General features: G+C 34.7%; 3 protein-coding genes across 7 annotated transcripts; 1 reads left to right on the top strand and 2 right to left on the bottom strand.

The window, feature by feature from the left end:
• Positions 1-6759: 6759 nt before the first annotated feature.
• Positions 6760-26485, bottom strand: LOC149949469 (uncharacterized). Its single transcript, XM_090167808.1, has 6 exons — positions 25083-26485; positions 23605-23682; positions 22617-22723; positions 8397-8585; positions 7330-7408; positions 6760-7141 (listed from the first exon to the last, which is right to left on the bottom strand). Exons 1-6 carry the CDS (start codon positions 26072-26074, stop codon positions 6823-6825), a joined length of 1764 nt encoding a protein of 587 aa, XP_090023934.1. The 5' UTR covers positions 26075-26485; the 3' UTR covers positions 6760-6822.
• Positions 26486-28792: 2307 nt separating this feature from the next.
• Positions 28793-45241, top strand: LOC149949468 (hepatic sodium/bile acid cotransporter-like). 2 transcript variants are annotated; one of them, XM_090169232.1, is made up of 7 exons: positions 28793-28933; positions 29903-30141; positions 34885-35090; positions 38015-38219; positions 38728-38988; positions 39050-39209; positions 44585-45241. In XM_090169232.1, exons 2-7 carry the CDS (start codon positions 29950-29952, stop codon positions 44626-44628), a joined length of 1068 nt encoding a protein of 355 aa, XP_090025358.1. In that variant the 5' UTR covers positions 28793-28933; positions 29903-29949; the 3' UTR covers positions 44629-45241. The 2 variants fall into 2 exon arrangements, with proteins under 2 accessions (XP_090025358.1, XP_090025359.1); XM_090169233.1 differs by lacking the exon at positions 28793-28933 and adding an exon at positions 29055-29102.
• Positions 45242-50029: 4788 nt separating this feature from the next.
• On the bottom strand, positions 50030-87136 carry LOC149949467 (ecto-NOX disulfide-thiol exchanger 2-like). 4 transcript variants are annotated; one of them, XM_090167805.1, is made up of 14 exons: positions 87073-87136; positions 86107-86175; positions 82530-82699; positions 82000-82176; positions 71695-71987; positions 71500-71632; positions 59814-60020; positions 59485-59718; positions 59214-59426; positions 59045-59151; positions 58795-58966; positions 57276-57526; positions 56570-56747; positions 50030-50847 (listed from the first exon to the last, which is right to left on the bottom strand). In XM_090167805.1, the coding sequence occupies exons 3-14, from the start codon at positions 82666-82668 to the stop codon at positions 50645-50647; spliced, it is 2307 nt and encodes a 768-aa protein (XP_090023931.1). In that variant the 5' UTR covers positions 82669-82699; positions 86107-86175; positions 87073-87136; the 3' UTR covers positions 50030-50644. The 4 variants fall into 4 exon arrangements, with proteins under 4 accessions (XP_090023931.1, XP_090023933.1, XP_090023932.1 ...); XM_090167807.1 differs by having other exon boundaries at positions 59214-59420; XM_090167806.1 differs by lacking the exons at positions 86107-86175; positions 87073-87136 and adding an exon at positions 85821-85893.
• Positions 87137-102996: the final 15860 nt, after the last annotated feature.

Genomic DNA, 102996 nt, shown 5'->3' with positions numbered 1-102996 from the left:
GAGCTCTCTGAATTCCAATCTAGTCATTAATTCAGGTGGTTGGGTTATACTGTGTAGGAGGGCCAGCCCTTCATGCCACGCGAGCCAATTACTTTTTCTTAAGTTTGTAATTAGTTGGTTTTTAGTAATCTAGTTGGTGTAAAGTTTTTTTTGAAATACAGTCTTAGTTTATATTTAGTTTGTATTTGTCTCAAATACAAACTTAAAACCAAGTTCCTAGACAAACTTATTTTTTTTGGTAAGGGCAATATCACAAGTTTAAAAATGTATAATATTATAATGTAAAAGAATTTACACAAATTGGAAGCATTTAATGATATAAAATAGCACATACAAAATAAAACTTAAGTTTATGATTTAACGAGAAATAGCTAGCAAGAAAGATAAATTTAGGGATGGCCAATATGGCAATTTTAACCGATTCAGATTTTTAACGAAATTTACTGTGTTTACCCAATTTTTGTTCAAATTTATAAGGTTTACCCAATTTCATCGAAATTTAATAACATTTATCTAATTTTTAACAAACTTTATTAGGTTAACCCAATTTTAGTCTATTTCTAACAATTTCATTTGACATAACCCAATTTAACTTAAAATTATCTCAATATTACTTTATTCGTGTTATTTATTGAAATTTTATCAAAATTTACCCAAATTTGGTAAAACTTTACCAAAAATTGATAAAATTTCCCCCAAAATAGGTCAAATTTATCATATTGGGTAAGTTTTGAAAATTATAATTTTTTTAAATTTTTGAAGAATTTTCACGGTTACTTGTAGGTAGGTAACTTGAGTGTTAAACCTAGAAAATCGCATACTTTTTTAAATGGAGATTTTTTGGTTTTGAGTGGTCAAAAACATTTTCGGTTGCCATGGGAAAACTAAAGCCCATTGCAATTTTTAACTTAGGGCATTTTCATACTACCACAGAGGTTCAACAAAATCGGTGATAACCACCACGGGTAGTCTCCTTGTCAGTGCCACCTAGGAGCAACAAACACAGCACCCCACACATGGAGAATGTAACCTGTCAAAAGTAGTTATTTTCTTGTGTATGATTTTAATTGGCTAGACGCTTTCCATAAAACGTGCAGCGTAAAGGCTTCTCCAATGAAATTTGTACACAAAACTGTGTAAGCTTGTTTAAGGCTAGCTGCGTTCTTCTTGTGTTTGTTGCTCGTGGGTGCCACAGGCTGGAATCAAAGCCAGATCCTATTGCTGGGATTTTAATATCTTTGGTAATTATAATAAAATCTAATTTGATTTAAAAGAATCAGCCTAGTAACTTATTATTATTATTATTAATGAAGGGGTGCACGTCGACCAGAGGTCCATTGTGCAAACCCGAACCTTAAGACCTAAAAAGTCCAATATCCGACACAAAACGGAGAATCCTCTTGGCCGGCATATAATAGAAATCAGAAGTTTCCAGTTGATGCATACCAAGATGCTCGAATCTTTGGGCCGCGTAGTAATCGCACCTACAAAGCACATAAGAGGCGGTTTCCTCCTCAGCCTGACATGCCCTACAGATTGGATCATCACTGATTCCAATCAGGTAAAGATGTCTGTTAAGGAGACAATGACCTGTAAGTAGGCCAACGACCAACCTGATATTAGATTTGGAAAGCGAGAGCAACTCCTTAGCTCTCTGCCTAGAGGGGCCCGAGATAACTTCTTTAGCCTGCCTTTGGCCATCCATCTCAAGCCAAAGCTTGAGTTGACGGTCAGTCATGGAGTTAGAGCTAAGGCCGCAAACTATGCTAGAGGGGATTGGAACGGCAGGTTCAGGACCAAAGAACCTCAGCCCCCTTCTTGGCTAAGACATCGGCCCTCTCATTACCATAGTACCCCCGATGGCCAGGAACCCAATAGAACTGAACTTAACCCTTACCAAAAAATAAGTGGTCTATTTAAGTTGGTTTTAAGTTTGTATTTGAGACAAATACCAACTAAATACCAACTAAAAACCTACTTAAAAACAACTTAACACCAACTTAAAACCAACTAAAAACTTACTTAAAATGTTACTTAATAAAGACCACTTAAAGCCAACTTAAAACTTACTGAAAATGTTACTTAATAAAGACCACTTATCAGAATTGAAGAACCAACTTATAACCAACTTAAAAAATAATATGTAATTTTCTGACCACTAAAAGCCAACTAAATACCAACTTAAAGAAAAAGGCATTTTCCCACCAACTTAAAACCCACTTATTACCAACCTAACTAGTTTACTGAAATATGCTGACCACTTAAAACCAACTTAATATCAACTTAAATGTGAATACCAACTAAAAACAAACTTATTTTTTGGTAAGGGAATTGTTGGTGCCTAGCTCCGAGAGGAGGTTCAAACAGCTATAAACCAGTTTTGAAGAGACGTGAAACTGGTTAAGAGCCTTGACGGCTGCTTGACTATCCGAATAAATTTGGATAACCTTGCCATGAAGCTTCTTTTTAAGACAAAAGTCAACACAGAAGCAGATATAGCGGCAATTTCCGCCTGAAAAACACTAGCACCCTTACCAAAAAATAATTTGGTTTTTAGTTGGTATTTAGTTGGTATTCATGTTTAAGTTGATATTTAGTTGGTTTTAAGTGGTCAGCATATTTCAGTAAACTAGTTAAGTTGGTAATAATTTGGTTTTAAGTTGGTGGGAAAATGCCTTTTTCTTTAAGTTGGTATTTAGTTGGTTTTAAGTTGGTGGGAAAATGCCTTTTTCTTTAAGTTGGTATTTAGTTGGTTTTTAGTGGTCAGAAAATTACATATTCTTTTTCAAGTAAGTTTTAAGTTGGCTTTAAGTGGTCTTTATTAAGTAACATTTTAAGTAAGTTTTTAGTTGGTTTTAAGTTGGTGTTAAGTTGTTTTTAAGTAGGTTTTTAGTTGGTATTTGTCTCAAATACCAACTTAAAATCAACTTAAATAGTTTTTAGACCACTTATTTTTTGGTAAGGGCATAGACAACAAGGCTTTCAAAGAAGCCGAGATTGCTAGTAAGACAAAAAAAACCCCTAACCAGAGCCAGAGCGGGTCTTAGACCCATCGGTAAACCAGACGATTTCTCCTCTGGCCCCGAGGGTACTATGATTGGCCCACTCTGTACGGCTCGGAAAATAAGTATTGAAAGACTAAAATGTAGCTTCGTAGTCATCAAATAAGAACCCATTAGATAGACAGGTAACTGACGTGTAATTTCCCAAAAGATCTTGGTGTGGCTGTTATGCCAAGTATTCGCCTTCCATCAACCATTCTGGTTGAGCCTATAGGCTCCCATAGCAGCAGCTTCCTCTATGAAAAGATGAAGAGAAAGAATGTTCAGGAGAATTTCTAGAGAAGCACTTGGGGCTGTTCTCATAACTCCTGTGATGCTGACACAAGCCAGCCTTTGAAGGGTGCGCAGATCGCTCTGCATAGGCTTAATACAGACTCTTGGCCACCAGACCACCGCAGCATAAGAGAGCAATGGCCTGATGATCATGTTGTACAGCCAGAAGACCACTTTAGGGCTAAGCCCCCCTGACCTGCTAACTGCACTTCTGGTCCTCCAAAGTTACATCTTAGCCGTCTTAACTATAGAGTCAAGGTGAGGCTTCCACATTAGTTTGTTGTCGAGAATAACACCAAGGTACTTCATCTCCGTGCTTTCGCTCAAAATAGTCCCAAATAAGGAGATATCATTAAAAGAGTTTTGCAACCTTTTACGAGTAAAGGAACAAATACCGTTTTATTAGGATTGACCGTAAGACCAAGTTCCCTGCACCAGTTTTCCACTGATGCAAGAGCCCTTCTTACTAAATCGCTAGTGTTGGGGAACTTTCCCGTAAAGATGATGGCGATATCGTCGGCATACCTAAGCAGCGGCACCCATCCCTGTCTAGCCTCACCAAAAGTTCATCCACAACCAGGCACCACAGCAGAGGTGATAGAACCCCACCTTGCAGGCAACCACGGCTGGTGGTGACCATAAGGGATTCACCGAGCAGGGAGGATACCACCACACGATTCGTCAGCATAGCTTTGATCCAGAGACAAAAAGTGTCATTGATGCCAAAGCGTTTTGCAGCCTTCATGATGACTGCGCTGGACACCTTATCAAAAGCGCCCTCAATATCAAGGAACACTGCTAAAGCTATTTCCTTAAAGTTAATAGCCCTTTCAATGCAATTAGTTATGCCATGAAGGGCAGTCTCAGTAGATTTGCCTTTTTGGTAGGCATACTGAGCCGTCGAGAGAGGTATATGAGAAATAACCTCTCCCCTAATATAGTTGTCTACCAATTTCTCCAAAATCTTTAGAAAAAATGAAGTCAAACTGATTGGCCTAAAGGCCTTAGCCTTGAGATAGTTAGATTTCCCTGGCTTCGGAATAAAAATAACCCTAGAGAGTTTCCAGGTGCTAGGAATATATCCAAGGGCAATACAGGTCCTATAGATTGTACTCAACATTGGGCAGATAATATCAATGCCCTCCTGCAACAGAATGGGAATTATCCCATCCGGTCCCGGAGACTTATAGGGCTCAAAAGACTTTATTGCCCAAATAAGTCTCGAGTGCGTGACAATTTTATTCGCCACCACCCAGGAAGAGGGTCAGAATCAGTACTGTTCGTAATTCTGGAATCAGGGAAGTGTACATCTAACATATGAGTTAGTCTCCTTACCCGACAAAGAATGACTGCCATCTTTCAACTTAATAGCATCAAGATGTTTAGTCTTGTCGTTGGCCATAATTTTCATTAACTTTGCCGTACTGGGAATATCAGAGATATTCTCACAGAAATTCCTCCACGAGTCCCTCTTGGCATTGCGGATGGCCTTATGGTACGCAGTGAGGGTTTGCTTGTAGGCAACCCAGTCACCCGACCTCTTAGCTTTGTTGAAAAGCCTCCTGGACTCTTTGTAAAGCCTGCCAATCTCATGGCTCCACCAAGGAACTAGCCTTGGCTGGTTGGCAGACTTCACCGGACAGTTACGGTGGTAGGAGTCGATAATGGCATGTTGCATGCGATCAACAGCCAAATCAAAATCCAGCACCGATGACAGCCTAGGCTTATCATCCTTCAGATGAAAATTTAAATCATCCCTAAAACCAGGCCAATTGGTTCGCCTGGGATTGCGAAGTTCAGTATAAACCTGAACCACTTTCATCCTGACGTTATAGCAAATGTGTCTGTGATCCGACAGTGATGGTTCACTGGACACAGGCCAGTCATTAATTAGAGCTGTGACATTTTCGGTGCGCAGCGTGAGATCAATGACATCACTTCTGTTACGAGTAACAAGTTGGTTCATTGTTTTTATTGAGAATATGAAGTTTCGTACTGACCACGTATTCCATTAGCTTATCACCACGATCGTTGCAGTTGCTGCTGCCCCAGATAACATGTTGAGCGTTCGCATCACAACCTATGATAAGTTTCTTTAGCGACCCCTCTCAGTGGTTGACCAGATTGGCCACCTGTGATGGTGGGGGCAGAGCATCATCGTAAGGAAAGTAAGCAGATGCCAGCGTGAGTTCATCGTTCCCATAAGCGGAAGGGGAAATGATTTTAACCACGGCAGTGCCCCTAGAGTGATAGATTGAGAGCGGAAGGGCATGAATGTCCTTGCGTACCAATATACAAGCTCTAGGTGAAACGGAATTAAGGTCATAATAGACATTACCTCGGCTGCCCCATGGCAAAACCTTATAACCAACAAATTTTTGAAAAATTAGATTTTTACGCATCCTTCGTCCAGACGTTCCTTGTACTGAGAGCGACCTTAAAAGGTTTCGGCAGGTCACTGGCTTTTATTACCAAAAGCTTTGTTCCCTGGAGAACCTGTTCGTTGGGGTCGAACTCCTGGCTTAACCATTTACCTGTGAAGGTAAACCAGGGCACCTGCTTTCAGCTGGAATTGCAGAAATTGAGGAAGAGGGTTACCCGAAGCTATCCCGTCTATCCTCTACAGAACTCCACGCTGGATGGTGCCCATTTCTGCCTCGGTTAAGCCGTTCGAGGGAAAGCCTTCTTTAATGATGGCCATCCACATCGAACCCACAGCTTCACTGAAGGTCAGTGGTTTGGACTTCTTGGCAGCCTGTTGTTGAGAGCTTGGAGAGTCTTGATCTGACTCCCTTGTTCTCTTGTTAGAAGAGGAGTTACCCTTTGGAGAGTCGTCTGCCACCTTGTTTGTATTACGACGCTTGTTCCTCTTGCGAGTAAGAGCATTTGAAGCACTTACCTTGCTTCCCTCCGTTGGGGTACTGTCTTTGGTAGACTCCGGCTTCTCATGCTGACCCTAGCACCATGGGCTCGGTATCTTCCAAGACAGACCCACGACCTGAACTTGTGGAAGGGAGGGTAGTATCCTGAGATACACCCTTGCCCGATGGTTTTTTGTTTTTGGAATTCATAAAGATCCCACGAGAAAAGAGGAAAGTAGAAGGTCACCACCCTTAATCCTCTGTCCGGGCGGAAGGCTAAAATACAACGGGGTGTCGCCTGGTTCCCCGAGGGGATCGTTCACGATACCGTATTTTCGCTTCCCCGGTACCACTCAGCCCTCAGCACGATACCTCACACCTTAACTTAAGGAAGAAGCAGAGCCTTAGTTGGCCAGCATGAAGGGTTGCCCCTCCTTCTGTTACTCCCTTCCACCACGAAGAGGTACAAGGTTGCAGTTTATGAAAGGGAGCCTAGTAACTTACCGGAAGGAAAGCTCAGCGCAACGTTGAGATTTAGACAGCAATGACCAAGATTGTACATAAATTTTTTTTTATTTTAGAAGCGAGTCAAAAGTACTACAGTAAGTAAAAGTATTGGTTTAACATTATTTTCCATCCTGCAATTTAACCTTAATCATTTCCCTAAATTGCGTCAGGATTTTGTTTTCTCTCTTTTGCCTCTCCTCTCTATTAAACATAGCCAACGCTCTCTTTTCATCAGCGCTATAAATTTGGTTTTCTTTCCTCAATCGCACAGCTTCCATTCTGCGATGTCTGCTCCCACTCATAACGTAACCAACACATTCGTAAGATTCTATCTGCTCACTTGTTAGACCAATTTCACCTCTTCTAGGGATACGTTTACCTTCTGCAACGTAGGCTGCCATAGCCGCACCTTCTCCTGGCAAGAGGGCTTTGCCGTAACTGTAAAATTGGAAAGAAATTATATTATAAATAATAATTAATGAAATTTAACCAACGAGCTATGATGAAATGTCCATAAATTTAAACATTTTCTGCTATTTGACTGAACAAAATAATTCCCAAAACAATTCTATTGTGATCCTAATACAGGGAGTGTACCATACAATTTGTTTGTGAAATAAACTTACTCTTTGGCAGTAAGTTGAACATGGCTTTTTGGCATTGGACCAATATATTCCGTATCACTGTCATCATCTTTTTCTTGTTCTGGAAAAACCAATTAAATAGGTAATAAAATATTAGGCATCACAAGTTAATACTGTTTTATTTTTACAGACAGAATCCCCCCCAATTTAAATTTCGCGGACATAATCCCCCCATTCCAATAGATTGTTCTGACAAAATCCCCCATTTAATTTCACTTTTCATACAAATTTTATGTTTCTATCGCAACATACTAACAGGATCAAAGGTAAAAATCGGGGATTTGGGTGGGCAGTAAATTTATTAAAATTTAGATACATTATTTACTAGAGAAAGTTAGGTTTCTATCGGTTGGGTTGGGTTCAAAAGCGATCTACTGTTTACCTACCCTGGTTGGGAAGAAAGCTAAGACCTTTTTATTTACTCTATTTTACTTATATTTAATATATGCATTGTTTTGAATGTTATGTCTGGCTGCTCCAATTCAACCTACCCTGGTTTTATCACTAAAAACCAAATTTTCTTAGGTTTATTATTTTTTTTTGTTTATATTGGTAGCACGTGTCGTTGAAAATATTGTAAATGGTCTTGGTTGTGGTGGAAATAAAATTAATGCATTGAAGTATTAGTCTAATTTAAATTTAAAAATTAGGCCAAAACTTTAAAATCAATTTAGACTTACTTGGGGGTATTTTGTCTTTTACCTGGGGGGGATTTTGTCATAAAAAAGCACATCAGGGGATTTTGTCCGGGGGGGGGGGTATGTCCCAGGGGGATTTTGTCCTAGATCTCTTTAGCTATAGCTATTGAATATTGAAGAGCATGCTCTCTTAACTAAAAAAAGAACAAATGAAACTCCAACTTGTAAAAAGCCTATGTAGTAAGTTATCACACTTATATCAAGTACAACATCATTCCAAAAGAATCTACCATTACAAATAGTAGGTAACTTGCTGGTGCTCCAACTTATAGCATTCTAATATTATTTTCCCTATTATATGTACCAGGAGCTGTATGACATTATGCCCCAGAGGAAAAAAAATAAACTAACTTCGTGCTTCAACCCATTTCTCAAATTCTTTAACCTCACGGTCACTGCCAGTTCTTTCGCTTTCTGAGTGATGATCTCCATCCTCATCTTTTTCTTTTTTTGCCTTCTTCTTCTTCTTCAACTTTTTTTCTCTCTTTGCAGCTTTTTTCTCTTTCTTCTTCTCTTTCTTTGCTTTTCGTTTCTTCGAACCTTTAAATTCATAGTAATTTCATTAATACTAATTTTCAGGCTGAAAACACTTTCTGCCATTTAAAAAGACCTCGTAAAATAAATACTAAATGCAATTGGAATTGTATTCCTATTAATAACTGTTAATGAGTAACAATTATTTATTTTCTATAAGCCTGCAAATGTAAAGTTGGTGGCTGAGCCTTGACGTGATTTAAAGTGCTCGACGGTCAAGCCACACACTTAGAAAATAAATGATTATTACATTTTGCAGTTATAGATAAAAAACAAATACAACTTAGGGTCTGGTGCAGAGACGTTTTGCGATTCCTGCTAATTTTAACAGGATCGCAATTTAGCAAGCTGTTTATTTTGCGATCCTTGCAAATGAAATCGCGGTGCAGAGACGTTTTAGCGATTCCTGTTAGTCGTCGACGCTGTTATTTTTCCGAATTTTCATACCAAAGTCACGGACCAATAGGAGAGCTCGATTTTTGACGCAAAAAGATATCACGGTGAAAGCCTGGCTCTTCAAATTAATAATTTTCTTACTCTAATTTTTTTTATTAGGTTTTATAATTCTTATAGTTAAATCCGTTATTTTATTAAAAAAATATTTATATAATATAGCCACAAAACGCAGTAAATCAGTTTCTGGAGAATGAGAGGTCATCCAAAATCTTTTTTAATGCAATAAAATAGTGCATGAAAATTAGTTTCTTCTGATTATATAATTTTCTTACTCTTATTATTGCATTTATTACACAGTTTAATGGTTTTGTTATTTTAAAAATTTATTTTTATAATATGGTTTGAGCACCAATAAAATAACGAATGAAAATAAGAATTATTACTATTATAAGTCAACATTTTCCGAAAATAATTCTCTGTTAGAAAATGAGCCAAATCATATGGTTTTTGGGAAAATATTTATTTCAAAACTTATCTGATAGCAATTAAAATAAATCTAGTTATAAAATAGATAAATAAAAAAACCAATTTAACGAGTGTACAAAAATTGGTAATTGTCTAAAACAATTTATAGCTAAATATCCTATATTGATCACACGTAAAAAAATGGTCCTGCTTTTTGATATAAGTTGTTGTTCTATCTAATTATCTGGCATTTACATAGCCTAGACAAGGTATAAATTGTAACAAATGATATAAGCGGCAGTGGCGGCTTAAGAAGGCTGGGTCCCCGGGGCGGTGGCAGTGTTTTGTGACACCCCCCAGGACCGTGCAGAATTTTTCACAGGTCCGTCTTCTTCAAGTTTAATCATTCTTGTAGAATATCTTGGATCAAAATACAAGGACTTAATGTTCAAAACGATTTATATTCATTAAAAGATTCATTTACAGACTTATGTAAAATGCTTTAGTAATAACACATGAACCGAAATTATCAGCGAACAAATTTTTCTCGGGCGGCAATTTCCCCGTGTGACAGGGGAGGGTTAAATAGGTAGGCCTAGTTAATTTTCCGCCTCCCGCGACTACAGAGAAAATTTCGAATGCACCACGGGTAACTAGACCGCCATCTAGTGAGGCTAAGATAAATTATTTCATCGAAGAAAATCGTGAGCAACGTGGTCTGCAAACCTAGGCTTAGCCGTGTTTTGTTTTTGATAGAGGTCAGTGGAACTGTGGAACGCGGTAGCTGCTGCTAAAAGTAAATAAATTTAAACCTTTTTAACTATTCTTACCAGACCATTTATGTATGAAAGAACAGAGAAATACTTAAGTTTTATTAGAATTAGAAAATATACAAATTACTTAATGGGGCTACATAAGATATATGAAACCCAGATAAAAATATTTAGGCCTGCAGTAGTAAAGAATATGGGAAGACCAAAGAAACAGAAGGCTACAGAAGAAGAAGAAACTGAAATAAACCACGAGAAACGAGCTAGTAGAAATAAGAAATAAAAATGATGATTTCATTTACGAGTAAGGCTACATTTACGTTGCTATTCAGTTTTATATTTCAAATAAAACAAGTACAATTATTTTAACAAAATAATACAAATATTTATTGTTTATAATTCTTAACATAGTCAAGTTAGTCTAGTTTTTATTAGTCGTTAACTGGGCTTCATTAATTAATAACAACTGATGACGATGATATTTGTTTGAGCTATTCTTTCCTTGGACAGACACATGATGCACTTGTCATTTTTCCCCAGCAGCATATTTTATTTATTTATTTGTTTTTCGAGAAAGTTTCGCTCGGCCGTCGCCAGGTAGCGTATTCAAACCTTTGCCGCTGAGGTGGGGAGGTTCTCTTTTCGAGGAGGGGAAGGTGGGGGAAAACGGGGAACTTGCCTCCCGTGCTAGAGGAATAGGACGCTGATAATTTCAGTTCATGTATTTCTGGTAATAAAGTACACTATTTAATAAGGAAAAGTGGGATTATAAAAACTACATGACTAGCAGGTCCAGAACCAAAAACGTAACCAAAACTAAAAGTTCTGAAACAATAGATCTGTAGCAGACGACGAGATAAATGATGAGCACAGTACATAAGCAATAAAATTATTTGAGATTATATTTCTAACAAACACCCCTTACTGGGTTTATCACTTTATGCGTCGAACTTACATATCAATATTTACATTTAACTTTATACAAAACTCTTTAAACTTGTTCTTAGGCAATAGTTTGGTAAAGATATCTGCTAAGTTATCATTAGTGTTCACAAAGACTATTCTAAATAATTCTTTTTCAATACAGTCCCTCACAAAATGATATCTCAGATCAATATGTTTTGATCGCTTGTTCTCAATACTATTTTCAGAGAAAGTGATTGCGGATTGATTGTCGCAGTTGATTATTGGCATAGAAATCTCCAACTTCATTAGCGGTGTAATTTATTTCAAAATTCGGTGGATGTATTAAGTCTCTTTCGCAGCTTCCGAGAGAGCTATATATTCAGATTCCATAGACGATAATGCGACTATGCTCTGTTTTACACTTCTCCATATCATTGGATTTCCTCCAATGGTTAACACAAATCCAGTAACTGATTTTCTGTCGTCTAAATCAGAAGCCCACGTTGCATCCGAATAAATTTCCAATCCGATGTCATTTGTACGCTTGTAATGCAGTCCATAGCTTTCAGTATCACACACATATTTTCCCTTACCAAAAAATAAGTTGGATTTCAGTTTGTATTTAGTTTGTATACACATTATTCGTTGATATTAACTTGGTATTAAGTAAGCTCAAGTTGTAAGCATATTTCAAGTTACTAGTTGAAGGGGTAATAAGTTGTTATTCAGTTGGTAGGAAAATACTTCTTTTGCTAAGTTTGTAATTAGTTGGTTTTTAGTAGTCAGGAAGTTACATATTATTTTTAAGTTGGTTTTAAGTAGCTAAATGTAAAAGTTGATTCTGGTTTAGTTGGAAATAAGTTGATTAATAAAGACGATTTAAGTTATTTTTTAGTAGGCATTTATCCCAAATACAAACTGAAAACCAAGTTGAAATACAAGTTGTCGTAAGTGGTTTTTAGCCAACTTATTTTTTGGTAAGGGTTAGTACATTTTCAACATAGCCATAGTGCTTTATACTTGGATTGTTCGCAAATCGAGCTAATGTGGACACAACATAAGCTATGTCTGGTCGAGTGCGATGTGCAATGTATTGTAAACTACCAATCATCTTTCTATAAAGTGATGGTTCAGTATTATCTTCTACAATGCAGGGATTTTTATTCTTTGATAACATAGTTCCTTTAGTTAATGGTACATCTTGCTTCTTTGATTCTTCTGGAACTATTAATTGTTGTTTCAACATGCTTATGTATTTTCGTTGGTGTATTTTTAAACCATGGTTATTAAAATCGAATTCTACTCCTAAAAAATACTTGACACCTGCCTGTGATCTACATTTTGTTCCATTAGGTCCATAAAAGTAAATATCTTTTCGTCTCTTGGATTCACCTTTCTGTCTCACTTTTATTTCCTTTCTCCAACCGTCAGGTAGATCATTGTTTACTGCGGGTGGTTGAACTATATCAGGTTCTCTATGTACGGGTACAGGAACTTTATTTATAATTATCTTATTTTTGTCTTGTTGAATTTCTTCTCCACTGTAGAAATCTGATTCATCTTCTTCTTGGTCGGTTTCGTTTTCTTGATCTGTTTCATCTTCATTGTTCTCTTCTTGTTCGCCTTCATTTTTATTCTCAGTCCAATTTTCGCTATAGACAAATACAGTATCCTCACTTGAATAACCATTGATGGATGTTATCCCTTTGTTACTTTCATCAAAACGAACATGTTTGGTTTCAATGACTTTGTCATTCTCCTAAGGAAACCAAATTCTATAACCAATTGTTTTCCCAGCATAACCAACAAGAATTCCTGGTTTTGCTCTTCTAGTTAATTTTGATTCTCTAGGGCCAGCTATGTGTACGAATGCCAAATATCCATATTGTTTTAGATGTCCCACTGAAGGTTTTCTGTTTCTCCATAGTTCTTCGGGTACTTTTTCTCCAGTTTTGGAATGTGGAATACGATTTGCTAAATAAGTACAGGTATACACAGTATCTGCCCACATCTTTTGAAGCAATGAAGATTCCTCTAATAATGTTCGCGTTCCATCAATCAGGGTTCTATTGAAGCGTTCTGCAACTTCATTCATTTGGGAAGTATAAGTGTTGGTACGTTCAATTTTAATGCCATCATGTTTCAAAGCTGTTTCAAAATAATTTGCAGTATATTCTAGACCGTTATCAGTTCGCAATCTTTTGATTTTTCTTTCCAGTTGTCTTTCTGTCCAGGCTTGATAAAGTTTAAATTTCTGGAATGCTTCATTTTTCGAAACCATTGTATAGACCACTGCCTTTCTACTAAAATCGTCAATAAATGAGATATAGTACCTCGCCCCTCCCAAAGAAGTTACAGGGCAAGGACCCCATACATTAGAATGTACGAGTTCCAAAGGGTACTTGGTTGTAATTGAGCTTATTTGTTGACATGGTTGTCTAGTAGACTTTGATAACCAGCATGGTGAACAAATTTCTAAAGTTCCTTTCAAATTTGGAATTCCCTTGACCATATCCAATCTTGAGAGGTCAGTCATTCTTTTATTATTCGGGTGACCCAATCTATTATGCCATAAAGTCTTCTCAGACAATGTACTTGTAAATGTTTTAGATTAATCACTGGGTATTTCTGATGAAACTTCATTTACATATCCATCAACAATGTAAAGATTGTTATCTTGTAAAATCGCTACCATAACTAAACCTTGGTCTTTGGAATAAATATGCGCCTTTCCATTGTTAAATACTATCTTGTCACCGGCCTGATCAATCTTCCTTACTGATAAAAGGTTTGTTATAATTTGGTACATAAATTACATCCCGAAGAAAAAGTTCATCTACTTCTTCTCCTTTTCTTACAGTTAGAAGTACATCACCTTTTCCAATAGCTTTTGCTTGGCCCAAAGCTATGTCTATAGGGGTTTCCATTTCACGATAGTTAAGCAACCATTCTTTTCTATTTGTAAAGTGATGCGTAGCTGCGCTATCTAATGTCCAAGTTTCTTTATCAACAGCTGCAATCATTGATTTTACAGAGGCAAAGTATGATTTATTGGTATTTGGTTTTCCCCTCTGGTTAGTCTGATTACTTTTCCATCCCCTTTGAACGTTAGTATTTCCCGGCTGGACAGTAGTAGTATTTTTTCCATAATTGATGTTAGCCTTACAATCCTTAATGATATGTCCTGGTTTTCCACATTTAAAACAATTTCTACTTGAACTATTTGCTTTGAAATACCCTCTATTTCTTCTATCATGATGAACTGATGAACTGAAACCAGTAGTGTTTCCAGACATATTTATTTCTTCTGCATCAATTCTCTTTCGCCTTTCGTATTCAGCAACTAGCATCGACTTCACTTTTGACGGGGTAAAGTTGGTATCGTCTAACATATAAGCAGTACTAACAACATTTTCGTACTCTTTTGGTAAATGACTAATCATCTTATATGCCAACTCATCATCGGGCACTACTTTTCCAGCTAGTTTGAGTTGTTCATAAATATGCTTTAGACGTGCTAAATATACAGACATGGATTCTGGTGGAGTAAACCTTATCGCTTGAAATGCTTCTCGTAATTCTCAAATCCGTACTCTTGATTTTGGTTCATATACATCTTGAAGTGCTTTCCATGCTTCGGGCGCATTATCATGACCATCTAGAATTTTCTGGTGGTGAGTGTCTACTCCCATAGCTATCTTGCTTATCGCTCTCTGCTTTCTAGTATTATATCTTTCTATTTGTGTAGTTGTCACTGCTGCTCCTGTGGGTAAGGCATCTGTACCATCTATAATTCCCCACAAACCATCATAGAGTAAAGCATTCTTAATATAAAACTTCCAGTCCATATAATTATCTTCATTTAGTTTCTCAAATGTAAAAGAGCCAACAGAGTTAATATCTCCTGAGTTACTTGCCATTTTTCTTTATAGTTTGGTCTGTATATGTCTATCTAGTTTATCTTCTAGAACATTCTTTACAGTCACTAAGCCTTGTAAACCACGCTCTGCTACCATTTGTAGAATATCTTGGATCAAAATACAAGGACTTAATGTTCAAAATGATTTATATTCATTAAAAGATTCATTTACAGACTTATGTAAAATGCTTTAGTAATAAAGTACACTATTTAATAAGAAAAAGTGGGATTATAAAACTACATGACTAGCAGGTCCAGAACCAAAAACGTAACCAAAACTAAAAGTTCTGAAACAATAGATCTGTAGCAGACGACGAGATAAATGATGAGCACAGTACATAAGCAATAAAATTATTTGAGATTATATTTCTAACAATTCTGTTTTGCACCCCCTGGACCGCCCCCGTCGCACCCCTTACGCCGCCACTTATAAGCGTGTAGAATTAACTGACAAACACTTTTCAGGTAATACATCAAATTGGCTCGGTTAACTCTTGATGAATGCCAAATAAACTTGAATATTCCAATACATCTTTCATCGCAACTCCTAGTCTACCTGAGGAAATGTTTCTTCTCAGTAGATAAATTGGTATAAACGCTGGTTGATAGCTAAAGATCTTTGATACACTGAACCAATTCACCACGTCCTTACTGACTCATTAGTTAAAACCCACTGCATACACTACCAGCAAATAAGGATCTACAAATAAACCAAGGCTTAGAATACACCCAAAGTCGTAATGTATAAGATTCCCTATTATAATTTATTCTTACCTTGCGATCGAGATGTCTCTGCACACCAATTTGGCGGGACGCTCGCGGTTTATTGAAGCCAAGCCCCATTTCTGTTAATTTAGCGAGGAATCACTATTTTGCCATACTTAAAAACGTCTCTGCACCGGGCCCTTAAATTTTGTTTCTAAGATCTTTCTAATGGCAAAAGATTTCCGTCATTTGATACATTCAACACACTGAGAACATAGCTATACTACATCATACAATTTTTAAAAAGAGTATATAAGCTTATATGCTGAGCGTTTTATGTATAGGGGGAAGACAATTTCCTAATTTTACCCTTCCAACGGCAGCAGGTGCTAAAGCGTCTGACAAATGAAAACTGTACACAAGAAAATTGTAAGGCTTTTGCTGTACTTTGCATAGGATATTGTAAATGTCGTCTGCAAAGTCAATGCAGACACTTTAGCAGACTAATGTTGTCTGCTAAACATAACAGACAATATAGCAGACGAATTTCGTCTGCAAACCAAAACTAAAACTTTACTTGTTGTGTCATGTTCTTTTGAGAGAGATATGTATATTTTGACATTCTAACTTTTGGTCTTCATTAAACTTAATTATATTTCATTTAAAGATGTCTAGATTATTTACTAATTGCCATTAATCCCGCACAATTGGTAGCAGAGCGTGGTTAGATCATTTAGAGAAAGTAATTAGAATGTTTAGTTTGAATTGGCAATTAGTGTAGGGACCTAGGCTTAGCTGAGTGTATAATAGAACCAGACAATAGAACTAGATTGAAGAAAGAATTATTTACAATATTTACAAAAGATGGATAAACAGAATATAACTATAGGAACATCTTTTTCATTTAATAAGTTAAATGATGAAAATTATGTGAACTGGAAGTTCAACATGAAAATGGCCTTGTTAGATTTTGGCCTTTGGGGGATTATTGATGAAACAGATGAAGACCCTGGCGAAGAGGCTGATGCTAAAGTTAAAGAAAGATACGAAACTAGAAAACAAAGAGCATTGTCAAAATTGTCATTGGGTGTTGATGACCAACACAAGAACTTAGTGTCACAGTATGATACGGCTGTGGAGGTTTGGACTGCACTTCAAGAGTTATATGAGCCAAAGTCAAGGGCTCGGATAGCATCCTTACGTAATGCATTTCTAAGTTTGAAATATAATCCACCTGAGAGTATGTCTGGATTTTTAGGGAGAGTTAGTGCTGCGGCTGAACAATTAGAATTAGCTGGTCGAAATTTAGCCCCAGATGAGATAGCATACCAGATGATTTGTAGACTACCAGAACAGTATGAGAACACCATTCAAAGAACATATCAACTAAATGATGCAGAATTTACTCCAGACAAAGTCAAAGCTCTACTTGTAGCTGAATACTAGTACAAAAGGATGAAGAGAAGACCGATAAACAGGGCGGATTTTCATCTTTACAATACAGACAGACTGATCAACAGAGAAATAGATTTACACAGCAAAGACGTGGGATTTAACGTGGTTGGGGAGGTAGTCAAAATGCAAGTACACATCAAAGTTTTGTATGTTATAAATGTGGAAAAACTGGACATATAGCGAAAAATTGTCAAGGAAATATTCAAATAGACGCCAGACAAAGAGATCAAAGAGGAAATAGACAGGATCGCAACCAGAACAAACCAGCGGGAAAAGGTTACTCTAGTGGTTGGGACAATAACAGTTCATATGGGAATGCATATTTGGCTTCAGCGATGATATCAACATCAGATAGAGATTCCTGGATTTTTGATTGTGGTGCTACTCACCATTTCTGTCATACAAGATAATGGTTCGTTGAATATCGAGAAATAGACGTACCGATTGATATTGCTCAAGGAGAAGCAAAGGCTCTTGGAACCGGAGTTGTTAATATGATAGTCAAGACACCATATGGAGAAGAATTAATACATTTGACAAATGTATTCTACGTTCCAAATTACAACAGGAATTTATTATCAGCGAGAAGATTCGATAATAATGGGTGTAAGATCATAATAGTTAATGGATCTATTAAAGTGTATGGAGTTGATCAGAAATTAGTTTTATCATCAACATTGGCTGGAAATAATTTATATGTTGTTGATGCATATATTCCAAGTACAGATGGACACACAGAGAACCAATCATTAAAGCCTAGATGTAACGCAAGTTTAACTATTGATACTGCTAGATGGCATCAAAGATTGGGGCACCCTTCAGTGAAACGAATGAAAGAATTACAGAATAAAGAGATGGTTCATGGCTTACCAGAATTTAAAGGCGACATTGATCATTGTATACCCTGTAAAGTGGCAAAATCAACTAAAACCGCTTCAAAGGCTATACCAGATATATCCACGTCAAAACAACCTTTAGAGCTTGTTCACAGTGACATTTGGGGTCCCGCACCCGTTACATCTTTAGGAGGTTCAAAGTATTTTATCAGTTTCATAGATGACTACACTAGAAAAACTACAGTTTACGTCATGAAGAATAAAAGTGAAGCTTATGAAAGGTATATAAAGATTATAAAGTCATGGCTGAAAGGCAAACTGGATTGAAACTGAAGAAACTTCGCACCGACAATGGTTTGGAATATTGTGCCAAATATTTTGAGGAAGGTTGTAGAAAGGATGGAGTGACTTTGCAAAGAACTAACACATACAGCCCACAGATGAATGGAATTGCTGAGAGATTCAACCGGACAGCATTAGAAGGAATTAGAGCGTTACTGGAAGATGCCAGATTACCACATTACATGTGGGGAGAAGTATTGCACACAGTGGTATATCTATCAAATAGATTACCTCATTCAAAATTACCAGATGTGACACCAGAGGGACGATGGAGAAAAACTACGCCATCATTACGCCATCTTAAGCGTTATGGATGTGTGGCTTTTGCTTTTGTACCACAACCACACCGTAACAAATTTGAAAGAAGAGCGAAGATGAGCATCATGGTGGGCTATGCTGTAGCAACGAAAGGATATCGCATATGGTTTCCCGAGGAAAGAAAAGTTGTGGAAACTAAACATGTTTCTTTCAATGAGAGTAAATTAGGTATCAGGTTATTAAGAGAAACAAGAGAAGAGATTTATGAACCAGTAAAAGAAATATGGTCAGAAGAAATTGAAGATGATTTGTTGTCGCAAGAAAGTAATTCAGGAGAATCAGAAACCTCATCACAAGAAGAGAGTAGTAGCGATGATGATGTTAGAGAAGAATTACCACCACCACCAACACCGCCTCAACCTGTAGTTCCACGTTGGAGACGGGAAGAAAAAGCTAGAAAGACAGGCGACAGAATTGATGTTTATCATTATGACAACATTACGAATCAGAAAATAAGATCTGAACCTGAAATGAAGCGCTATTTAACCTATCGAGGTGAACAGTATAACCCAAGTGATTTCAATTTCAAAGCTACTAGCCAACTAGCTACTAAACAACAACTTAAAGGACAGCAAAAGAATGGAACAGGGAATATTGAAGCCAGATGTGTAGAAATACCATCAACATATGAAGAAGCTATTGAAAGTCTAGATACTGAGAAATGGCAAGATGCTATGAAAACTGAGATGAAAACCATTCAAGATAGAGAAGTTTACGAGGTTGTTACAAAACCAACTAACAAGAAACTTATTGGAACTAAATGGGTTTACGATGTGAAAAAGAATGCTAATGGAGAAATCAGTAGATTTAAAGCAAGATTAGTTGCACAAGGATTTTCTCAAATTCCTGGAAGAGACTTTAACCAGACCTATGCACCTGTAGTTAATTTTACACTGATTCGAGTTTGCATATTGCTATTAGTGGCTTGTTCAAGATGGCATAATTGTCACATGGATGTAAAAGGAGCATACCTGTATGGCTCATTAGATGAAGAAATTTATGTAAAACAACCCAAAGGTTTTGTCCAAGTAGGGGACCAAGAAGGAGAATATGTTTGGAAATTAAAGAAAGCTCTTTACGGACTGAAACAGAGCGGAAAACAGTGGTTTTCTGAACTAGATGGTCAATTACTAACACTTGGATATAAAAGAATTATAGGATGCAATTGTATCTATAGATATGGAATAACAGGATTGTTGATTGTATACGTTGACGATATTATTATCTTTGCGTTAACCAAAAAGGTTTTAGAAGAACTGAAAAACCAATTACAAAAGAAATTTGAGATGACAGATTTAGGAAGGTTGAGCTATTTCTTGGGAATTGAATTTGAATTTCCTGAAAAAGGAAAGGTATATATTCATCAGAAAAGCTACGTAAAGAAACTTCAAGAGCAATACAAAATTACAAATGAGAAGAAGAAAGATACCCCATTACCTGTTGGTATAGCGTTATCAAATAGAGATTGCACACCAGAGCAGAATAACGATTATCCATATAGACAACTAATAGGAAGTTTATTGTACCTGTCACTGCGTACAAGACCAGACATTGCGTTTGTTGTAACAAGTTTAGCTAGTTATTCTTCGAATCCTGGGCAGAAACATTGGAATTATTTACTGCAAGTCCTACAATACGTGTGCCAAATTTGTGATTATGGTCTACATTATAATGGACTGAATGGGATAAATCTAAATGTGTTTTCTGATGCCTCTTGGGGATCAGATTTGGATGATCACAAATCAACAACTGGATTTGTGATTAATTTAGGTGACAATCCTGCAGGGTTGGCAAGTTTTAAACAAAATGTTTAAAACAAGTGTTTAAAACACGTTTAAAACAAATATTTTAAACAAACACCAATTTGTTTTAAACGTTTTAAACTATCTATTTTAAACATGTTTTTTGTAAGGTAAATTTTCATGGTTTTTTTTTGTAAGATTTTGGTTATTCAATAGAAAAAACCATTCCAAGGCTCTAAGAAAGGTAAATTGTATTGATAACGGGTAGTTTGATTTTAAGATTCTCTGAAAAGAGCGACTGAAAGGGCTCGATATGATTTCATAAATTTCCTACCAGTGCAAAAATCCTACGAACACATGGAATTTTGTCTTTTTGTTTCAATAGAATGTATATAGCTGCCAATATACATTTATTTGGGACCCTTCCTAAAAGTAGGGTTGCTGTTTAGTCGGGCTGTTCCGGTACAAGAAACACGGCCGGTCTGGACAGATCGGGTTAAAACCGACTAGGCGGCACTCCTAGATAATAATTAAGGGATTTCGGTCGATTTTTTTGAAATTTTATTATGTGATGGAAGTTTTAAGATTATAGAGGTATCTAAGTTCTTATTTTTTATAACATTGTTTATTTGTGATGATTTATGACTGCAGACGTGCACATTTCAATAAACCAAAACTAAAAACAAAGTGTGGATAACTAGCTATTTTCCCTTTTCTTAGTACTATGCGACCGAAAATTCCAGGATGATAGCTATTAAAAACCCTACTACAGGTTAGGTAGTAGTCTTTGGTTCTTCTCCCTGTGAGTTTATTAATAATACCATAAGTGGCATAATTACCCTAAGTGTGCCAATATGCGCCTTTCCCACAGAAAATCTTCAATTACAGCTTGTTCTAAACAGACGAAAGAAACGTAGGACTCGCGAATTCCGTTCAATACCCTATATGGTATTTTTAATGCTTGCGCCAGACATCGCTTCGCAAACACATTACGTAAATTTCGTCACTGGAAAAAATGACGTCATTTACGTCACTTTCGTTAAACAAGGTATCATTGAAAAATTCATCTTATTGACACACTTAGGTTAATTATGCCACTTATGATAATACGTTTAATGATACGTAATATTTCTTTAAATGAGTTTACTCGTGAGTCTGATTCATAAGTATAATGAATAGTTTAAAACGTGTTTTAAACATAGTTTTTTATTGTTCATTATTGTATTTTTTATTGTTTGATTTAAAAACAGTTAAAAACAATGAATCTTGTTTAAAACAATAAAAAACATTGTTTTTGTTCTTTTTGAAAAAAACAAGGATTTTGCCAACCCTGCAATCCTGTATGCTGGAGATCAGTGAAACAGAAGAATATTGCACTATCATCAATGGAATCCGAATACATTGCATTAGCTGAAACATCGAAGGAAGTTGTATGGCTGACCAACATTGTTGAAGAACTATTTGAATTTGTGAAATTAGATAAGAAATGTAAATTACCGATTATTTACTGTGATAACCAGGCGGCAATACAATTTTCTTTGAATAACATAGAAAATAATAGATCAAAGCATGTTCAGATTAAATATCATTTTGTTAGAGAGTGTATCGACAACCATATTTTTGAAATTAGACATGTGAATACGAATAACAATATTGCTGACATTTTTACTAAGATTCTGCCTAAAAGAAAATTTCAAGAATTTTGTGCTATGTTAAAATTGACATATTAACTAGAGTAAATTAGGGATCGGGAATTTACATAAATAATTTTTGTATATTGGCTTTACCTATGTCAAAGTAAGGGGGAGTTTGTAAGGCTTTTGCTGTACTTTGCATAGGATATTGTAAATGTCGTCTGCAAAGTCAATGCAAACACTTTAGCAGACTAATGTTGTCTGCTAAACATAACAGACAATATAGCAGACGAATTTCGTCTGCAAACCAAAACTAAAACTTTACTTGTTGTGTCATGTTCTTTTGAGAGAGATATGTATATTTTGACATTCTAACTTTTGGTCTTCATTAAACTTAATTATATTTCATTTAAAGATGTCTAGATTATTTACTAATTGCCATTAATCCCCCACAAAAATGCAAGACTTTTGATGGGTTGCAATCTCCTTGTGTGGGGTGCTGTGTTTTTTACACTTAGCTGAGATGGTCATATGCAATAAAAGTGATACCTTTTTCACTGCTATCACAAATGGATCTCTGCTCTTTCGTCCTCTCTTGAAGTGATGAAGAGTTTTGATGCTTTCCTTCTCTACGATCAAATGATTCTTCATCTGAGCTGTAATTAACAGTTATTGATTGAATTAAAACCTATTTATTAATGAATCGTTAAAAAAAAGATATTTTATATTGAGAAAACTATCCCAAATTAGGTACATTTTAACCCACCACCCAATCTTGTTTATTATTAGTAGTTCCTTGTATAGAGCAGTTGCTATTCATTAACATCCAGCACTGTCAAATCAAAAAGCAATCAGTGTAATTTTAATCTATAATTTTCACCCTGCGATTAACTTAAATATAAGTATTTGTAGCTTTATTTTCTTAACACCAGAAATGGATAGCCAGCGGATGACGTAGAATTACCATATACACCAAAAATGTAGGGATGCACCAATATATCGACCTATTTTTCACGTAAAATGAAAATGAACATTTGCCTAACCATATGAGTTATCGACCTAATACACTAGTAACTCATTGACTCAATTCCTATAAGGACCAAGAATAAACTCATTGGTTTGCCTCTAACCATCCATCTCAAGCCAAAGCTTGGAGTTGTTGGCCAGCCATAGTATTTGTAAGAAAGTTCCATACCATGCTCAAGGAGTGGACTCTGGTCCATATAACCCAGCATAACCCAAATGGCATCGAGGGAAACTGTTGGAGGATCAAGTTTAAATGGTGTCTACCCGTAACTCTTTTATGCAACATTTTCTTTCAACGAGTCTTAGTTTTCCCCCTTGTCCTTCATTCTACATTTATTAATAATGTTGTGAATGAGAGCATATAGCTTCATCAACACGTCACAGATTCTGCCACATATTTTTTCCGTTTCCAAACGCCACTTTTGGTGCCTTTAAATATTAGTGGGTAACTGATTCCCGAGGAAAAAATTCCTATTTAATTTATTTAAATTGATTGTGAAAAAATTCTTACTCAGATTGCCGTTCTGGTGTTCTGTTCCAAACTTCTGGCAGACCACAAGTCCCAATTTTCTCTCTTTCATGTCTCCTCCTAGAAAAATGAGAAGTAAAGGTTCAAATAGGAATTTTTCCTTTATACACCTAAAAATCAAGAGTTTAATGAGAATTTCTGGATAACCCACATACGTAAAAATATCTAAATCATAAAAATAATTTTTCACAATAAAAATAGGGTAAAACAAGAACCAAATTTTTTAATGTAAGGAAGCAAATAGGGATCAATGTAAATATTTTTTTTTACTTTAACTATAAGTATAAACATAAGTATGGCACAGAACAAATTTGTCTGATGATAGTCTGTCGTGGAGTGATTGCGAAATGGAAAGATTACGAACATGAAACTCTTCCCTTCCTACTCTTTCAGCATACACACATTTAGGTTTGAAATTCGAAAAAAAACTAACTTCTGAAATTTTTATAATAGATATTTTTATCTTCCGATTCAATAATTAATCATTATTTTCCAAAAGTAAGTGTTATTTACACTTTTGACAGCATTTAAATTTTCAATAGGCCTTGGCTGGTCAGTCAAAAAAACTGCTGGCGGACCGTCGGCAATTTTCCGAGTATCCTCCATATAATAGGAGCAGTTTGTGGGAAGTTATCAGTCCGTTGGTACATAATGGTTTACGATGTCATTGGCGAAACAGACTATCATTAAAAAAATCTCATTGGGTGAAAGGGAAGTTCTAAAGTTCTAAAGTTTATTGAGCTGGCAAAAGGCGAAGCCCATCACGCCAGAAGTAGAGTATTTACAGAAAGAAAATACAGGATAATAGTAACAGCAATAGGTTTAGTAATCTAAGCCTAAATACAGTTTTAGTTCTTTGGAGAATTTTGGCCGAAGCGGGATACACTAAGTGATCTGGTAGCGAGTTCCAGTCCTTTACTGAAGATGGCACAAATGAGTTTCTCCGGACTGACGTCCTCATGAAAGGGAGGACATAAGAGCCACCAGAACGAGATCCTCGCGGGGGACGCTTCCAAGGCGAGACCGAAGCGCTGAGCTCGGAGTACGCCCCACCCGACTTATGGATCACCAAGTTTATAGCCGTGAGACGTTTGACCATCCGACGCGACGTTAGAGTTGGCCAGCAGACATTCTGGAGAACCCGGGTTATACTATGTTACTTATGGTATAAAGCATCCCAAAATTAAGCTTTTAAATTGGCGAGTCCCTAAAATTTAATTTTTAACCATCACTAACAATTTGTATCAATATTTTTAAAACCATTTTTGCTTTTCCCCAAATTTAAAAAATATATATATGGTACTTTGGCAACTATGTAGCCATGTTGAACAAAAATAGAGATTTTTCAATAATAGGTCCCACTAGCCAATTTGTACTTAGAGATAAAGTATAGACTTGTTTGGGGGCAATGTTATAAGGCAAAAACTGTCCCACTCTAAACAATAACATTTGCTTCTTACCATGTCATGAACTCTTCAGGTGGCTCATTATTTTGCTTCCAGCTAGGTCGGTTACTTGAAAACTCCGAGGAGTCAATACCAAAACCACCTTCATTTCTTATGGACTTATCAGTCCTTTTAGTACGTGACAAAGGCCTTTTATCACTCGGTGATTTACTTCTGGACTTCCTTTTTAAAGAGCTATTTTGCAGCTGATTTGATGATGACCGACAATCATAAGGGCTCTGACTGTTAGAGGTGTGAAAAGGTGATCTGCTTCTGGAACTTCTTTTTTTATTTCTTGGTGATAATGATCTAAGTTTTACATTACGCTGCAAGGGTATAGATGGTGATCGGTTACTCTTTGAATTAGAAGATTTGAATTTTGAACTTTTCATCCTTGCCAAAATTACATTTGGAGATAAACTTTTTGAATGGCTTTTAGAGGCGCTGCGAGACCTTATTGAATGCCTATTTTTCTTAACAGGGGAACGGTTTCTTGCATGACTAAATCTACTTGAAGGCGATGTACTTCTTGAACGGCTTCTGGAGCGTCTTTTTCTCCTCATAGGTGACCTACTTCTTGAAGTCTTACAGTGGGAATATACATTTTTTAATTTCCTATCGTTCAGTGATCCACTGGAAGACCGACCTCTCTGTGAACGTTCCCTTGAATTTGATCTGCTTCCAGCAACTCTAGTTCTCATTTTGTTTGTGGAATGTTTATTTCTATTCACAGGTGAATTACTCTCAGAATGCCTATATAATTGTCTTCTAGTAGGGGAAGATCTACTTCTTGAATTAATTCTTCCGTAAGATGGTGATCGTCTCTTTCTATTTGTTGGAGACCTACTAGTGGATTGACTCATTCTGCTTGATGTGGATTTGTTTTTATACTCTCTCCAATTTGCAGATGATGGGTTCCTACTATGTCTTGTAACAGCAGTTTCTTTTCTCGACTGTGGGGATTTGCTTCTTGCATTTTTTGAGCAAGATTCAATTGCAGTTTTCATATCTTCCAAAGAATATGCAAAATTACTAAGTCTTTCTTAACTTCGGACCTTAACACTAATGCCAAATTTTTACACACTAATTACGAACGCTAATCCTATAGACTCGATTTATTAATTATTTTATAAGGCAATGGTATTTAACAGATTCACCCTACGGATCTAACACTTTGGCCATGGGCCAACTCTTTGACCACCCCGAACCTAGGCTTTTTTTTTTTATTGTGCCGGGTGGGACAATACAGTCAGCTCGTCCATTTGATTAATCAGGTGCGAGATATGTGTTACGGCCACGCCAACGGGGGGATACTTGGGGATAGGGTTGGGACACCCGTGGCGGAAGTATGACAACCACCCGTTGGGGGATTAGTTATTGTCCTCACACGGCCTTCCACAAACTCTGCCTCCCGGACGCCTGGGATTACAGGCATAGAAATCTCATAGGTAACTAGAATGCTGGCGTGTAACTGGCAAATGGGCCAAACGCCGTGGCAGACGATAGCCAGATCTCAGCCAATCAGAGCTCAAAGAGTGGTTCTGCCAAGAATTTAATGTCACCAGAGAGAATGAAGTCACCTATCTCCCGCTATAGTAGCAGATCCAAGGAGGATTATTATCCTCCTTGGTGGAACCACTCTACGGCCTCTCATTGGCTGAAGGTTCAAGGCGAACTGGCGTCAAGCTCGGCCGTAGGTGGCAGCATTCTAGTTACTTATGAGATTTCTATGATTATAGGAGTGAGCCACTACTCCCGGCGAACCTAGGCTTTTCCTTAATTAATTCATTTCCCTTTTTGCAATACTACCAGATACCAGAAAATAAATCAGTTTTAGGAGTGAAAATAAGACCTTAATTGCGTTTTGTATGAGCGCTAAGTAAGTTCTTTCTAAGAAGCATTTATAGTCGCTGACCATGCTCTTACCTTGGAGGATATCTCTCCGGTGCCTGAGGTACATTTCCCGTTTCTTCACGGCCTGGTTGCTCGCACTGCCTGGTATTTCAACTTCGGAGTGAAACACATCACCGGCGACGCTTCGACAGTTATCCATTTTGAAAGTCCTGGTGGGGTGGCGACCGTGGCGGATTGGCTAGCACTTTCGCAGCAAGAGGTCTGGAGCAGGGTTCGATCCCAGTTTGTGGCACGGGGCTGAGTTTGCAAGTCATTGTTGCATTTTAAATTCTGTTAATATTCTGAGAGCTTTCTGATTGACGGTTTTGTAACGGTTCTGGCCTTTGACCTCCGAAAAATCTGACTCCATCGGTCCCGGCCACCTTTGATGGCGGGCTCTTCGCACAACAGCCTGTCATCGATGTTGGACGTGTTCTTATCTATAGTTGATTACCATGGTAACTATAGAGCTAATATTTTCGGAGCTCCGTTAGAAAGTGAGTAAACGCTATTGACTACGCACGAGGCAGTTATTTCGAATATAGGGTACGAGGTTGATATTATCTTTGGTTTTAGTACTTTTTAAGTAGTATTTCCGAGATCCAGGACCTGCAAGTTATGGTTTATATAGTGCTTGTTGAAATAATGGAAACTTTTCACTTGCGTCGTGTTTTTTGCTAATCCTAATTATGTCAAAAAGCTACCTGGTTAAAAGGGATCACTTGTGGCGGATACAGAAATAATTCAAGGTGGACGGCGCTAAAAGACATCTTGGGCTATGGGTCAAAGTCACATGCAAAGCTTAAGTGTCAAGGGGGGCGCACACCCTCATATATATCCGCCACTGGGTTATATACTGTATGGGTGAAAAGTTTCCATTATTTTAACAAGCACTATATAAACAGTCTCTTCCAAGTCCTGGCTATTGGAAATATTACTTCTTAACACTTTCCTTGAATTGGTTTTATTGAAGCGTCTATTGGAGGTCCTTCCAAAACCGAAAAATGATTATGAAATCGACTTATATGAAGCTCCTGACTAGATTAGATTTCCAATAATTAATAAAATTGGGTTTTTGAGACTTACATTCTCAAAGTTACCAAAAATATGGTTGTACTCCATTTCAATTTAAAATTGAAACATATCTGCGAAAAAAAATTTAAAGCCATCTATTGAAAATTGTTGGTATTATAAATATACAGAAATAGATGGCGCTATGTTTTTTATACCAATCCATGATTTCCTTATTATATAAAGGTCAGCGTTGCCAGACGTACGATAATTATCGCACAGTGCGATAATTTAATCAAAATTTTTAGAGCGTACTATAATTTTCATGGCGTACGATATCGTACCATTATTTCGATAATTCTGCCTCAACGTATCTATAATGTACGATAATCTTTAGATTTTTTTAAAAACCTTAATATTTTATTATTAATTTATATGACTTTTCTACTTAAAATGAATGATATACATTTTCTGTACGCGTAGTCCAGAGTGTGAGTTTATTACTCCTAGCTATTACCGCATTTTTTAAAACATTTTTAAACATATTAAGTTCAGTTAATAATGATAATAGACATTTTGTTTATTTCCCTGAAATAAAACTCCCGTAGTGTTTTAAAAAATCATCTAAATTCAACGCATTTATGTATGAATTAAAATTTATCGCCAAAAAGAAATGTACGATAATTTTCCAGGAAAATCGATAATTTTTTGGCTTAGATACGATAATTTAAGATTTACGATCTGGCAACGCTGATAAAGGTTCATTAACTTCATTCGGTAAAATGGTAAATATCCAGCGGCAACATTGGAAGTTTCATTTCCACCGTAGGCGGAAGCTGTCGAATGTTGATTTCAGTTTGTTTTTCCACGCGGGTTTTTTGGATTTCTTTTCCTCGTATCAATTTCTTAGAATAATTTTTTTAGTTAGGCTGTTCTATGTTGGAGAGTGTTACATTTTGAAAGTAAAGTTTTGTTTGTTTTTTACTTTTATTTATTGTAATTTTTGATTTATACAAGAATTTCCACTTGCTTGAAAGGGAAATGTAACCTGCAGGTACAGGTGGTGTGTGATTGGGATCATAGGGGGATGTCAGTATGCCACGCCGTTTAATTTAGATAATGGGAAGAGTTGTTTGTATTTCCGTAATAACCTATTTTTTCTACACACTGTTTCCTGTTTCTTTCACATTTCAAGCCTACGTAAATTTTTTTTGAAGAGTATACAGAGACTAATTATTAACTATAGTGGTTTATTCAAATGAGGATGTATTTTTGTTACAATCCAAACAAAAACTTTCTAAGAAATGGGGAAATTCGAGGTATCAAATGCCATTATGGAGGTTTCAATTTGTATAAGTAATTCAACGTTAAAAAGATTATTTAGAATTATGTTTTAAACCCCCATTCAATATTCTTTGCAGTAGTAATAGTAATCCTTGAAGATGAATTGCAGACGTCTTTTTTGTTTACATGGGTTCAGGGCTATTCCAAATGAAAGCGGTGACACCTAAAAAAAGCTCAGTTTTACAAAATCAAACAAATAGACTGTAATCTCTCAGTATGGTAAAAGCGAATGAAGGGTAGGTTATCTCCACCCTTTCTAAATTGAAACTCGATGCTGTTTAGTAATAGTTGGCCATTTTTGAAAATGATGACGAAATCATAATAAGAGAATGGAGAAGATAATTTAAAAATTGTAAAAGAGCTCACAAACATTTTTACGATTCCCAAGAGAAAAATTATTCTTCTAAAATTGCTGTACGCAAAAATGTTCAGTACTTTTGCATTAATTTTTATAAACTTGCAGAGGTCCGCTAGTTAAAAATGTTTCATTTTATTAGAATGACTTACCTTATAGCTGCATAATTTGCTGCTAGTGGTTACTTTTCAATCAAAATATTTCCTAATTGCTTTAATACTACATTCTTTAGGTATAAGTGTATGAATAATTCGTCAACCTTCAGTGCCAAACAGCTTCATGAACATATTTCATAATGATTCAGAAACTGACATTCATTCTATTACGGCTGAAGAACTTCCTAAATCCCAAAATTTTACTGATGATGCTGATATGACAAAACCTCAGCTGAGACTTGCATTCGATGTTATTGTTATATTTTGTATGCTTTCTATCATGTTCGCCATGGGCTGTGAAGTAACAATTAAAGAGGTAAGGGTTTTTTTGGTTTTAATGGTCTATGTTACCCCAATTCAAAACCCAAAAATTAGTACTGTTTTAATAGTTACTTTGAAATACCCTGGATCATTGTTTTTGAGGTACGAATCTTCACTTTGACCCTGTCTTGTCTCTACATAAATTTCTTCAATTTACACTGCTGCGCTTTAATTTGAGTTTGCATAATTGATAGAACCAAAGTGGTCCATCAATAAGAGAAGAAAAAGGCCATTCATTTAATTAAAATTTATTTAAAATTGTTTTTTAATAAAAAAATGCCAAAAAATTGTTCTTATTGTGTCATTGCCATTCTACAATATAAGATTTCCTTGAATCCTTAATAATAATTACATTGATAATTGATAACAGAAGTCTCTTTCAAGTAAAATCTTTGCCATAAAAATGAAGTATAAATCTTCGCAGGCTTGATGTACTTTTCAATGGATGTGAAAGCGGGCAAGGCAGCATGGTTGAAAATTTGCTGCATTTACTAGTCTAGAGGCTACAGGAAATAATCGTGCACCTAAGGATTAAAGCATGCAAATTTGTGGAAAAATACTTTGAAGTATGTAAAATCAAAAAAAGATTAGAGGCATTCTCTACCTCTGCTGTGACAGGTGTGACAAGCTGTCAAAGTTGATGAAAAAGTGTAAACTTACCTTTTTGAACAACCCTTTCAAAAGGCAGCTGGGTGCGCGCGCCGCACGCCGCTCTGCGCTATAGAGAAGAAACGGGGGTTGGTCTATAAAGGTAAACACCAGCCGAATACGCGTAGATTCGCAGTGTGTTGATACAATATTTATATGTAATATTTTTAAATTCAACTGCCTTAATGCGTTAGATGATAAAACGTTTTTTAACATAATCTATAATATTAATTAGGTGTTTATTTTCCATTAATCTTACATTTTTCAAACTTTTTCAATTATCAATTTCAAATTTTTTTTGATAAACTATTAAAAATCGTTTTCGCATCCTCCACATTTACAAAGTTCATTACATTTACAATTACAACCACATTTTACCATCTCTCTACAGACATCACCTGCTTGTGGCAGAGTCATCCAAATAGGTTGCCATTTATGACCAGTTTCACTTTTTAAATTTGTCCACCCAAAACTCGACGGTTCTGGTAAAATGGGTTCTCTTATTAGAGCTTGACCCCACACGTGACTGGCCTGGAAAACTACACTTAATAAGTGTTGCAATAATGCGTCTTGTGTTGGTGTAATTAGTTCAATTTCGCGGTTTTTCTGGTTGAAAAGACTTTGTCTCGCTTTATTAACTTCTTCATCAGTACTGCAACAATCGTACATTAAAACTAAGAACCTCTCAATCAACGGCAAAACCTCTTTAAAGTCCGATTTAGTAGGACACAACACCTCCATGTTGACCACACGGTTTTTTTACCTTTTCCATTAAAACAGGAAGTTGTGTTGCATCCTGTTAACGCGCGAAAAACCGGCAAGGCTTCGGATTTGTCTCTACCCAATTGTCTTGTGGCATTTATATAACGGAAATCTTTACCAGATCCAAAGGCTATAAGCAAACGTTCGCAAGGAATCTTGTTCACGAGGCTGATACCTAGAGTCAAGACATCAGTGTCCACAGTTCTAAGCAGGATGGACTTCATTCCCTGCTTCGCTTAGTCTAGAGCGAGTAGGAACATCCTGGTATCAGCTTCTTCGTGGGAGCATGGAGAAAGGTTTTAAAGATTACCTGGGATGGAACTAAGAACATTTTCTCTGTTCGTAATATATAGAGCTCCAGGATATTTAGCTGTAACAATGTAGACACTCCAGAAACTAAAGAGTTCTTTCTTGTTTTCATTACCTCTTAAAAACTCTGGCCATATTTTTGCGACCAGCCACTTGTATTCTTACACCTTTACCACGCTTCTTCCTTACGTTCTCTTTAAGGCTACCCATTATGTACATGTCAAAAACAACGTCAACACGATGAACGCAACCGGTAAACTGACCAACTATGTATTTAGAAATGGTTGCAGCGTTTCCAGGCTTCATCATATTGATGATTGCAGCGCCGTCGATGATGACCATGTCGAATTTGAGACCTGATTTTAGAATATCCTCCTAGTCTATCAACAGATCTTCTAAACAAGAAAGTAAATCGGATTTGTTGCCAAACCTCATGCTTCCATTATTTCTCAACGATGGTGGGAAAGCTTGATTTTCATGCTTAAAAAAAACATCAAGGTCTCCACTTCATACTTAAGATGCTATGTAAAGTCTCGAAAATAAATTTATGTAGCTTTTAATACTTGAAATTTCAACCTGGCTTTTGCATTTCTCTTTTTGTGGTGGTCTGCTGAAAAGAGGTAATTTGTTTTTTTTTTCAGAACATCCGTAATTTCCACGGTTCAATCGACCAGACGCTTGTAAAATAGCTCATTTGATTGGAGTTCCCCAATGGTTTTTATATTTTTTAGAGAATTAGCTATTCTTTTGTCCAAAATTTGCCGTGTATCCAAAATAAATCTTCGTTTGCATCGGCAAATGGATTTCTCATGTCATTCATGACTGATATGAGCGACTGGAAGCCTTCTAAAAATTTTTTTTGAGAAGTTGGCGTATCATCATGATGAAAGGTCTGATTTTTAGAACCTTTGAATTCAATAATATCTGTAAATTGTTGAACCACTCGACAAATCTCAGGTCCTGCTACTATGCATCGCAATAGAGATGTAGGCTTTTCCATCAGGGTGCTATTGTGTGTGAAAGGTTTTTTCCAGCTGACAGCTACGTGCCAGTTTTGCAATACCGTACCCTTAACTGACTAGCTATGATATATTACCAAGTTAAAATATGCACCTGTAGATTTAAAACAAGTTAATTTAAGTAAAATAACCTACTTTCAGTGTATTCCGCTACCAAAATTAAGTATAATTCCGATTTTCTTTCGTTGGAATTATTTAATTTCAATTTTTAAAAACATAAATAATTTCAATGAAAGAATATCAGGATTATACTTAATTTTGGAGCGGAATAAACTGAAAGTAGGTTCTTTTAATATTTCATTATCCCTTTAAGAGAGTAAGAATAAGCTATTTTTATTATTTTAATGAAAATTTTTATAATTTATATAAGAAGAATATGGCTGCTCTTATTAAGTTCCTTAAACAATATTATATGTATATTTAAAGGGTAAAAATATTTAATAAATTTAAAGTCGAAGGGGAACTTTAAAATATACACGGTGTTCTTAAATATCTATATCTATAAAAATTGTATCAATACACTGCGAATCTACGTGTATTCGGCTTGTGTTTACCATTATAGACTGACCTACGTCTTTTCTCTATAGCGCAACCCTTACCAAAAAATAAGTTGGCTTTTAGATTGTATTTAATTGGTATACACATTTTAGTTGGTATTAAGTTGGTTTTAAGTTGTCAGCATTTTTCAATAAACTAGTTAAAGGGGTAATAAGTGGATATTAAGTTGGCAGTATGGTTTTAGTTGGTAATAAGTTGTTTTTATGTATGGATTTAGTTAGTATTTAGTTGGTATTTGTCCCAAATACAAACTTAAAACCAAGTTCCTAGACCACTTAATTTTTGGTAAGGGAAAGAGGCGCGCGCACCAAGCTGCCTTTCCAGATGGTTGTTCAAAAAGGTAAGTTTACACTTTTTCATCAACTTTGACAGCTTGTCACAGCAGAGATAGAGAATGCCTCTAAACTTTTTTTGGTTTTACATACTTCAAAGTATTTTTCCACAAATTTGCATGCTTTAATCAAAAAAACTCTGTTATCCTCTAGACTATACTACTTCGTTCTAATGTAAAATGTTAAAATTACACTTCTCAATTCTATAAATGTATTTTGAAAAGTCAGCAGTAGCAGCTAGTGTTCGTACGGGGATAAATTAAGTCTGGGACGTGCTTTCCCCAAAAAAACAGATGGGGATGGGGACATAATTGCTTAAAAAATCTAATATAACCATAAATGCCCTTATGTTATCGATATTGTAAGTTTGTGACCCTTTTAGGCTATGTTTAATCAGCCGCATTTTGACTGTGTTTGCATTCAAGACAACTCTCATTCTCTTTGGGTCATTCGATTTCTAAGAGAGGAGAGAGAGAAGGAAACTATCATAATTTTCTTGAGGTCTACCATCTATAGTCGACTAGACTGATTAAATTCGGAACGAAGTACAATGAACAATATAATCCTCTCCAGGCTCCAAAGTCCGAAAATGTATCTCCGAACAGTAACTGTCCCTGACTTGATTTTTGATTGTCGGGGATTTTTGGGGAAACTTTCAGTTTTAGTACGAACACTAGTAGCAGCCTGAAACTGTATAAATTTCAATCGAGTAACATAAGCAGTAAATGGAGATATTTACTTCACTCTTAAAGGGGCTCCAAAGTTCGGTGGCATAAAAAGAAAATTGAGCATGCTTTTACATCCCCCAACCCCTCAATCGGCCTTGGCAGAGGCGGGCAGAGTTAACCGAAAATTTCGCACTTTACTGACTTTACAAACATTTTGCCACCCCTTTAAAATATACTTCATATACTTGTCTTGATAAGTAATCTTCAATATTTTAACTCCCAAAACATCTCCAAATTTGTTCTTTAATATCCTATTTTGAAAAATATTAAGAACTGGTACTAGTAGATTGTGTAACAATTGGCTGTCATTGATCTGTATTTCTATAACTATTCATATAACCTTATTATTCCACATTCTTCATGGCCTTTTATGTATTTCTAGATTATGACTCATTTTCGAAAGCCAAGTGTTATTTTGATAGGAATGGTATCTCAATTTTTCATTCTTCCATTACTTGGTTTCTTGGCTATAAAAATCTTTGTGATTGAGGGAGTATATGCTACCAGTATATTAATTATGTCTTGTTCACCTGGAGGTGGCTATTCTAATCTCATAACTTACTTGTCTAAAGGCGATGTCTCTCTAAGGTATAGTACATGTTTTTTAAAAATATAATGTTATTATTGGTTAAATAACCCTCATAAATCTAGTTTTAAAATTAGACTAAGATTAGTGTAAATCATTAAGTATAACGGAAGTGATCTTAAATTTCAATGCAAGGGGAAAGGTACAATGTGGCAGGAAAAATATCTGGAGGAGCGAATTCAGTTACAGGCCGCTTTCCCCATTCATTCCCCCCTACACATTTGCGAGTTTATCCACATTTAACGATAGATGATGCCAGGTTTCCACAAGTGACTGTAAAAGTGGGGAGGCTTGGTGGCAAATTTTTCCTTAAAGGAAAGAGACATTAAAACACCAAATAAATAACCAAAAGAGGAATAATAAAAAATCACTAAAAATGATATGGGTACAGAATTAAACTTTGCCTAAACAAATTAAATGTTAACCAAATTGAAAAATTTAGTGAAACGAAAGTTTTATCTTCACTCCTATTAAATGTGGGTTCAATAATTATAACGTAATTTTAAAATATAATAAACGGTTTATTTAATTAAGCCTAATAATAATAAATCAGTACACATGAAATAAGAGAAGACAAGCTAAAGGCAAGAGTAGAAATCAAGAGAGCTCAAAACCCACTAGTGGAAAACAATCAGTTGACGACGATAACTTAATGTCTGGATTTCCTCTACCATGAAATTTACTCTGCCGATGTTGTGGTGGGATGTACATAAAGACCAGACAACCTATTCGTTTTAGAAATCCCGCACTATTTTTCTTCTGTTTCTATAGCTCTAGTGGTAATTAATCTCCTAATTTAGCATGATTAACCCAGCCCCTAAAGAATGGGGTAATCTTGCATCTTCCAACAATGCTCACATTGTATTCAAAAGCATTGTTAAATCGCTCGACCACACCAATTTTATTGCAATACTGTTAATTGACCCACGCAGTATTCCATTCCGTTTGTCAGTTCTCAAAGCTTTGATACTCTTCCCGTTAGTTTTTCAACATCAGCGTTGTATATATTTTTCTTCATTGTATAGATCTGCATATATCTGCTTCTATCATTGATAGTCACGTTGTAACGGATCCAGTCGCCAGATGGCGTCAGTGTCCGTTACAGTGAACCCTCCTATTTTTTTATAAACATTTTTTAGTTATATTTTCGCTATCAGCCGCTAGAGGGATAGCAGTCTAGCGTGGGCAGTGTAAATGTCCTGCGCCAAGCGATTTCATTGTCTCTTTCTCCTTGTCTCGCCCGGAGATGGTTGCCCGTGAGGATTCCTGGTCAACGTTTTGTATCCCCTCGTTGATATGTTTTTAATCTTTGCCCCAGAGTTCCCTTTGTATTATAAAGGTTTCCCCGAGATATATTATGGCTGAACGAGGTAGTTCCGATGTTATTGTAAGTGTTATTATTTTTCTAATTATTAAACCTGTTTTTGACCGAATCAACTCGTGTGGTGGTTTTCACTTGTAAGACTGGCTTAGCCCGAACCCTAACTTGTAACCGCTTACCCTAATCGTGTTACATCCTTAATGGGATACGATTTGGGAAGGCGAAACGGTTACAACATAAATCTTAGCGCGCCCTATCGAGGTAATGGGGTGGCCCCTAGACATCTGAATGGACTAACAAGGAGACATCCCGAAGTGTAACCCACCAATTTTGTTCAAACTCGGGGGATTGGTAGACCGTATAACTTGAAAAATCCTAAAGGGAATTTATTCAATGGGCAACCGTTTTGCCATGGCAACGAAAAATGTTTTTGATAACAACAAATGGAAATTTACCCATTGAAAATAACATGGGATTCTGACTGATTTCGAAAAAGCCAAAAATTAATAAAAAAAATCAACTTTTGATCAATTTGAGGTCAAAATCCCATGTTATTTTCAATGGGAAAATTTAATATTTTGTGTTGTCAAAAAAAATTATCGTTGCCATGGCAAAACAGTTGCCCATTGAATAAATTCCCTTTAGTATTTTTCATGATACATGGTCTACCAATCCCCCGAGTTTGAACAAAATCGGTGGGTTACACTTCGGGATGTCTCCTTGTAAGTCAAGAATCTCTTGTATAGTCTTCATTGGTGGATGGATGTTACGGTGCTCTTGGCAATTTGACATTATATGCCAACTCCCAGACTTCCTTTCTGACAATCCAGTCCTTCTAATATCTGATGGGATATCATAATTCATATCATCTTCATTTAGGTGTTTTAGGCGGTTGTGCCATCGTTCACGATCTCCAATTACTAATATTATTTGCTTTCACCAACTATTGCCTCTTTCTTCAAATCAGAATAAACCAATCAGTTGATACGAAACATCTTTATCAGTTACTAAAGGGTGTTCGGTCCCGAAACTAAGTCTATTTTATTTTATGAGGACGGTCACCATTGAGTGATTTAAGGATGCTGATAGTGTGAACATAATTAAAATGGCCAAGTAAAGTGTTTCTTGTCGCGGTCGATCTCAATGTAGATTATCTATTCTGCAAACAGTGCAGCACAAGGCTTAAAAGGCATTGAAAGTTGTACACGTGTAGGAGCCTTTGATACTGTGAATGGACTTGATTGTTTACACTATCAAAGGCTCCAAAAACTAGTCCTAAAAAGTGGTCTAGAAGTGATTATTAAAAAGTAGTGTAGACCAAGATGTAATTCAGTATTTGGCATAAGATCTTTTAATTTCTGCTTGCCACCTACAGGGAAAAGTATTTAAAACAAGGCTAGACAAAAGATGAATTGAATTTTGACAAAGGTAATGCTAACAATTTTGCAACTTCTCGATGAGACCCACATTTTTACCCAAGTATTAGGTTTGACTTCATACGTGTGGGGTATCTCATAATTTTTGGGAAAGTGACCTTTTTTATATTAAGGTTATTGTAAGTTTTTAATTTTTATAATTTTATTTTCAAATATTTCACAACTATAGCGTTGCAATGACTACAGTGTCAAATGTTCTTGCACTAGGATTTACCCCTCTAAATGTGTGGATTTATAGTCATGGAGTAGTAACTGGAGATATAAAAATTCCTTTCAAGCAAATGTCAATTTCCATGTTTGTTCTCTCAGCGATACTCGCTTGTGGTATTATCTTGAGGTGGAAATTTCCGAGATCTGCTACAGTAGTAACTAAGGTAAATTTTTTAAATAAAATATTGAAAATGATTTATTACATCAAAGGGTGCTCTAAACCAGTTAAGTAATATTTTAGACCTGTAATCCTCCGTTTCTCTCATTAGGCTATTTCTACATTTTTAAAAAGGTGGTCATTTGCCCCTATTGTAGCATTGCCCCCTGGATTAAGAGAAGGAATAGAAATCGTTTTTCTACAGGGGGCGGCAAACATTTTTAACACGCTTAATTGCGAAACACTCTGTAGATGGCGCGATTTCCAACCTTTATATTGAGATGATCAAGGCGGGAATTTTAAATATTCTCGCATAAGCATGTAATTTCGGTTTTTTATATGTTGTAGGGAACATGTTTTTGTCTGTATATGAAATTATCATCAGAACTTTTTTTCACTCTGATTTGGAATATGTGATCAGATGTAACCATGTTTAAAAAATAATAATTCTGCTATATAAATTTTAAAATAAATATGTATATTATGGAAATTTTATTACATATTAATTTTTTTAGGTTGGGGTTATTTGTTCTGGACTATTGGCTGTAGCTTGTGGAGTTTTAGCTTTAGTGCTTTATCCAAAATTTTTTCAAAACATTCCATGGTTCTTATTTTGCGCTGTTGCATTCATTGGACCCCTTGGGCTCATCCTTGCCTATTGCTTAGCATTCGTTACAAAGTTCAAAGAGCGCATTAGAAGAACCATTGCAATTGAGTCAGCTGTGCAAAATGTTGGAACTGCCATTACAATTGTGATAATTTCATTCTCAAAATCGGTAAGAATTTTTACAAGGTGTACCTATGGTAAATCTCATCCAATTTCAATATTTTTTATAGGCACTTCAAGAAATGAGCGTGTATATAATTTTATATGCTGGGTCAACAACTGTGATTATGCTCATGTTAGCTAGTGGATTGGCGGTATATGATCATTTTAATGGAAAAAATGATCTAATTGATTCAACAAATAAAGAGAAAGAGTTTGTGGAACTAGCTGGTATGTTTTATAAATAAAATTTGCATCAAGTTTAGTTCCATTTCTTCATAAAATTTCATCCAATTTTTTTTCAATTCATTCAATAGACGCTGCAATAAAACATCTTCAATGAAATTGCCAAGAGGTAATATTTCCTAGAGCCCAGGAACTGCAAGTTACTGTTTATATATTATAAACCAGATAGCTTTTTTGACATATTAAGGCTTTGCAAAAACAGAACGTCCTATTTACAGGTGAAATGTTTCCATTATTTTAACAAGCACTATATAAACCGTGACTTGTAAGTCTGGCTCTCTGAAATATTACTTCTGGGAAATTTCCTTGAAGATGTTTTATTGCAGCGCCGATTCAGTCTCCACAAGTTAAAACCATACAATCGCGTTGAAAAATTTTCTTGTGGTTTTTATTTTGGCATTCAGATGTTTTTCTAACACTCCCTTACCAAAAAATAAGTTGTCTAAAAAATATTTAAACTTGGTTTTAAGTTGGTATTAAGTTGGTATTTGTCTACAAACTTAAACCTACTTAAAACGAACTCTGATTTCGCTTAATGGAGGCAACTTAAAGCCAACTTAAAAATATGAAATTTTCTGACCACTAAAAACCAACTAATTACCAACTTAGAAAAAATAAGTATTTTCCAGCCAACTTAAAACCACCTTAATATCAACTAAAATGTGTAAGCCAACTAAAAACCAACTTATTTTTTGGTAAGGGCTGTAAATCACAATTAAAATGTCTATTCCTTCACTGGTAAAGATGATCATGGAGTTGATTTCAATTGCTGTTAATAATGATGTAACCAATCCGATCGCCGGCTACAATATATTTTTCTCTTATTTTTTTGGTAATTTAGGCGTCAGCCGCCGCTCTCACGTAGCAGTTACAAATACCCCCGCGCCACGTGTTTTGTTTTCTCGTTTTTTTGCCTCGCCAAAGGGCAGGTCACTTTTTTGGTTCTGCGGCTACAGTTAGACCAATTCGCTAAGCATGGGTGAACGAACAGGGCTGGATTTTTTAATAAGTTAATTAAGAAGCGTTGTTCCTTTTCTTTATTAAACGAATATATTTTAACTTATTATCTCGTGTCATATCTTTTTACATATAAAACTTGCCTGGCCAAATCCTACACGATGTAGCCTAATCGTGTTGCATCCTTCATAGGATACGATGTAGCCTAATCAAGTTGCATCCTTCATAGGATACGATTAGGTTGCTTCAAACTGTTACAATAATAATAATAATAATAATAAAAAGCTTTTATTGGATATTCCAGTTCAGATCATATAGAGATCTGGTTTACAATGGAGTCTGGTATTAAATTAAAATTAAAACAATAGTCCAAATAGTCGTATTACCTGTCATTCAATAGTCTTTCACAAACTGAATATTTTTTTCCCTTAATATTATTATAATTGATAACTAGACCAAATTGATCCTTCGAGGTGTAAGTAACTCCATGGTGGTAAAACCGAATACCGTTCGGATTTTCCCATCCGATTGAGCCTCAATACACCACAAAAATTGTTATATGTAAGAAAATAATGAAATTGACAATTTTTATGTTAGGGGAAAATTAATTTAATTTTTGGTTCGATGTCTAGGGGATTAATTTATATTTAGATTTAAATTGTCACATTAATAATAAAATAAATTAAAGCACTTTAATAATAATAATAATAAAAATGCTTTTATTGGGTTTCACCTTCAGGACATGCCTGATTTACAAGGAGGCCCGTAACATAAAGTATAAAAGTTTCTATATTTAATTAAGAGTTAATTTAAATAGAAATCATTTCTTTTAAAATATGTAGACGCAAATGGTGTTTAAATTCACTTAGGGGTTTTAATTTCTTTATAACAGTTGGCAGATTATTCCCAGTATTTATTCCGCGGCATTTTGCATTCTTGTGTCGTAAGGAAGTCTGTAAGTCTTTAACAAAGAAGTTCGGGGCACTAGCTCTTGTTGATTTAGTGTGAATGTCTCTTGGCTTACTAAAGAATTCTGTTAAATAGGTAGGGCAGGCTGAATTGAAAATTTTATACATCATAACACAGAGGTTCAATATGTAGTGTTGATTGAGAGTCAACCAATTTAATTCTTGACGAGTATTTGTTGCTGAGGCAAACATATCCCTTTTAGCAACAAATCTTGAGCCATTATTGTGAGCAATTTGAAGTTTATTTAAGAGCATTAAGTTTGCAGAGTTGTAAAATATATCTCCATAGTTAAAGAGTGGTAGAATTAGCGAATTATAGAGTAGATTGATGATTTTTGTCTCCAGGCTTCTATATAAAGGTCTAAGAATCCCCAGCCGCTGGTTTGATTTTGAGATTAGAGTCTCTATATGTTCTCGCCATGTCAGTTCTTCGTCTATTATAATACCAAGTTATTTAAAACTTTTAACCCTTTTTATTGATGTATTCTTTAAAATTGAGCTAATTTCATTTGAAATTGGTTGTCTTTTTGGATGAAATAGCATGAACACTGTTTTATTTTCGTTCATAGTTAGTTTTTTGGATTTTAATATTTCCTTTAAATTTATGGCTTCTTCACTCATTACGTCTAACAGCGCATTTACATTATAATTTGACATTAGTAGTGCATCATCATCCGCGTATTCATTTGAAATACTATTGTGTAATTGTTTATGGATATCGCTGGTGTACACATTATAAAGTGCTGGGCTTAAAATTCCACCTTGGGGTACACCGGTTCTCACATATCTGGTCGTTGATTTGGCATCACCAATGGTAACAAATGTTGTCTATCTTGAAGGTATGATTTAAACCATTTTAAGCTATTATGTGATAAATCATTTATTTGTAGCATTGAGAGCAAAAGACCATGGTCCACAGAATCAAATGCCTTACTTAGGTCTACAAACCGTATTCCAACAAATTGTCCACTATTTAACCGGGATATAATAGTTTCAAGAAGGTACATAATACCAGTAATGGTTGAATGACCTGCTCGAAAACCAGACTGTAAAGGATTTAAGATATTGTGTGTGTTTATGTAACTGAGTACAAGATACATATTCAAGTGGTTTCGACAAACATGCAGGGATGGATATTTGACGATAATTCCCAACATCAGAGTGATCTCCTTTCTTCTGAATTGGAACGACTCTTGTTTGTTTCCACTGCGTTGGGAATTTATTACTTCTAAATGAGTTATTTATTATTCTGGTAAGAATTGGAGAAATTATTATGGCCAAGCCTTTAATTATTTTTGGAGGTAGTTGATCTGAACCAGTAGCTTTTTTAGCATTCATGTTTTTCACGATGTTAAACACATACTCAACAGTGACTTCCCTGAATGAAAATTTTTCATTGTTAGATTCGATAAACAAATCAGTGTCAGGGACAGAATAATTTGCCATATTTCCCAAGATAGACGAGTCATTTGTAAAAGCTTCACTAAAGATGTCTGCTATTGTGTCTTGAGCTGTATAATCATGATCATTTACTCTGACAACTGAAATTGTTTGGGAATTCTTTTTTAGGAAAGGTTTCAAGACTTTCCAGACGTTTGAGGTGCCGTCATTTTTTAAGTTTGTTTTTCTCAAAATAAGTTTTCTTTTGCGTATAAATCATTGAGGTTACTTGGTTTCTGTAGTGTTTGTAAAGTTGTCTATAATTATAATGTGGATAATTTCTACTCTTCCGCAAGTTCAGATCACGCAGGTGCATAAAATATTTAATTTCAGCTGATAGCCATGGGGGATTCTTAGTACAAATCCTCTTAGTTACAAGAGGAGCATATTTATTTAAAGTGTTCAATATTGTTGTTGTTAGAAAGGCAACATCTGCGTCAACATCAGGGGCTTGATCAACATTTAAGGATTTTTTATCATATCTATTTATATTTTCTTGAATCTCTCTGATAAAGAGGTCAGTATTCATTTTCGAGTATACTTTACGAATCTCTTTATCTATTTTCGTACACTTCTTTTTCCTAATACACTATCATATCATGATCGGATATACCCAGTGGGAGATTTGATACCGTCTTGATTCTACATGGATAATTTGTATAGATATGATCGATCAGCGTACTGGTGTCCAAGGTGACTTTTGTTGGGTTAGTAATAAGTTGTGTAAAAGAATAAGTAGCACTTTTCAAATTTCTCGCCTTTACAGTCAGGGGTGTTTGTAGATTTACATTGAAATCTCCAAAAATCAATATTTCATCTATTTTCGGATTGTTGCGAATTGCATCAATTTGAAGCTTAAGATCAGTGCATGACTCCTTATTATTTGGGATTGGGGGAATATAACAAATGCCAATGACCACTCCTTTACAGCCTGGTTCCCAAAGGATACACCATAGAGATTCCAGATGAGTCATTTGTCTCGTTAATAGTTAAAGACATATTAAGTTGAGTGACATTAAGGTGGTTCTTTATGTAAATAACTAGACCACCGCCACCTCTATTTGTTCTGTCACATCTTAAAATATAAAATCCGTCAATTTCTATTCATTTATATATATATATATAATCAATGAAAAGCATACTGGTCAAACAATTTAAGACTTAACTCTCTCTCTTAAAGTTAACTAAAAAGGGGGGGTTTTGGCTCTCTGGTGAACGTTTATAAGTTTATGCATTTCTTACGAAATTGGTGAATGGCGATGCTGTCGAGGTTGTCGGTGATGTCCGATGAACTGGAGGGTCCGCAAGGCACGACGCAGAACATTTTTATCGTAATAACTTCTTGAAGACTCCGTAGCGAGCGAACGGGAAAGCAAAGACTTTGTTGTTGGCTGAACTAGCCCAAAGGAACCAGCCCACTGTCCGAAGACGTCTCTCGTTCAAAACGGTCTGCCTTGAAAAACACGTGTCACCCCTTTTTATCAACTTACCCTGGTCAAAGGGTCTACGGGGTTTCATCGGTTCTCGCACGATGGAATGGAAAGATTATTTTAAACATTGGGCAATACCAGAGAGCCAGGAAGTTCCGCCGTTGCACCAGAGAGCGTACTAGGGTAAAACCCAGGAGAAGAGAGAGCCAACACAACAGGGGGGGGGGGGGGCATTTATAAAGTTAAGACTAGAGAGTTATATTTGTGGGGTCTATTCAAAATGTTAGTGTGACACATTTACTTGAGTTACACTTAATGCAGCCTTACAAAATATTTTGGTTTTCGTGTAAATTTGGGTTAAATGGAAGTGCATATGCCTTTCCATTCTTCTAGTCATTTTTGAGATAAACATGCTTTAGGTCATTAAGAATTATTTTTTAGAATTTTCAACTGTTATGTTATTGCTGTTTTCTAACCTAATTATTTAAGTTACAATGAACATACTTATAATATAAAAATGATATAACTGATGAAATCTCACTTGTGTAACAAATTTTTTTTTCAGAAACAGCCAAAATTTATGCTCAAGAGACCTCTGCTCAAAAATAATATGCATGTATTTTAATGTCTTAATTGAATAATTATACGAAATTAAAAGAGATGGAAATATTTTTTCATTGATTGTTAAAAAATGTGGTATATATTAGAAAAGCTGGGTTGCAAAAAAACTATTTTCCCCCCAAAATTATTCTTAAGTATGGGCAACAATTGTTGAGCTCATATCAGTAACTTTTTTGCTATGGCACAATCTTGTTTCAAAATTTCTAAATTGATGCTACTCGTTGGATAATAAAGGTGCCCAAAAACGTTGAAGAGCATAATAATTAGATTTTAAATAAGTGGACTTTAACCTATATTAAATGGAACACATTAATAGAATTGAAGTGGTCAAAGAACAATTTAAGTGTAAATTTAAAGGGTTCTGGCTGCTGTGTAAGGGGGGAAAAGTAAAACTCAATCATAATTGTAAATGACAAAATATTACCTTACTGCCTTTTGTGACTTTTCTTCCATAATTTTCTCCTAGTAAATGCCACATTGTTTTTACCCCTGATAATTTTTTTCATACCGCGAACATATGTTATGTACTAGTTTTTAAAATCTTATACTATCATGTTAAATTAAGGGTAAATATACAAAGTTTAAACCATTAAAGTTGTTTCCCCATAGACTTATATAAGAATCTTGTATGTATTTTATAGCAATATTGACATTTTAAACTTTTTATAAAAAAATTATTATCCCATTTAATAATTGTTTGAAAATTGAAAACTGTTATTTTGGTATTTAAAAAGCTTATATTTTTATTAAATTTACATTTTTTGATTTTGATTTGTGAAAGTATTTTGGGTTACAAGTGTGCAGTGGTGTAGACAAGGGGGGGGGGTTCCGGGTCCAGGCCTACCTTTGAGTGTACTAAATTTCCACCCCCTCTTAACATACACATAGTTATGCTCTTCAAAAAGTGCCATTCTTCCAGCTAAAATATATTTGACTTTTTGCAGGTATTATTAGTAGGGGTTGGGTGGTTGGGTCAAGCCCAACATAGCATTTAGACCAGAGGTCCATTGTGTGGCCCCAGCCTTTTAGACATGGAAAAAGCCCAGTCTTTGAAACGAAGCGCAATATTTGCTTCGATGGGATATTGGAAAGATCTCTCACCTGTGCATACGTAGATGCTCAAACCTTTAAACCGCCTAAAAATCACAGACACAGGTAAAGGCGCTTGGTAGGATACTGGTAGTTATCATGTAATGTTCTTTATTGAGCACTGCACTGCTTTTTAAAATTTGGCAGAAAGTGTTTGCTTTCCAGGGTTGAAAAAAAAACTTATTTTTAATAAAAACCTAAAAAATCAAATTTTTTGGTTTAAACCAGGTTTTTTTAAACACTGCTTTATTTTTCTTAATCTATTTTTCGCTTTTGTGCATACATATTACAATATGTAACATAATTACCCATAAGTGTGTAACCGCCGGATTAGTCCTAAGCCTACATAACCACTGGTAGAGGGGCCTAGGCTCCCTTGCACCAGGTAACACTCTTACTTACCTAACGCGTTTGTTTTTTTTCCTTTCTTATTACTAAAATACTAACGTCTAATTGAGCGTCCACAGACAACAGAGAGAGCCTTACTCCTGGCAAACCTGTACTTCAACTGTTCAAAGGCCTCGAAGCAGACAGCTTTTCACTTAGGTTTTTTACAATCCAGTATAAGAGAGTGCGCCGGGTGGAAAAGGAGAGGGAGGTGGAGGTTCTCGAAGAGAGGGGTTAGATTAGCTTAGCTCAGCGGTTCCCAATTTGTTTCGGCTATGGAACCCTAAATTATCCACCTAATTCTGGCGGAACTTCAACTAATTTTTTACTTATCTTAAAAGAGTCTTGACACAAATGTAGATGGCCGCGTTGCAAATTCTCGGAACCCTTGTGACCCTTCCATGGAACCTCAGGGTTCCGCGGAACACCTTTCCATTAGAAAAGTTACGTTGTATCGGCCTCCAGGAATATGGCTCTGTCTGTGCTGGTAAATATATGTTGTATTGCTAAATGATCTCTGCCTTATAAGGGGTAATTGGATGTTCTCTTTAAAAACCAATAAATTATTGTTGAGACTGAATTCCCTTACGGGCCTGTTTGTGTTTCTTTTCTATAATCTTACGTTTGTCTGGCCTAACGTTTCCCTTTAGGAAAAAAATCGGTTACAAGTGTGCCAGAAATAACTTTTTCGCAATGAGATCTTGTTGCAAGGATATGACGTAATTGACGTCACTTCCCAGTCGATGACGGTTTTATCATCATCAAAAGTAGTTCTGCCAGGAAGGGAAGGAAGTTAAAAAAATTTTAAATCAAATTAAAACTAACGAACGACTGAAGAAGAGCCTCGGCTCGAAACGTCTTGTATAAAATAAGTTTTATCTTCTAATACCATGCCGTTTTCTCTGAATTAAACATAATTTCTACTAATATTCACCATGGTAAATAATAAGTTTAATATATAAGTTAAAACCAGTTTTACGCGACGCTAGTCCGTATTTTCTTTGGTGGCTGTGAAACAAGGTCTCATTTAAATTTTTAATACAGAGGCACACTTATGAGTAATTTTTACATATGATATTACCAATCACCTAAAATTTAATATGAGTATTATTACAAGTCTCACATGACAGAACAAAGTTTTAGTTTCGTTTTTTACAAGTCTCACTAGAACGAAGTTTTAGTTTAATTTTTGATTTTGTATAAATGCAGGGTGACAAGGAAAATGCCTTGAAAATTTTACAGAAAAAATAGGAAATTTTCAATCGAATTAAAGGAAAATTTATGAAATATCATAAGCAAAAATAAGGATTCTTATCAAAAAACAGAAGATAAAATAAAGTGAAATATAGGACGATGGTATGTTTTCGGGTTAGATACAACATGAGAAAACCTAACGAAGTTATAGGAAGGTATTGAAAATATAGGAAATGATTTAGAAATGTAATAATTTTGGTATTATTATTATTGAACGGGGTGGCTAAACCAAGCACTTCGACCTAAGGTCCATTGTGCATCCCCAGAGCCCTGATTCTAAAAGAGTCCTATTGTCGAGACAATTAACCGCTGAATATTTTTTTTGATGTGCTTTTTGCCATAAATTTTAGTTTATAACGGGTTACAGGGCTTTCTAACTGGTTAAAGCTTGACCGTTCCCCTTTAAGTAAAAATTAAATTCCAAATTGTACCAACATTTTGGAATTTAATTTTTACTTAAAGGGGAACGGTCAAGCTTTAACCAGTTAGATAGCCCTGTAGCCCATTAAAAACTAAAATTTATGGCAAAAAGCTCATCAAAAAATATTCAGCGGTTAATTTGAATAATGTTGTGGTATGAAAATAGTCTTTGCTATAACAGGCGTTTATAAGCTGATTGTTTAGTTTATGGAACAGTTCAGTTCAGTTCAGTGTGAACTGAACTAGTATGGTTCTTCTGCTGGTGGCAGACGTTATGTGACACTTCTCTCCCAGCCTTGATAACACCAAGCTGTTAATATCTTAATAAACTAACTTTGCATTTCACTATAGTTTTATTCATTTAACGTAGACAAGTTAATGAGAATCCCCAACAAGTGGTAGCAGAGCGTGGTTATTACAAATACGACGATGTTATTGGATGAGGACGTTGTTCCAGCCAAGGCTCATTAGGTTAATGTGAGTGAAGATTTACCTACTCCACTTACACCTTGGTTTAGTAGGCCTAATCAAATATGGCGGAAATGGGTTCAAGCCTTATTGGACAGTTTGACAAATTGGATTCCCATAATTATAATTCATGGAAGTATAATATGCAGTTTTTGCTTAGAGGAAAGGATTTATGGGATGTTGCTACAGGCCTTGAGGGTCATCCAGAGAAGACTGCTTCTGCAGATGATGTGAAGTCTAATAACAGATTGATACTGGCAGTTCATTATGGAAGGCGCTGTCTGATGTATTTGAACCAAAGTCTCAAGCTCAGATATCAATGTTGCTTAACGAATTTTATGGATTGAAGTTTATTGAAGGAAAAAGTATGCCAGTGTTTATTGGTAGAGTTTGCCATGTTAAGAAACGGCTAGAAAATGCTGGGAAGGTAATTGATGATCAAGATATTTCATATAAATTAATTGGGACATTGCTTAGTGGTTTAACCACTGGTACATGCCTAACACTCCTACACTATAATTAGTCATTCCAGAGAGATGGCGCTAGTAGAGAAAGCAATACCGAAGGTTGAGGGGGGGACGCCTATATTTAAGCTCGTGTCTGAGCTAGGAATGGGGGATTTGTGTTTTGGACATCTACTTTCAGCGTGCAGTTACACCAGAGAAGCTCACCTAGCTTGACGTGGCAGCACTGTCCTTCTGGATTAGTTTGTTGTGGTCAGTCCTCTCCGCCACAAGATGCCGAGGCCTGATATCTTAATATAAAGAAACATCGCTCTCTCCTCTCTAGTAATGTTCACTGTTAATTATCCTGCTATTTTTTTAATACATCTGCTGATAAGTTCGTGAAATATATTGTAATTACGTTTACTATCCCCAAATAAACTATTTAATTGCAATAAGGATATTTTATTTCTATTGTTCTTAACTTATTTGATTAAATGTTTTAACTAACTAAATGGCATTTATTCAATGAATTCAACACAAACCGATTCAGTTTACCCTACGCGGTAGATTGGTTACAGTGGCAAAATTAATAATTTTCGCGTAAAAAACTTTTATATTTTGAATACCTCAATGTTTTAATGTTTGTTCGTGTAACTCACCATTAATACAAAATTCAGTCATTACTAAGGATCATACTTTATCAAATAATAGTAAATGCAACATTTAAATAATACAATATCAACAAAGATTACAAAGAATTATCATTTGAATAAAGGAAACCATTACACGTTTTCCATACCAGAGGGTGAAAATCACAACTCTGACAGGGATTGGAAACTTTGGGTTACTTCCACTGAGGCTACTAATTAATCAACCTTGCATGTCTCATTTGGGAAGGACTCGATTAGGTTTAATTTTTCTCTAAGGATATACTTAAACCCTTTTGTTGCATGTGCCATATTATTTAAAGTATTTAATTTTTCATCCTCTGGTATATATGCATGCCAGGTGGTTTCCTTGATGAAAAAATTTTTATACTCTGGTTATTCCTTCCACAAAATAAATATTCAATTGAGGGTAGCTAGAAAACAATACTAACACATTTTTTAATGACTTACTTTTGACATAGTTACTGAAAAATAATTTGAATTACATATGTAACACTTAACCTTTCTTTAGCCTCCAAAAAAGCTTGAGACATTTAGGAAGTTTCCTTGTTTGTGCACAAGCATAGATTATAATAAAATAATAAACACGAAATAAATGTGCAAGTAAAAGGTTTATTTATTAAAACCGACTATAGTTTCCGCATAACATTATGCCATTGTCACCTTAATTTATTTATTTCGTGTTTATTATTTTATTTTAATTATGCGCGTAAGGTATTTCCAAAATATTATTTAATGTACAAGCATAGACCTTAATACTTAGTAAAAAGCTCAAGCCAGTTTGTACCCAACAAAGTTCCACATGCATTTCTTAAAACCCGTAATTCAACAGAGCCAAATTATTAAACTTATTTGTAAAGCACAAATAATATGATGCTTTGCACAGTAAGAATTTCCTTTAAGCATTAATGCTAAGAAAGCAAAAAGGTCAGTCGGATGATAAGAACCTTAATAAACCCAGGTGTTAATCTGTCAATAAATTACATAAGTTGATAGAAATTTGTAAAAGATTAGGCAAAAGATACTGAAACTTATTTAGCTACAAAAACAGATGAATCACTCCAAATATTCTAACCTTGAACAATACATGTTAGAATTACTGCATTATGTTAAATTTTATTACAAAATATTTAGCAAAAAAACTGGTTTATTTAAGTAAAACGAAAGAAATACTTTGTGATATTAATTATTGTGGAACATACATACCATACTTCAAAAGCAGCATTTCAATATTTTTCACTAGTTTGTTATTTTATATTTTTACATTGTTCTTTAAGAGAATCCACAAAATTTCCACTTGCGTTCCATTTTAGCGCCAACGCCAGAAACTTCTTGTTTGAACACAGTTGGAAACTTCTCAAGTAAACTCTCTACATCACGAGTTTGAAGTGAAGGGTCTGAATGTTCTAGATATGACCATATGTAGTCTGTACTAGCACCAAAATGATGTACATTAAGAAATGCAGCAATTAAGCCTATAGAAAAAAAATTTACTTAACTAGGTAATAAAATTCATTCTAGGTACCTATATAATATGAGAAAGAAACATTTATAATGATTAATTTTAAAATATATTTAAAGGGCCAAATTACATTGTAACTGCTATCCCAAGGCATGAAAGGGGGAAGAATTCTACTCGAATTTCTTGTAACAAATTATTTTGTGGCCCTTTAAATACACACTACAGACCACTATAGTACCCAACAAAAGAATGAGCTTTGTTACGCCGATAAAAAAAAGGCAATCAGCAACAATTCCAAGTTATGACAGAGAATCCCCCCAACCTCAATATTAATAATACATTATAATTGGCTACGCTAGTATACCCAAGTCAACTAGCTATTTTTATGCCTTTTTCATTAAGGTGGCCAGGTTAGTATTCTCCATTAATGGGAATGTAGTTCAACAATGTCAGGAGTCCAGTAATCCCATACATCTTGGAGACAAAGAATATTGTGGGCCTCTTCCTCTACAGGTGCTAGTCAATTAAAAACAAATGTAAGCAGATTATTACGGTAATTAATATATATAAAAACTATTTAGCTCTCTAATTATTGGTATAAAATTGGGGAAATAAATGCCCCAAAGGTTTTTTTATTTCTTCATGCAACCTTTCTGGATTTCATTGTTTTGTGCGAAAAAATAAACTAATTTGAAATTATTTCTTATGTTTTAAAGATATTTGTTATTAAAATGCATCATAGTAGTAAAAATAAGCTTCTACTAATATTAAACCACCTACCAAGGGTTCGTGACTAGTGATTAAAAAGCTACCAAAAAATTTGTTTCATTTTGTACTTTTACTCGCTTTTAAAACAATATCCAATCAGGAAGAACCTAAGAATGTATTCTGACTCTTCAACCAATTAGAAGGTTTAAGGCGAAGCCAAAAAAATATTTTTTTTTTGGAAAACTACATAAAACAACAATTTTTTTTTTTCGAATATCCCGCCGAAAACTCGCTGGTATGGCCGTTGAAAAAATCGGCCTATCAGGTACCCGAAAATCTAAACCTATGCTTAGAGTTTAGACCCGAAACTTTTTCGGGTTTTCTTACAAGAATTTTTGGGTATCGAGTCTAGAGGTGTCAATAAGCGAGCTGAGTCGAGTTTTCTAGCTTGACACGAAAATGACTCGATACGCGCTCAGCTCATTTAGGGCTACCTTCGACATACGCTTGATTAAAACTGACTCGGCTCGGGTGACGTTTTAGCTCGCCGAGCCATATTTGAGTTGTGCTTGACTCATGTATAGTGTTGAAAGCTAACTTTGACATAATGACATAATAGTCAATAGCCGTTAGATGGCGCTAGGAGCTAAGCTTTTGACCCATGTAGAGGTACAAGTATAGTATATGGTGTATGTATACAGAGTAGGCCTAATTAGGTAGTCTTTGTAAATAGTCAGAAAAAGTTGGCATCACTGAAGTAGACATAGTGGGTCAGTAGTCCTCTAGCTTTGGCAGTGATAACTTTATACTTTTGTAATGGATTAATCAATACTAATTATGCTAAATTAAATCAATGATATTTTAATTGGTATGTTAATTTATCCTACGAACCACTATTAACATATAGCTTGATTCGTTTAAGACTCGTCTCGTCTAAAACGAAAGCAAATCCGCTCTAATGATTTTCTCCCCCGACAAACAGAAGAAAGTGACTGCTGCTCCTATCTTAAATCTAAACAACACCAGCATAAAACGAACTTCCGCCTACAAATATCTGGGGTTATATTTTGATGAGGACTTTAGTTGGTCACATCATATCGACTACACCTTTAACAAAGCAAAGCAAAAGCTTTGGATATTTAAACCTTTTCTCAATAGCCTGAGTAAAAGCAATCTTTGTATTTTATATAACTCATTGGTACAATCAGTCCTCGACTATGGTGATATTTTTTATAACCACGCATCGAAGTCTAAATTAAAAAAGCTGCAAATCCTACAAAACAACAGTGCCCGTTCCATTCTACACAAACATTCCAGATCATCTGCCACAGACGCCAGGACTGAGTTAGAATGGATGAACTTAAATCAAAGAGCAATATATCACACGCTAATCCTTATGTATAAAATTTATCATAAAAGTTGCCCAGTCTACATTACCGACATATTCATACAAACACTCAACACTAACCACACCTATTGCACAAGAACTTCTGTAACGGTTTCCGGGAAAACCGCGACGCTATGTGTTAAATACACGTTCGTAACTTAAATCCTGGGGCCCACGACCTTATCCCATTGAAATGGGAACCGAGTCCGTAAGTAGATAGAAAAGCGACACAATTCCCAGCTCTCCCCGAGGCCGGCTACGGGCCGCGTACTCTGCTCCGTCGCACTTCGAAAATCAATTTCAACGTCTCCACGAAAACCAACAAATATAGTGAGAAATACCCCTAACATTAAAAAACGAAGATACGCTCTTAGCGTTCCAGAAAAAATATATATGATTGTCTTTAACTTAATTTAATTTTTTAATTCAATGGACCTCTATGTAAACCAGTTACAAACTGATAAGAGATATCCAATAAAAAAGCTTTATTATTATAACTCGCTCGAAACGGTTTCCGAGTAAAATTGCTCGGTTCGATTCGAGCAACTTCGTGAAAATAAGTAAACACTTAAACACCTAAATGTAAGGTAAACTAATTATTATCCTGCTAATCATTGTCAGCCGAATTCAAAAATACTTTAAAATAAAACTGAGTACAGAGTAGTGAGACGTTACTGGCTCTTCGTTTATAAAAACGCGAATCACTTACTGGGGGAAAACTAAAAGTATTAATATGGAATAATAAGCGGTATACAGGGTGTCTTAATTTGATCGGCCCAGACGTTTTTCTTAAAACTATAGTTGCTAGAAATGTGAAATTATCAGGATATACTCTCTCGGGGAGGACCCTTTTCTTTTGCTATTTTCAGAAAAAATTTACAAATTTTTCACAGTTTTTAAAATTTTTATTTTTTGAACGATAGGTGGTAGGCGAAAATTTTCAATCAACAAGTTGTAGAGCGTACTCAAAAACCTATAATGAAATGGTTGGTCAAAAACGGACAATTTTTCATTGAAATAATACATCATGCAAAAAAAACAAGTTGGTACTACCCAAAAAGGTTTACGTCTCATGAAAAAGAAAGAGAAACCTATCTGTTTGAAATGATCGTATGTTTTTAAGATAAAAAAGGGACTGTTTCTTAAGCCAAATCATTTTAAATATATTTTTAGAGAATATAAAATTTAAATAGAATTCCAGAATTCTTATTTTAAATGAGGTTCAATAATTCCACCATCCGCTGCAATACCCATCCGTGCGCGAAGAAGCAAATTTTGAAACGAAGCACGGACCATCTCGAGAGTTAAGAGTTGGAACGCTGCGATGATTATCTGCCGTAGATCTTCTTCGTTAGTGACCGGCGTTTTAAACACTGCCTCCTTGACGAATCCCCACGAAGCACTTTACGATGCTGATCAGCGACTTCGGCTGGATTTCATTAACTGGTTTTGTACTATGGCCGATGGAAACGAAGATTTCCTCCGTTTGATTCTTGTGTACGACAAGTGCTTCTTTGGGAAAGACGGCCCGTTTAACAGCCAAAATAACCACATGTGGAGTGATGAAAATCCACACTGGGGATTTCATCACCACAATCAGGTACATTTCCTGGGAGATCACGTTATTGGGCCATTTTTTCTTCCACGTCGACTCAATGGGCAGAACTACCTGGCCTTTCTACAAAATGAAGTCGCAGACGAGTTGGAAGATGTGCCATTAGTCGACGTCCCACGCCTTTGGTTCCAGCACCTGCCCACCAAGAAAGACACGTCGTGCAGTACCTTCACAACGAGTTCCCTGGGCGATGGATAGGCAAGGACGGTCCAGTACGATGGTCTCCAAGGTGCCCAGATTTCGCACCGATGGACTTTTTCCTGTGGGGATTCGTCAAGGAGAAAGTGTTCCAACTCGTAACTCCCGAGATGGTCCGTGCTTCGTTTCAAAATATGTTTCATCATGCACGGATTTGTATTGCAGCGGAGGGTGGAATTATTGAACCTCGTTTAAAATAAGACTCGTGAATGTAAATTGTATTTTCTCTAAAAAATTATTTAAAATGATTTGGCTTAAAAATAGTCCCTTTTTTATCTTTACAAGCATACGATCATTTCAAATTAGACAGGTTTCTCTTTCTTTTTCCAGAGACGTAAACCTTTTTGGGTAGTACCAACTCTTTTTTTCATGACGTATTATTTCAATGAAAAATTGTCCGTTTTTGACCAAATCAATTCCAATATAGGTTTTCGAGTCCGCTCTACAACTTGTTGATTGAAAATTTTCGTCTACCAACTATCGTTCAAAAAATAAAAATTTAAAAATGATGAAAAATTTCACGATTTTTCTGAAAATTACAAAATTAAAGGGTCCTCGCCGAGAGAGTATATCATGATAATTTCACATTTCTAGCAATTATAGTTTTTGAGAAAAACGCCTGGGCCGATCCAATTAAGACACCCTGTATATGTATTGGCCTAACGTAGTTGTTTCTTTGGTTATTGCGTGGTTTTTCTTGTTCACGCGGTTTATAAGAGCCAACCGAATGTTTCAGAATGGTGATGGCCCTGATTAAAGCGCTTACGCTATTTCAGCATGTAGTTACTTATAAAGTACTATTATTTTGAACCTCAAATCAATGCAAATGCAGACCGAGTAAAACGACAGTTAAATGAAATAAGGCAAGGTAAAAATCCACCGAAAATTAAAAATAGAAAGAAGTTAGACATTAAGTTGCCATTTATAAAGTAAAATGAGGAAGAATTGTCGATGCCTAAATATAATTTTTACAATGAACTACTGTTCAAAATCGAAACTAGTTCAATACGAACATTTTAATAATATTTTAAAATATTTTAACAAGCTTTAGGCAACCAAGAATTGCTGAATAAATCGATTTAGGATAAACGGTGGTTGGAGTTCTTTATTCTGTTCAGATTCGGCAAATAAGGCCGCTTAACTCAGGGCCAGACCGACGTTTAGGGCAAGAGGGCTATGGCTCATGAACCACTCACGAAAAAACTCGACTCATAACAATTTTCAAGCGAGCAGACTCGGCTCGTTTTAGCGCTCAATTTCTTAGCACGATTTGCTCGTCAAGAAACTAGATCGACTCGTTGCTCGCTCCATATGACTTTGGCTCAGCTCACGACTCTTCTCGTTTTCCACTCGTTAACGAGCGAGCTCTAAAACTCAGTTCGATAATTTTTAGCTCGATTCGACACTTCACTAGTTTACTGCTAGCTTGACTCGTTTTGATTCACATTGAGCCAGGCGGAGTTGCGAGTCCTCATGAGCTGGCTCGGTTCGTTGACACCTCTAATCGAGTCGAGATTAAAATCGGGTACTCGCACATGCTTAAGAAAAGCCTTATTATTTTACCGGTTTTGTTGATATTTGAAAATTCCTGATACTTTCTACCCTCATTTTCAAATATTCCCCTATTTAATAACGATAAATTAATATCGGGAATGTTTCCAAGCTCTACGTGATTTGACTAACCAAATATTCGATCTAGTAATTGATATGATTAATTGGTGTTATCAATTATTTGGTAATTGACAAACCAAAATTCTTAAAAGAAACATCAAAAGATTATAATGCTCCATGAAGTTCCTAATAATACATTTTATTTAATATACTCACCAATGAACTTGACTTCTTTCTCAGTAACTTGCACAAAATTCGAAGAAGTCGAAGATATCTCAGGTATAGATGATTGTTCAAGTAAATGGTTCGAAGTAACTTCTGTACTTTGAGAAGTAGTTTCTAAGCTTGTTGGTGCCGTTGTTAAATTATTTCCAGGGGTTAACTTTACCCTCAACTGTTGAAAGAAATAAAAAAATTCAATAATGGTAAAAAAAATAATTGAACTATAAAGTCTACACAGGCCCTTTTAATTTGTACTAGATTTAGAAAGAAAAAGATCTTGAAATAACTAATCGGACTTTAAAGACCCAGCTTTATTTTCTCATTAGTTATCTTGGGCTATGATGACAATTATAAATTTATCTGATTAACATTTTTAATTGTTTTAACCATAAATTGCCCTTTCACCTGTATTAAAGGGTCTCCAAAGTTAGGTGGCCAAAAAAAAAGAAAATTGAGCATGCTTTTCATCCCCCCAACCCCTCACTCGGCCTTGGCAGAGGCGGGCGGAGTCAACCGTAAATTTCGCACTTTACTGACTTTACACACATTTTGCCACCGAACTTTGGAGCCCCTTTAACACTTAAAAACCCTAAACGCCTGGGGAACTTCTTCAATGACCGAATGAAAAACCAATTGGCACCGATAACACTCACGGCAAACTTGAATATAACGTCTAAATATATTCATCAAACTATTATACCTGTGATATTTCTTCATCATCTTTTGTTTTCTGTTGACTAACAGCTAAAAGTTGATGTTGCATTCCCTGCAATGCTTGTTGAAGAAGTTTCATTCTTTTATCAGATGTTTCTTTATCTTGTATGGCTTCCGAACGAAGAACTTCTACTTCATTCCTATAAGCTTCAAGTTGACATCGTAGCAAGTCATTTTCCTCTTTAGCACGGGAAATTTCCTCATCAGCTAACTGTAACGTCTTTGAATTACTATTTCCTGAAAAAAATTATTTTATTCGTAATGGCCTTGCATACATGGCGCCACAGACTGTTGGATAGTAAGTTAATGAAAGTTTATCCAACTGTGCTTACAATTCCATTAACATCACATATTTAGTTTAAGATATATCTAGGGATGCACCGATATGGATACAGCATATATGTTGGCTACTCGTGGCTGATAATATCGGCCAATATTAACAAACTTATCTATCATAACAGTAGTGTAGATGATAAAATCATCGTAAAAGACGGTTCAGTACAATGTCATACCATTTTTTTCTAATTTTTCTTGAAAAAGTTTGCAAGAGCATATCCGAATAAGTTTCTTTCCTTTTTACGTAATACATATTTTCTATCACAAATCCAATATTGTATATTTTTCTATATCATTAGTTCTAGTAAAATCAGCGTGATGGCGCCGTAAACAAAAACTGTTCAAGATTTAGCTAAAAAAAGGTAAACAAGCTCTTGTGAACAGTTATGCATAGTTTAGATAAACAAGTAATAAAGTATAATTATAGTAAAATATAAGTAATTAATTATCAAATACAAGGAACCCAAAGTTAGAAAAAACAAACCCTAACAAATATCTTTGTTTATTATTTGTTTAAACTCGTAATCCACCCATCTAAAAAAGGTATGATCTAACTTCTGACGTCTGGTGTACGTGTCGCGGCCAATCAAATAAAATATTATCATTACTTAGTTAATCGAGAACTTTCTTATTTTTAAATGTTTTTCTAATACCGATATTAGAAAAATAGGCCAATATATCGGTGCATCTGTAGATATTTCCACATTTATAAATCAAAAAATCATTTATGCTAACAAATGTTCTATCTTTACATTACATATTACTAAACATGTTGAAGGACAACCTTGTACATAATAAAATACATTCAACTAGTAAAAGACCACTATTGTACAATAGTGGTCTTTTACTAGTTGAATGTTTATTACATATTACATTAAGTTCAATAAAAAGAGCCAGAACAGTAGACCCATTTGGGGCTTATTAGTAAAAAGGTTTGAGAAAAACCTTGGGGGGGGGGGGGGGGAATGGTTTAACAAGTAATTTTTGTGGGATGGGGAGAAACTAACTGCATGTTATATTCCTGTAAAGCTTGTTTACCTCAAATATTCTAAAATTATGGGAATGCAATGGATATTTTTTGTTGTAAATTTCCTAAAACAGGACAAAATCCTTCGAAACATTGACTAAAATTTATTATGAGTAATCAAAAACCACAACAATTTACATACCAGCACTGGTGCTATTCAATCTAATGGTCAAGTCGCCTAATGAATCACCAGTTTTTTGTTTCTTATTGGGTAGTGGATTAGAATCACTTTCAGGTACATCTTCATCACTTAAATCCATTTCGGATTCCTCACGTTCATTCAGAATTTCTTCAAGTTGTGCATTTTTAATTTCCTAGATGAAGAAATTTTAATGATAATTTCTACTAATTTCTCTTTGGAACAGTATTTTACAACAAGAAAATCCGTGTACCTGGGCTTGTTTCCTCCATGTATCAATATTCTTCCTCTGTGCTTTAGTGAAATGATCCCAAACTTTCTGATGACTTGCAGCCAGAAATACTTTCTCAATTTGATGAACTGTTCAAATAATTAATAAAATAATGAATTTGTATTTAGATAAAAACACTCAAAATATTTACATTGAAGAAATATTCCTTGCATCCTTTGCTTCAATAATTCCTTTGCACGACTAAGCTCCTCTTCATACTGAGTTTTTTCATTAGTTAACCTTCGAATATGACTGTTTGTACTTTGAAGCATCGAATAAAATTGCCCACCATTTTTCTTTGAGAGTTCGCCCCTATCTAACCATGTCATCAGCACCTGAGCTGCTTTTTGAAAAGAGTCTTCAGCTAAAATCAATTTAATTTTTGATTAAAATAACTCATAGAAATGTCATTAAATGCATACATTTTAATTTTTCTGTTAACAAAGAGGCCTCATGATCAGAATAGTGAACAATGGCAGGTGGGCTTGGTGCTCTTAGCCTTTCTTGTTCCATTCTTTCTCTATGACGTAATTCTCTTTGAATTGCCCTTTCTCGACATTCCCACTCATACTGGTCATCTCTGGCTTGTGCGTAGTCAACATGAATTCGTCCAGTGCTAGCACAGTCATCCACATCTCCAATTTTAATTCTGTAGCCTTAAAAAAATAATAACACTTTTAATTATTAAAAATATTAATTAAAATATTTGGCCCTCTAATTTAGTATTTTATCAAATTCAGTAATAAATTACCAGAAAGAAAAATAGCACTGTCCACGTAAGATTCATTTTCAAATCTGATGTGACAAAAGTTCTTTTTGCTCATTCTTATAGTCAAAATTTCACCGCATGGTGAAAAGATCTCTTTTATAACATCTTCAGAACATTTTTCAGGCAAGCCACCAACAAAAACTGTCTTGCAACCTGGAGGTCTGTCACGTGTTGTAGGTGATGGTTGGCCTAAGGTTAGTACAAAATTATAAATGATATAAATTATTGCATCTTGTTTCCACAAGGGGTTGGATCAACGGGGGCACATCTCTAGAACTCGTTTTTGAAGAGAGCAATTTTAGGGGTGGCTGCGTTGGTCTCTTTCTAAATCTGTCCTTTAATAGTTGCCTGTTAAAGCTTCTAGCGCTTATAAGCACCTTTGTATATGGTTATATAGTGCTTTTACGAAACTCAACCTTTTTAATGCAATAATTTCTTAAATAAAACTTTTATTTCAATGCCACAATTTGGGTATGGAACAAAATATAAATATTAAAATCTTTAAAACAACAGTCATGCGACTGTAAGAATCAAACCAACATGCATTACCATATGCCTATGTTAATTATATATCATTTGTCACTTGTTTTTTACCCTAATTTAATGTACCAAATCCTATAAAATAAGATATAAATTTTCCTTCGATTATAATACTGTATTTTGATAGCCGCTGCTTTGTTGTTTTTTTAGAGATAAAAAGAACTTAAACCGAAGCCTGGAATTCAATACACGAATATAAATTAAAACGTAGATATTATAGTAAAAAATTAAATTCATTGTTAAATTCTTTTCTTACCTTAAATTTTATTATCAATTTGAAAATCATAACAATGCCACCGTCGCCATGTGGACTAGGAAATTGTAACCATTAGGCCTATCTGAGCCCGCACATATTCTTATAAATATCTCCCAATAAAATAAGATTAATATGTACCATCTTTACGTTACTGACCTCAAATATTAATTTAAGCTTATAGTATTAAATGTATGAGCTTTAAAAAATAAAATCAATTCTAAAAAACAGATATCAATATGAAACGTTTTATAAAGTAAATCAGAAATATCTATTTTTGTTGCTTATAATCAAATTTGGCTGATATATCCATTCAGTGGAAGCTCTGCAGGTGGAAGTTGTTTTTTTATTCTTTTGCACCTGCACCGTAGATATAACAAATATAAGATCACGCCACGTCTTGTTTAATTTTTCTCACTAGCGACTAGGGGAAACAACGCTCTTTCCCCTTTCCCAGCGGCTGCCGAAATCCACCTTCCTGCCACTCTTACAAGAGCCAACCTTATAGTGCTTTTCTTTTACGAACCTTGGGGTTGGACAGTTAGAAAAATCCCATACATGAATTCTACAAAATCCTCAAAAAATCAAGCAATGATGTAGGCCTACTTTCTTTTAAAATATACACAATTTTTGAAAAATGTACAAATCTGGGGAATAAATCACAAAATTCTTGAAAAGTATTCACAAATCAGACAAACAATGCAAATCTAATAATATTAAAAAAGAAACGAGACTTTTTTCTATCTTGGATTAGGTAATAATAATAATAATAATAATAAAAAGGCTTTTATTGGAAAACTCTTTCAGATACATCTGATTTACAAAGAGGTCCAGTCTAATTAAATTAATTTAATTTTAAAATACAATCGTTAATTAATCAACTATAGTCAAGGTAATGAGTTCGGTAACACTCCCCTTACCAAAAAATAAGTGGTCTTGTAACTTTTTAAGTTGGTTTTAAGTTGGTATTTGGAACAAATGCCAACTAAATACCAACTAAAAACCTACTTAAAAACCACTTTACACCAACTTAAAACCAACTAAAAGCTTTCTTAATAAAGACCACTTAAAACCAACTTAAAACTTACTTAAAAAGACCTCTTAATAAAGACCACTTAAAGCCAACTTTTAACCTACTTAAAAATTATAAGTAATTATCTGACCACTAAAAGCCCACTAAAAGCCACCTTAAAACCAACTTCAAAAAATGAGTCTTTTCCAGCCAACTTAAAAACAACTTAAAAACAACTTATTACCTCTTTAAATAGTTTTAAGTTGGTTTTAAGTTGGTATTTGGAACAAATGCCAACTAAATACCAACTAAAAACCTACTTAAAAACCACTTTACACCAACTTAAAACCAACTAAAAGCTTTCTTAATAAAGACCACTTAAAACTTACTTAAAGAGACCTCTTAATAAAGACCACTTAAAGCCAACTTTTAACCTACTTAAAAATTATAAGTAATTATCTGACCACTAAAAGCCCACTAAAAGCCACCTTAAAACCAACTTCAAAAAATGAGTCTTTTCCAGCCAACTTAAAAACAACTTAAAAACAACTTATTACCTCTTTAAATAGTTTATTAAAATATGCTGGCAACTTGAACCTACTTAAAACCAACTTAAATGTGAAAACCTACTAAATACCAACTAAAAACCAACTTAAATGTGAAAACCAACTAAATACCAACTAAAAAACAACTTATTTTTTGGTAAGGGATTTGTCCCAAATACAAACTGAAAACCAAGTTGAAATACAAGTTGTCGTAAGTGGTTTTTAGCCAACTTATTTTTTGGTAAGGGATGGTTTGACGAAGATCTTACATGGAACAAACCTATACAATGTACTGTAAATAAAATGAATTCAAGAATACGGCTGAATAGACCTTTACAATATTATCTTACTAGCGATAAGTTGCGCATTTTATACACATCAATAATAAAATCAATAGTGGAATATGGAATACTTTTTTACGCCAATGCAAATAAGAATGAAACAGGAAAATTAGAAGATGTAATAGTAATAAATTGTGCCATAAAACTAATCGCAAAAAAGACGAAGTTTTCCTCCCTAACAGAAGCTAAACAGATTGCAAAAGTTGACTCCTTTCAAAAACTGTGTATTAAAAATTTGCTCATATTCATGTTCAAAGTCAAAAATATAGTTCCTACGTTTATTCAGCAGTGGTTCCCGGAACACACTTGTGATACTATAACTACTAGGGGCGTAAAATAAAATTTCTTCGCCGGAAACAGTTACAAAAAATATATTAATAAAAGTACTAAAGACAAGGGTATTCAAAGCATGGAATGACTTAAATGGTACTTTAAAATCCCTTCAAAGGTTCATACTTCAAGTGTATAGATAAAATTATCAGATTCAGTTATATTAATTGGAGTGTATGGTACTAAATTGTTCAGAAATGTGATGGAGCGCCTAAAAATGGTATACACATACATTAGAAATTATGATAAAGTATAACTGTTAGATTGTAGGGCTATGCAAATACTCCAACAATACAAACAACATTGTAACCGATATTCAGTCAAGGGAAAACCAAATCGGCTTCAATCGAAATAAAATTACCTTATTTCAATAAATAAAGTCTTTATTTGGGGGCCGAAAAGAATTACAATGTGAGGTTAGCTTATCTTAAACTATCAACAGATGCTTATTACATAGTCGAAAAACAGTGACAAAAATAACAATTAACATTACCAGAGAGGAGAGAGCAATTTTTATTGCAGTTAAACTTGAGATCAGGCTTGTGATAACTAGTGGCAGGGGTAACTGCCACGGCAAAAAAATTATCCTAAAGAAAAGGAACAGTGCTGCCAAGGAAGTTCTGGTGAGCTACTCCGGCTGACTGCCAAAACATACGCGAAACTTGCCGGCTCGGACTAGAGCTTAAATAGAGGAGACCCCCTGGGTTCTAAGGCGGTTCTCGCCTCTCTGGCGCCATCTCTAGAGTGGCAATAAATAAAATATAAAACTAATAATGCAAAAGCCACTACGCCTAGGGTAAGTTGGGTTTGACACATTTGGGGCATCCGTTGCAACATTATTAAGTGTTGGTTTTGGTTTGGAGTGTCGCTTAAGTTGTGGAAACTGGTTCATTTATATATATTTTTTTTAAAATAGAGCTAATACCCAAGGCACCACCTTCGACCACATAAGCAATGCTGCTTGTGCGTGATCAAGTAACAGGTGGCTGGGTTACAATGCGTAGGAGGGTGGTGGCAAGCCCTTCATGCCACGCGAGCCAACAGCTCCTTAAATTTACCAAAAAATAAGTTGTATTTCAGTTTGTATTTAGTTTTTATACACGTTATTAGTTGATATTGAGTTGATATTAAGTAGGCTCAAGTTGTCAGCATATTTCAAGTTACTATTAAAGGGGTAATAAGTTGTTATTCAGTTGGTAGGAAAATACTGCTTTTGCTAAGTTTATAATTAGTTGGTTTTTAGTAGTCAGGAAATTACATATTATTTTTAAGTTGGTTTTTAGATGTTTCCCTGGTAGGATTTAAGTTGCTTATAAGTAGTTAAATGTAAATGTTGATTCTGGTTTAGCTGGAAATAAGTTGATTAATAAAGAGGATTCAAGTTATTTTTAAGTAGGCATTTGTCCCAAATACAAACTGAAAACCAAGTTGAAATACAAGTTGTCCTAAGTGGTTTTTAGCCAACTTATTTTTTGGTAAGGGTCATAGCTGACAGACGGACATTCTACCCTTACCAAAAAATAAGTGGTCTAAGAACTATTTAAGTTGGTTTTAAGTTTGTATTTGAGACAAATACCAACTAAATACCAACTAATTAAAACCTACTTAAAAACAACTTAACACCAACTTAAAACCAACTAAAAACTTACTTAAAATGTTACTTAATAAAGACCACTTAAAGCCAACTTAAAACTTACTTAAAATGTTACTTAATAAAGACCACTTATCAGAATTGAAGAACCAACTTATAACCAACTTAAAAAATAATATGTAATTTTCTGACCACTAAAAACCAACTAAATACCAACTTAAAGAAAAAGGCATTTTCCCACCAACTTAAAACCCACTTATTACCAACTTAACTAGTTTACTGAAATATGCTGACCACTTAAAACCAACTTAATATCAACTTAAATGTGAATACCAACTAAAAACCAACTTATTTTTTGGTAAGGGTCCCCAGAAACCTTTTATATGATTCTAATTGCTTTAGTTCTGGTTTTAAATTATTCCATGTAGTTATTCCACGGTGTTTGATGCTTTTTTTCAAAAAGGTACTCAGGACACTTTTCCCTCGATACCTTGTACATGAATGCGAGGATATTACACTGATAGATTTGTTTAAGTGTCAGACACCCCAGTTTTTCTCGGGCAGCTGAAGCTGAAGAACATTTCTTTTCCTTTGCCACAAAGCGGGCACCATTATTGTGAGCTACTTGTAGCTTTCTTAGTTCAGACTCATTTGCCGAATTATAAAAAATATCACCGTACGTAAAAATTGTCTGTATCATCGTTTTATACAGTAAATTTAGAACATTGGTTGTAAGAGCTCCCTTACCGAAAAATAAGTTGGTTTTATTAAGGTTTTAACCTGGTTTTCCTTAAATAAGAAGGTTATTATATAGTATTCACCTGGCACAACCTAACTTCATACTTTTTGAACTATTTGTTAATTGGTATTGAAATGGTATGAAGCTGAATTTTGATTTTTCCACAAAATCAACCTGGTTTATACCTAGAACTAAAATCATCCTTACCTAGCCAGATAAATCTTTAAATTTATTAGGTGGAACATTAATGGTTTTAACCTGGTTTAAAAACCATCCCATCAAGTTGATAGATTTCGACATGGTAATAACGTTTTTCAATTGGTTAATGATTTTAGGTCAGAAAATTACTGTATGAAACTAGTTTTTACGTAGTATTTGCACCTGGTAATTTAAAAATATTTTATGCCTGCTGATTGCAAGAAGGTATAAGCATATTGCAAATTAAAATTTTATTTTAAAAAATGCGTATATAATTAACTAAATTTAAAATGTTATTTAATAATAAATATTCCCAAATCGTATAATGTTAAAAAATAACTAATTTTCTAATAAAAAAAGCATGACATAATTAATTTATACATATACACTTGATTGATGGATTAAAATAAATTAAATTAATCTAGAGCCATATTAATTAATATTGCTCTAGCTTAATTTAATGAATTTTATTCAAAGTGTACGTATTAATTGCATTTTTATAGAAAATTAGTTTCTTAACATAAATACAATTTGGGAATATGAAAAATAAAATTTTAATTTATTAAAATTTTAATAATTATAATTATATGCATTTGATTTAAAGGAAGTTCATATTTTATTGATGGATAACTAAATACAATTAATTTGCTTCAATTAAATTGGCAGGCTCAACCAAAAACATTGTTCCCTCTTTTTCAGGAATTATAAAAAAACATGGTAAAAAATTCCAATTACCAGCAATATTGATTGCTTGTATTGTCAATTCGCTATCAATCTTTCTTATGTGATTTACAAAATATCTTTCCCTATTTGGACCATTTTGGAAAGGTGTTGACATTTTTAGTAGTTGGATTATTGCATAATATGCAATAACACATATGCAATTTGCACGACATGTACACTTGGGAATGTGTTTTACAAAATATTTAATTTTACCAAACACAATTTCATTTGGACTACTACACTTTACGTACATTGTGTTGCGTTTTTTGGATCTTACATATTGTTCGCTTTCAAGCACCACATTGTTAATTTTTAGTCGTTTGAAAACCTGAAAAATATTTATTTGATCCAAATGAGCAAGTAGTGCTTGGCGAACATAAAATGGTATATCATTAACAATTTTAGCTACACCTACAACTGAAACACATTCTTTAATTTGATCAGATAATTTGTGTCTTTTTCCTTTTGCTAACATCTTTTTGCAAAAATACTGGGAATCTGAGCCAATAGTTAATGTTTCATACCAAATTGGTATGCTGACAAAAGCAGATACAGAACATGCAATCTGCTTGTGGATAGACTGCGTTCCATGAAACATTTTGCTTAATTTTCCATTTAAATTCTCAAATTGGAAACATGAAGTTTCTAAAAGTGGACCTAAGGTAGAATATGTTTCGGACAAATGAAGCAGCCCATGAATGTTGGCTGACATATGTCGTCTACCATATAGCTGTTCAAAGTCTGAAACATATTCTATCAGTAGTGATTTGGCTATTTGCAATTCATCGATTGAGGCTCCGGACTTCCATAAAATATACATTGAAAACACTAGAAGTAAATGATGATTAAAATAAACTGGTGGCCATACATCGTGCAAGACAGGCACAGAATAGTATAACAAAAATAACATAAATTCGGAAGCTTTCCAGTATGGAATATCTTGGGTGGACCGAGGAAGACGTTGAACAAATGAAGGTGGATGAATGCAAAGCAATCTTTCGTCAATTAATGGCCTTATATTATGTAAAGAGTATGGTTGTGCAGAATACTGACTGTCTAGCAATAGTAAAAGAACTTTCTTGGTAACACCTAAAAATACAGCGTGCATGGCATCTACTGATGTTGATTTAATAATATCGGGAACCATTTTGTTTAAAATTGTGGGACCTTTAACCCCTAATAGAGACCTTCCCAAAACGTTTGTTTCTATACCCAAAGCTACAGTATCGTCATGAGTCCTTAGATTTGTAGCATGTTGATATGGATAAATGTGCACATGGGAGGTTTCTGTGATGAAATATGTTTCACCTTCTTGTGTACATGTAGAGCAACCAAATGCTCCATTATATTGAACCATATTTAATGCCATAGCTTTTGCTGGCAAGTCACAAGTTCCACATAGCACAAAACCTTGCATTATGAATGGTTCATTTTGATCTGGTGATCTGACTTCAAAACCATCAGAAAGCTTCTTGAAAGAATGGTGCATTGGTTTAAAAAAACTGTTAATAACTGGTTTTGTAACCCCAATCCATACACCTGCAACAATAACATTTTCTTGCCTAATTCTCTCCTTATAGGGGAGTTCATTGATAGCAAGGTATATTGGCCACATAGTTTTCTTTGAAGAGTTGAACAATTGAACCCCGTCTGTATTCCAAGTAAAGGAGATATTGTTTGGGTTTGAGAGTATTCCATTATTTACGTAATACTTTTGATATAAAGAACCATTGTAAATAGCAGAAATATTTCCATTGTCATCCTCCCGAAATCGATTCTGCAGCATATTATAAAAGTTTGGTCTTTCAAGCATTGCTCTAAGTTGATGTTGTATGGATAGGTCCATTTGATGACAAACATTGTAACAGGCCTAGTATGAAATTGGTATCAACCTGGTATATTACATGGTTATCAACCTGGTTTAGGTATAGTATAGGCCTGGAATGAACTGGGTATCAACCTGGTTTAGGTAGGGAATAGGCCTGGAATGAACTGGGTATCAACCTGGTTTTGGTAGGGTATAGGCCTGGAATAAACTGCGTATCAACCTGGTTTAGGTAGGGTATAGGCCTGGAATGAACTGGGTATAGGCCTGGAATAAACTGGGTATCAAACTAATTAATGATGAGTATAAGCCTAGTATAAATTTGGTATCAACCTGGTTTAAGACTAGTATTGACCTAGTTTAACTGGGTAGCGACCTTGTAATGTAAAGGTTATCAAATAGGTATTGACCTAGTTTTAAACCAAACTATTTTGTCAATATGGTATGAAGCTGGTTATGAAAGGTAGTATTTACATAGTATTATTATGGTACTTGAGACATATCCAAGGTTAAAACTAGGTACTAACCTAGTACATATAAAGAGCTATTTAAACCAGCTTATTTTTTGGTAAGGGAGATGTGTGTAATGGGTCTTAGAAATCCCAATCTTCGATTTGTTTTTTTGATAATGTATTCAATGTAAGGCTTCCATGAGAGCGTTTCGTCAATAATCACACCAAGAGTGCACTCTTTTGATGTCTGTACCATCGATTTCGTTGAATTCATTAGGTGGGAGGGATTTTCCATTAGGACAGAATATAATGAATTCAGTTTTCCCCTCATTAAGTATAAGATTACAATTACTTAAAGTATGTTTGAGAATGCTTGCTTCAGTTCGCATTTGCTCTTTAAGATCATTAAAGTTTTCCGCTGAATTAATTAGCGCGTCGTCGTCTGCAGATTCTTTTGACAGACTAGTATCCAGATGCCGATTGACATCACTAGTGTAGGTGTTGAAAAGAGTTTGACCAAGTATACTTCCTTGGGGGACTCCTGTAGTAACATTTGAGTATTCGGATATTTCGCCACCAATAACCACAGCTTGTGTCCTATCAGTAAGGTACGACTTGAACCAGTTCAACGAGTTATTCGAGAGATTCTTATGTTTTAGGATAGTCGGGAGAGCTCCATGGTCTACAGTATCGAAAACTTTGCTTAGATCTGCAAACAATACTCCTACATAGTGTCCATTGTTTAGTCTCTTTACTATGGTTTCCAGTAAAGACACTTGTCGTTGTTGAATGTCCCGAGCGAAAGCCAGACTGTAGTCTGTATAAATGATTATTTCGCTCATAGAAGTCACACACTTGCTCATGTGAGAAGTTTTCTATTGGTTTTGATAAGCAGGGTAGAACAGAGACCTGTCGGTAATTTCCCATATTTGCTAGATCACCTTTTTTGTAAATTGGCACCACTTTGGCTTTCTTCCATTCAGTAGGGAACTTTGCGGTAGAGAAAGACAGGTTTATAATCTTGGTCAGAAAGGGTGTTATTATTCCTGCAAGAGATTTAATTATTTTGGGGGAATGTTATCGAGCCCAGTAGCTTTTTTAGCTGCAATGCCTTTAACGTAGCGGAATACCGATTCCTCATTAACCAATTGGAAACTAAACGTTTCTGTAGGTTCTCCTGTATGTACAGGGAGAAGTAGATTTTCTGCCACTGTACTTAAATCGTCCATTGCAAAGAACTCGCAGAAAGCTGAGGCAATTTGCTTAGGAGTTGTTAAAATGTTACCATTTGATTCAATAGCATGAGTAATTATGTTCTTGGACTTTAAAAAAGGTTTCAAAGTCTTCCATACATTACTGGTTCCGTTCCTTTTAACATGAATGTTTTTATGAAAATAATTTTGCTTTTCTGCACGAATTTTTTCTGTCACCTTATTGCGGTATTGTTTAAATAGGGTTTCATAATATTTTTGGCCTGGTATTCTGCTCTTTCTCCGGTAAACATATCGTAAATGCATTAAGTGTTTAACTTCGTGGCTTAGCCATGGAGGATCCGATACACTTATTCTTTTCGTAACATATGGTGCGTGCCTATCGACGGCATTTAGTATTGTGGAGTTTAATATCCTGACTCCAGAGTCGGGATCTTGAAAATCTGAAATGTTTTGGTTCAATACCAATTGTATCTCTCTTACAAACGAGTCAGCTGTTGATTTACGATAATTTCTGACCTTCGTGATCCTTTTTGCTATTTTTGGGCAACTTCTTTTTCGAACACACATAATTAAATCATGATCTGAAATTCCTAGTAAGATAAGGGATACCTGCTTAATTGCTGACGGGATATTTGTGTAGATATGATCTATAAGTGTACTGGTTTCTGAAGTAACTCTAGTTGACTGTTTTTTAAGCTGTTGGAACCCGTAGGTAGCATTTTGTAGGCTACGCACATCTGAGTCTGATGGATTATGCAAATTTGAGTTAAAATCACCCAGAAATATTATTTCGTTGTTCAAAGGATCTTCAGTTAACAGATGAAGTTGAGTTTTGAGATCTAGGTAGGAATTTACATAACTTCCATTTGGGGGGCAGTAGCATATTCCAATAGTGAGCCGTTTACAATTTGTTTCATGGTAATTAAACCACATACTTTCTAAATTTGAATTATCAACTTGAGTTCCAACGGTTAGCAGTGATATTTGCATTTCGCTCTTGTAATAGATACATAAGCCTCCTCCGACTTTCCCTGTACGATCTTTCCTGATAAATGTACAATTTGTTATTCCAAAGGTTAGGTCATGGTCACAGTTTGATAGCCAAGTTTCCGACAGTCCCAGAATATCAAAGGTGTATTTATTCAATAGGTGCATAACATCCGTGATATGGCCCGGCAGCCTCCCAACATTGAGGTAAGCAATTTCTAGGCCTTTGTGGAGTACTATAGGTGGTACTCAAGATTGTTTCTCATCAGTCAGTCAATTTGCCGCCTCTGACTGTGCTGTTCGAAGGTTTCCCCCTTCCGTTCGGTCGTTTTTACTGTGTAATCGTGAGATATATCTAGTTATTCCAATAGGTCGGGGCCAGTTTAGTAGATCCAGAACCAGCTGGTCATACTTCCTGTTACATTCGAATTGAAATGTTTTGTATTTGGCCTGACCAGCTTCCATCAAGATACTGGCATTTAGACCTTCTATCCCTAGGTCCTGGAGATGGTTCAAAAGATCAGCTTCAGTTTGGGATTTGTGGCATCGCGATACAATGATTTTAGAGTGAGGTGCAAATGATAGTTCCAGGGCTGTTGCATGGTCAATTAGTCCCCATATTCTCTTTAGATTTTTATTCCCTAACTTAGCACATGTTACGCCTGCTGGCCATAGCGATTCTTCACATATATTCGGGGTATTTTGGGGATAACTGATTACATATGCCTTCTTCTCTAGGTTATAACTCCGAACTTGTCTGATGGTAAGAGCTAGGGTCACAGGGGACATAAACAGCTTAGAGATAAATTGCTTGTGGATTGTACAAGTTTTCATTATGAAAATGGACTTATGGCAAGGGCAGGTTTTATGAACAATCTTAATAAGTATGATAGTAAAATTAAAACTACGCCTACTTACTTGCTTTTGGAGGGTAAAGAACACAATTACTGAATTGAATGACATCTTTGGTTGGAGATCCAACTATACTTGAAGATCCAGTTGAACCTAATACTGCAGACACAGCATTATCAACGGTTCTCATGAAACCAAACTATAAAGAAAAAAAATTATGTGAATCATATTTAAGTTTATAATAATTAAAAACGTGGATACCTGTCCAAACCCTGGCATTCCCATTACACCAAGCAAACTTGGATCTCCAACACCCATTGCAGCAAAAGGTGGACCTAAGGTAGCACTTGACTGTCCAAATGGTGTTGGGTTTAGAGAGGTTGGTGATCCCAAGGGCCACTGAACTGGTTCAACACCAACAGCTTGAATTATGGAAGTTCCAATTGTACCAGGATTGGTTGCAGCTTGTGCTATAGAGTTAGGATTGATGAAAGTAGGATTGCTTAGTATTCGAGGTCCTGAGCCATTTCTCAATATATTGATATCTGTCGTTTCTGGAAAAACATATAAATGGACATGTTATAACATTTTAGGAATTTCATTCATTTTAAATTAGTGTTTGTACGAGGACCCCAACACTGAAAACCCCCGAAAATTTTCCCCAACCCTAGTACCGAAGATAAAAAATAAAGTCGTGGGTGTTATGCTTCAGGGTTAATTTTCAGGAAAAAGGAGGTTATTTCTTCCCCTATAATCATTTTCTTTTTAAACTGTACTTTCTCTCCCTCTTTTTTCGTACAATGAGAATAGCCCTATTATAATATTATTTTATTATAAGAGGCGATCTTGTTAAGTTGTGTCTCGTTTTAGTTGAGCTTGGCAAGTTGGTGTCTCCACTCTCATCTGAGTCATCATCGTTGCTTAGTCACTTTACAGAGCAAAAATTAGTAAAATTTCGGATCAGGACCGTACCCAGTGAAACTACTCGGTTCTCCCACGCTTACTTGAATTTCGGCCGTGAACTGCGCGCCCCTTACGATTTATCCAATGTATCGAACCCAGAACAAAATTTTTCAGATGCTAATATTATTTCCCACGCCAATAGCATATCCGACCATGTAACGTCCGCTATTAATCAAGCGAAGGATAATATTTTAAAAGCCCAAAATAGGCAAGCGCAATATTATAATACTCGTCGAAGAAACTTTGAGTTTCAATTAGGACAGGCTGTTTTACGGAAGACCGATTTTCAGTCTTCCCCTGGGGATAGATTTATGGCTAAATTGGCTGATAAATGGGACGGACCCTTCCTAATAGGGCAGAAATTAAGTTCCCACACTTATAAATTGGCCGACATAAACTAAACGTCTGTTTAAGGGCACCTATAGCTTAGAGCAACTTAAATTGTACATTGCTTGAGAAACTGAGTGTCCTACAACAATACCCAGCTAATAATGATGCTCCTAATAATTCAGAGGAGCGTGAAAGTTCTCCCTCTAGAGCTAGTTCCCCTGAATCAATGGATGGTGACCAACCTCCAATTCAAAGACGGCTTAGGCCTAGAGATCCCTTAACTAAAAGAGTGATTCGTCAATGCAACTCATAAAAGGTTTTTTAAAATCACAATTTAATGTATTTAATGTCTTCCCTTGTTTTAAGAAATGAACCCACTGTAGCTACTTTTGTTTTATATGGCCATTGTATATACTTTTTTTCATATCCGGATTTTGTAAATAGACCCTTTTATTAACTGGTTCCCTTTTCTAATATTTTTGTTCATATAGTGTTTTTATTTTATAATTTTGCCCTTACCAAAAAATAAGTTGGTTTTTAGTTGGTATTCACATTTAAGTTGATATTAAGTTGGTTTTAATTAAAATTGATTGGTGGGAAAATGCCTTTTTCTTTAAGTTGGTATTTAGTTGGTTTTTAGTGGTCAGAAAATTACATATTTTTTAAGTTGGTTTTAAGTGGTCTTTATTAAGTAACATTTTAAGTAAGTTTTAAGTTGGCTTTAAGTGGTCTTTATTAAGTAACATTTTAAGTAAGTTTTTAAGTAGGTTTTTAGTTGGTATTTAGTTCGTATTTGTCTCAAATACAAACTTAAAACCAACTTAAATAGTTCTTAGACCACTTATTTTTTGGTAAGGGTGAATAACATTGTACCATTTTAGTGGTATTCTGTGTTTTTCATTTGATTTTATTTAATGTCAAAACTTGGTCGAACGAGGTCGTTCGAAATTTGTCCGTGGGGAGATAAACTAGATTGCCTCTAGAAACCCGATACTGAAGTAAACTAATTAGTAACCTGGGTAATATGATGTAAATGTTCATATTACAAAACTATGGATTAATTTTGCAATTTACCCGTATAACAACAGCTATAATCTTGTGGATGCTTCACGAACTACCTCCGTTTGCTCTTCTGATTTCCAAGATTGAAGGTAACTTTTAATTACAGCTCTATCCCTTACCAAAAAATAAGTTGGATTTTAGTTGGTATACACATTTTAGTTGACGTTAAGTTGGTTTTAAGTAGGCTCAAGTGGTCAGAATATTTCAATAAACTAGTTAAAGGGGTAATAAGTTGTTATTAAGTTGAAGGGAAAGTACTTTTTTCTTTAAGTTGGTAATTAGTTGGTTTTTAGTGGTCAGAAAATTACATATTATTTGTAAGTGGGTTTTAAGTAGTTTTTATGTTGGTATTTAGTTGGTTTTAAGTTGGTATTTGTTTTCTGGTAAGGGATCAGTGTCTAGAAATTATCTCGCCTCATTTTGGTGGTACAGGTGGCATTACAAATAGAAATTGTTGAACACATATTATAACCAAAGTTAATAGAATATAATATAATTTCAATTTATTTTATTTTAATGAACAGCACTTGCATCATTTAAAAATCCTATTTTTGCACTTGAATATTTAATTTCTCTAGTTTTAAACTAAAATCTCATGAAAATTAGGAATACATACTTAACGCACTCTGACTTATACGCTGTTGAAAGTTCCCACAGACTTGCATGTTAAGGTACATGTGGATTTAGTATTGTAATAAATTATTTGGTCAACATGACACTGATAAAAAAAACTGCGACTTTAAGTAAAACAATAAATTTTTTAATAGTAGATTGTAAGTTTTTTATTCTTAGTTGTAAGCGATAATTTAAACAAAACCCCAACAAAAAGTGGAAAATCTAATTTATTTCCAGTGTTATCCAGAATTAGTTTAAATTAACCATTTACTTTAGATTGCAATAAAATTAACACCTACATGACTATTGCCTCTCAACAGTGCCATGCAAATAAAAGTGGTATACATTAATTTAAACATTATTTGGCAGTGATAGCAATAAGTTAATATCTAAAGAAAAATCAAATAGTTAATGAAAAAATGGCCTCTGATGCTACCAGAAGCTTCCTTATGAACACTTATCATAGTTAAGTGGCATATTATGGTAATTAGTTATTCTATACAGACTACCGAAAAAAATCATTTGGTTCATAAAGCTGGACAATCTTTTTCATTCCAATGACAATATTTTTATTTTAAGTAAAAATAAGAATATTTTACAATATTTATTCGATACATTCCAAATTAGTTTTAAGCAATATCAATAGACCAAAAAAGTTGTATATTTCCAGTAGCACATCTTAAAATAGCTTTGATAACATTTAGTTGAATACAGTAGATTTTAAACTCGAAAGATGTAGTTTCTGTTAATCCAACTATAGACCACTTCTATAGGTTAAGGGGTTTACTTCATTATAGTATAACTAAAAGTGACAATTACCAAGAGTGTGTGAACGAAATTTTTTTTTAAACGAATATGTTACTCATGAAGAGGAAGGGTATGTATTGAGGAAGAAATGAGCTTCAGTTGCTTGGTGAGAACTTTGAGAACGAAGGAAGCACTGAACAAGGCTAGCAGGCTTAATGATTTAGTAATTGCTACTTTACGGACACACTACCATCTATCTATATTTTAAAACCAAACTATGAAAAAACAAACCAGAACATGGGTGCAGTGCATCCTAGTCTAGCCTTCTAGATGATGGTCTCACGAGATTTACTGAATGATTTTATCGCGATAATACCATTCAGAAAATCTGTAACTTTTTAAAATACAAGAACTGTCACACTGAGTAATTATGCTACTTTAGGTATAACTAATAAGGTGGAATTCAAAATAAGCTATTATATGCAAAAAAGGAGGAGTGTGTTATATACACGTGAAAATTGATTTTCTAAGGGTCAATCAACTAAGATCTGACAAAGAGCTGGTTGCTCGAAAATCTTAAAGGTAAAAGAATGTTTAAAAATATGACCTGAACATTATCCCCCTCTATATGCATAATTTTTGAGTTTGAGACAATTCAAAATTTTATTCTCGGCCAATTTTTATTAAATCTTCGGTTCATATATTGAAATCTGCTCTTTCTAATGAGCCAAAAATTAAATAACTTTTCAGTTCTGTGCAACTAACAATTTAAAGAAGACTTTCCCCTCAAATAAAATTCTGAAGATTTTGGTGCATAAACAGTAAATACTCTGAAATCTCGGGTTTCATGTTAGTACAGTTTTTTTCATACATTCCACAAACCTCCAAAAGATTCCTTTTTTCGTAAACACTGCTTGGAGCACAGAGATATTTAAAAACACATTTAACTAAATTTGGAAAAACAAACTGATTATCTTTCCACCAAAGTAATGGATTTTTACCACGCTCAAGCAATGGGATTGAGAAAAACATGTTCATTTCAGAATTTAACAGTTGGATAAAATGTTCTTGGGAATTTGGAGAGTTTTCGTGAATGTAATTTTCCTGAGCAACTTCTTCAAAACATTCCCAGAAAGAAATTCCAATTTTTTGCATTGGTTCAGCAAGCTGATAATTACTTTTCTCATGGTGACTGGATTTAATTGATACTGTAAACTGTGGACTAGCCGTAATTTTCTGGAACAATAGATTTTTAAGATGATCATGCAAATCTTTCTTGAAAAAGGCTAATTTAAAGCGAGGATCAACGCATGTAGCAAAACAAAGATTCTCATCCATATCAATATTATGAAATTGTTCAGTCAAACGGTCACAAATAGTTTCTTTAAATTCCATAACTGCGTGATGGGCAGTTTTTTCTTTTGTCAAAAATCTTTGTAGTGTTGTCGCCGCAGGAATGATTTCAGAGACAAGTGATTTAGAATTACTGATTTGCTTTGCCAACTCTTCAAAAGGTTGTAGCACAGACAATATTGATTCAATAACACTCCAGTCATCAGAATTTATAATAGTATCATTTTTCTCAGAGCAATACAACACTATAGCTTTTTTGTTTTTATGTATATTTTGAAGCATATAAAAAGTAGAAAACCATTCATTGTCCTCATCTAGAGCTAATTTTACTTGTGGGAGATGAAGATCATTTTGAAATTCATTAAGTTGCCGATAAGGAACAGGCGACTTAATAAAATAATCAATTAAGTATCTGACTTTTTCTATAACACCGTTAACTGTGGTATGAACATCAATAGAGTATTTGATCACCGACTGTAATGACTGTAAAAAACAGGTGATGGTTGTGAAGTCTTCATTTTTTTCATTCGCAATAACTGAAGGATCATTACTATAATACAGGGTATTTGTTATTTTTTTATTTAAAATACATAATATACCAAAATGTAAATACCTACATGACAAATAAATGAACTTTTTTGTTGAGATTCCATTCCTGAATTATTTCCTTTGAAACACTGGAAAAATCAAAACATGTATTGTTGATTCCTGGAACAGGCTTAATAGTCAGAACTCCACGACACAAATCGAAATCTGGTGATATCCAATGCCCAATAAACAATATAAGACCACAATTGCTTTCAGTGAATGTCTGAGTAGCACAACTTAAGGAAACTGAAATAGCTTCTGATATCTTCGTTTTCATTTGCTGTTTTAAATGAACGTAAATGTCTGGCACAATTTTTTCCATAAAGTAAGTTTGATCTGGAATCTGTAAAATAAATTTTAAAGCAAAATTTTTTAGGCAACACTAACTAGGAGTACCTTGTAATGTGGCTGAGCTACTTCTAGCACTCTTTTAAATCCAAGATTCTTAAGAATATTAAAGTTCTGATTATCAAGCACAATCATCTCTGCAATAGCTTTGTGTAGCCGAACCGATCTGTTATCACTGATGTCCCATATTTCATTGGGTTCAACAGATTCATATTTCTTGGTTTTCAGTAGTGGTTGATTAATAACACTTTTTTTCTCTGAATCTAGCATTGTTTTATATTCTAAAATATGTTTGGACATCAAATGATTTTGAAGATTTACAATTGATCCTGTTGAAAGTAAAACACCACATAGTTTGCATTGTGCTTTGCTTGGATCATTCATGAATTTTATGAAAAAATTCCAAACTGAGCTTGTATATTGTTTAGACTCTCCTATGAAATGGTAATTCAATTATATTACCAGTAATATTAATGTCTGTTTAGTAGAATTTAATAACCTTTCACAGCTAATTCCATAGAATTTTGTTTCTTCAGAGCATTCTTGGCTTTCAGTAATTGATTCCTAGAACGAACTAGTTTTGTATTGTTGTGGAATACTTTTAAAAAACGTCGTGGAGGGAAGATTTTCTTCTTGAGAGAGTCATGAATATTTTTTCCCTCATATTTTAGCATGTCTTTGTATTCTCCTGCATGTTTGAATTTCAGGTGATTGCGAAGACTAGAGGTTGTTCCTTTTTGTCGTGGTCCTTGTGACAGAATGCTACCACACAATCGACAAATTGCTTTACTTTTATCCTCGGTTTGGTCAAAATATTTCCAAACTGCACTTCCAAGTAAAGAAAAGGGCTTGTGCAGCAAAATATCTGAAACAAAATTTAAAAAGTCTTTGAATATTTTTGTGATCATGCAATGTAACAAAATAAAACTAAGTTGCCCTGTTATGTTGTATATTAATTCTACTGATATTGGCAGTTTACTAAGGATATAGCCATAATTACTACATGGTACTGTAAAATAAAATTGTATAGTTTGGTTTATCTAATTTTATCATTGAGAAAACACGGTGGTCATGGTTTTAAAAAGTAGTGCATGATTGGTTGAGGTATGGTGAATTTTATGTAAAAAAATGCGTGCGCAGATTTTAAAAAAGTCAGTTGTTGGAAATTTAGGAATAAAGACTTGTATATTTTTTTGGGAACAATTAGAATAAAATAATTTAAAGAGAGACAGTTCTGATCTGTTCATCCCAACCTTATCCATGCCTCTTATTACAGTACTAATAAGCCCAGAACATTCATTGTTAATAAAAAAAATAAATAACTGAAAATGGTTATGTTTCAGTTGTAAATCTTATAAATTGAAAAGTAACTGGCTATAAAAAAAATTGAAAAATAATTGTAAGGAAGACTCCATAATAAATAAAGACCCAACTTAATATACTTGATAACACTAGATTAAATTTTTTTACTTGATTCAGGTGTGACAGTCTCTTCGGTGTTATGTGCATTTGAAATTGATGCTACTGAATATTGCTCCTTGCAAATTTTCTCAGCAACTTCTAATGGTTGATTGGCAATTACAACCACTGCAGCATTGTCACTATTGTCTTCAGAGCTTTGGTCATTTATTTCCATAGGCTCATTGAAGTGAAAAGACTTCAAAAGTTTTGGTTTAGAACATTTTTTTACTTTGTCTTCTGTTCCAAGCATTGCTTGGTATTCTTCAGAATGTTTGTAATGCAAATGGTTTCTAAGACTAGAGGTTGCACATTTTATTTTTCCTCTAGAAAGAACAGTGCCACACAATCTACACTTTGCTTTACTTAAGTCTTCCATAAGGTCAAAGTATGCCCAAACAGCACTTAAACGTGTACTTTTTTGTGGTTCTTTACAAATTGTTTCTTATGAAAAAAAGGGAATATAAATGAACAATCCACAAAAAAGGTGAAATTCCATTTTCTAAAATTTACTTGAATGCTTTTGTGCTCTAACATCATGTCTATTGTGATCTGTCATCGGCGATTCATACGTCTCAAAAGAATCTGGTTCATCACCAAGTACAACCACTTCTGCAACTGAGTAATTTATTTTTGTGTTACGATCAGACATGTCCCATATTTCACTCTGCTGAGAACATTCTGAAACTGATGTCTCAGCATTTTGTATGTTTTCCATAAATGGTTGTTCAAAACATTTTTTTGGTTCTGACGTAACCATTTCATTATAAATAGCATAATGTTTAAAATGCAAATGATTTCGAAGACCCGATGTTGAACTTGCTTTTCCTGATCCTCTAGAAAGCAATGCATAGCATACCCTGCATTTTGCTTTATTTAAGTCTTCTACTTTTTCAAAATAATTCCAAACTGCACTTCCACGTTGACTGGTAGATAGTTCAGTATTAACTTTAAATAGATTAATAATAGTTCATAAAACTTATTAATGAACAGCCATTACATGAGTATAGAATACCTGACTGAGCTAGATTAGCTTCTTCCAAATCAATATCCATTTCCTTTCAAATTGGCAGGTTTTACGTTCTAGTTATTACTAATAGCTAAAAATAAATTAAATTTTTGTAATATATAACGGCAGTACATATAAGTTCTACCTAGTAATTTAAATTGTGAAGCCCCTATTTGTGGGGCCTATAAAAGACCATACTTCCTAAAAGCTTTTAACATTATTTTAATTTGAATAGTACCACAATGTATTTGAGTTAATGAGTCTGATTAACAAAGCACACCCCATCAGGCCCATTAAAAGAATGTGGAAATCAGGCTGTGACCATGACTGGAGCGCCATCCACGGAGAAAACGATTGAGAATAGAAGGGTAATTTGTATTCTCCTTGGCAAAACAAATTAAGCATTCAAAAATTTAGGCTATTTATGCAGGTAATATTTCCAGATCATCAATATCTTATGAAATGTAGTAAGGAGGATTTAAATACATGTTATTAAATGTTAAACAGGAGGGGGAGAAGACATTGACATGTAATGTGTAACATATGATAAATCTATAACAGAACCTTAATTATTATCTTACCTAATTTCACATTTCTGTAAATTTTTCAATGAACATAGAATAAGCCTAAGGCTAGTGCTCGGAATTGTTTATTCATTATCCCCAAAATTTCCGATTTATTTAACTAAAGTTGGTAAAAAGAATATAATTTTAACTTATTTAATTATGTTTTTTACGCAACCAAGCATTTATTTGAATTAAAATGGTATTTATTTAAATAATTGTTTGTTTTGTTTAAATAATAGGCTTATCCACTTTCGATTATTTAAACATTTTACAATTATTATTCAAATATTGGTTATTTAAATAAATATTATTTAAATATCGCCGAACTTATTTTATTCATGGATAAAAGTTATTCGAACGCCGACCTCTACCTAAGGCTTATTTCATAAGTAGAACACTTTTTTACTTATACCTATTTACAAAACAAGATTCTATAACAGGCTTCATCAATAATATATTTCTCAAAGATAAATATAAATTTATATAAAATATTGATAACATCTAAATTCAATTCAGTTATTAATATCTTAGAAAAAGTATTTTAGATAGTAGAACAATAGTAGCAAAATGAAAAAAATAACACATCCAATATTGTAAACTTAACAGATGAGCTAGGTTTCAACATGAGAATTGTATAAATTTCCGATTTTCTCAGAGGTCACCAAACTTATAGACCTTTACTATTGAGCTAGCATTTGGAACACATAAAACTAACATGTTCCACAATTTTACAAATATTTAATTGTTTTGGCCAAGGTGCTTATAAGTAAGACTGCATTTTTTAACAATACCACCTTTACATTATAGAAATGTAAAAATATTTTCAAACTGAACAACTTCTCCCTTAACATTTAAATTACATTTCGTTTGACATCATTGAATAATACACTAAATAGTGGTAACTAAGCATAAAGTGTAATTCAAAGATTCTAAAGTATTCACTCATGAACCATCCACAAATTTAAAGTGATTTGATCGTTCAATAGTTTAGTATCGACATCAGCTTTTCTAATGTACGGCATTGTAAGATAAGATTATTTTTACATGCTGCACAAATCTGCCTTTTGCATTATTCAAAATATCTACTAAGCTTGCTGTTGGGTTTCGGGTCAAGTCATGATTTCCAACCCTAAATGTCATCAGGTTGGGTTCGGATTGAGCCCTACCAGACTTAAAAAAATGATTTGCCTAACCATTTATTGTATAAAAAAGATGAAGTCCAAACATCATAAGCCTGGGTAAGAAATGATAGAATATTTTTGCATAAAAGGTGGAGCTACAAAAACCCAGTGTAGAAGCAACTCTCTAAAATCACCTGACAGCTAGATAAAACCATGCAAAACAAATCTTTGTTCCGATTTTTCCCTTAACATTTGTCATGTTTCGAGTTGGGTCGGGTTTGGGTTGTGACTGTTATTATCAGTTTTTTTTAATTTGATGAAAGAATTATTCCCTTTTTCAGATTAATCCCCAAGTTAATATTATTTTAACAAGAACATTTTAGAAAAATTAAAAATTTGAATATACCTTTGTAACTTAAGCTCTGACATTCTTGATTGTTACGAAAATCTCTATGTCGTTCAAACGAGACCCTTCTTTGGATAGCACTTGAGGAAGAGCCATCTTTTTCCTTATTTACACTTCCTTTGTCCGATGAATTTTTTTCAAACGCCCATGAATCTGCTGAACTTGAAACTCCTGGAGCTAATAATAAAGAAAATACTGTATTAGAAAGTGGTTTATTTAATATTATACTTTTAGTGACAAATTCTTGGTAGCTGTTGTTTAAGTAGGAAATCTACTAGACTACAAAACCCTTCTAACTTAAACGGTCTGTACAAATGTTTATTTTAAGATAGTTAGGTTTAAGTATAGAAGTCATGCATGGCTTCTATATTTCAACTTCACTATCTTAAAATCATTCGAGCAACTAAATTCATTGCATATATATTGTAATTAATTTAGTTGCTCAAATGATTAATTGACTTTTCAAAAAGGCTATTTTGGGACCTCTCTCTATCGTAATGGGATAAAAAGTAATTGAACTATATACTTACTAGTTCCTTCTAAATCAACATTTGCAATTTTCTTTTGATGCTTATTAAAATCAAGAGGTGAATCATTTTTGGTAGGATCGATAATGTCATACGTTTTCACAAGGTTATTGTTGACAGTAGAATTTTGTGAACTAAGCATTGCTTGCACGTGCCTCAGAACTTTTATTTACCTGTGACAAAAGAAATTTTAAATACATTAGATATAAACATACATTGTTTTTTAGGCTTTTCTCAAGCCATTTGGAGCTTCACTAAAATCAAGAAACTTAGGCTTGGGTATATTTGTAAGTATGTTCTATATTCATGGGTATATTTATAAAGTCATGCAATTAAATAAGAAGAGAAAAGCTGAACTAGTAGAAAAAAATTTTAAGAGATTAATTATGTCCTTCGGTAACATGTCACGTGAGGCCGTTTTTAATTACTTTTTGGAAACGTCTGACCTAGGCTTAGCAACTAATATTTTGAAAATTAAAACTTCTATGATAAATACCTGAATTAAAGTTCAAATAGTATTTTGTAAAGTGTTACAAGTTCTCGTTAATTGAGTGCTAAAATAAAACATTTTGCACTGCCTCTATGATAGATGGCTATATTATACGGGCAAAAAAACTTTTGTTAAATTTAATGCTATTTGGACAAGTAAATTACGCAGAATGCATAAAAGAATAAGCTTAAATCACAATTTTTTCATAAAAGTATGTTTTAGATCATTTACTTTTTGAAAAAGCTATAATCCTCATATATACAGAGTGTTTTGAATTGCTCTCCCTTACCAAAAAATAAGTTGGCTAAAAACCACTTAGGACAACTTGTATATCAACTTGGTTTTCAGTTTGTATTTGGGACAAATGCCTACTTAAAAATAACTTAAATCCTCTTTATTAATCAACTTATTTCCAACTAAACCAGAATCAACATTTACATTTAACTACTTAAAAGCAACTTAAATCCTACTAGGGAAACATCTCAAAACCAACTTAAAAATATTATGTAATTTCCTGACTACTAAGAACCAACTAATTATAAACTTAGCAAAAGCAGTATTTTCCTACCAACTGAATAACAACTTATTACCCCTTTAATAGTAACTTGAAATATGCTGACAACTTGAGCCTACTTAATACCAACTCAATATCAACTAATAATGTGTTAACAAACTAAATACAAACTGAAATCCAACTTATTTTTTGGTAAGGGCTCACTGGTCATTTTTTCAGAAACTGCAAGAGATAGAGTGGCGATATTTTCAGGGTATTATTTCTATTGTGGGATCGCTTTAAAACCTAAATTTGAGAAAAAAATTGGGAATATAATTTTTTGTTTTAGTAAAAGAAAAAACGTTTCAATGAAAAGGTTGTAGAGTGCTGTCGAAAATGTTCAAAGAAATTGGTTTCATTGAAAAAGAACACTTTTTCACGAAGATATGAGCTGATGAAAAAAAACAAGCTGTCCATAGGGGCCAATAGCCTTTGCATTTTTGTACGCACGTTAAAAGATTAAATTCCTTAAAAAAGTACATGTAATTTACCAAAACGCCAATTTCGGCCTACAGTAGGCCTAAAAATGTATCAGTAGGCCAACTACGCACAAAGCTCAAGTTTTCAATTAGTATTTAACGAAAAAATCTTTTGGTTTTCAACCATTCTCTAACATTCATTGAGTTATTTTATGGTGAAGCCAATCCTAACGCGCATATAGGGTTAGTGAATTGTTCACCGTTCGCTATCCAGATAGAAGACCAAGCCGCAACACCGTTCTTGGAGCTGTTCGTGATTTTCAGACTTACGGAAACATCTATCCCAGCTTTCGTTGCATATCCTCAAGCAAGCGTCAGAGGTGCAAGCAACGATATTGGATTATCGACGAACTACGTGTGGACCATTCTTCACAATCACAACTTCCATCTGTATCAAGCGACCCTCCACCAAGCTCTGCACAAAGGAGATATTGTAAGACCCATTATTGGCTAGAGGTGAAACGAGCCGCGTAAAATGCTAGTGGCGCCCCATGCGTCTAAATATATTATATATAGCAGGGAGACTGCCTACTCGAGCGTTAGTTGTGGTTATTTTGTGCTGTGGCAATTGTGAAGTTAATTGGAGCTAACACTAGAGACGGCCAGCCTAAAAAGATCCTTCTCTGACTTATACCAACAACGCCTTAGACCAGACCCACGTATCAATCAAATGCTGGTGACCGTTTAGGAGAGATGAGCTTTTGAACCATTGAAACACCCACATGTAATGTGACGAAAATCCTCACTGGGGTTTTCCTCACCATCATCAACAACAACTCCGACTGAATGTTTAGGTGGGTTTGCTCGGGGATCAAGTTACTGGCCCATTTTTCCTCCCAGCTCGTCTTAATGGACAACACTACTTGGCGCTATTGCAAAACGAAATAGCAGACACTTTAGAAGATATTCCGCTGGAAGCTTACAGACAGATGTGGTACCAACATGACGGCGCACCACACATACCTAGATGTGTAGTGGAGCATCTTAACAACGAGTTCCCTCAGCGTAGGGTTGGCAGGAACGGTCACGTTCGATGGCCTGCGAAGTCTCCGGACCTAACTCTAATGAACTTTTTCTTGTGGGGGTTCATCAAACCACAAGTTTACGTGACGCCCGTTGAGAACATCGAAGATTTGCATCACCAAATCATTGCAGCCTTCGATCTTGTCACTCCTGATATGATCAGACGCTCGTTTCAAAAAATGCTTCATCGAGCCCAAACATGTATTGCAGCAAACGGAGGTATCATAGAACCTCACTTGTAAAATTCTTATGTTTATTCGAATACAATGTTCAATTAAATCTTTCAGACATTTCTTTCATTTACGTACAAAAATGCGAAGGCTATTGGCCCCTATGGACAGCTTGTTTTTTTTTCATCAGCTCATATGAAACCAATTTCTTTGAACATTTTTGACAGCACTCTACAACTTTCTCATTGAAACGTTTTTTCAAGCACCTACCGGTGAAAAAACATTTTTTACAAAAACCCGAAATTATTTCAGATTTTTCTGAAATTTAGGATTTAAAGCAATCCCACACTAGAAATAATACCCTGAAAATTCCGCAACTCTATCTCTTGCAGTTTCTGAAAACAATGCCCAGTCAGAGCAATTAAAAAAAAACCCTGTATTATGTACATACATATTTATGGGGTCCTAATATGAGGAATAATTGTTGTGAAGAGTGCCGGATTACCAAACACACTAAGTATAAGCTACAGCTCAGGGACTCCAGCTGGAAGCAAACTAAAAATTGGCCGAAGAACACACCTTTATTGCAGTTTTCCTTTATTCTATTAGTCTCGTTTATAAAATTAATCTTGCAATATCAGTCAACTATCTGCCACAAAATAAATCGGGCTACAGAAACAAAAAATAAATATTTTTCTTTAAGTTTGTGGGTCCTCAAATTACTCGCAAGCTTATTAGGGCCTCAACAGACATTAATAAGGCCCTGGTTGTGAATGACTTTTAATTACAGTACAAACATATTACTAAGAGTGAGCCTGCAGGTTATAAGTATAAGAGACCAGTATCAAACGAAATATTTACAAACCCAAAAATTTTCTAGACAACTTTAATAAAAATAGGTTCCATACACAGCAGCGACACAAAACATTGTATCCTACAAAAAAATAGTACATTAATTAAATTGTTATAGTTAAGCTACATAGACCACCAAACTTAAAAAAATTTAAAGGGAGGCCAAGACACTTTCTATCAATTTAAAAATGAAAAATAAAATTATGTTCCAAATTTTAATTGATTTAACGAGGAACCTATATATGTATACACTTAGAATGTCTTAAGGAATATGGGGCCCTGATAATTCTCATAGAAATACGCCTGGTTTACAGCACAGATTTCACTTGCAACATGCTAATCGACAAAAGAAGTTCACTTACCTCCTTTGCTCTTTTTTGTAAGCATTACATATATGATTATAGCGTTGCGCCATCTAAACTATCAAGGTGTGATTTGTTAAGTAACGAACTAATAAAACAAGTTGTTGTTTACCCAGTGAACCTAATAGTTCATCCAATTTTACATTGGCAAACAGAGATGACGCTTATTATTGCTATTATGGTTTTAATAGAGTTTGTAAGTCTGTTTTTCAAGTGAATGCTCTTCATTTTCTATCCATAGTGAAGTTTCTTAGTAGCGGCAGCAAGTCAATGAATTTAAAAAAAAACACTAGACTTACATTAGACAAAATTTAAGCGTGATGGCAATGGATTCTTAGACATTCCAAGTGTTTACATAGTTTCCTGATTAAAATCATTGATTAATATAAAATGGCATCCAGAAATAAACTTTACAATTTCCGACAGTTTAGGCAAAAAGTAAATAAATAGAAAACGATTTAATTCATCAATGTTTGAATCAACCTTCAATTGTTCATTATCAGAAATATTGTGGAGCTTGTAATTTAACAATATTTTTATACAGTATGTTGAAATATAGCACATTGACTTAAATACATGTATAGAGATTAGAAATGACTATAAATTTGTTACATTACATTTGAAAGTGCATCAGAAGCTTGATTATCTGTGTCTGAATCCCACAAGCATGCGCTACCCATTCTAGAGGTAACAAAAAAAATCAATTAACAAAACTTTTGATGAAGTACATTTTGCTGTTTTAAAAAAAATGCATTTACAGCAGGTTCAATTATTTATCAATTCACACTTCTTATATAAATTTTAAAGAAAAATTACCTTAAGAATAAACCAGGGGTGTGACAACAGTCTAACAGAATGGGGCACTAAGCTTTCCAGAAATTGTTACCGATGGCAATCGATGCTATTTCTCCCCCCCCCCCCCTTAAAAAGTTATTCCTTTCATCTTTGCTGTTTTAATCATTAATGAGGTATAGTTTATGAAAATGTTGGATTTGATTAATTAATTAACATTCTAAATTCTAATACATTCCTAAATTCTAAAACATCAAAAAATATCAAATCTATGTGCCATTTTTGGCTTTAAAAAAACCACAAATTCTGCAGAACCAGGGTAATTCTCAATTAATTTGACTATATTTTATGAATATCTACAAAAATTGTGAAAAGGGTCACAGTACTGAGCAATATGTTTCATTGATCTGTAATTTATTTATACTTCAATCATCAATAGCGTTTGATTTGACTGCTACTGAGAGCTCTAGATCTCTCTGATCAACATTTTCTGTTACATTTGCGTTCTCGGATAAGCTCCAATCAAGTTTAACGTATTCCACTTCCTGCTCTCAGGTGCTCCGTGATCGCCCAAAACCGATCGAGATCAGAGCAATTTTTTGAGTGTTCCTTTTAGATTTTTTGGCAAAATGGCAGACCAAGACGCGAAAATTCAAATTACTAGCAAATGAAAACAACAAACTGCAGGAATATGTGTTTGGTCTAATACAAATTGGCAAGGTGATTTAATAATCTATTTTTTCATATAAAACTCAATTTATTAAGTAGTTACAAAACTTGGTATCATTTCTTATGACCAAAAAAACACACACACCTGAACAGCTCAACGACGGATTAAAGGGAATTTCTACACAGGAGTAGACATAAGTATTTTTCCTATGGAAAGTATAAAACTATTTCTAACAATATGTTAATGGAATGTTCCATTTGCGGTTTTACTCTAGTCGATTTGGGCGAGATCTATGACGTCAGAGACAGATTTGCAGCAAATCTCGAGCAATCAAATGGAAAATGCTATTGAATTAAAGTACTTACTTAACTCCAGCACCACGTTGTTCTCCAAGAAGAACTTGAACAACAAATTTATAATGTTTGTATCCCAAATCTGAAAATTACACCTGCTTAAAAAACAATTTTGCTTTCTACTTGAAAAATATTGTTAAAACCCAGTCACCGCTAGTTAATAACCATTGGTTTTGGATTAAAAAAAATTAAAATATAAAAATTTTACCTTTAACTTTATCTTTTAGAGCATTAGCAATTTGTGTTGTCCAAACTGGAACCATTTCATGATTATATATTTTATTTGCTAATTCATCCAATAAAACAGAATGTATACAATCTTTGACTGTTGGGCCATGAAATCTATAACACAAAATTAATAGCCTCCATAAATTTAGGGCTACCTTGAACTACTACACCTTCAAGTTTGTTTAGAACAAAGGTTAAGATGGAAAACACAAGGGGGGTGCATTCAGAGTATCGCATCAATCGCCTCTCTTATTTTGACCAAGAGAGAAAAAACACGACCCGTGCAGGAGCGCACTACATCACAAGTACTCGAGCCCTCAATCTAATAAAGCAGTAGGGCTCATTTTATATTAAAGTTTGTCTGTACGGATGCACCGATATGGGTACAGTGATATATCGGCTATTTGTGGCCGGTAATATCGGATGATATATCACCCGATATTAACTAAGTTATCTATAATAACAGTAGTGTATATGATAAAATCATTGTAAAAGACGGTTCAGTACAGTGTCATAACATTTTATTCTAATTTTTCATGAAAAAAGTTTGCAAGAGCATATCCGAATATGTTTATTTTCATTTTAAGTAATACATATTTTCTTTCACAAATCCAATTTCGTTGTTTTGTAATTGTTTACACTCATAACCCCCTGTCTAAAAAAAGGTTAAATCTAGCTTCTGAAGTCTGGCGTACATAGCCCGGCTAATCAAATAAAATATTATCATTAGTTAATAGAGAATTTTCTTATTTTTAAATGTTTTTCTGAAATTTTCTTTCTAATACTGGTATTGGCCAATATCGGCTTAAAAATAGGCAATATTGGCCGATAGCGAGATTAGAAAAATAGATCAGTATATCGGCAGAAATACATGAACCGAAATTATCAGCGACTGCTTTTTTATTCTGAGGCGTTTTCCCACAGCGCTAGGGGAGGGTGACAAGGAAGCATTCAAATATTTCAACCCACCCGCGGCCAAGGTATATTTTTGAGTGCATGCCGGGTAGAGTATTATGCCATCTAGTGAGTGAAAAATGAAATAGTTCCAGTTGAACGAAGGTCAAATTATCGAACGTATTATGGTCAAAGGCTTAACAGTCTTAGTTTGTGATGTTGTAAATTATTTTGAATTTATATTACTTTTAATCAAATTACAAACCACCGATTTATCCTTCACTTTAGGCTTGTTAATTAGAAACATATTGCACTGGGTAAAAGCCTCCTTAATTGACATTTTGACGTTTTAATTTGAACTAAATTGATATCTGATATAATGGTAGCTGTAATTCTTTACACTGACTGAAAAAGGTACTTTTTAAGTATTTTTTTAGTCAGTGTTTTTTTAAAGTTTCTCACGGCGGCCACCAGGGTGAGTATTCAAATCTGTACCACGGACCCGTAGAGGATTGCATTCCGCGGAGGGAGGGACTACAACCGAGTAAAGAGAGGGGGAGACGGGGAAAACGCCTTTAGTATAAGCGGGATAGGTCGCTGATAATTTCGGTTCATGTATTTCTGATATCGGTGCATCGCTATTTGTCTGTTTAACGCCTTATTTTTTTAAACCAGCATATAAATGCGGCAAACATTTTTTTGAACCTTGATGTAAAGGTATAGATTTAGTTTATTTTATTAAATATAAAATATAATTAATTTAGAAATAATCATTTATTTAAATTATTAATTTGAACTATTTTTATTTTCAAATAGATGAAAAGTGTAAGTTAGTTTAATACTTTTAACAATTTTGCATGCCTTGCTTCGCACCAAAAGTTACAAGGATTTTCCTTACACGGGGAATCTTGTTTGTTCTCTCTCTGAAATTTGTGACATCACAAACTCGAGGCTCGCATCTTCTTCCCGCAAAAAGGTTTTCCCCCAAAAACCAGCGCCCAGCGCGTCCACAGGAGCCAACCTTATAGCATGCCAAGCATTTTTACAAACCTTGGGAAAAACGTTTATATAACTTTAAGATGTTGGATTACAGAAACGTTTCGATAGTGCTCATAAGTCAGGCTTGATTTCCCCAAATTAAAAGTCTTTTATCGTTAGTATACAGGAGCACCATCTACGTTAATTACATTGAGTAAAGATAGGCACAATTTTAAACAAATGTAGTTAAAAATATTTATTTGCAAGAGAAAATAAATTTCATTTAATTATTTTCATAATTAATCAACGCCACCATTGTTTTCTAATTTTTCCACAAGCTTCAAATTAACTCTAATAATGAACGCTGTTGAAAAATTAACATAAAATCGCACTCCATCACCTGTTTGACTTGTTTCGATTACTGGTATAGCGTAAGCCAACCTCCTAAAGGATAATAAAACTGGTGAAACCCAATGATTTTTTAGTAAATATTCCTGTCAATAGATGTGGAGATTTAATAAGATATAATCTTGAGCCTTATTTTTTCTCTAATATATCTCTCAAAGGAATTGATATGAAGTTTACATCATTAAATAGATAACTGAGAACTATTAGGGGTTTGAAAATTTGGACCTTTGACCCGAAATTAGGTATAATTTTACTAGCTGTTGAAGATTTTTTTAAATTCTCCACCCATGAATGATAAAAATTCTAGTTTCCATGAAGTACTTTTTGTTGTAAAAACCCACCAAACTAAGAAAAGATAAAATTTAAAAAAATGGCAGTAATTTATAGTAAAATGTTTTAAGTAAAAAATCTGGAATTTTAAAAAAAAAAATTATATGTAAAATGATGTAATCTTCATATTTATTTATATGTCAATTTCTTTGAGATATAAAATTGGCTTTTAAATATATTAAGAAACTTCTATATTGAACATAAAAAAGTTTCTACAGCCAAAAGGGAAAATTTTACATGGAATTAGCTATGTTAGAAAAATGAGATGATAGAAATTTAGACTAATGATATTCTGCAACTCCTTAAAGGGCAGGAGGCAGTATCATTTTAATTAAGATGTAGGTCTGATCTTTACACAAAAATAATTCCTTTACCAGTACCTTTTCTCAGTACCAGGTTTAAATTCAATTAGAATAAAACTAAAAAATATCAGCAATTTTAGAAGTTTCAGCCTACTGTCTACTATGACCAAAACAAATATTTAATCTATATTTCTATAGCTTTAATGTAGAAAAATAAGCACACTGAACTGACAGGGCATTTAAAAGAAGACTTAAATGCCCAAGTTGTGATTCTGACATCACCTTCATATGGAAAAAGATGTAAAATAGTCTCACTCTCAAACAGCCTCAAAGTAAACCAAAAACCTAATTCGTCAGTTAAGAATTAAACCAGCCAATTAATATTGCTTCCTCTCTTTATTTCACAAAACAGGAAATATTGCCCAATACAAGCGGCTATAGCATTAGACTTCAAAATTAATATCTGGATCTAGGTGTTTCAAATATTTAAATCCTACTTCTCCTCTCGTGGTGGACGAATTTGAAACTTGGATCTCGTTTCAACTTGTTGTGACATAAGTTCTGATCATATATATGCGTAATTATTAAAACACACGTACAATCAAGACATGAAAATGATTGCAAAACTAAGGGGACATAATTTTATAATAAACAACAGACCACGTAGCAGACAACAGTCCAGTGTTGTCAGATGAAGAAGAAAAAATTACTATCACACCAAGTAGTTTCCATTGGGCAACGTTAAAGGCACCACCTATGGACTGCAAAGGATGATAAGATTAGCCAGGAGACATGACTAGGAGTTCACAGCCGGAGAATAAACCAGTTCTGAGTGGGTTGTAGAGCCGCCTCAGCGTCTAGGAATATAATACTAGTCAGCGTGAACCCGCAAGAAGGGTTTTTTTTCTCCCAGAGGGCGCAATGTTGAGAGTAAGTATCTCACCAAGGATCCTATATGTTACAAGGATAGGTAGCCCTCAGGCTAGCCCGTGTTTTCAAAACGCCGGCAGCGCCGTCGATATTAAGAGAGCCTCTAAACGTGGGACGTTTTGTTTCTATTCCCTCAAGGACAAATTTTGGCGGTGCTTCCTCCATGGTTTGTCCTTGACGGAATCTAAAGACGGATTATCTATCGCGCATGACCCACCGACGGCTCTGCCATTTTTCGTCCCTCGCCTCATATCCTTCTAACATATAGGATCCTTGATCTCACGCGATGGCCGAGAAAACAATTTGGAAGAATTAGCCTTTTAGGTTTACATAGAGCCACGTAGCGGACAAAGCGAGAAGCTTAAAAACTACTGGATTTTCGTCTGCTAAGCAGACGCTTTGGTCTCTTATCAAGGAAAATAGTCTGCTTAGCAGACGAAAATCCAGTAGTTTATGAGCTTCTCCCTTTGGCCGCTACACGGCTCTATGTAAACCTAAAAGGCTAATTGTCCCTAGTGGTATTAATTTCTCGAGAAGACCCTTAAAGATATATCTCCGCAATTCAGAGTTATTTATTAAAACGAAATCCAAGTTCAATCCCGCCCGGTATAAAATTTTAATTATAATTAAAATAATTGAGACGAAACAACCGAGTTTAATTTATTGAGAATAACATAAATTAAGTAGTTACAACAGCGAGTTAGACGTACTATAACAATGCACAATTGAATTTAACCATTTTTACCTCTCCGAGGGTACTATGTAACCTAGGAGGGGTTATATAATCACCGTGTCTGTGTGTGTGTCTGTCTTGCGAACGCGTTGGCAATTTTGATACAAAGCGTAATCACTGCGTACGCAGTTTCTTTGATATTAAATTGTGGCAAAACTGCCGTGACGGTGAGCGTTAACGGATAATATTTGCGTTTGGGGTGTTTTGGTTCGTCAACGCTCACTGTCGTGACAGTTGTGACTTACTAGTCATTTTCTTTATGTTGCTGTTGTAATGTTAATGTACATTGTGTATTTGTGACGTGTTGTGTTTTTGTAATGTTTGTGTTTCGTATATGTGTGTATTCTACTCTCCAACGTCTATGTATTGACTTTTCGGACAGACCGTATGCTGATGGTTACGATAAACGTCTCAACGTCCATAAGGTGGGGTGTCTACCAAATGTTCACGGTTTACGTCCTATTGTCAATTTGCGATCGCATCGGACGGGTTTTGAAGCCGGACCCTTCTGAATAGCAGATGAGTGCTCTACCAACGAGCCACCGATGCTTATTACTACGCATTGTTTTTAGAATGCCGCTGTTATAAAGATATTTATCCTATTCATATAAATTATTTTAAACCGTGGGCGGGAATTGAACCCGAGTCGCTTTGTTAGCACCCAGATGCCTTACCGATGAGCCATTGACGTCCATATGGATTTAGTACGGAAGAGTACAATATTTCGGTAGATATCTGTTTATGAACTTTGTTTTTTAAAACTTGTGCACTTTGTTTTCATTTCGTCGGGAATTGAACAGGGAGTCGGTTTTTAGGACTTAGATGTTCTTCCGCTGAGTCCTTGATGCCTTTTACTCTGTATAATAAATATACGTTTCTTAACATTTTAATTGGTTGTAGGTTTGACTTTTTTTGGATACGCAATTTGTTTTTTAAAATAAGTATTTAGGTTTTACACAAAGGAAGGGTCGTAAGTTATTTTTACCGATTGAGATAAGGTTGTTAAAGTCTACATTTTTTATGTATGAAAATTTAAAGGTCAAATCTTGTTTTAGCGCAGTCAGTAGATAAGATGGTTAAAGGGTAGAACCCGTTAGTTTTTTGTAATTTATTTCGTTTTTTCAGTCGCATATTATTATCTTTTGCGTAATTGTTTATTTATGAAGAAAATATCGAGTTGTATACATCGTGCGTTTACACTTATGTTCGTCTGGTTTTTAACTGGGTCGTCATTACTTCGTAATTTATTTTAAATGTTTTCTCGACTGATTAAGATGTTTAATGCAGTTCATCAATTGGGTTTGTTTGTTTTTATTTATAAAGAGCCCTAACTATTCCGTCTACGGTCATTAATTGATATATGATCTGTCGTTTAGTCAAGTGGCTTTCTGCGCTTTGTGAATGGTAAGTTTTTCGCTTCTTGTTAATACATTTTTTATTGGTGTGGATATTTTGATATCTACGATTCCTAATGCAGTCATTGATTTCCTGGGTCTGCGAGTCATTATATGATATTGGAAATTCGACGGTATTGGTCCTTTTCATGCGGTATGTGTCACAACGTCAACTGGAAGTCTACGAATCATCCATTACCAGATGTCGAATATAGCGAGTGTTGAAATAAAATGAGCGTTAAAGATGCGGCAAGTATTTCGTAAGCGAGAAAAATACAAACACCCTCTGTAGATTTAACTGATAAACTTGTTCTGTAAATAGGGTTAAATTCAATTGTGCATTGTTTTAGTACGTCTAACTCGCTGTTGTAACTACTTAATTTATATTATTCTGAATAAATTAAACTCGGTTGTTTCGTCTCAATTATTTTAAATAAAATAAAAAATTTATACTGGATGGGATTGAACCGCGATTAAGTTTTTAGAAAATAACTTTGAATTGCGGAAATATCTTTAGGGGGCGTCTTGAGAAATTAATACCACTAGGGACAATTCTTCCGAGGAAAGGTATATTTTGGCTTGCCAACTTGTTACAGTACAAGTTTATCAGTTGAATATAATACGAAGCAAATTTTAAGGAATGAAATATCTACAGAGGGTATTTGTATTTTTCTTGCTTACGAAATACTTGCCGTATCATTACCGCTCATTTTATTTCAACACTCGCCCTTGATGAAGATACCGTAGAATAGCTATATTCGACATCTGGTAGTGGTCGACTCGTAGACTTCCAGTTGACGTTGTGACACATACCGCATGAAAAAGACCAATGCCGTCCGATTTCCAATATCATATAATGACTCGCACAGGAAATCAATGGCTGCATTAGGAATCGTAGATATCCAAATATCCTCACCAAATTTATTAACAAGAAGCAAAAACATTACCATCAACAAAGCACATAGAGCCCCTTGACTAAACGGCAGCTCGTTTATCAATAAACGTTAAATAAACGCCTTTGCATTATTACAACTATATTTAAGACGATAATAAAACCCGTAAATAAATAACAAAAAACTAACAAAGTGGATCATCCACAGGTTCTACCCTTTAACCCTCTTATCTCTGCTGACTGCGCTAAAACAAGATTTGACCTTTAAAATTTCATACGTAAAACATTTAGACTTTAAAAACCATTAATATACTCTTCCTCTAAGCTGAGTTTATAATTTTCAAAGTAGCGTAACATGTATCGGTGGTTCTGTGGCAGAACATTCGCCGGTCATGTAGGACGGCTCGGGTTCGAATACTGGGCGGCACATTGTTTTTAATCAACAGAGAAGATGCTACATTAGAATATCTTCGATGCAAAAATTTAAATGGAACACGAAATTTCGTTCTATTTTAATAAAAACCGAAATTTAATACTCTGTTAATTTGTAATAAACGCTTCCGATAAAGCTGAAGGTCTAATTTTCGATGAACCGTATTAAGTGTCGGTGGTTCTGTGGCAGAACGTCCGCCTGTCAGGAGGACTTGGGTTCGAATCCCGCCCGATGCGATCGCAAATTGATACTAAGACGAATACCGTAAACATTTGGTGGAAACCCTGCCATTTGGACGTTGAGACGTTTATCGTAACCCTCCTAGAGGACATAGTCCCCTCGGAGAGGTAAAAAGAAAACGCCAGAGAGAAAATTTGAGGGGTGGGTAGATAGCGGGAATTATTGGGATTTGTGTTCACGACAACGGAGCCCATTCACCGCGGCAACCTCTGTCAACTCCTAGTCATGTCTCCTGGATTAGCGAATAAGTAGAATAGTCCATTATGAAAAGGGATAAAAAATCTAAACCCTAAAGAAATTTAAAAACTTACAAATAGCTCGTACTGATAGGTCTTCACGCGAAACTCGGACCAAATAGATACGAGCTTATTAGTAAGTTTTTAGATTTCTTCAAATTTGTTTAGGGTTTTGCTTTTTTATCCCTTTTCATAATGGACTATTCTAATTATTCGCTAATCTTATCATCCATTGGGAAGCTCCGAGAGATCTCCGAATTCACTCGTAAATTCACAGTTCTGAACTCCTAGGAGAGATTTCCAAAGAGCGACAACTGGGAAGCTAAGTTTGAGAGCGCTACGAGCACGATCACAAATTCGTAGCCAAGGAAGAGATTTACAAAGAGCGAGACCGAGCGAGTTTCTCAGTGTCCCAATGAAAGACGATAACATGAGAGCGCCCGAACCCTCTCCGAGATCCTATTTTCAAATATATTATATATTTCCCTGGCCCAACGTTAAAACCATAGAAATCGGATAACAAACTTGAACGCTTAATCGAATGGCTGGCAGCCCACCGATTAGATTCATGGCTAAAACGACAGTAACACCATCTACGCCGCGCGCACCAAGCTTATTTTATATAGTGCTCAGTTCTACTTTGTGAACAACGTAGGCACTGATGCAAATAACCATTTACAGGTGTTGTTGATTCATTAGTGGTCTTTTCCACTTTCTTTAACGGTTTTAGCTGTAAGTACAAAGCGAGAGTAGGCTGCAACTATCCAGAATGTGGTTTTCGGATTCATATTTTTCAAAAGGTAAATACAGCATTTCTTTGTTATTTTACGAGATTAAAGATTATCTTTTGAATAATTGTTGTAACTTATCTTTAATATTAAAAAAATAGTTTACTGTATTTAGGGCTAGTTAGGAAGGCTTAGGCTTAGCCTTTTCTATCTGATCTACGAGCATTGGGGTCGGGATATTTCCTACAAAAAACGGTTCTATGGACATTTTACATACGAGCAACCCTTGTGGCGTATTCGCGGTGTTAACGTTGTACCCGAAACGCGTCTTACAATTTTGCGCCTTCGTTGACTTAAAACGCGATCCGACTGGAGTCTAAGTTAAAGTATTAAATATAATTTAATATACGTTTTATTCGCTCGCGTTCTACATGCGAACAGTCTCATCAGTGTCGTGTTTTCTTTTCAAAGCATTGATACTGGTCTTGTGGATTAATCCTTACGGCAGTCAATATGAAGTGACCCATTATTCCGACTTTCCCATCACACAACCTTCACAATAGCTTCATTTTCAAGTGATTTATTGCAGAAATAACAAGAGTTAGCTAGGTGGTAAATTTTAATCGTGGTTACATGAAGAGCGGTGGACGCGTTTTAAGTCATCGAAGGCGCAAAATTGTAAGACGCGTTTCGGGTACAACGTTAAAACCGCGAATATGACACAACGATTGCTCGTATGTAAAATGTTCACTAACCTGTGAAAACTGAAAAGATATGTTTTCTTTTGTGTATTTGTCTTATCAGACTTTTGATTAAACGTAATAGTCGCTTTAATGATGTCAAAATAAATAAATCTTAGTAAAATAGAGTGTTAGTTTACCAGTGCGGCGCCGATGGCGTAATTTTCGTTGCCAGCCAAACGAAAAGCATGGGCCAAAGGCCGGGTTCTTTAAAAGTTCTAATCGGTCACACGACAAAATTTCAAAAATCGTTCTAGTTTGTTATCCGATTTCTATGGTTAAAACCTCCTGTTGCTCATCGAATTTCTCGGATTAGCCTTCAGCTGCTCCTTGCCGGAGCGAGTCACCAGTGGAAATTGCTAGTTGAGTGTGAAAACTAATCACGAGCGCTCCGAGAGCACTCAATATCAAACAGTGGAAAACGCTAACTGATTTTTGATGCTAGCTTTAAAAGGAATTATGAGAAAGCCGTAGACTGTGACGAGTTTTTCCCACTCGGGTAAATTTAGTCAATTCCCCTAAGTATACATTCATGATATTACGTATTTATAGCATATGCCTCTGTAAAACATTTGCATAAGAATATTTGAAATATTTCAATAAGTCCTTATTTAACGGAACATATAATTAATTATAGTCGACCCTAAACGGAAATTTCTAATATTCGTTGTTAAATTAAAAAGACTACGAGCTACAATTTCTATAACCACAACTCTATTGTTGTTTAAGTATAGAGACAGTCACACACTGACCACATTAGATAACTAAAATCTGTAGAGGTAAAGTTCTACTAGAGTAACTATAGATGGTCAAGACACGACACAGTTAAGATTTGGTGTTAGAATAATAGGTGTCTTACTTATGTAAAAGATAATAGACTTATTTTATCACTTTTAATAAGTTATTTTCCAGTAAATGTTTTTAGGGAGACTCCATCTTGAATTGTTGTAACCATTATCGAAAGCATTCTTACGATTTAGGTCCATATGGATTCAACACCATGGGTAGGCATATCCTAATAATCTTTTTTCCATTTTTCTATGCGTACACAACTAAGATTGGCATATTTTATTGGTTAAAATAAAAATAAAATTAATTTTGACAAGATTTTTAAGCAAACCCCACGGATTTCGAAGAACCCCAACATTATTTCCATTATTTCAACAAGTACTATATAAACTGTATCTTGCAGTTCCTGGATCTTGGAAATATTACTTGAAGACGTTTTATTGTAGCGTCTATACGCTCTTTTTCGCGCCTTTATTGACCCCTCTTACTTGCCTCCCGCTCGTCGGCCATTGCTTCTGCTCTCAGCGGTGAGTCAAGCCACGGCCAACTTTGATCTCTCGCGCTATAGCGGCCATCTCATTCATTGACGTTTCTGTGTTAACCTGTGAGCAAAAGATGTGTATGACGTGAGCGCCCCTAGCGGATTATTATTTTTAGAATAGCTTTTACATTAAGCCAATATAAAAACCGAGCGTGGCGCTGAACTCCTACACGTTATACAGTTTATAGGGGGAAAATCCTTGCTCGCGGAATTTCGACGAATGTGTTGGCCGCTGTAGCGCGAACAGCGCGTGATCAAAGTTGGCCGTGGTCAAGCATCCACTCTTTGGGCTCCCGTAATGGCGGAAGGGGCTGAAAGGGGAAAAACAAACATGGACGCGTCAAAATACCGCGAAAAAGAGTGTATTCGTTCTTAAAAATTGTAACTTGACACTTACAAGGAGGCGACCCGAGGTGTAACCCACCGATTCTGTTTATACTCGGGGAAAAGACGCTTCAATAAAACATCTTCAAGAAAATTGCCAAAAAGTAATATTTCCGAGAGCCAGGACCTGCAAGTTACTGTTTAGTGCTTGTTAAAATAACGGAAACTTTTTACCGGTGTTATTTCGCTGTATGCAATGGTGTGTTTAAAGATGTAACTGATAAATAAGTAAGGTTTCATTATAATAAATACTAACATATACAACATAATCAATCATGACATAAAAGCATTTTCGTAAATGATACTTTGTTCACGGGATATTACGTAAATTACGTCATTACCAACTCCCTGACGAAAAACGCGTAATCCATTTTCATAGAAGACAAACGGAAGATAGTGAGCGGATTTTCACAATGGTCAGAATAGGCGCTTAAATAAAACAACGACACATAAATAATATTTCAAGAAGCCAGGACCTGCAAACATAGAAATCGGAGAAATAACTAGATCGATTTTTATAATATTTCGGTGTGGGCCGATTAGAACCGTACCTTTAGCCTGTGCTTTTCGTTGGCTGGCGTACGGCAGTAACGCCATCTCCACAGCGTCTAACTAAAAACTATTTTCCCCAAAATTCCAAAATAAGATGGCGGTCTCAAGCTCGTCGCTGAACTTTTTTTTATTGAAACCCGAGAACGCGGCTTTTTTGATCTTTTGAAACGCCGTTTTTTATGAAAAGTCGAGCAATGATTAAAAACTGTATAATTACTCAAAAAAATATATATTTTCACAGGTTAACGTTAGAAATTCTAAATAAAACAACTAAACTAAGAGCTGTATTAGAGTGGCAGGCCTAGGCCTAACGAAAAGTTTTTGCGATCATTGCAGCTGGAGAGGGCGTATTTAAGATGGACGCCGCAAGTTCCGGCTTCTTAAAGGGAATAGAACCTCCAACACGTTCTTTATGGAAGACCCCATCAATTTCCTTTATTCCCTTCACAATCAGCGATTTTCAGCGCCGCAAGTGTGAAAAGCCATGGGAGGCAGCGGACAATATTGGAACCCTCGGAGGGCGACAGAAATACCAGAGGTTATATTCCCTTTAATCATTTTAACTGTTCACATTCAAGAAATAATATGCCATATACGTTATAAGAAGGGCTAAATATTTAGGGAATATAACCCCAGGTATTTGGTGTGGAACACCAACGCTTGCAGCTCTGGCCGCTCTTTCCTTTGGCTTTAGAAATGTTTAGCAATACTGTACAGGGAAATTTGAAAAATTGAAGGGGTCTTCCATAAAGATTGCTTTGCAGGTTATATTTCCTTTTAATTAATTCGTGCAAAACAGCGTTTGGCGAAATAAAGTTCATTTAAGATTTGACAGTTATAAATGTTAAAATTTTGATCCAGGGTAAATGAAGTTTAAAATCAAAAACAATGTTAAAGGAGCCGCTACTTCATGGATATTTAAAATATATTTATTAAATAATTGTTTTCCTTCCGGGAGCTTTCGGACCGTGGTCCTTCGTCAGCCGTTTTCTCATTATACTAAACACTGATACAGAAATTTACAAAATTAAGAAATAAAAAAATATATACAAAAATACTTTAAAAAACAATTCCATACTCGCTTGATATTACACAACATTACCCCATGCGTCTAGAACATTTTTTAATTTTTTAATTATATTCCTTCCCACCCTCTTAAATTTATATTTCCTTTGTCTAAATTTAATTCCCCTCTATCGTTAATATATACAGCCTCTTTAAAACATCTTTTGAACCATCTCTCTTCTTGGCATAACGTTTTTGTAGACCCCCAGTCTATTTCGTGTCTATTTTCATCTTTTATATGCATTGCAAGTCCGTTACTTTCATCTTTTTTCTTTACGCAAGTTTTATGTTCGTTTTGTCGCTTTTTTAACTGTCTCTTCGTTTGCCCTATATATGTTTTATTACATTTGCATTTAATTTCGTACACCACTCCTGTTTTATTTAGATCGTCTACATTGGGTTTATTTTTAATTAATTTAGATTTTAATGTATTTGACGTTTTATTTATAAGAGTGACGTTATGTTTTTTTATATACAGCCTCTTTAAAACATCTTTTGAACCATCTCTCTTCTTGGCATAACGTTTTTGTAGACCCCCAGTCTATTTCGTGTCTATTTTCCTCTTTTGAAATTGAACAGGAAAAAAAATATAGTTTCTTCCCACCTATATTAAAAGTACCACATATCTATGGGTTAGTAAAAATTCATAAAAAAGAAAATCCACTTAGGGTAATAGTTTCATCAATGAATAGTCCAACATATATCTGTGCGAAACGTTTAGTAAATATTATAGCCCCATTGATAGGTGAAAATGGACTGTCCATAAAAAATACATATGAATTTATGGCTGACATAAAAAAACAAAAACTAAATGAAAATGATGAATTGTGTAGTCTTGATGTAGTAAATTTGTATGGAAGTATACCGATATCTTTAGCTTTAAATATATTAAAATCGAAATTAAAAGCAGAAAAAAATCTAAAAAATAGGATGACTTTAAGTTTGTCAACTATTTTAAATCTAGCGGAAGTTTGTTTAAATGACACTTATTTTACGTTTGAGGGTAATTTCTATACTCAAAATAAAGGACTGGCAATGGGGAACCCTTTATCTGCCCCGATAGCAAATTTAGTGATGAAATATATTGAAAATAGTATAATGAAAAAAGCAAAAATTGAATATGTTAAATTATGGAGACGTTTTATGTATGACGTATTTTTAATTAAAAACAATCGGTTAGATGAAAATGAATTGTTAGAAATAGTAAATAAAATCCAAAAAGATATACAGTTTACATTTGAAAATGAAAAGGAAAAAAGCTTACCATTTTTAGACATTCTTTTAAAACACGATAATAAAATCATAAAGGGTACTATGTACCAGAAAGATACCCACTCTAAAACTTTTTTAAATTTTCAATCATCTCATCAAAAAAATATAAAAATAGGAATAGTTAAATCTTTTAAAAACAAGATAGAATGTTTATCAGATGACCCTCAGGGGGATAAAAATATGTTTGAAAAGCAATTTGTAAATAGTGGTTATCCACAGCAACTAGTGTCACAGATATTTAATGACAATCTAGTTAAAAATAATATAAAAAAGAAAAACCAAAAAATATATTAACTTTACCTTACTTAAATGGAATTTCAGAAAAATCTGCTAGACAACTAAAAAAAACATAACGTCACTCTTATAAATAAAACGTCAAATACATTAAAATCTAAATTAATTAAAAATAAACCCAATGTAGACGATCTAAATAAAACAGGAGTGGTGTACGAAATTAAATGCAAATGTAATAAAACATATATAGGGCAAACGAAGAGACAGTTAAAAAAGCGACAAAACGAACATAAAACTTGCGTAAAGAAAAAAGATGAAAGTAACGGACTTGCAATGCATATAAAAGATGAAAATAGACACGAAATAGACTGGGGGTCTACAAAAACGTTATGCCAAGAAGAGAGATGGTTCAAAAGATGTTTT

The sequence above is a fragment of the Leiobunum rupestre genome, chromosome 3 (assembly GCF_980474605.1).
Source record: "Leiobunum rupestre chromosome 3, qqLeiRupe1.1.hap1, whole genome shotgun sequence".
Taxonomy (NCBI): Eukaryota; Metazoa; Arthropoda; class Arachnida; order Opiliones; family Sclerosomatidae; genus Leiobunum; species Leiobunum rupestre.
The sequence above is the reverse complement of the archived record's forward strand: the minus strand, read 5'-3'. Positions and strand labels throughout refer to the sequence as shown.

Coding starts and splice junctions, on each gene's coding strand:
- LOC149949469 (XM_090167808.1), bottom strand. CDS start 26,074: ATGAAAACTGCAATTGAATCTTGCTCAAAAAATGCAAGAAGCAAATCC. Junction 8,586..22,616: donor TTGTGATAGCAGTGAAAAAG/GTATCACTTTTA, acceptor ATGAATTTAAAG/GTTCGAAGAAACGAAAAGCA. Junction 7,409..8,396: donor GAAATGGGTTGAAGCACGAA/GTTAGTTTATTT, acceptor TGGTTTTTCCAG/AACAAGAAAAAGATGATGAC.
- LOC149949468 (XM_090169232.1), top strand. CDS start 29,950: ATGAACATATTTCATAATGATTCAGAAACTGACATTCATTCTATTACG. Junction 38,220..38,727: donor CTGCTACAGTAGTAACTAAG/GTAAATTTTTTA, acceptor TAATTTTTTTAG/GTTGGGGTTATTTGTTCTGG. Junction 39,210..44,584: donor AGAGTTTGTGGAACTAGCTG/GTATGTTTTATA, acceptor TTTTTTTTTCAG/AAACAGCCAAAATTTATGCT.
- LOC149949467 (XM_090167804.1), bottom strand. CDS start 79,952: ATGGATATTGATTTGGAAGAAGCTAATCTAGCTCAGTCAG. Junction 77,435..77,487: donor TAGCTCAGCCACATTACAAG/GTACTCCTAGTT, acceptor TTTATTTTACAG/ATTCCAGATCAAACTTACTT. Junction 77,054..77,120: donor AAAGTTCATTTATTTGTCAT/GTAGGTATTTAC, acceptor CCTGTATTATAG/TAATGATCCTTCAGTTATTG.